This window comes from Lepidochelys olivacea, assembly GCF_965140295.1.
Source record: "Lepidochelys olivacea isolate rLepOli2 genome assembly, chromosome: 14".
Lineage (NCBI taxonomy): Eukaryota > Metazoa > Chordata > Testudines > Cheloniidae > Lepidochelys > Lepidochelys olivacea.
In genome coordinates, this window is record NC_140424.1 from 31,616,176 (window position 1) to 31,759,366 (window position 143,191).

The window sequence follows — 143,191 nt, forward strand, 5'->3', positions numbered from 1 at the left end:
ACGGCACTGCTTCTGGTCTCTGTTATGGCCTCTGTCCTTCATGCCCTGGGAGATTTTGACAAAGGTTTTGGCATTTCGAAAACTGGAACGGAGTTCTGATAGCACGGATTCCTCTCCCCATACAGCGATCGGATCCCGTACCTCCCGTTCGGTCCATGCTGGAGCTCTTTTGCGATTCTGGGACTCCATCATGGTCACCTGTGCTGATGAGCTCTGCATGGTCACCTACAGCTTGCCACGCTGGCCAAACAGGAAATGAGATTCAAAAGTTCGCAGTTCTTTTCCTGTCTACCTGGCCAGAGCATCTGAGTTGAGAGTGCTGTCCAGAGCGGTCACAATGGAGCACTCTGGGATAGCTCCCGGAGGCCAATACCGTCGAATTGTGTCCACAGTACCCCAAATTCAAGCCGGCAAGGCTGATTTAAGCGCTAATCCACTTGTCAGGGGTGGAGTAAGGAAATCGATTTTAAGAGCCTTTAAGGCGAAAAAAAGGGCTTCATCATGTGGACGGGTGCAGGTTTACATCGATTTAATGCTGCTAAATTTGACCTAAAGTCCTAGTGTAGACCAGGGCTAAAAGTGGGAGGGCTAAGCCTTAATGGGGGGTGGGGGAAGCAAGCGGTGGGTGGGCTAGGGAGTGGAGAGGAGCTAGTGGGCAGCGCCATGTCTGCTGTACTGCCCAGGTAGGTTGGAGACTGTGGGGATCAGCTGACACAGTATCCCCAGCACAGGTAACATGACAGCCAGTGGTGGATTTAGAGTCAGTGCGGCCCTGTGCTCAGCTTCATTTTTGGGGCCCCTCCTTGGGACCCAACCAAGAAAAAGAACATTCTCTCTGATCTCCCGCCGCCCCAGTTTTTCATTCTTTTTTTCTTCATCCTCCTCCTTATAAGTAATAGCAAGTAAATGACAATAAAGTGACGTACCTTGATTGTTCTTGATTGTTCTTGTAGTTTAACTTATTTTTCCACAGACCACTTGAAAATCACGGAGGATCTCAATGGACACTTAATGATCTTTCCAAATATTGTAAAAAAAGTTGGCCAGGAGCTAGGCTGAGGGAGGGGGCTCAGGGTTGGGGCAGGAGGTTGGGGTGTGGAGCGCTTACCTGGGGCAGCTCCTGTTTGGTGTGAGGGGTGCAGGTGGGAATGGTGGGCGGGGGGTGCAGGAGCTCCCATTTAGAATCATAGAATCATAGAATATCAGGGTTGGAAGGGACCTCAGGAGGTCATCTAGTCCAACCCCCTGCTCAAAGCAGGTGCTCAGGGTGGGGGTGAGGATGTGTGGGGGGGTGCAGGAGTCAGAGCATGGAGTGTGGGGGGGCTGGGTATGCGTGTGGGGTGAAAGTCAGGGCAGGGGGCTGGGGACGTATGAGGGGGTGCAGGGGCAGGACAGGGGGCTGGTGGTGTGTGAGGGGGGTGCAGGAGTCAGGGCTGGGGAGTTGAGAGGGCGATGCAGGGTTCAGGGTGGGCAGAGGGCTAGGGTTGTGGGGGTGCTCACGGCAGGGGACTGGAGGGAGTATGCCCCGATTCCAGCCCTTTCCCCAAGGCCCCACCCCTGCCTCTTCTCCTCCTCCCCCGCCCCCGGAGCTCCGCTCTTCCCCCTCCCTCCTGCCGGCAAACAGCTGATTGGCAGCAGGGAGGGGGGAGGGGAGAGAACGTAGCACCCTCCGGGGAAGAGGTGGGGGAGAAACTTGGCTGCCAGTAGAGCCTGTCCTGCTGCAGCAGGAGCTCCAGGAGCCGGCAGCACCAAGCTTCTGCCTCCGCAAGAGAGAGCAGTGGGGGCGGGAGGGGGGAGAAGAGCAGACCAGGGCCCCTTTGGACCGTGGGCCCGGCACCATGGTAAATCCGGTACTGCTTGTTGCAAAGAACGGCATTTTGGGCTGTATAAGTAGGAGCATTGCCAGCAGATCGAGGGACGTGATCATTCCCCTCTATTCAGCATTGGTGAGGCCTCATCTGGAGTACTGCGTCCAGTTTTGGATGTGGAAAAATTGGAAAGAGTCCAGGGGAGGGCAACAAAAATGATTAGGGGGCTGAAGCACATGACTTATGAGAAGAGGCTGAGGGAACTGGGATTATTTAGTATGCAGAAGAGAAGAATAACGAGTGATTTGAAAGCTGCTTTCAACTACCTGAAAGGGGGTTCCAAAGATGGATCTAGACTGTTCTCAGTGGTAGCAGATGACAGAACAAGAAGTAATGGTCTCAAATGGCAGTGGAGGAGGTTTAGGTTGGATATTAGGAAAAACTTTTTCACAGGAGGGTGGTGAAGCACTGGAATGGGTTACTTAGAGAGGTGATGGAATCTTCTTCCTTAGGTTTTTAAGGTCAGGCTTGACAAAACCCTGGCTGGGATGATTCAGTTGGGATTGGTCCTGCTTTGAGCAAGGGGTTGGACTAGATGACCTTCTGAGGTCCCTTTCAACCCTGATATTCTATGATTCTATTATGGGTATGTCTACACTACGAAATTAAGTCGATTTTATAGAAGTTGATTTTTAGAAAATCGATTTATACAGTCAATTGTATATGTCCACACTAAGCGCATTAAGTCGGCGGAGTGCGTCCTCACTACCATGGCTAGCATCAACTTACGGAGCAGTGCACTGTGGGTAGCTATCTCACAGTTCCCGTAGTCTCCGCCACCCATTGGAATTCTGGGTTAAGCTCCCAATGCCTGATGGGGCAAAAACATTGTCACTGGTGGTTTTGGGTACATGTCATCAGTCGCCCCTCCCTCCGTGAAAGCAATGGCAGACAATTGTTTCGCGCCTTTTTTCCGTGCAGACGCCATACCATGGCAAGCATGGAGCCCGCTCAGCTCAGCTCACTGTGACCGCTGCTGTTGTGTCCTGGGTGCTGCTGGCAGCAGACAGTGCAGTATGACTACTAACCCTCATCATCCACCGCTTCTGCTGCAACTCTGCTCTCCTGGTGCCATGAATCCACCTCGCAGGTCCTCTCGTCGTTCTTTATAAATATCTATTCTCGTGGCATCCATCATCATCCACCGTTTCCGCTGGAACTCTGTTCTCCTGGTGCCATGAAGCCACCTCGCAGGTCCTCTCGTCATTCTTTATATCTATTCTCGTGGTATCCGTTGTGATCCACCGCTTCCGCTGCAACTCTGCTCTTCTGCTCTCCTGCAGACGCCATACCACGGCAAGCATGGAGCCCGCTCAGCTCACCACTGCTGTTGTGAGCATTGTAAACACCTCGTGCATTATCCTGCAGTATATGCAAAACTGGGCTAAGAGACGCCAGCACGAGGACAATTTTAATGAGGACATGGACACAGACGTTCCTGAAAGCATGGGCTGTGGCAATTGGGACATCATAGAATCATAGAATATCAGGGTTGGAAGGGACCTCAGGAGGTCATCTAGTCCAACCTCCTGCTCAAAGCAGGACCAATCCCCAACTAAATCATCCCAGCCCGGGCTTTGTCAAGCCTGACCTTAAAAACTTCTAAGGAAGGAGATTCCACCACCTCCCGAGGTAACGCATTCCAGTGTTTTACCACCCTCCTAGTGAAAAAGTTTTTCCTAATATCCAACCTAAACCTCCCCCACTGCAACTTGAGACCATTACTCCTTGTTCTGTCATCTGCTACCACTGAGAACAGTCTAGAGCCATCCTCTTTGGAACCCCCTTTCAGGGAGTTGAAAGCAGCTATCAAATCCCCCCTCATTCTTCTCTTCCGCAGACTAAACAATCTCAGTTCCCTCAGCCTCTCCTCATAAGTCATGTGTTCCAGTCCCCTAATCATTTTTGTTGCCCTCTGCTGGACTCTTTCCAGTTTTTCCTCATCCTTCTTGAAGTGTGGTGCCCAAAACTGGACACAGTGCTCCAGATGAGGCCTCACCAATGTCAAATAGAGGGGAACGATCACGTCCTTGATTGCTCGCTATGCCCCTACTTATACATCCCAAAATGCCATTGGCCTTCTTGGCAACAACAGCACACTGTTGACTCATTTCCAGCTTCTCGTCCACGGTAACCCCTAGGTCCTTTTCTGCAGAAGTGCTACCTAGCCATTCGGTTCCTAGTCTGTAGTGGTGAATGGGATTCTTCTGTCCTAAGTGCAGGACTCTGCACTTGTCCTTGTTGAACCTCATCAGATTTCTTTTGGCCCAATCCTCTAATTTGTCTAGGTCCCTCTGTATCCTATCCCTACCCTCCAGCGTATCACCCTGATTCTCATGGGTGACTTTAATTTTCCTGATATCTGCTGGGAGAGCAATACAGCGGTGCATAGACAATCCAGGAAGTTTTTGGAAAGCGTAGGGGACAATTTCCTGGCGCAAGTGCTAGAGGAGCCAACTGGGGGGGGGGTGCTTTTCTTGACCTGCTGCTCACAAACCGGGTAGAATTAGTGGGGGAAGCAAAAGTGGATGGGAATCTGGGAGGCAGTGACCATGAGTTGGTTGAGTTCAGGATCCTGACACAGGGAAGAAAGGTAAGCAGCAGGATATGGACCCTGGACTTCAGGAAAGCAGACTTCGACTCCCTCAGGGAACGGATGGCCAGGATCCCCTGGGGGACTAACTTGAAGGGGAAAGGAGTCCAGGAGAGCTGGCTGTATTTCAAGGAATCCCTGTTGAGGTTACAGGGACAAACCATCCCAATGAGTCGAAAGAATAGTAAATATGGCAGGCGACCAGCTTGGCTTAATGGTGAAATCCTAGCGGATCTTAAACATAAAAAAGAAGCTTACAAGAAGTGGAAGGTTGGACTTATGACCAGGGAAGAGTATAAAAATATTGCTCGGGCATGTAGGAATGATATCAGGAGGGCCAAATCGCACCTGGAGCTGCAGCTAACCAGAGATGTCAAGAGTAACAAGAAGGGTTTCTTCAGGTATGTTGGCAACAAGAAGAAAGCCAAGGAATGTGTGGGCCCCTTACTGAATGAGGGAGGCAACCTAGTGACAGAGGATGTGGAAAAAGCTAATGTACTCAATGCTTTTTTTGCCTCTGTTTTCACTAACAAGGTCAGCTCCCAGACTGCTGCGCTGGGCATCACAAAATGGGGAAGAGATGGCCAGCCCTCTGTGGAGATAGAGGTGGTTAGGGACTATTTACAAAAGCTGGACGTGCACAAGTCCATGGGGCCGGATGAGTTGCATCCGAGAGTGCTGAAGGAATTGGCGGCTGTGATTGCAGAGCCATTGGCCATTATCTTTGAAAACTCGTGGCGAACCGGGGAAGTCCCGGATGACTGGAAAAAGGCTAATGTAGTGCCAATCTTTAAAAAAGGGAAGAAGGAGGATCCTGGGAACTACAGGCCAGTCAGCCTCACCTCAGTCCCTGGAAAAATCATGGAGCAGGTCCTCAAAGAATCAATCCTGAAGCACTTGCATGAGAGGAAAGTGATCAGGAACAGCCAGCATGGATTCACCAAGGGAAGGTCATGCCTGACTAATCTAATCGCCTTTTATGATGAGATTACTGGTTCTGTGGATGAAGGGAAAGCAGTGAATGTATTGTTTCTAGACTTTAGCAAAGCTTTTGACACGGTCTCCCACAGTATTCTTGTCAGCAAGTTAAGGAAGTATGGGCTGGATGAATGCACTATAAGGTGGGTAGAAAGCTGGCTAGATTGTCGAGCTCAACGGGTAGTGATCAATGGCTCCATGTCTAGTTGGCAGCCGGTATCAAGTGGAGTGCCCCAAGGGTCGGTCCTGGGGCCGGTTTTGTTCAATATCTTCATAAATGATCTGGAAGACCGTGAAGATACTGTGGAAGACCATGTCAAAAGCTTTGCTAAAGTCAAGGATCAACACGTCCACTGCTTTCCCCTCATCCACAGAGACAGTTATCTCATCATAGAAGGCAATTAGATTAGTCAGGCATGACTTTCCCTTGGTGAATCCATGCTGACTGTTCCTGATCACTTTCCTCTCCTCGAAGTGCTTCAGAATTGATTTCTTGAGGACCTGCTCCATGATTTTTCCGGGGACTGAGGTGAGGCTGACTAGCCTGTAGCTACCCAGATCCTCCTTCTTCCCTTTTTTAAAGATGGGCACTACATTAGCCTTTTTCCAGTCATCCGGGACCTCCCCCGATCGCCATGAGTTTTCAAAGATAATGGCCAATGGCTCTGCAATCACATCCGCCAACTCCTTTAGCACTCTCAGATGCAGCGCATCCGGCCTCATGGACTTGTGCTCGTCCAGTTTTTCTAAATAATCCTGAATCACTTCTTTCTCCACAGAGGGCTGGTCACCTCTTCCCCATGCTGTGCTGCCCAGTGCAGTAGTCTGGGAGCTGACCTTGTTCGTGAAAACAGAGGCAAAAAAAGCATTGAGTATATTAGCTTTTTCCATATCCTCTATCACTAGGTTGCCTCCCTCATTCATTAAGGGGCCCACACTTTTCTTGACTTTCTTCTTGTTGCCAACATACCTGAAGAAACCCTTCTTGTTACTCTGAACATCTCTTGCTAGCTGCAACTCCAGGTGTGATTTTGCCTTCATGATTTCACTCCTGCATGCCCGAGCAATATTTTTATGCTCTTCCCTGGTCATTTGTCCAATCTTCCACTTCTTGTAAGCTTCTTTTTTGTGTTTAAGATCAGCAAGGATTTCACTGTTAAGCCAAGCTGGTCGCCTGTCATATTTACTATTCTTTCTACACATCGGGATGGTTTGTCCCTGCAACCTCAATAAGGATTCTTTAAAATACAGCCAGCTCTCCTGGACTCCTTTCCCCGTCATGTTATTCTCCCAGGGGATCCTTCCCATCAGTTCCCTGAGGTTGTCAAAGTCTGCTTTTCTGAAGTCCAGGGTCTGTATTCTGCTGCTTTGCTTTCTTCCTTGTGTCAGGATCCTGAACTCGACCATCTCATGGTCACTGCCTCCCAGGTTCCCATCACTCTTGCTTCCCCTACTAATTCTTCCCTGTTTGTGAGCAGCAGGTCAAGAAGAGCTCTGCCCCTAGTTGGTTCCTCCAGCACTTGCACCAGGAAATTATCCCCTACATTTTCCAAAAACTTCCTGTATTGTCTGTGCACCGCTGTATTGCTCTCCCAGCAGATATCAGGGTGATTGAAGTCTCCCATGAGAACCAGGGCCTGCGATCTAGTAACTTCTGTTAGTTGCCAGAAGAAAGCTTCGTCCACCTCATCCCCCTGGTCCAGTGGTCTATAGCAGACTCCCACCACGACATCACCCTTGGTGCTCACACTTCTAAACTTAATCCAGAGACACTCAGGTTTTTCTGCAGTTTCATACCGGAGCTCTGAGCAGTCATCCTGCTCTCTTACATACAATGCAACTCCCCCACCTTTTCTGCCCTGCCTGTCCTTCCTGAACAGTTTATATCCATCCATGACAGTACTCCAGTCATGTGAGTTATCCCACCAAGTCTCTGTTATTCCAATCACATCATAATTCCTTGACTGTGCCAGGACTTCCAGTTCTCCCTGCTTGTTTCCCAGGCTTCTTGCATTTGTGTATAGGCACTTGAGATAACTTGCTGTTTGTCCTGCTTTCTTAGTATGGGGCAGGGGCCCTCCCCTCTCGCTCTCTCCTGACTAGTGCATCGGAGTTCAAAGCGCTGTCCAGAGCTGTCACAATGGAGCACTCTGGGATAGCTCCCGGAGGCCAATACCATCAATTTGCGTCCACACTACCCCAAATTCGACCCAGCAAGGTCGATTTTAGTGCTACTCCCCTTGCCGGGGAGGAGTACAGAAGTTGATTTTAAGAGCCCTTTAAGTCGATGGAATGGGGTTGGTTGTGTGGACGCATTCATTTTAAAATTGACCTAACGTGGCTAAATTCGACCTAACACCGTAGTGTAACCTAACCAGGCCTATGATTCTAAATACAGGACAGTACTGTGTTAAATGTAAACTATTAAAAAAAAATAAAGGGTAAGCAGCATTTTTCTTCTGCATAGTAAAGTGTCAAAGCTGCATTAATCCAATGTTCAGTTGTAAACTTTGGAAAGAACAGCCATAACATTTTCTTCAGAGTTACAAACATTTCAGAAAAAAGAAAAGGAGTACTTGTGGCACCTTAGAGACTAACAAATTTATTAGAGCATAAGCTTCCGTGAGCTACAGCTCACTTCATCCGATGCATCCGATGAAGTGAGCTGTAGCTGACGAAAGCTTATGCTCTAATAAATTTGTTAGTCTCTAAGGTGCCACAAGTACTCCTTTTCTTTTTATGGATACAGACTAACACGGCCGCTACTCTGAAACCAAACATTTCAGAGTTACCAACAAACTCCCTTCCTGAGGGGTTCCTAACTATGAGGTTCTACTGTATTCAGCTCCCCCTAAAATGGAAACCACCCCTCTTGAAACTTTGCCCGGGCACGAGACACAAACAGGTGCAAGCACCTCGGAATCCTGAAGCCAGACCAACTTCCAGGTGGAATTTCTATGGGGCAGCAGAATGAAGAGAGGCTTCAGCTTGGAAATCCTAAAGATCAAATCATGAGATCAAGGGATTTTTGCCTAATAGAAAACTGAAGATATAACACTGCCCGACCTCCCTGGACACTTTATTCTTGAGGGTTCCCCCTCGCCCCCCACCATCACATTGGTGCCTAGCAGATTTTAATCCAATGAGGGTAGGGGAAATGTTCTGTCAGTAAGATCTGTGGAGCTGCGGGACAGCCTCCCCAGGGGAAAGATTGGGAAGTGATTTGGGTTTTAGTATGGACAGTCAGTGGATGATTTTGGAACGCATGCCTGCTGGAGTTTTCCTATGCTATTGGTATCAATTGTCTAGTCCTTGGAGTTCTCATTGTCTCTCTAGATCCTTCAGTAATATGGGTCAGTTTCAACCTGTTCTTCAACAATCTATTCATTCCACCCAACAGCTAGGTGACACGCTCACCTCCTGTCCTCTGAGCTGCCCTTTTGCACCCAATGGATAGCAATGCAAAGCATAGAGGGAAACTGAGGCATGCACAGACATCATAAAAATATCACAGAAAACTCCTACTTTGTCACAGAAGCCCTGAGCTCTGCTCATCTGTGGAAGAGAATTTGCAAGGTCTCTGAACTCCGAACCATCACTAGCATTCCAAATTTTTCCTTGCAACTATCATAGATCTTATTAGTGAAACTCCAGTCCCTTTCCATATTACCAGCAGGGGCTCCAGAGGTGGTTGGCCCAGGGCCTAGCTTTCTCCACTTTCTGTAACCTTTGGGCAGCCCTCCCAACAGTGAACAGCTCTAAGTAAGTAGGGAAGATTAATTCAGGTGCTGAGGAAAAGTGGGGACACGTCACTGGAAGGAGCATGGAATCTGGTCCAAGCATCTTTTCTCTCAGTCTCTATGGATGGGGGATTAGGGATAGGAAGGCAGACTTCCATTCAGGTGAATTCACCTCCTTAGACTTCCACTAAGTGAATTCTCCTCTCCCAAGCTTAACTGTGGACTATGCGGTCCTTTGGAAAACAGATTATGACCTGCATTGTGTTGTGTTGCAAGATGCACATGTCCCCTCCTCCTACACTGTGTATGCGGGGTCCTCTCCTCCCATTCTTGGTCTGTTCAAGGGATCACATATTTCCTTCTTTCTGTCATTCTCCATCAGCGAAATGAAGGTTATTAAAAAAGAAAATAAATGGCAAGTGTTTGAATCTGGGGTGTTGGCTTGATAATTTTCAGTGCAATGAAGTGTACATTTGAAAAGTGATACGAAAGTTGGGCAGTAAGGCTGTAATTTCTGTGTAGTCACATTATGGAGCTGTGGCACTGGGCATGTATGTACTCTGTGCAATGTAAACATAATATTTGATATTTCTTTTGGGAGGCTGTTTGCCAATGTTTTAGTAGAGTTGGGCAAACTTTTTTCAATTCATTTTATTTTTGTTGAAAAATTGCATTTTGCGGAACATGACACCATTTGTCAAATTCAAGTTGGCTAATGGTTCCAGTTGAAAAATAAGTTTTTGAAAGAATCAGAATGTTTCATTTTGATTTTTTTATTCAAAATGATATTTTGATACAAAATTTGGTCAATTAAAAACAAACAAACAAACCCAAACACATACAAATCGGAAAGACACCTGAAATAGCTGAATCAAAATGGAAAACTTAAGAAAAAAGTTGTTTAAAAAAAAAAACAAGATTTTTTTTAAGTTGATTTGAAATATTTTGGTTGATTCAAAATGAAACATTTCTGAGTTCTTTATTTGACCTATCTTTTTCTTTCTTAGTTTTCGGTTCATCACCCTCACCAAAAAATCCATTATTCATTCAGTTCTGTGGCTTAGCTGTACATTTCCCTGTTTTTTTTGTTACAGAGCATATACTTACCTAGTTCACTCTGATTTTAGAGATATGGCCATAACCATATGTAAAATGGGGAATGTGGCACGAAGTGCTAACATCTTTAGAACAGGAATGAATTTACTTGTGCCTCCTGCAGAAGATATACTTTAAGTAACTTACAATATATTTGTTTGGATTTAAAGTGAATATGGACTCATACACCAGGCTGATCAGTGTGTGTTGTTCATGTGTGAATAGTTTTGTGCATCTTTTCCAAAAGGGATTTTAGATTGTGGAGTACAGTCCTCAGATGGCTTAGTAGTTAGCATACCCTGATTCCAGTCTCTTGCATCCCAGCAGGAAGGGCCTTCCATCTACTTTCTAACCCTTATTTGTGGCTTATCCTCACATAAGGGTTTTCAATGTCTTTACTCTCCTTTCTAGAGGGTTATGCCCCTTCTGCAACGAGGATAGTTAGTAGCTGAGCCGGAGCCCTCCTGCTCCACCAGGCTTTGACCCAGGGCCTTACGAGAGACCACAAAGTCAAGCATTCTGGAGTGCGCCGCAGGTGTTGCCCTCCTAGGTCACTTCCTACCCTCCATTTCCCCCAAAATCTCCAAGTCCAATATAAGACCTGGCCTACGCTACAGGGTTAGGTCGAAGTAAGCTGCCTGGCGTTGACCTAGGTGCGAAAGTGTCTTCACTTAAATCTGGCTCCCACTGACATAAGTGACAGGTTTCAGAGTAACAGCCGTGTTAGTCTGTATTCGCAAAAAGAAAAGGAGTACTTGTGGCACCTTAGAGACTAACCAATTTATCTGAGCATGAGCTTTCGTGAGCTACAGCTCACTTCATTGGATGCATACCGTGGAAACTGCAGCAGACTTTATATACTTTATATATACATGATCTCTGTATATGATCTTTATATACTTTATATATTCATGATCTCTGTGTGTATATAAAGTCTGCTGCAGTTTCCATGGTATGCATCCGATGAAGTGAGCTGTAGCTCACGAAAGTTCATGCTCAAATAAATTGGTTAGTCTCTAAGGTGCCACAAGTACTGACATAAGTGCCTCTCTAGGCCCACTTTAGTAACATCACTTCCCCGAGCGGCGTTGAATGTTGAGGATCCCCCTCTGCATGTAGCTGGACCCTTGATTAAAATTAGCCAAAACACTGTGGGCCCCAACAGTGCAAGGAGAAACGGGTGTTACAACAAAACAGTGTGTGTGGAAATGTTTGTGGAATACCGTTGTGGGATGTAGTGTAGTAGTAGCCATGTCGGTCCCAGGATACTAGAGAGACAAGGTCAGGGAGGTGATATCTTTTATTGGACCAACTTCTGTCAGTGAGAGAGAGGCAAGCTTTCTCCATGTGGTTCAAAAGCTCATCTTTCTCACTAAGAGAAGTTGGTCCAATAAAAAATATTACCTCACCCATTTTGCCTGGGGAATTCAAGTCCTGTAAGGCCTGATGTTCTGTATGGGGCAAATGCATCCATGACAGTACTTAAATGCTGCTGTTGATTATTAATTATTCATCATTATTATTAATATTACCCTAGCATAGATTTAACAGTCATTGCAGAATTGGAGAGTGTTCCATGGCTTACCTGGATATAGGGAAGATTGGTTAGACTTTTAAACAAAGAATAAAACCTGCACTCAGTGATTTCTCTGACTGTGCAGGAATGGTTAAATCTCACACACTTCAGGCTGTCTCTCCCATCACCTCCCTCCTTTTCCTCCATCTCCATGTTAATTTTCACCCTTCCTTTCATAAAACCCCCAACACACACACAAGCTCTGAGAGAAAACCCTCTGAATCATCTCTGCCCCTTCTTCCCCACTTCTTCCCTGTATCTGAGCCACCCGCCCCCCCCGGGGGTTTGCTCCCCTACCAGATGCCTGCTGGATCTGAGCAAGGTGTTGTGCCTTCTTGGTTGTTAATATGCTGGTGAGAGGAACGAGAACTATGTTATCAAGTGAGCAAATTCTGCAGGGCTGTGAGATCTGAGGCTATACAGGGTGAGTGTTCAGTAAAAGCAGCAGCTCTGGAACTCACAGACACGTGGGAGTGAGGAGGGGCCACTTGTGCAGGGGAATCACTTTCCTTCCCTACTCCAGCATTTTCACTGAGTTCTCTCTCAAACAACTGACTCAGGAGCTGGTGTCAGCAGAGCCCATGCCTTCCCCAGGAGCCGGTTCCAGCCACTGCAGAAAGTCCTCCCTGGGCTGAGCACATAGGAGGTTTAATGAAGGTCTCTACCCAACACAGACCCCACTGGGGAGCAGCAGCTGCTCAGTCCTGGCTCCAGATCACCATGGAAGGAGCCGGAGAAATGATCTGGGATACTCAATCCTTGACTCCTGATCAGAGGAAAAAAGCAAGGTAAGAAAGAGAGAGCTAGAGAAATATCCCTTCTCCTTCGAGTAACCATGCATGCACACACTCCACTTTAGGTGCACGTGCACCCAATGCACTTGAATCTGAGACTTTTGCCAGCAGTAACACTGGGTGATATCTGCCCCTCATCCCTCGTGCCCAGCTGGGGCATAAAAGGCACATGTCCACCACCTCCCTCTCAGTTCCTTCTCACCGTTCTTGGAGAGAATCGGAGCTCCCTATAGCTTTGCTAATGGTTAGCCAGGCTTACAGTCTTAATTCTGTAAATAGTTCTATAGTGGTGTTAGTTTAATTAGTTCTCAGCATTTGTATAGTTTAGCTATAGACTTTAGCGTAAGTCCTGTGGATTTATTATGAAACATTTCTTGGGTTTTAAACACATGCAGGACTCTGTTCCCTGTCACGAACAGGCAAACAAGCTGTTTGATCTACCTAGGGGGAGGGCATGTGAGGGAATTGCACTTCCTTCCCCTTAGAACAAAAAAGCACAGGGACTACCAATGGAAAGCCCACTTAACGAAGGAGGCCATGCTTCCTTCATGTCCACTGTTGGAACCGGATCAGAGTATGCTGAATCCATGAGTAGTGGGCCCCCTGCTTGCCCAATCTCTATTTAGAAAAGCTGGATGAGCACAAGTCCATGGGGCCAGATGCGCTGCATCTGAGAGTGCTAAAGGAGTTGGTGGATGTGATTACAAAGCCATTGGCCATTATCTTTGAAAACTCATTGCGATCGGAGGAGGTCCCGGATGACTGGAAAAAGGCTAATGTAGTGCCCATTTTTAAAAAAGGGAAGAAGGAGGATACTGGGAACTACAGGCTAATCAGCCTCACCTCAGTCCCTGGAAAAATCATGGAGCATGTCCTCAAGGAATCAATTCTGAAGCACTTCAAGGAAAGGAAAGTGATCAGGAACAGTCAACATGGATTCACCAAGGGAAAGTCATGCCTGACTAATCTAATTTCCTTCTATGATGAGATAACTGTCTCTGTGGATGAGGGGAAAGCAGTGAACGTGTTGATCCTTGACTTTAGCAAAGCTTTTGACATGGTCTCCCACAGTATTCTTGCCAGCAAGTTAAAGAAGTATGGGCTGGATGAATGGACTATAAGGTGAATAGAAAGCTGCCTAGATTGTCGGGCTCAACGGGTAGTGATCAATGGCTCCATATCTAGTTGGCAGCCGGTAACAAGCTGGTCCTGCTTTGAGCAGGGGGTAGGACTAGATGACCTCCTGAGGTCCCTTCCAACCCTGATATTCTATGATTCTATGAAATACAAATTGGGTGAGAAACAGCGTTCCTCCTCCTCTCCCCCAACCTCCTCTAAGCACTCGAATTAATTTCATTAATGAAAACACTATCAGGAATAAATCAGACATCAAAACTAATTAAGATGAAGAAGGTTAGTGGACAGCAGCAGCAGAGCATATGCCCGGAAGAGAAGATGTTCTAGTATGACTGGAAGATAGCTAATGTAATGCCAATATTTAAAAAGTGCTCTAGAGGTGATCCCGGCAATTACAGACCGGTAAGTCTAACGTCAGTACCGGGCAAATTAGTTGAAACAGTAGTAAAGAATAAAATTGTCAGACACATAGAAGAACATAAATTGTTGGGCAAAAGTCAACATGGTTTCTGTAAAGGGAAATCATGTCTTACTAATCTATTAGAGTTCTTTGAAGGGGTCAACAAACGTGGACAAGGGGGATCCAGTGGACATAGTGTACTTAGATTTCCAGAAAGCCTTTGACAAGGTCCCTCTCCAAAGGCTCTTATGTAAATTAAGTTGTCATGGGATAAGAGGGAAGATCCTTTCATGGATTGAGAACTGGTTAAAAGACAGGGAACAAAGGGTAGGAATAAATGGTAAATTTTCAGAATGGAGAGGGGTAACTAGTGGTGTTCCCCAAGAGTCAGTCCTAGAATCAATCCTATTCAACTTATTCATAAATGATCTGGAGAAAGGGGTAAACAGTGAGGTGGCAAAGTTTGCAGATGATACTAAACGGCTCAAGATAGTTAAGACCAAAGCAGACTGTGAAGAACTTCAAAAAGATCTCATAAAACTAAGTGATTGGGCAACAAAATGTCAAATGAAATTTAATGCGGATAAATGTAAAGTAATGCACATTGGAAAAAATAACCCCAACTATACATACAATATGATGGGGGCTAATGTAGCTACAACTAATCAGGAGAAAGATCTTGGAGTCATTGTGGATAGTTCTCTGAAGACGTCCACGCACTGTGCAGCGGCAGTCAAAAAAGCAAATGGGATCTTAGGAATCATTAAAAAAGGGATAGAGAATAAGACGGAGAATATCTTATTGCCCTTATATAAATCTATGGTATGCCCACATCTTGAATACTGGGTACAGATGTAGTCCCCTTATCTCAAAAAAGATATACTGGCATTAGAAAAGGTTCAGAAAAAGGCAACTAAAATGATTAGGGGTTTGGAATGGGTCCCATATGAGGAGAGATTAAAGAGGCTAGGACTTTTCAGCTTGGAAAAGAGGAGACTAAGGGGGGATATGATAGAGGTATATAAAACCATGAGTGGTGTGAAGAAAGTGAATAAGGAAAAGTTATATCCTTGTTCCCATAATATAAGAACGAGGGGCCACCAAATGAAATGAATGGGCAGCAGGTTTAAAACAAATAAAAGTAAGTTCTTCTTCACACAGCGCACAATCAACCTGTGGAACTCCTTGCCTGAGGTGGTTGTGAAGGCTAGGACTATAACAGGGTTTAAAAGAGAACTAGATAAATTCATGGAGTTTAAGTCCATCAATGGCTATTAGCCAGGATGGGTAAGGAATGGTGTCCCTAGCCTCTATTTGTCAGAGGGTGGAAATGGATGGCAGGAGAGAGATCACTTGATCATTACCTGTTAGGTTCACTCCCTCTGGGGCACCTGGCATTGGCAACTGTCGATAGACAGGATACTGGGCTGAATGGACCTTTGGCAGAACAAGGAGTAATGGTCTCAAGTTGCAGTGGGGGAGGTTTAAGTTGGACGTTAGGAAAAGTTAGGACGTTGGACGTTTAGTTTAGTTTAGTAGGACGTTGGACGTTTTTCACTAGAAGGGTGGTGAAGCACTGGAATGGGTTACCTAGGGAGGTGGTGGAATCTGCTTCCTTTGAGGTTTTCAAGGTCATGCTTGACAAAGTCCTGGCTGGGATGATTTAGTTGGGGATTGGTCCTGCTTTGAGCAGGGGGTTGGACTAGATGACCTCCTGAGGTCCCTTCCAACCTTGATATCCTATGATTCTATGAGTATGGCCATTCTTATGTAATGTTCTTCTTGAGAAGTAATAATCAAATCCCATTGCAGCATGGGAAACTTATCTTAGCCTCTTGCTGTGCTCTGTTCCAGGAAATAATTTCATTGTTTGCTTTAATAAGGCTGTTGTGTGCCTCATGAGAGGGCCACTCCAGCCTTGCCAGGCTTTCTGAGATCTGTGGCAAATGGCAGTGGTTTTATTCCTTTTGCCTAGCCCTCATTGGCACAAGGCTCTCTCACGTGTGGATTCTCTGATGCCGAATAAAGGCTGAGTTGTCACTGAAGCTTTTCCCACACTCGGGGCACTCATACGGTTTCTCTCCCGTGTGGATTCGCTGATGTTTAATAAAGGTTGATCGATCAGTGAAGCTTTTCCCACAGTCATTGCATTTATAGGGCCGCTCTCCCGTGTGGATTCTTTGGTGGATAATAAGGTCTGAGCTCCGACCAAAGCTTTTCCTGCAATCGGGGCATTTGTAGGGCTTCTCTCCTGTGTGGATTCTCCGGTGTTTAGTGAGCGTTGAGCTGTCACAGACGCTTTTCCCGCATTCGGGGCATTTATAGGGCTTCTGTCCTGTGTGGGTTCTCTGATGTTTAATAAGATGCGAGCTGTCACTGAAGCCTTTCCCACAGTCATTGCAATTGTAGGGTTTCTCGCTGGTGTGGATTCTCTGATGTTGCATAAGGTGCGAGCTCTGAATGAAGCTTTTCCCACAGTCGGTACATTTATAACGTTTCTCTCCTGTGTGGAGTCTCCAATGTTTAGTAAAGGATGAGTTCGACCTGTATATTTTTCCACAGATGTGGCACGTGTGAGGTTTTGCTCCCATATTGATTCTCTGCTGAATTGTGGTATCAATGGATTCCGTGAAATCTCCCCCAACAGGAGTGGATTTACCTTTCATTTTCCTTGGCTGGTTTCTCTGCTGTCTCTCTGGCCTGCTCTGACCCTCACAGGTGTCTCTCCTCCCAGATCTCTGGGAGATGTTCCTGTTTGATAGTCCTGATACCGTCCCCTGTGGTTGCACTCGCTCAGGACCTTCCTGCTGAGGGGTCTCCTCCTGGTTCTCACTCCCCGTCCCATCACCTGCTGGGACAGAGAGAATCCAGGCAGGAGTCACTCCCTGGGCCGGGGGACAGGGAACCTCAGAAAGGGGAACAGGAAAGTGGGAAACCAAAGTTACCTGGGGGGAGGGATAGCTCAGTGGTTTGAGCATTGGCCTGCTAAACCCAGGATTGTGAGTTCAATCCTTGAGGGGGCCATTTAGGGATCTGGGGCAAAAATTGGGGATTGGTCCTGCTTTGAGCAGGGGGTTGGACTAGATGACCTCCTAACCTCCCTTCCAACCCTGGTAGAAATATCAGGAGCTGAATCCCCAAACCCTTCCCCAGAGGAAAGAGAAAAGGAGGCGAGTTCTGTCTCCACATCCCATCCAAACACTCAGGGGGAAAGAGCTACAGGCAGGTGTCCATCAGGGTGGGTGGGCAGCAATAAGTGACATCTGCCAAGAGGATATGACACCTGCTGGGGGCCATCCTGTCTCGGGCAAGATGAGCTAGAAGCTGGGGAGCTCACAAGCCCTTTGTGGAAATCCCAGCTGTTCCTTTCACTCAAAGATAGTATTGGAGTCCATTTCACCAAATCCTCACCTGTGTCAGTGCTGCTCAGGCTGCCCCTTTCCTCAGAGCCTTGGAGAACTGGGACCCACGCTTGCTCCATCAGGAAGATCACATCAGGTTTGGGAATGGAAAATCCTGTGCTGGGGGGAAAATGGTGAAAATAAGTCTCACTATTAGGGAATACTTGCTACAAAAATATTTCATGTTTTTAAACCCAGACCATTTCTAAATCACAGTTTCTGGACACTCTCCTACTGCGGAAACTGAACTATTAACAGCTCTGTTGGGAAAATAATACAGCCAAACATTCATCACTGAAGAATTATACACAGCAACACACTATTATACTAAAGTGAGATATTTTAAATTCAGTTGGTCCAGATAACTTGCACCAAGTTTAACATTTTCAGAAGCACCTACAGCTAAAGTCTACACTAGGAGCGCTTTACCAACGTAGGAATGCTGGTCTGCTAGACCAATGATTCTCTACCTTTCCAGAGTACTGTACCCCTTTCAGGAGTCTGATTTGTCTTGTATACCCCCAAGTTTCACTTCACTTAAATTGATCTTTTCCGTCAAGTGTTTGGATTTAAATGGATATTAGAGCAATAAACCAATACAAATAGGTTTGAAGTGTGTGAATAAAAATTACGTCCCCTCTTGGACAAGAATATAGGGCCACATTTTTTAAGATATGTAGGTGCCGAGTGAGATTTTCAAAACCCTAAGAAAGGGAAATCATTATTCATCATAATAATAATGCCAAGCTTTTGTCTAGCACTTTTCATCAGTAGATGTCAAAGTACTTTTTAAAAGGAAGGCAGGGTCATTATCCCGATTTTACAGATGAGGAAACTGAGTCACAGAGCGGTGAAGTGACTTGTCCAAGGTTACCTGGCAGGCAAGTGGCAGAGGTTGGAGCAGAACCCAAGAGCATTAGTTCACTAATTTCAATGCTAGGTTTTTCTCAGGTTTACTTTTACCTTGGACAGTACTTCTCAAATCAGGATAGTTATTAATCAACAAGTTTATTAATTCACCAAGACTCTCATAGGAATGTAGCCAACTGTTTTATACATTAAGCTTGGATATCAGATATTCCAGGCATGTCCTGAATGCAAAATACTGCACGCAGGGTCACGTGCCCTCTAGATTTGCTGTTTGGCTTCTACTGAACATGCTCACACGGACTGAGCATGCTCAGTAACAGTGCTGAAGTCAGCTGCCCTCACTCTGCCCCCACACTATCCGCAGGCAGGGACTGTCTCTGGGGCTTGTCTTCTTGGAGCGTTGGGGGTGATAGTCTGTGCTACCTCGATTTAGTGCAGATGGAAAAGGCCTGTGCACCTATGGTGCAAACCCATAAAACATTCTAACTGCCTATTTGGTGCAAATTCTGGAATCCTCTTTCAAAGTGTACTAAGTTGGATTGAATTGAATTAGTGCAGGCTATTGTTTGTGTGCATGCCATACTGCTGTGCGCTACTTTGGAAGCCCCTCCAGATGCATGGAGGCCAAGCACTTATACCATAGAACAATACAAATCTCCAAGATCTCTGATTAGATTATCTCATATCACTTATCTATTCTTCAGAATTTCTAATACGTTTATCACACTGTAATTCTCCATGGAGTAAGGATGCCTTTTTTCTTAAGGCACTTTTAAGGATGTGATCCCTGCTATTTATAGTGTTTGGCCTGAAAGGGACTAGTTTAAAAGTGAGGCACTGTTAAAAAAAAGGCAAATGTAATTCTGGGATAGGTCAGGGAAGCTAATGATCCATCCAGCAGAGCAAATTCAGTGATGAATCCTGGTCACGTGCCACCTGAGGCACTTTGCACATACATTATGAAGAAACAGGAGTGTTGTATATAAGACACAGGAGGTAACTGTTCCACTCTACTCAACACTGGAAAAGCCTCAGAAGGAGTACTGTGTCCAGTTTTGAGCACCACGCTGTAAGAACAACGTGAACAAACTGGAGAGGAACACAAATGATAAGAGTTTAGAAAACCTGATCTCTGAATGAAGATTGAAAGAACCGGGCATGTTTCGTCTAGAGAAGAGAAGGCTGAGGAGGGGACATGATAACAGCTTTCAAATATTTAAAAGGCTGTTATAAAGAGGACAATGATCAATATCCAGCAAGGGTAGGATAAGAAAGAATCGTCTTAGTCTGCAGTGATGGAGATTGAGGTTAGATATTATAAAAACCTTTCTAACTATGAGGAATCATAGAATCATAGAATCATAGAATATCAGGGTTGGAAGGGACCCCAGAAGGTCATCTAGTCCAACCCCCTGCTCGAAGCAGGACCAATTCCCAGTTAAATCATCCCAGCCAGGGCTTTGTCAAGCCTGACCTTAAAAACCTCTAAGGAAGGAGATTCTACCACCTCCCTAGGTAACGCATTCCAGTGTTTCACCACCCTCTTAGTGAAAAAGTTTTTCCTAATATCCAATCTAAACCTCCCCCACTGCAACTTGAGACCATTACTCCTCGTTCTGTCATCTGCTACCATTGAGAACAGTCTAGAGCCATCTTCTTTGGAACTCCCTTTCAGGTAGTTGAAAGCAGCTATCAAATCCCCCCTCATTCTTCTCTTCTGCAGGCTAAACAATCCCAGCTCCCTCAGCCTCTCCTCATAACTCATGTGTTCCAGTCCCCTAATCATTTTTGTTGCCCTTCGCTGGACTCTCTCCAATTTATCCACATCCTTCTTGAAGTGTGGGGCCCAAAACTGGACACAGTACTCCAGATGAGGCCTCACCAATGTCGAATAGAGGGGAACGATCACGTCCCTCGATCTGCTCGCTATGCCCCTACTTATACATCCCAAAATGCCATTGGCCTTCTTGGCAACAAGGGCACACTGCTGACTCATATCCAGCTTCTCGTCCACTGTCACCCCTAGGTCCTTTTCCGCAGAACTGCTGCCTAGCCATTCGGTCCCTAGTCTGTAGCTGTGCATTGGGTTCTTCCGTCCTAAGTGCAGGACCCTGCACTTATCCTTATTGAACCTCATCAGATTTCTTTTGGCCCAATCCTCCAATTTGTCTAGGTCTTTCTGTATCCTATCCCTGCCCTCCAGCGTATCTACCACTCCTCCCAGTTTAGTATCATCCGCAAATTTGCTGAGAGTGCAATCCACACCATCCTCCAGATCATTTATGAAGATATTGAACAAAACCGGCCCCAGGACCGACCCTTGGGGTACTCCACTTGATACCGGCTGCCAACTAGATATGGAGCCATTGATCACTACCCGTTGAGCCCGACAATCTAGCCAGCTTTCTACCCACCTTGTAGTGCATTCATCCAGCCCATACTTCCTTAACTTGCTGACAAGAATACTGTGGGAGACCGTGTCAAAAGCTTTGCTAAAGTCAAGAAACAATACATCCACTGCTTTCCCTTCATCCACAGAACCAGTAATCTCATCATAAAAGGCGATTAGATTAATCAGGCATGACCTTCCCTTGGTGAATCCATGCTGGCTGTTCCTGATCACTTTCCTCTCATGCAAGTGCTTCAGGATTGATTCTTTGAGGACCTGCTCCATGATTTTTCCAGGGACTGAAGTGAGGCTGACTGGCCTGTAGTTCCCAGGATCCTCCTTCTTCCCTTTTTTAAAGATTGGCACTACATTAGCCTTTTTCCAGTCATCTGGGACTTCCCCGGTTCGCCACGAGTTTTCAAAGATAATGGCCAATGGCTCTGCAATCACAGCCGCCAATTCCTTCAGCACTCTCGGATGCAACTCGTCCGGCCCCATGGACTTGTGCACGTCCAGCTTTTCTAAATAGTCCCTAACCACCTCTATCTCCACAGAGGGCTGGCCATCTCTTCCCCATTTTGTGATGCCCAGCGCAGCAGTCTGGAGAGTTAAGCACTGGAACAGGCTACCTAGGGAGCCTGTGGAATCTCCATCATTGGAGGGTTTTAAGAACAGGTTAGACAAACACCTGTCAGGGATGGTCTAGGGTATACCTAATCCTGCCTCAGCCTAGGTGGGCTGGACTAGTTGACCTAATGAGATCCTTTCTAGCCCTGCATTTCTATGACTCTGTGAAAATATCAAAAGCAGTTACTTAAAGTTATTGTTTGAGGCTCTCTGAGGCCAATTTACTTGGACTCACAAAGAAGAAACACGCATATAGCATTATTTAGTTAAAATCTAAAATATGGTTCCTTGAGGTCTCACCAAAAAGGCTGGAGACTCAATTTAGGGCTTGGCTACACTTGCGAGTTACAGCGCAATAAAGGAGCCCCAGGCACACTAGCTCACTCCCTGTCCACACTGGCAAGGCATGTAGAGCGCTCTGACTCTGCAACTACAGCACTGCTGGTACTCCACCTCGGCGAGTGGAATAACGTTTGCTGCGCCCCCGCTGGAGCACCGCGGCGCCAGTGTGGACGAGGTGTTGCATTACTGCGCTCTGATCAGCCTCCGGAAACATCCCATAATCCCCTTAAGTCAAGTGGCCACTCTTGTCATTGTTTTTGAATCGCTGCAGGAATGTGGATATGCCCTTTGAAAGCTCCGTTTCTGACAGCCGGCTGCTTATCTGCTCTGAGACAAAGCAAGCCATTAGTGTGGAATGCTGTGTGTGATATAGAGAGGTGGGGGGGGGAAGGGGGAGAAAGGGGGTCTGCTGCTGTCTGAACTTACAAGACAGCATGCTGACATGCTCTCTTCCCCCACATACACACAACACACTCCCTGTCACACCCCACCCCACATTTGAAAAGCACGTTGCGATCACTTGCATGCTGGGATAGCTGCCCACAATGCACCGCTCCCAATTCCACTGCAAGGGCCACAAATGTGGCCATGTCAGTGCGCTTTAAACTGTCAGTGTGGACAGACTGCAGCTCTTTCCCTACTGCGCTCTCCGAAGGCTGGTTTAACTCAAAGCACTCTACATCTGCAAGTGTAGCCATGCCCTAAGTAACTTTCAGTTGTTTATATTAAGAACACAGAGAGAAATTTAGTCTCTGAAATGAACTCTCAGCACTTCTTCTTAGTCCTGGAGGAGGGGACAGCCTACTTGTTGTGGCTGGTCTAAGTGACTGGTAGCACTTCTAAGTTCTGCAATTTCTTTGGTGGGTTTGGCAATCTCTTCTTGTTTCTGTATCCCTGAAGGAGGGGAGAGGCTGGTCTCATTTGATTTCATCTGCTATCCCTCTGGGGAATGTTATAAACCTACTAGTTTGTCCAGTTCTCCACAGAATCTTTTACAAAAATTATTGTGGACTATAAGTCCAAAATTTCTACCATATGAAAAGAGGAGAAAAAAATATAAATGAATAAAGTAACTATTTGGTCCTTTTTTATTCATAAGAAAGAAGAAAAATAGCCATGAAACCTCCCCAATCAAGACAATTTTATAATGAACTGTTATGTTTGGAGAATGAACAAAATAAGTATGCCGCTGTTTTGACCAAAAACAAATGGGTCTTTTAAAGTGGACACATACCAGGGGACAGGTAGAGGCAGTGCAGGACAGATAATTAAGGCTTCATTTTAGTCACAGGTATTTTTAGTAAAAGTCACAGACAGGTCACGGGCAGTAAACAAAAATTCATGGCCCATGATCTGTCCATGACTTTTACTAAAAATACCAGTGACTAAAACTTGGGGAGGGAAGGGGGGGCACTATGGGTGCTGGGGGAGGGTGGCCCAGGTGCTGCAGGGCAGCACGGGCAGTGGCGCATGGCCTGGGATCACTGCTGGTGCTAGGGGGGCATGGGTGGCACTGTGTGGCCCGGGACCCGCACTAGTGCTGTGGGGCGGGGATTGGCAGGGCCAGCAGGCTCCCTACCTGACTGCGCCTCCCTCACAGCAGCAGCAGAGTTTGGGTGAGGGAGGGGGGCAGGGGGTTGGGGTACGGGATGGGGTGAAGTGGGCTCTGAGCGGTGGTTACCTGGGGGCTCCCCAGAAGCAGCGACATCCCCCTCGCTCAGCTGCTAGGCAGAGGTGTGGCCAGGCAGTTCTGAATGTTGCCTCTACCCAGAGCACTGGCTTCGCAGCTCCCATTGGCTGGGAACCCTAGCCAGTGGGCTATGGGATAGTCTGGGGTAGGTCTCTTCTGTTTCAGCTGTCTCACCTTGTGTCAAGGCTGATTTCCCACTCTGGCACTTCAAGTGCAGATGGTGGGGGTCCGCAATTCTTCTAAAAATTAATAGTGGCCACTCCAGGCTTGTATTAACCTCCCAAGGTTACAGCTTTTCCCTGACCTTGGATGGGAGATGCTGCCACCACCCAAATGCAAACCTCTTGGAACCCAGGAAGAAGCACTTGGGAATTCCTTTCTGTGCGGTAACCTCAAGCCGTTTCACCCCCACTCCGGGGAAGAGCTGAGAAAGAAAACAAAGGAAATTAGCTGTTTCCCCCAGCTAATTAAACAACATATGCACAAACCTCTTAGGACACCAAAAATCCAATCCTGTTCTTAAAAAAGGTAAATTTTATTAAAAAAACAAAAAGAAAGGAAATACACCTGGAACGTAGGCTTTTGCTAGATTTAAAAAACCCACTTACAAAAATTAAACATCAAGAATAACCTTCTTGAGGTCCAGCTTAAAGGTTACAAGCAAAACAAAAAACATTTGGGGTTAGCACAGAGGAGTCCACAAGCCAGTAAGAAATAAACAGAAATAAACCTAATCGCGTCTTTCTAAACATTCCTGATCTCCTTACATATCTGGCTTCTTAAATAAGTTGTTCTAGACATGAGCTGATGATTTTCATACCTGGCCTTCAGCTTCTCACAGCATAACTGCTCCCTGTTCCCCCCTTTCCCGGAGAACAACACACAGACAAAGGAAAGTTTTTCCCCCCATTTTAAAAAGTTCTAGCCCTCCCATTGGCTCTTTTGGTTAGGTGCCCACTCCTTTCCTTTTACCTGTGGGCTTGTTAACCCTTTACAGGTAAAGTACGTAGAGAACAGCTCCAAGAGGGATTTTATAGCTAAGTGGCTAGGTGGGTGTCCATAAAAGGAAGCTACTCCGCCAATTCATTTATTACACGCCCCCCAAACCACAGATGGTGTTGGCCAGCCTGGTTTAGGTCAGGTCCACACGGGCTGTGATTTTTCCTGGAGGGTTAGGAAACAGAGTTAATAAGTTACATGCACCTCTAATTTCACTAATAATTATATGAAGAACTAAACAGTATTTTTTTTTTTTACATTTCAAGGACTACAATGACTTAGAATGCAGGGACATTTTTACCTGGCTGATTCTTGGAAACCTTCCCAGGAGAGTGCATCAGCCACTTTGTTAGAGGCTCCTGAAATGAGTTGTATTTCAAAATCAAAGTTTTGAAGAGCTAAACTCCACTGAAGAAGTTTTTTGTTAGTTTCTTTGACTGTGTGAAGCCACTTCAGTGCAGCATGGTCAGCCCATAGGTGGAACCGCCATCCCCAAATGTATGGGAGTAGCTTCTCCAGAGCGTACACAATGGCGTAACATTCTTTTTCTGAGACTGACCAGTGGCTTTCCCTCTCAGAAAGTTTTTTGCTGAGAAACACAACAGGATGGAATTGTTGATCTTGTCCTTCCTGTGTTAAAATTGCTCCTACACAGACACTCAGACACATCTGTGGTTATGACGAACGGTTGGTCATAGTTCGGGGCCTTTAGTACAGGGTTAGTCGTAAGGGCTGGTTAAAGGCTTTCTGACACTGCTCACACCACTGAACTGCATTTGATTGTTTTTTCCTGGTTAGGTCTGTCAGTGGAGTGGCAATTTGGCTGTATTGTGGTATAAATCGTCTGTAATACCCGTCCAAGCCCAAGAAGAATTGGACCTGCTTCTTTGACTTAGGGACAGGCCAATATTGGATAGCATTTACTTTAGCCTGTAGAGGGTTGATAGTTCCTTGACCCACCTGGTGTCCAAGGAACATTACTCTGTTTAGGCCTATTGACACTTCTTGGCCTTAATGGTTAATCCTGCCTCCCTTATGCGCTGGAAGACAGTTTGGAGGTGTTCTGCCGATGAATCTGAGAATATGGCCACATCGTCAAGGTAGGCTACTGCAAATTCCCCAAATCCAGCCAGAAGATTATTTACCAGTCTCTGGAAGGTGGCAGGTGCATTTTGCAGTCCAAAAGGGAGCACATTAAATTCATACAACCCTACATGGGTAATGAAGGCTGACCTTTCCTTGGCGGATTCATCTAGCAGTACGTGCCAGTACCCCTTTGTGACAGGTTTCAGTTGGTCCACCAAGCTGCTGGAGGGCGGTGGGGAGCTACTGACTCACTGACAGGCCTTGGTCACACCTTTCTGTCACTAGGGAATTAGCAGAGGGAGGTGTGCCAGCCAGAGTCAGTGGCGCGCCCCTCAGGCAGGGGGAGCGCCGGCAAGAGTCTGTAGCATGCCCCTCAGGCAGGGGGAGCGCCGGCAAGAGTCTGTGGCACGCCCCTCAGGCAGGGGGAGCGCCGGCAAGAGTCTGTGGCTCACGCTGGCCCGGGTTACTGCCTGGTTCCTCCAGTTCCTCTGGGTACTCGGCAGCTGGAAGTCCTGGTAGCCCCAGTCCTTCCTCCAGATCAGGTTTCTCCTGGCCCAGGGCCTTCCCTGGCTCGGCAGCAGGGTCTGGAGGGAACAGCCAGCAGCCTGTGTCTGTCTCCCTCCCTGGTGCAAATAGTGGGCTAAGGGCTTGGTCTGACCCCGCCCACTCAGGCTGAGAGAGTGGCTGTTTACCGTCTGGTTTGGAGGGAAGCCACCCTGGCTCCCTACACCCTTGGTTAAGTCTAAGCTGGAGATGAACTGGGCACGTCCCAGTTTTTCCAATAGCTCATCTGTGCGTGGCATTGGATAGTTGTCTGGGTGAGTTACAGGATTTAGCTTATGGTAGTCCACACAAAACTGGATTTCCCCATCTGGTTTGGGAACCAGAACCACTGGAGAGGCCCATAGACTCTCAGAGGGGCGGATTACACCCATCTGTAACATGTCCTTGATCTCCCGTTCTATTGCTGTTTTGGCTTGAGGAGCCATCCGGTAGGGTTGGGCTCTAATTGGGCGAGCATCACCTGTGTCAATGGAGTGGTACGCCTGTTCTGTCCGTCCTGGGATGGCTGAAAACATTGGCGTGAAGCTGGTGCACAGCTCCTGGATTTGCTGTTGCTGCTTATGCCCAAGGGTGATGGAAAGGCTCATCTCTTCAAAACCACCGTTGCTTTTCCCTTCATAGTAGACTCCTTCAGGCCACTCAGTGTCATCTCTCTCCTGGGCTGTAAACTGGAGAACCTTGATTTCTCGGGAATAAAAGGGCTTTAGAGAATTAACAAGGTATACTTTAGGTCAGGGGTCTCAAAGTCCCAGCCCGCGAGCCATCTGCGCCCCGAGAACGTCTCTCGAATTTCTCCACATCCTTTTTGTAGTGTGGAGAAAACTGGACACAGTACTCCAGATGAGGCCTCACCAATGTCGAATAGAGGGGAATGATCACGTCCCTCGATCTGCTGGCAATGCCCCTACTTATACATCCCAAAATGCCATTGGCCTTCTTGGCAACAAGGGCACACTGTTGACTCATATCCAGCTTCTCGTCCACTGTCACCCCTAGGTCCTTCTCTGCAGAACTGCTGCCTAGCCGTTCCGTCCCTAGTCTGTAGCGGTGCATTGGATTCTTCTGTCCTAAGTGCAGGACTCTGCAGTTGTCCTTGTGGAACCTCATCAGATTTCTTTTGGCCCAATCCTCCAATTTGTCTAGGTCCAGCGTATCTACCACTCCTCCCAGTTTAGTGTCATCTGCAAACTTGCTGAGGGTGCAATCCACACCATCCTCCAGATCATTAATGAAGATATTGAACAAAACCGGCCCCAGGACCGACCCTTGGGGCACTCTGCTAGATACCGGCTGCCAGCTAGACATGGAGCCATTGATCACTACCCGTTGAGCCCGACAATCTAGCCAACTTTCTACCCACCTTGTAGTGCATCCATCCAGCCCATACTTCTTTAATTTGCTGACAGGAATACTGTGGGAGACCTGTGTCAAAAGCTTTGCTAAAGTCGAGGAATAACACGTCCACTGCTTTCCCTTCATCAACAGAACCAGTTATCACACCAACAAACTCACAGAACTGAAACATTGCCAGGTGTCTGGCAAATACTTAAAACTCTCTGGCAGGCGAAGAATTGTACAAAGTTGTATGACAGTTTTATTATTTCTAAGAAATTCGAAATAAAAATACAATATAAATGTTTTCTTTTCTGAACACCATCTTCAGTGACATTATTGGCCCGCTAGGAGAATTTGAGGACTGGCACTGGCCCTGAGGTAAATTGAGTTTGGGACCCCTGCTTTAGGTTTTAGGATAGGGGCTGGGAACACTATGAGGTAATTAACAGCTCCCAGGCACTCTTGGACCGTAAATACCCCCTCCCACGACACTTCCATCTTATTGGCCTGGAGCGGTTTCAGGACCATGACTTGGTCACCTACTTTGAAGGAACACTCTCTGGCATGTTTATCATACCAGGCCTTTTGCTCTTGTTGAGCATCCCGTAAGTTTTCTCGAGCAAGGGCTGGAGTGTCTTTGAGGGTGTTTTGCAGGTTGGTTGCAAAGTCCAAAATGTTAGTTCCTGGAGAAGATGTAACCCCCTCCCATTGCTGTTTCACCAAGTGTAATGGCCACTTAACTTCATGGCCACAAACGAGTTCAAAGGGTGAAAACCCCAAACTGGGATGTGGTACAGCCCTGTAGGCAAAGAGTAACTGCTGCTACACTAGGTCCCAATCATTGGAGTGCTCATTCATGAATTTACATATCATGGCCCCCAAAGTCCCATTAAACTTCTCCACTAGGCCATTTGTTTGATGGTGGTAAGGGGTGGCAACCAAGTGGTTTACTCCATGAGCTTCCCAAAGATGTTTCATGATCCCTGCCAGAAAGTTAGTTCCCAAATCCATAAGGATGTCTGAGAGCCGACCTACCCTGGCAAAAATTTTTTCCAATGCCTGCCTTATGCTTTTAGCCCTGGTGTTGCTTAGAGCTACTGCTTCCAGCCATCGGGTCGCAAAATCCATGAAGGTCAGTATGTATAGCTTTCCTCTGGATGTCTTCTTAGGGAAAGGACCCAGAATATCTACAGCTACATGCTGAAATGGATGGGGAATTATGAATTATGATCATATATTTCTCCTGAATTATGGGGAGAGGCTGAAGAGAGGCCTTAGAATCATAGAATCATAGAATATCAGGGTTGGAAGGGACCCCAGAAGGTCATCTAGTCCAACCCCCTGCTCAAAGCAGGACCAATTCCCAGTTAAATCATCCCAGCCAGGGCTTTGTCAAGCCTGACCTTAAAAACCTCTAAGGAAGGAGATTCTACCACCTCCCTAGGTAACGCATTCCAGTGTTTCACCACCCTCTTAGTGAAAAAGTTTTTCCTAATATCCAATCTAAACCTCCCCCACTGCAACTTGAGACCATTACTCCTCGTTCTGTCATCTGCTACCATTGAGAACAGTCTAGAGCCATCCTCTTTGGAACCCCCTTTCAGGTAGTTGAAAGCAGCTATCAAATCCCCCCTCATTCTTCTCTTCTGCAGGCTAAACAATCCCAGCTCCCTCAGCCTCTCCTCATAACTCATGTGTTCCAGTCCCCTAATCATTTTTGTTGCCCTTCGCTGGACTCTCTCCAATTTATCCACATCCTTCTTGAAGTGTGGGGCCCAAAACTGGACACAGTACTCCAGATGAGGCCTCACCAATGTCGAATAGAGGGGAACGATCACGTCCCTCGATCTGCTCGCTATGCCCCTACTTATACATCCCAAAATGCCATTGGCCTTCTTGGCAACAAGGGCACACTGCTGACTCATATCCAGCTTCTCGTCCACTGTCACCCCTAGGTCCTTTTCTGCAGAACTGCTGCCTAGTCATTCGGTCCCTAGTCTGTAGCTGTGCATTGGGTTCTTCCGTCCTAAGTGCAGGACCCTGCACTTATCCTTATTGAACCTCATCAGATTCCTTTTGGCCCAATCTTCCAATTGGTCTAGGTCCTTCTGTATCGTATCCCTCCCCTCCAGCGTATCTGCCACTCCTCCCAGTTTAGTATCATCCGCAAATTTGCTGAGAGTGCAATCCACACCATCCTCCAGATCATTTATGAAGATATTGAATAAAACCGGCCCCAGGACCGACCCTTGGGGCACTCCACTTGATACCGGCTGCCAACTAGACATGGAGCCATTGATCACTACCCGTTGAGCCCGACAATTTAGCCAGCTTTCTACCCACCTTGTAGTGCATTCATCCAGCCCATACTTCCTTAACTTGCTGACAAGAATACTATGGGAGACCGTGTCAAAAGCTTTGCTAAAGTCAAGAAACAAGAGTCAAGAGCCTTGACCTGGTCTTGGGGCTTTCCCAGCCTCTAGTACACCTCACAAGACCGGACATAGGTAGAAACATCCTTGCCCATTCCCTCACAGTGAAATGACTTCCCCAAATGGTCTTTGGTCTTGTTCACCCCAGGATGGGCACTAGGGTGATCATGGGCTAAGCTCAAGAGCTTTTTCCTAAACTTACTTGGAACTACCAACTGTCTCTGAGGATGCCAGTTCTCCTTGTTCCCACCAGAAAGGGTTTCCTTGTACAAGAGTCCTCCTTTTACAATAAACCTGGACCTACTGGAAGAGCTGAGAGGTGGTGGGTCACTCCGTGCCACTGTCCAAGCTCCCTTGAGGCTTTCATCTGCTTCCTGCTTTGCCTGGAACTGCTCCATTGATGCTGGAGACATTAGTTCCTTGCTGGGTTGTGGACTTGGGCTTGGTCCCACTAGAAGCGATACAGGTGACGGGGGTGTCTCCACTGACTGTGAACCACTCTCCACTAGTGCACTGGGTTGTATTTCAGGCTCCAGTTGAGCTTCTTGCGCCAATGTAGCTGCTGCTGCAGGTGTAGGCTCTGTGGCGCCCTTTGGTGCTGACTCCTCTGACTTTGGTGGGGTTGCAAGTACAGGCTCTGGTGCTGACTGCTCCGCCAGTTCCGATCTTTAGGCTGGTTCTGACTGGGTCCCAGGAACTGGATCTACAACTGTTGTCATAGCCCTGGTCTACACTAGGACTTTAGGTCGAATTTAGCAGCGTTAAATCGATGTAAACCTGCACCCGTCCACACAATGAAGCCCTTTATTTCGACTTAAAGGGCTCTTAAAATCGATTTCCTTACTCCACCCCTGACAAGTGGATTAGCGCTTAAATCGACCTTGCCGGCTCGAATTTGGGGTACTGTGGACACAGTTCGATGGTATTGGCCTCCGGCAGCTATCCCAGAGTGCTCCATTGTGACCGCTCTGGACAGCACCCTCAACTCAGATGCACTGGCCCGGTAGACAGGAAAAGAACTGCGAACTTTTGAATCTCATTTCCTGTTTGGCCAGCATGGCAAGCTGCAGGTGACCATGCAGAGCTCATCAGCACAGGTGACCATGATGGAGTCCCAGAATCGCAAAAGAGCTCCAGCATGGACCGAACGGGAGGTACGGGATCTGATCGCTGTTTGGGGAGAGGAATCCGTGCTATCAGAACTCCGTTCCAGTTTTCGAAATGCCAAAACCTTTGTCAAAATCTCCCAGGGCATGAAGGACAGAGGCCATAACAGGGACCAGAAGCAGTGCCGCGTGAAAATTAAGGAGCTGAGGCAAGCCTACCAGAAAACCAGACAGGCGAACGGCCGCTCCGGGTCAGAGCCCCAAACATGCCGCTTCTATGATGAGCTGCATGCCATTTTAGGGGGTTCAGCCACCATTACCCCAGCCGTGTTGTTTGACTCCTTCAATGGAGATGGAGGCAATACGGAAGCAGGTTTTCGGGACGAAGAAGATGATGATGATGATGAGGTTGTAGATAGCTCACAGCAAGCAAGCGGAGAAACCAGTTTTCCCGACAGCCAGGAACTGTTTCTCACCCTGGACGTAGAGCCAGTACCCCCCGAACCCACCCAAGGCTGCCTCCTGGACCCAGCAGGTGGAGAAGGGACCTCTGGTGAGTGTACCTTTTAAAATACTATACATGGTTTAAAAGCAAGCATGTGAAAGGATTACTTTGCCCTGGCATTCGCGGTTCTCCTAGATGTACTCCTAAAGCCTTTGTAAAAGGTTTCTGGGGAGGGCAGCCTTATTGCGTCCTTCATGGTAGGACACTTTACCACTCCAGGCCAGTAACACGTACTCGGGAATCATTCTAGAACAAAGCATTGCAGTGTATGTTTGCTGGCATTCAAACAACATCCGTTCTTTATCTCTCTGTGTTATCCTCAGGAGAGTGAGATATAATTCATGGTCACCTGGTTGAAATAGAGTGCTTTTCTTCAGGGGACACTCAGAGAAGCCCGTTCCTGCTGGGCTGTTTGCCTGTGGCTGAACAGAAATGTTCCCCGCTGTTAGCCACGGGGAGGGGGGAGGGCTGAGGGGGTAGCCACGCGGTGGGGGGAGGCAAAATGCGACCTTGTAACAAAAGCACATGTGCTATGTATGTAATGTTAACAGCAAGGATTACCCTGAAAGACTGTAGCCACTGTTTTATAAAATGTGTCTTTTTAAACACCACTGTCCCTTTTTTTTTTCTCCACCAGCTGCATGTGTTTCAATGATCACAGGATCTTCTCCTTCCCAGAGGCTAGTGAAGCTTAGAAAGAAAAAAAATGCACTCGCGATGAAATGTTCTCCGAGCTCATGCTGTCCTCCCACACTGACAGAGCACAGACGAATGCGTGGAGGCAAATAATGTCAGAGTGCAGGAAAGCACAAAATGACCGGGAGGGGAGGTGGCGGGCTGAAGAGAGTAAGTGGCGGGCTGAAGAGAGGGCTGAAGCTCAAATGTGGCGGCAGCGTGATGAGAGGAGGCAGGATTCAATGCTGAGGCTGCTGGAGGACCAAACCAGTATGCTCCAGTGTATGGTTGAGCTGCAGCAAAGGCAGCTGGAGCACAGACTGCCACTACAGCCTCTGTGTAACCAACCACCCTCCTCCCCAAGTTCGATAGCCTCCACATCCAGACGCCCAAGAACGCGGTGGGGGGGCCTCCGGCCAACTAGCCACTCCACCACAGAGGATTGCCCCCCCCCAAAAGGCTGTCATTCAATAAATTTTAAAGTTGTAAACTTTTAAAGTGCTGTGTGGCATTTTCCTTCCCTCCTCCATCACCCCTCCTGGGCTACCTTGGTAGTCATCCCCCTATTTGTGTGATGAATGAATAAAAAATGCATGAATGTGAAGCAACAATGACTTTATTGACTCTGCAAGCGGTGATTGAAGGGAGGAGGGGCAGGTGGTTAGCTTACAGGGAAGTAGAGTGAACCAAGGGGCGGGGGGTTTCATCAAGGAGAAACAAAGAGAACTTTCACACCGTAGCCTGGCCAGTCATGAAACTGGTTTTCAAAGCTTCTCTGATGCGTACCGCGCCCTCCTGTGCTCTTCTAACCGCCCTGGTGTCTGGCTGCGCGTAACCAACAGCCAGGCGATTTGCCTCAACCTCCCACCCCGCCATAAACGTCTCCCCCTTACTCTCACAGATATTGTGGAGCACACAGCAAGCAGTAATAACAGTGGGAATATTGGTTTCGCTGAGGTCTAAGCGAGTCAGTAAACTGCGCAAGCGTGCCTTTAAACGTCCAAATGCACATTCTACCGCCATTCTGCACTTGCTCAGCCTGTAGTTGAACAGCTCCTGACTACTGTCCAGGCTGCCTGTGTACGGCTTCATGAGCCATGGCATTAAGGGGTAGGCTGGGTCCCCAAGGATACATATAGGCATTTCAACATCCCCAACAGTTATTTTCTGGTCTGGGAATAAAGTCCCTTCCTGCAGCTTTTGAAACAGACCAGAGTTCCTGAAGATGCGAGCGTCATGGACCTTTCCCGGCCATCCCACGTTGATGTTGGTGAAACGTCCCTTGTGATCCACCAGAGCTTGCAGCACTATCGAAAAGTACCCCTTGCGGTTTAAGTACTCGCCGGCTTGGTGCTCCGGTGCCAAGATAGGGATATAGGTTCCGTCTATGGCCCCACCACAGTTAGGAAATCCCATTGCAGCAAAGCCATCCACTATGACCTGCACATTTCCCAGGGTCACTACCCTTGATATCAGCAGATCTTTGATTGCGTGGGCTACTTGCATCACAGCAGCCCCCACAGTAGATTTGCCCACTCCAAATTGATTCCCAACTGACAAGTAGCTGTCTGGCGTTGCAAGCTTGCACAGGGCTATCGCCACTCGCTTCTCAACTGTGAGGGTTGCTCTCATCTTGGTATTCATGCGCCTCAGGGCAGGGGAAAGCAAGTCACAAAGTTCTATGAAAGTGCCCTTACGCATGCGAAAGTTTTGCAGCCACTGGGAATCGTCCCAGACCTGCAACAGTATGTGGTCCCACCAGTCTGTGCTTGTTTCCCGAGCCCAGAATCAGCGTTCCACAGCATGAACCTGCCCCATTAGCACCATGATGCATGCATTGGCAGGGCCCATGCTTTCAGAGAAATCTGTGTCCATGTCCTGATCACTCACGTGACCGCGCTGACGTCGCCTCCTCGCCCGGTATCGCTTTGCCAGGTTCCGGTGCTGCATATACTGCTGGATAATGCGTGTGGTGTTTAATGTGCTCCTAATTGCCAAAGTGAGCTGAGCGGCCTCCATGCTTGCCTTGGTATGGCTTCCGCACAGAAAAAAGGCGTGGAACGATTGTCTGCCGTTGCTCTGACGGAGGGAGGGGCGACTGACGACACGGCTTACAGGGTTGGCTTCAGGGAGCTAAAATCAACAAAGGGGGTGTCTTTACATCAAAGAGTATTTCAGGCAGGACTTCACGGAGGGTTCCAATAAGAAATGGTGCACCTAAGTTATCATTCTTATTGGAACAAGGAGGTTAGCCTGGCCTCTGATTGTTACATGGCTAGATTTACCTCGTTGCACCTTCTCTGTGAGTGACTGCAGTGTGACCTAGAGGAATGAGTCCCCTAGACAGGGGAGGGGGGGAAGCAAATGAGTACAAAACAAATCTGGTCTATTTCTTGTTTTGATCCACTCCATCTATCTTTTACATCTTTGGCTGGCAGCAGACGGTGCAGAAGGACTGCATGCCATCCACATCTCATGGCTGCTCGGCAGAAGATGGTACAGTATGACTGCTAGCCATCCTCATCTCTTGCCTGCCCAGCAGAAGATGGTACAATACGACTGCTAGCAATCCTCATCTCTTGCCTGCCTGGCAGAAGATGGCACAGTACGACTGCTAGCAATCCGTATCGCCTGCCTGCTCACCATAAGACGGTTCAATAGGACTGACTGCAGGACTAAAGAGAATGACCTGGTCAAGTCACTCTAAATTAAGTCCCTGCGCCCATGTCTGTCCAGGCGTTCCCAGCCGACGTGGCCAGGAGCACCTCGGACATGACGATGACGGCTACCAGTCGTACTGTACCGTCTGCTGCCACAAAGCAAGGGGTTGCTGCTGCTACTGTGTAGCAAAGCCGTACCGCATCTGCCAGCACCCAGAAGACATAGGGTGATGGTTACCTGAGCGGGCTCAATGCTTGCCATGGTATGGCGTCTGCACAGGTAACTCAGGAAAAAAGGCGCGAAACGATTGTCTGCCCTTGCTTTCACGGAGGGAGGGAGGGAACGGGGGCCTGACGATATGTACCCAGAACCACCCACGACAATGTTTTAGCCCCATCAGGCATTGGGATCTCAACCCAGAATTCCAATGGGCAGCGGAGACTGCGGGAACTGTGGGATAGCTACCCACAGTGCAACGCTCCAGAAGTCGACTCTAGCCTCGGTACTGTGGAAGCACTCCCCCGAGTTAATGCACTTAATGCACTTAGAGCATTTTCTGTGGGGACACACACACTCGAATATATAAAACCGATTTCTAAAAAACCAACTTCTATAAATTCAACCTTATTCTGTAGTGTAGACATACCCAGAGACTCTGCTCTGGGGTCTGTTTTTCCCACCTCTGGCTGGGTCCCTGTAGGAGGCTCAGAAATGGAGTTAGGTGTGGAGGCCTGTTTAGCCTGGCTGCGGATTACCATCCCCACCTGTTTTGTTCACCTCACATGATTTGCTAAGTCTTCTCCCAGCAGCATGGGAATGGGATAATCATCATAGTCCATATTCCTGACAAGCCCTTGTACTGGACAGGCAACCTGGCTGTACGCAAGTTAAAAGAGTTGGCCTTAAAGGGTTCCACCGTCACCTGGGCCTCTGGGTCAATCAATTTGGGGTCCACCAGGGATTGGTGGATAGCTGACACCTGTGCTCCAGTTTCTCTCCACGCTGTAATCTTCCTCCCTCCCACACTCATAGTTTACCTTTGCTCTGGGGGTATGTGCGAGGCATCTCGGCCTAAAGGCTGTCAGTGGGACCCCATGGTGATGAGTTGCAGTTGGCTGGTGCTCTTGGGATAGTTGGCCTTCACATGCCTCAGCTCATTACATTTAAAGCATCATGCAGCTGACTGTGTGCTGGGGCGAGGTGGGTGGTTGGAGAGTGGGGTGGTGGGAGGAGAGGGCATCTTGGGTCTCCCTGGCTGTGTGGAGGGCTCCTCCTTGTGAGGTGGGGCTTTGGGCTGACCCCAATGATGGGGTGTTGTCTTGGGTTGCCCCTTCTGGTATCTGCACCAACTGCTACTAGCTTTCTTCTTCTCCACCACCTCCATCCATTTGGCTCCAATCTTCCCGGCATTGATTACAGTTTTGGGCTTCCTATCTAGGAGCAGGAAAGGAGCAGTGAGGGCCGGGAGGGGAAAGCCCAGAACTGCTGGGTGTAGGGTCCCTGGACTGGAACCTGGAGTAGAGGATGGGCCCGGGTTCCCCCACCAGTCACCATGGGCATGGCATAGACCAAGTGTGGGTCAGTGAATGGGAGGACTGCCTGGGTCACTGTAGTAGTGACAGAGAATTGAAGGGGACTATACCCAGGAAGGGGGGAAATGCTGAGTGACCTAGCCCAGAGGGTTGAATCACGAAGAAGAGGTTGTGCTTCCTGGAATGAGAGAAGGGCTGCAGACCTGAGAGAGCCACTGAGGGATGGCGTGCAACCACTGAAAGGGGCACCAGTCTGACCAAGCAAATCCCCAGAACTGCCAGGAGGCGGTGCCCTCCAGTGGTGAGTACAGCAGCCCCCATCACAGGGACACTTAATCCAATCCAACATGTAATCCAATATTTGGATTAAATATGACAGGCATTTCTGGAAAACAACTCTTTTCAAAGATGTTATGAAATCATGTTAAACTAACATTTATTTTTTAAAAAGAGACTTATTTGGAAGTGCAAAATGTATGAAAAGAAGCTGAATGTTAGCTGGATGTGGCTAGAGCCATCAATAACAAATCATCAAATTACTAAAATTAGCTAAATAAATAACAGTGGCCACAATCTTGCAAAAGGGTCAGAGTGGGTCATTAATTATATACCTAGCTTTCATCATCCTGTTCATCAGTGGCTCTCAAAGTACTTTACAGAAGGAGTCAGTATCATTAGCCCCATTTTGAGGGGGGAAACTGAGGCACAGAGTGGGGCAGTGACATGCCCGAGGGCACCCAGCAGCAGAGCCAGGAATAGAACCCATTTGTCTTGAGTCTTAACCCACTGTTCCCTAAAAAGAGGGAGAGGGTGCTGTTAGGTTATCTACAAGTAGGTTTAGAAAGATTAGATTTTTATCAGTTAACATCTGTAAACGTCAATTTCACCGTACAGGCAAACCCACAAAAAATATTTCCATCGATAATCCAAATTAACAAATAGGCAAACTAAGAAAAATGCTGCCTGAGAACTTATTAGAGTTTGATTTATAGATATTTACTTTGTCTAGATTTTGACATGTGCTGCTGACAATTTTTAGTTTGAACAGTTATGAAGCTTTAACATTTTGAATTTCAGCACCTACTGTCACCACATAATTGCCTGATTCCACGATTGCCCGCCCCTCCTCCAATAATTTCCCGCAGCTAGGACAATTTAAATCAATAAAAATAAAAAGCTTTAAAATAAACATAGATACTATCTGCAAAAAACTATAATAAAATAAAAATCGAAGTCTGCCAAGCCTATTTACCTGGCAGTGTGGAAGTGCGCCTATAAAGACTCAGGATCTAAGACTAAGACCTCTTAGACTTGATGTGCCTGATGAAACAAACACATCTCTGTTCTCACTTTAATATTGAGATCTACTTCTCACTCTGGAATCTGAGGGGGCCCCAGGGCTTGTCTCTGTGGGTGTGGGAGGGAGCGGTAATGGGGTCAGATTATTAAATGAATTAGCCTCCCCCCACCCACTGTTTCCTCTCCCCTAACTGCGCAAATGGATAAATATGCTACATCTCATGCTGCCTCTCCTCTCCCGCCCCATTCTTCTCCGTTTTTTATTTTTCCTCTTCTTCCCCTTCCTGATGCTCCCTCCCCGCCCGCACAGAAAAAGGGGACCCGCCCTGGGGCCTGATCATAGCGCCCTTGTAGTCCCCTTTCCAGCTAACCCGTACAGCCTACCACGGTTTTACCACTAAGCAGTTCCCAACAGGAAGCACTTGCTTCCTTGCAGCTCAGCTCCGACCCTAGATACATCCACAAGGGAGCAGATTTCTAAAGGGAGCTGAGGTTCCTGGGGGGCCCTTTGTGCAGAGTCACTTTCCTATCCGTTCCCAGCACTTTCTCTATTACCAGAAGTCCCCAGTTGAGGGGTCAATGCTCCGGCAGAGCCCAGAATTACCTTCAAAACCTGCTTCCCGTCTGCATTCTCTACTTTGCTGTTAGTGAGCAGGCTCCGGTGAGCTGAGGATGCTCAGTAACAGCTGCTGAAGCCTCTGCCCTCACTCTGCCCTTATTATCATGGAACTCTGCTTCCTGCTATAAACAAGGGCTAAACGGAGAAGAGGGGGCAAGCTGGAAGGGTTGCCAACCCTCCAGGATTGTCCGGGACTCTCCAGGAATTAAAGATTACTCTTTAATTAAAGAGTAGGTCATGTGATGAAACCTCCAGGAATACAGTAGAAACTCAGAGTTACGAACCCCTCAGGAACCGTCTGTTCATAACTCTGAAACGTTCATAACTCTGAATGAAACGTTTCAGAGTAACAGCCGTGTTAGTCTGTATTCGCAAAAAGAAAAGGAGTACTTGTGGCACCTTAGAGACTAACCAATTTATTTGAGCATGAGCTTTCGTGAGCTACAGCTCACTTCATCGGATGCATACCGTGGAAACTGCAGCAGACTTTATATACACACAGAGAATATGAAACAATACCTCCTCCCACCCCACTGTCCTGCTGGTAATAGCTTATCTAAAGTGATCATCAGGTTGGGCCATTTCCAGTACAAATCCAGGTTTTCTCACCCTCCACCCCCCCACACAAATTCACTCTCCTGCTGGTGATAGCCCATCCAAAGTGACAACTCTTTGTGAATTGTGTGGGGGGGTGGAGGGTGAGAAAACCTGGATTTGTACTAAAGAGTTGTCACTTTGGATGGGCTATCACCAGCAGGAGAGTGAATTTGTGTGGGGGGGTGGAGGGTGAGAAAACCTGGATTTGTACTGGAAATGGCCCAACCTGATGATCACTTTAGATAAGCTATTACCAGCAGGACAGTGGGCTGGGAGGAGGTATTGTTTCATATTCTCTGTGTGTATATAAAGTCTGCTGCAGTTTCCACGGTATGCATCCGATGAAGTGAGCTGTAGCTCACGAAAGCTCATGCTCAAATAAATTGGTTAGTCTCTAAGGTGCCACAAGTACTCCTTTTCTTTTTTCTGAATGAAACATTATGGTTGTTCTTTCCAAAGTTTATAACTGAACATGGACTTAATACAGTTTTCAAACTTTACTCTGCAGAAGACAAATTCTTTTTACCATCTTAATTTAAATGAAACAAGCACAGAAAGTTTCTTTACCGTGTTAATTTTTAAAAAAACTTTCCCTTAATTTTTTTAGTACATAAGAACGGCCAAAGGTCCACCTAGTCCAGTATCCAGTCTTCCAACAGTGGCCAATCCCAGGTGTCCCAGAAGGAATGAAGGGAACAGGTGCCCATTCCCAACTTCTGGTAAACAGAGTCTAGGGACACCATCCCTGCCCATCCTGGCTAGTAGTTTATGTTTAACAGAGTATTGTACTGTATTTGCTTTTGGGGAGGATTCTGCTGCTGCCTGATCATGTAATTTCAGTTCCAAATGCGGTGTGGGGTTGGCCAGTCAGTTCATAACTCTGACATTCTACTGTATGTCCAGCCAAAATTGGTCACGCTACCACTTGGAGGGGTAGGATCAGCGGAATTTATGCAGGGGGCAAAATGTATTGGGAGGAGGGTGAAACAGGTGGCAGGAGCGGAGGAGAGGGTCAGACAGGTTAAATTGGGGACAGAGTGCAGGAGGTGGAGTTCAGAAAGCCAGGGGGAGGGAGATGCACTGGTAGACAGTGCCAGAGGGTGAAACCTCAGGATAAGGAGAAGCAGAGGAGATGAAAGTTACAAAAGCCAATCTAATGATTTTTTGATGAAGCTGCCTCATAATATTTGCGTTTTGAACATTTGGGGTTGGCAATACTGCCACAGATTTGGTGATCTGTCTGCAGTGGTTGCCGAGATAGGGTGTAGGTGGCAGAGGGGCTTATGTTCCTCACTGGATTGTTCATCTCAGCCTCCCCTCTCCGGCAGGGCTGTGGTGTTAAAGGTGCAGAGTACCCCAATGCCTAGACAAGACAGTGCTTCTTGATCTGTAACAATGTCTTGAGCTGTCAAAGGAGATTTGATTCAGTGAAATATTTGACTCAGCCTCCTAAATTTGTTCATATGCTACTGGAGTTTAAAATTCCTTGCCAGTTTAGAAAGGTGTATGTCTGCACAAGGCCTCATTGCAGCTCACAAGTGGGTCTTATTCTGCTATTTTGATTGCCTAAATGGCACGCAACCTCCTGTAATCTACAGTAAATGTAGTTTCACTCCTCCATTTATTTATTTTTAGAATGGTATTTTCATTACTCTTATTTTTCTTGTCATGCCATCATTTACCTTGGTTACCATTGTGCTAACCATGCTACAGTATATGTATAGTTTTATAGTAAATAATCACAGAAAACAATAACTGATGCTAGTAGCTAAGCCTTCACATCACATAATGGTTTCTAGTACAACATTGCCTATGCTCTTATTGTGATTTTTTTTAATGTACAATTTTGATTTCAAAATGTTTGTTCTTCCAGTAGCAAGTTTTTTTTTCTTTGCTATCTTATGACTTCAAGGCTGCCACCAAAAAGTTCTTCCATTTCTTTTGACCCACCAAGGAGGACTGCCTTTCTCAGCTATTATTTTGCCTCTCTCTCTCCAGCACCTTAGGGCTTGTCTCTGCTAGAAAGTTTGACCAGTTATACAAGTGTATCTATACCAAAAAAATTCCCCATATGGACACTCTTATTACAATATAAGAGTGCCTTTCTTTGGATTAGTTTAATCTAGGACTGTCGATTAACTGAAGTTAACTCACACTATTAACTCAAAAAAATTAATCGTGATTAATCACAATTTTAATCACACTGTTAAACAATAGAAAACCAATTGAAATGTATTAAATATTTGGGATGTTTTTCTACATTTTCAAATATTTGATTTCAATTTACAATACAGAATACAAAGTGTATAGGGCTCACTTTATATTTTTATTACAAATATTTGCACTGTAAAAATGATAAACAGAGGAAATAGTATTTTTCAATTCACCTCACACAAGTATGTACTGTAATCTCTATCGTGAAAGTGCAACTTACAAATGTAGATTTTTTTTGTTACATAACTGCACTCAAAAACAAAACAACAAAACAATGTAAAACGTTAGTGCCTACAAGTCCACTCAGTCCTACTTCTTGTTCAGCTAATCATTAAGACAAACAAGTTTGTTTACATTTGCAGAAGATAATGTTGCCCACGTCTTATTTACATTGTGACCTGAAAGTGAGAACAGGTGTTCGCATGGCACCGTTGTAGCAGACATTGCTAGGTATTTATGTGCCAGATATGCTAAACATTTGTATGCACCTTCATGCTTTGGCTACCATTCCAGAGGCCATGCTTCCATGCCAATGATGCTCGTAAAAAAAAAATGCATTAATTAAATTTGTGACTGAACTCCTTGGGGGAGAATTGTATGTCTCCTGCTCTGTTTTATCTGCATTCTGCCATATATTTTATGTTATGGCAGTCTTGGATGACGACCCAGCACATGTTGTTCGATTTAAGAACACTTTCACTGCAGATCTGACAAAATGCAAAGAAGGTACCATTGTGAGATTTCTAAAGATAGCTACACCACTTGACCCAAGTTTTAAGAATCTTAAGTGCCTTCCAAAATCTGAGAGGGACGAGGTGTGGAGCATGTATGCAGAAGTCATAAAAGAGCAACACTCCGATGCAGAAACTACAAAACCCGAACCACCAAAAAAGAAAATCTATCTTTTGTTGGTGGCATCTGACTCAGATGATGAAAATGAACGTGCATCAGTCCACACTGCTTTGGATTGTTATTGAGCAGAACCCTTCATCAGCATGGAATGGTGGGCGAAGCATGAAGGGACATATGAATCTTTACCATGTCTGGCACGTAAATAGCTTGTGACTCTGGCTACAACAGTGGCATGCGAATGCCTGTTCTCATTTTCAGGTGAGATTGTAAACAAGAAGTAGGCAGCATTATCTCCTGCAAATGTAAACTAACTTGTTTGTCTGTGGGTATATCTACACTACGGAATAAGGTCGAATTTATAGAAGTTGGTTTTTTAGAAATCGGTTTTATATATTCGAGTGTGTGTGTCCCCACAGAAAATGCTCTAAGTGCATTAAGTGCATTAACTCGGCGGAGTGCTTCCACAGTACCGAGGCTAGAGACGACTTCTGGAGCATTGCACCGTGGATAGCTATCCCACAGTTCCCGCAGTCTCCGCTGCCCATTGGAATTCTGGGTTGAGATCCCAATGCCTGATGGGGCTAAAACATTGTCGCAGGTGGTTCTGGGTACATATCGTCAGGCCCCCGTTCCCTCCCTCCCTTCATGAAAGCAAGGGCAGACAATCGTTTCGCGCCTTTTTTCCTGAGTTACCTGTGCAGACTCCATACCACGGCAAGCATGGAGCCCATCTCAGGTAACTGTCACCCTATGTCTCCTGGGTGCTGGCAGACGTGGTACGGCATTGCTACACAGTAGCAGTAACCCATTGCCTTTTGACAGCAGACGGTGCAATACGACTGGTAGCCGTCTTCGTCGTGTCCGAGGTGCTCCTGGCCACGTCGGCTGGGAGCGCCTGGTCAGACATGGGCACAGGGACTAAATTTGGAGTGACTTGACCAGGTCATTCTCTTTAGTCCTGCAGTCAGTCCTATTGAACCGTCTTATGGTGAGCAGGCAGGCGATACGGATTGCTAGCAGTCGTACTGTACCATCTTCTGCCAGGCAGGCAAGAGATGAGGATGGCTAGCAGTCGTATTGTACCATCTTCTGCCGAGCAGCCATGAGATGTGGATGGCATGCAGTCCTTCTGCACCGTCTGCTGCCAGCCAAAGATGTAAAAGATAGATGGAGTGGATCAAAACAAGAAATAGACCAGATTTGTTTTGTACTCATTTGCTTCCCCCCCTCCCCTGTCTAGGGGACTCATTCCTCTAGGTCACACTGCAGTCACTCACAGAGAAGGTGCAGCGAGGTAAATCTAGCCATGTATCAATCAGAGGCCAGGCTAACCTCCTTGTTCCAATAAGAACGGTAACTTAGGTGCACCATTTCTTATTGGAACCCTCCTTGAAGTCCTGCCTGAAACAAGCACAGACTGGTGGGACCGCATAGTGTTGCAGGTCTGGGACGATTTCCAGTGGCTGCGAAACTTTCGCATGCGTAAGGGCACTTTCATGGAATTTTGTGACTTGCTTTCCCCTGCCCTGAGGCGCATGAATACCAAGATGAGAGCAGCCCTCACAGTTGAGAAGCGAGTGGCGATAGCTCTGTGGAAGCTTGCAATGCCAGACAGCTACTGGTCAGTTGGGAATCAATTTGGAGTGGGCAAATCTACTGTTGGGGCTGCTGTGATGCAAGTAGCCCACGCAATCAAAGACCTGCTGATATCAAGTGTAGTGACCCTGGGAAATGTGTAGGTCATAGTGGATGGCTTTGCTGCAATGGGATTTCCTAACCGTGGTGGGGCCATAGACGGAACCCATATCCCTATCTTGGCACCGGAGCACCAAGCCGGCGAGTACATAAACCGCAAGGGGTACTTTTCGATAGTGCTGCAAGCTCTGGTGGATCACAAGGGACGTTTCACCAACATCAACGTGGGATGGCCAGGAAAGGTGCATGACGCTCGCATCTTCAGGAACTCTGGTCTGTTTCAAAAGCTGCAGGAAGGGACTTTACTCCCAGACCAGAAAATAACTGTTGGGGATGTTGAAATGCCTATAGTTATCCTTGGGGACCCAGCCTACCCCTTAATGCCATGGCTCATGAAGCCGTACACAGGCAGCCTGGACAGTAGTCAGGAGCTGTTCAACTACAGGCTGAGCAAGTGCAGAATGGCGGTAGAATGTGCATTTGGATGTTTAAAGGCGCGCTGGCGCAGTTTACTGAGTCGCTTAGACCTCAGCGAAACCAATATTCCCACTGTTATTACTGCTTGCTGTGTGCTCCACAATATCTGTGAGAGTAAGGGGGAGCCGTTTATGGCGGGGTGGGAGGTTGAGGCAAATCGCCTGGCTGCTGGTTACGCGCAGCCAGACACCAGGGCAGTTAGAAGAGCACAGGAGGGCGCGGTACGCATCAGAGAAGCTTTGAAAACCAGTTTCATGACTGGCCAGGCTACGGTGTGAAAGTTCTCTTTGTTTCTCCTTAATGAAACCCCCCGCCCCTTGGTTCACTCTACTTCCCTGTAAGCTAACCACCCGCTCCTCCTCCCTTCAATCACCGCTTGCAGAGGCAATAAAGTCATTGTTGTTTCACATTCATGCATTCTTTATTCATTCATCACACAAATAGGGGGATGACTACCAAGGTAGCCCAGGAGGGGTGATGGAGGAGGGAAGGAAAATGCCACACAGCACTTTAAAAGTTTACAACTTTAAAATTTATTGAATGACAGCCTTTTTTGGTGGGGGCAATCCTCTGTGGTGGAGTGGCTGGTTGGCCAGAGGCCCCCCCACCGTGTTCTTGGGTGTCTAGGTGTGGAGACTATGGAACTTGGGGAGGAGGGCAGTTGGTTACACAGGGGCAGTAGTGGCAGTCTGTGCTCCAGCTGCCTTTGCTGCAGCTCAACCATACACTGGAGCATACTGGTTTGGTCCTCCAGCAGCCTCAGCATTGAATCCTGCCTCCTCTCATCACTCTACCGCCACATTTGAGCTTCAGCCCTCTCTTCAGCCCGCCACTTACTCTCTTCAGCCCGCCACCTCTCCTCCCGGTCATTTTGTGCTTTCCTGCACTCTGACATTATTTGCCTCCACGCATTCGTCTGTTCTCTGTCAGTGTGGGAGAACAGCATGAGCTCAGAGAACATTTCATCGCGAGTGCGTTTTTTTTTTCTTTCTAAGCTTCACTAGCCTCTGGGAAGGAGAAGATCCTGTGATCATTGAAACACATGCAGCTGGTGGAGAAAAAAAAAGGGACAGCGGTATTTAAAAAGACACATCTTATAAAACAGTGGCTACACTCTTTCAGGGTAATCCTTGCTGTTAACATTACATACATAGCACATGTGCTTTTGTTACAAGGTCGCATTTTGCCTCTCCCCACTGCGTGGCTACCCCCTCAACCTTCCCCCCTCCCTGTGGCTAACAGTGGGGAACATTTCTGTTTAGCCACAGGCAAACAGCCCAGCAGGAACGGGCTCCTCTGAGTGACCCCTGAAGAAAAGCACTCTATTTCAACCAGGTGACCATGAATTATATCTCACTCTCCTGAGGATAACACAGAGAGATAAAGAACGGATGTTGTTTGAATGCCAGCAAACATACACTGCAATGTTTTGTTGTACAATGATTCCCGAGTACGTGTTACTGGCCTGGAGTGGTAAAGTGTCCTACCATGAAGGACACAATAAGGCTGCCCTCCCCAGAAACCTTTTGCAAAGGCTTTGGGAGTACATCCAGGAGAGCCGCGAATGCCAGGGCAAAGTAATCCTTTCACATGTATAGTATTTTAAAAGGTACACTCACCGGAGGTCCCTTCTCCGCCTGCTGGGTCCAGGAGGCAGCCTTGGGTGGGTTCAGGGGGTACTGGCTCCAGGTCCAGGGTGAGAAACAGTTCCTGGCTGTCATCTAAAATTACAGAAATTGTAAGTAAAGGCAAGGAAATGCGTTAGATTATCTTTTGTTTTAGTTTGTGAATTTTCCCTATGCTAAGAGGGAGGTTTATTCCTGTTTTTTGTAACTATGAAGTTGAGTGCAGAGGGGAGTCCTCTGTGTTTTAAATCTTTTATTACCCTGTGAAGTTACCTTCCATCCTGATTTTGCAGGTGTGATTCTTTTACTTTTTTCTTTATAATGAAGTTCTTCTTTTAAGAACCTGATTGATTTTTAGTGTCCTAAAAACCAAAGGGTTTGGTCTGTGCTCACTTTGTTAACCTACTGGTTAGTATATTATTCTCAAGCCTCCCCAGGAAAGGGGGTGAAGGGGCTTTGGGACATATTTTGGGGAAATAGGGACTCCACGTTGTCTTTTTCCTGAATCTTTGTCTAAATCACTTGGTGGTGGCAGCAATACCGTCCAAGGGCAAGGAAAGGATTTGTGTCTTGGAGAAGTTTTTAACCTAAGCTGATAGAAATAAGCTTGGGGGTCTTTCATGTGGGTCCCCACATGTGTACCCCAGATTCCAGGGTATTAGTTTCAGTGTATTTACACTCATGATTCTGAAGTAAACTTTTTGATAGTTTTGTGCTAAGTGCCTGTTGTCTAAAAATGAAATATGAAACTAATTTCATAAATACAGTGTATTTAATAAACCTAGATTCTAAATGTAGAAGGATTAAGCACAAGTAATTGGGTCAGGGATTTTACCACTTTAATATAGGACTTTTGTAGTGGATACATATATCAGAAAGGACAACTGCAGACCCATAGCAATGAAAGCATGTAACTCCACTGGTAATAATCAATAATTCAGTCATCTAGTTAGACATTTTATATCTATGAATTCATGATAAGTACAGGGAGTAAAAAGCAGAACCCCAGTGTAATTATACTGGCTAGATTATACAATATAAAATAAACCTTTAAAGAGACTTTCCCAGAGACCCTATTTCATTACACAGTGACCCATCTTCACATTCTTGACATCTCCAGATAAAGGTCTCAGAGTTTGAGAAACTGGGACCCACTTTACTCCTCTTCATTCAAAGCAAGAAAGTCACAAATAAACCATCATCCCAACTCAGTGCCCAGAGCCGAAGTATCACTGCATTTCTGACCTGAATCCATCTCTGCTCCTGAATGTATCAATTAACTAAAACAGTATCAAGAATAAATCATAGTCACACCACGTAAGATAAAGATGGTTCTAGGTCTGTATCAACAAACTTCAGAGCAGGAGCTAATCAGAGGACGTTCAGAGCTTCTTGAGACATAATAATCAAATCTCTTCACAACATGGGAATCTTATCTCTGCCTCTTGCTCTGCATGCCTCTGTTCTAGGAATGTGATTTCATTATCTACTTTAATAACATGTCCTCATTAGATGGCCAGTACTGTCTTACCCGACCCTCTGATATTCATTGGAATCAGCTGTATTGTTGTTCACTTCACCCATCTTCTAGAGTTTCTCTTCTGTGTGGATTCTCTGATGCCTGATGAGGGATGAGCTGTCACGAAAGCTGTTCCCACAGTCCAAGCATTTAAAGGGTCTCTCTCCTGTGTGGATTGTTTGGTGTCTATTAAGGTGTGAGAGACGACCGAAGCTTTTCCTGCACTCAGGGCATTTGTAGGGCTTCTCTCCTGTGTGGATGCTTTGATGTGTATGTAAGCAGTGTCAGGATGAGCTCCACCCTGACATCTGGTGGTGAGGTGTGGCAAGTTGTGGAAAAGAACTTCAGGGGCCGATCTCATTTGCATAGGCACACCCACCCCGCCTAGAATGAAGCCATAGTTGCCCAAATGGTCACTTTGGCTGCTGTGGGATCCCCAGTGTCTCTGTTATTGGGGCAGAAAGAATAAATGGTTATTACCCTGATTATGGGAACTGTGCTTGGAACTGTACTTGGTCTTTTGTTATGATGGAGGGACTCACCATCATCTAAGTAGCACTCGCTAGGCAAGGGTCATGGGTTCCAAAATTCTGTCAATTGAGAGAGGCTGTGGACAAGTATTAATACCTGGTGGTGTGGGTCCCTTGGTGAGGGCCTTACATGCTAATTGCACTTCCTCCTCTCTCCACTGTGGAACATCAGAGCTAATTTTGATTTCATTTGGAGTCTAGTTACAGGCTGCTGAGCTCACTTTGGGTTAACAGTGCACCAGCACTGAGACTCCCCCTACTACAAGCTGAATTCACCAGAGAGCTGAACTGACTAAGAGCTGAAATCACTGAGTGTTGTGTTAAGTAGTGGGGGAGCCTGAAGTTATATTGTGGAGCAGTTTGTGGGACAGCTGGAGTGCCTTGTGGACAAGCTGGTGGAGCAGTTTATGGGACCGTGGGAGCTGCTGGTGGGACGCAGAGCAGTTTGTGGGAGAGATCCGGTAGGTGCCAGAGGATCTGGGGACGGGGACCCCCCAGGTCTGCAGAATTTGAAGATCCCCACAGGACTGATAGGGCCTCAAGCAGAAGTCACGGTGAGGATTGAAGGGGTGGAGAGTAAAGCACTGCTTGACACTGGATCTCAAATGACTATTATATTTCAGTCATTCTACCAACAGATGCTTAGGCACCTGCCTATACAGCCACTGACTGGTGTTGGCCTGTGTGGCCTCAGCATGGATGAATACCCCTACAAAGGGTATGTCATAGTGCACCTGGAATTCACAGAGGAGGTTGCTGGGGTAAGAGAAGAGGTAGACACAGCTGTCTTAATATGCCCTGACCCTAAAGGGACTTCTGATGTGTCTGTGCTGATAGGGACCAACTCCAGTCTCTTCAAGGTACTTGCAGATTACTGCAGAAGGCGGGCTGGGGACCAGTACCTGAATACCCTGATGATTCATATGCTTTGTGCTGAAGCCTATAGGAAAATTGAGAGCGCTAAAAGGGACGCATCTGAGCTACTGCTTGGGGCACTGAAGTACGCGGGCACGACCCCCTTAGTAGTGCCTCCAAGGACGGAGCAAGAAGTGCTTGTCATGAGTACCTGGCTGAAAGGCAGTAAACGGACATTAGCAATGATAGAGCAGCCAATGGGAGGAGAGCTCCCTGAAGGAGTGCTGGTCCCCAGTGGAGTCATAACCCTACCTGCTGAAGCCCAGAAAAGGGTGACTATACTGATTGCTAATGAAATGAGTAGTGATGTTGTTGTGAAGCAAGGACAAAAGATAGCAGACCTCTTTGAGCCTGAGTCGATTGTAAAACCCCAGTGTGAAACTCAAGTTCTGACAATAGACTCAGCTAAGTTTGACTTTGGAGATTCACCAGTGTCCAAGGACTGGAAAGCTCGCCTGAGGAAGAAACTTTGTGAAAGATCCAAGGTGTTCTCACTGCATGAGTGGGATGTGGGATGTGCAAAAGGAGTAGAGCACAATATCAGACTACATGACTCTCGACCTTTCAGGGAGAGATCTAGGAAGATTGCTTTCTCTGAGATGGAAGATGTGTGACATCATCTTCAGGAGCTGGCTGCGAATGGCATCATTACAGAGTCCCGCAGCCCATACGCCTCACCTATTGTGGTAGTCCATAAAAAGAATGGGAAAATCCGGATGTGTATTGACTACCGCACCCTAAACAGCCGTACTGTGGTCGACCAGTTCACTATGCCTCGAGTGCAAGATGCCTTAGACTGTTTGCTGGGAAGCCAGTGGTTCTCTGTGTTGGATCTTCAAAGTGGATACTACCAGATCCCTCTGGGAGGAGAAGATAAGGAGAAGACAGCCTTCATCTGCCCATTAGGGTTTTATCAGTTCGAACACATGCCCCAAGGGATTTCTGGAGCACCTGCCAACTTTCAACGTCTCATGGAGAAAGTTGTGGGAGACATGAATTTACTGCAAGTGTTAGTTTATTTGGATGACCTGATTGTGTTTGTAAGAACCTTAGAGGAGCATGAATAAAGACTTCTTAAAGTGCTTGATAGGTTGGAGGATTATGGTCTGAAGCTTTCAATTGACAAATGCCAGTTCTGCAGAACCTCAGTGAAGTATGTGGGTCACATCGTGTCCCAAGAGGGTGTGAGTACTGATCCTGATAAAATAGAAGCACTCACTACATGGCCGTGTCCAAGTAACTACAGAGAACGCAAGACCTTTCTTGGATTTGGTGGCTACTACTGCAGATTTGCGAAAAACTATGCTACGATTGTAAAGCCTCTGAACGATCGTACCAGGGGACATCAGTCCAGCAAGAACAAATCTAAGACCAAGAATAAGGGGAGCTCCCCAAAGCCTCCTGTGTAGAGACACTATGGCCCCTTTGAACCATTTGGGCCACGGTGGGATGAGAGATGTGAAAGGGCTTTTCAAGAAATCATGACTTGCCTAACTCATGCTCCAGTCCTAGTTTTTGCTGACCCAAGCAAACCATTTATCCTGCATACTGATACCAGTTTGGAGGGTCTGGGAGCAGTCCTGTACCAGGAAGTGGAAGGCAAACGTAAACCTGTAGCCTTTGCCAGCCAAGAATTGTCTGATAGTGAAACTCGCTATCCCACCCACAAGCTGGAATTCTTGGCCTTGAAATGGGCCATCACTGAGAAATTTTGAGACTACTTGTATGGTGCTCAGTTCCAGGTGTGGACAGACAACAATCCACTGACTTATGTGTTAACAAGTGCTAAGCTGGATGCTACAGGGCAGAGATGGGTGGCCGCCTTGGCTATCTATGAGTTCAGCATTCAGTACCGATCAGGGAGAAGCAATGTAGATGCAGATGCATTGTCCAGGCGTCCGCAGGCTCCAGAAGTTGCTGTGATACCCACAGATGGAGTGAGAGCTATTTGCAGTGTGAGTCGCCGAGAGCCAGAGGCCCGTGAGAGCCTTCAGGGATGTGTTGCAGAAGCTTTGGGCCCCCTGAATGCATGCCTTCTGCTTCAGTGAACTATATTGCATTGGACCAATCTCCTTTGCCCATGCTCAATGCGGCTGACTGGCAAGAAGCCCAGCGGCAAGATATTGACATTCATGATACACTACTTGCCAAAACGAAGGGGTGAAGCCCAGCTGTGGTTGTCCCACCTAACCCGGAGGGTAAACTACTATTGAGAGAATGGACCAAACTAAAACTGATTCAGGGAGTGCTACACCGAATGACCACCGATCCTTTACAAAAACAACGAGCACAACTAGTACTGCCAAAAAAGTACAGAGCCCTGGCCATGAGGGCCCTGCATGATGACTTTGGGCATTTAGGGATGGAGAGGACCCTGGAACTTATTCGTAGTAGGTTCTATTGGCCCCAAATACTGAAGATGTTCGCAGGAAATGTGAGACTTGCGCTCGATGTGTTCAAAGGAAAACTCTGCCCACGGGGGCTGCATATCTCAAGAACATCACCAGCAACAAACCTTTGGAATTGGTATGCATTGATTTCTTGTCTGTAGAGGTAGATAAGAGGAATGTTGGGAACATTCTAGTAGTGACTGACCATTTTACACGGTATGCACAGGCATATCCCACACGTGATCAGAGGGCCACCACCGTCGCTCGAATATTGTGGGACAAATATTTCTCAGACTATGGATTCCCGGCTCGGATACACTCTGATCAGGGGCGGGATTTTGAGAGTCACCTTCTGAAGGAGGTGCTGAAGATAGCAGGAATTAAAAAGTCTAGGACAACGCCTTATCACCTCAGTCCCTGGAAAAATCATGGAGCAGGTCCTCAAAGAATCAATCCTGAAGCACTTGCATGAGAGGAAAGTGATCAGGAACAGCCAGCATGGATTCACCAAGGGAAGGTCATGCCTGACTAATCTAATCGCCTTTTATGATGAGATTACTGGTTCTGTGTATGAAGGGAAAAGAGTGGATGTATTGTTTCTAGACTTTAGCAAAGCTTTTGACACGGTCTCCCACAGTATTCTTGTCAGCAAGTTAAGGAAGTATGGGCTGGATGAATGCACTATAAGGTGGGTAGAAAGCTGGCTAGATTGTCGGGCTCAACGGGTAGTGATCAATGGCTCCATGTCTAGTTGGCAGCCGGTGTCAAGTGGAGTGCCCCAAGGGTCGGTCCTGGGGCCGGTTTTGTTCAATATCTTCATAAATGATCTGAAGGATGGTGTGGATTGCACTCTCAGCAAATTTGCGGATGATACTAAACTGGGAGGAGTGGTAGATACGCTGGAGGGGAGGGATAGGATACAGAAGGACCTAGACAAATTGGAGGATTGGGCCAAAAGAAATCTGATGAGGTTCAATAAGGATAAGTGCAGGGTCCTGCACTTAGGACGGAAGAACCCAATGCACAGCTACAGACTAGGGACCGAATGGCTAGGCAGCAGTTCTGCGGAAAAGGACCTAGGGGTGACAGTGGACGAGAAGCTGGATATGCGTCAGCAGTGTGCCCTTGTTGCCAAGAAGGCCAATGGCATTTTGGGATGTATAAGTAGGGGCATAGCGAGCAGATCGAGGGACGTGATCGTTCCCCTCTATTCGACATTGGTGAGGCCTCATCTGGAGTACTGTGTCCAGTTTTGGGCCCCACACTTCAAGAAGGATGTGGATAAATTGGAGAGAGTCCAGCGAAGGGCAACAAAAATGATTAGGGGACTGGAACACATGAGTTATGAGGAGAGGCTGAGGGAGCGGGGATTGTTTAGCCTGCAGAAGAGAAGAATGGGGGGGGATTTGATAGCTGCTTTCAACTACCTGAAAGGGGGTTCCAAAGAGGATGGCTCTAGACTGTTCTCAATGGTAGCAGATGACAGAACGAGGAGTAATGGTCTCAAGTTGCAGTGGGGGAGGTTTAGATTGGATATTAGGAAAAACTTTTTCACTAAGAGGGTGGTGAAATACTGGAATGCGTTACCTAGGGAGGTGGTAGAATCTCCTTCCTTAGAAGTTTTTAAGGTCAGGCTTGACAAAGCCCTGGCTGGGATGATTTAACTGGGAATTGGTCCTGCTTCGAGCAGGGGGTTGGACTAGATGACCTTCTGGGGTCCCTTCCAACCCTGATATTCTATGATTCTATGATCACCCCCAAGGTGATCCTCAGCCAGAGAGATTCAACCGAACCTTATTAGATATGTTGGGAACTTTGCGACCAGAGCAGAAGGCAACCTGGAGCCAGCATGTTGCATTTCTGGTGCATGCCTACAATGCCACAAAGAACGATGCTACGGGAGTCACCCCATATCTCTTGATGTTTGGGCGAGAACCAAGATTACCCATAGACTTGTGCTTTGGTGTATCAGAGGATGGAGATAGCTATGAAACTCATCAGCAATAAGTATCCCAACTAAGAGAAAAGCTGCGGGATGCTTATCACTTAGCTACCGCTGCGGCTTGGAAGAACGCAGACCGCAACAAACATCAATATGATGCCAGAGTGCATTTGCAGGAGCTCCAGCTGGGGGACAGAGTCCTGCTGCAAAATTTGGGTATTGCTGGCAAACACAAGATAGCTGACAGATGGAAGGCAATACCTTACCTGGCCATGGAAAAGCTGGGAGATCTGCCAATCTACAAGATCAAACCTGAAGACGGTCCAGGGCAAATAAAGATGGTGCATAGAAACCTTTTGCTCCCTGTGGGGGAATTGGTAAGCACCCCTTATGAGATGGGCCACGACAGGGCAGCCGGGCAGAACAGAGGTGCTAGACCAAAGCCAGCATCCAACATAGACAGCAGGCCCTGTGCTGCTAACTTACCCCTATTCTGCACATCTGAGAGTGAGTCTGAGGAGGAAGACACAACCCTGGTGTATTCTGGGATGGAGACAAGATTTCAGTCTCGATCAGCTGAACCAAACGAGAGTTTTCCCTCTTCCACCCTAAACCCCATGGCGGAATTATTTAGGCCCATTTCTGACACCCCTGTGCCCCTGATGAGACCCCCCTGTGATGACACACACAGGTTATTGGACAGTGGAGACACACAGGTAGAGGATGTCCTGGGCACCTTGGACCCTCCAGCGTTAGAACTAGGAGTGCAGGGGCCTATGCCAGTAGTCAAGGGACCCTCAAAGGAAGCCTCTCCATCCGTCACTCAAGAGGATGTTCCCCCTACCTCGGCAACAGAGATTCTCAATAGACGAGACAGGGTGATAAGACCAGTAAAACGGTTAACTTATGATGCACCTGGGGTGACTAGTGAGGAGCCAATACATTTAGCATACAGGCTTGTGGAAGCTAAAGTGGGCTTCCTGAGGCCCTTTGGAGGAAACCAATGAGTTGGTATAAAGGGAGTGTGATTTGTTGGGACGACAAATTCTCGGCTGGGGAGAGGATGTAAGCAGTGTCAGGATGAGCTCCACCCTGACATCTGGTGGTAAGGTGTGGCAAGTTGTGGAAAAGAACTTCAGGGGCTGATCTCATTTGCATAGGCACACCCACCCCGCCTAGAATGAAGCCATAGCTGCCCAAATGGTCACTTTGGCTGCTGTGGGATCCCCACTGTCTCTGTTATTGGGGCAGGAAGAATAAATTGTTATTACCCTGATTATGGGAACTGTGCTTGGAACTGTACTTGGCCTTTTGTTATGATGGAGGGACTCACCATCATCTAAGTAGCACTCACTAGGCAAGGGTCATGGGTTCCAAAACTCTGTGAATTGAGAGAGGATGGGGATAAGTATTAATACTTGGTGGTGAGGGCCTTACATGCTAATTGCACTTCCTCCTCTCTCCATTGTGGAATGTCAGAGCTAACTTTGATTTCATTAGGAGTCTAGTTACAGGCTGCTGAGCTCACTTTGGGCTAATGATGCACCAGCACGGAGGCTCCCATACTACAAGCTGAATTCATCAAAGAGCAGAGCTGACATCACTGAGTGTTGTGTTAAGTAGCGGGGGAGCCTGAAGATATATTGTGGAGCAGTTTGTGGCACAGCTGGAGTGCCTTGTGGACAGGCTGGTAGAGCAGTTCATAGGATGGCAGGAGCTGCTGGTGGGACGTGAAGCAGTTCGTGGGCCGTCGGGAGCTGCTGGTGGGCTGCAGATCTGAGCAAAGCAGTTTGTGGGGTGGCTGGTGGAGTGGAGTGAAGGCCTATGGAGTTGTGGAGCGGTCAACTTCAGATCATGTAAGATGCCTTTTACCCCCGCCCCCATCTCCACCCAGGTTGGGAGGTAAAGCTCTGTAGATAAACTTTTGAACTCTGGGGCTGCCCTGACTAGGGACAGAGACTTTTAGGTCATTGGACTTCTGGGACTATGGGTGATTTGGGGTTGCTGGACTCAAGAACCAAAGGGAAAGGGCATGCCCCAATTTGCTTTGGGTGGGTTTTTTTGCTCATGGGTTGTGTTATGAATCTTCTTGGTGGTGTTTCCCCACATTGTTTCTCTCTGTTATTAAAAGGCTTTTTGCTACACTCAGACTAGGTGCTTGCGAGAGGGGAAGTATTGCCTCTTGGAGGCGCCCAGCGGGAGTGGTATATATTTGTCCCAGGTCACTGGGTAGGGGCTCGAGCCAGTTTGCATTGTGTTATTGGAATGGATCCCCTAGATATTGAACCCGGCCCTTGTTGCTGCCAACTCTGACGGGCAGAAGGGTTACACGTAATAAGGTTTGAGCTGTCACTGAAGCTTTTCCCACAGTTGGGGCATATATAGGGTCTCTCCCCCTTATGGGTTTTGTTATGTGAAATAAGGTGGGAGCTCAGACTAAAGCTTTTTCCACACTCGTTGCATTTGTAGGGTCTCTCCCGGTGTGGGTTCTCTGGTGTTTAGTGAGGTCTGAGCTCTGGCTAGAGATTTTCTCACAGTCAAGACACTTATAGGGCTTCTCTGCAGTGTGCATTTTCTGATGTGTCATAAGGACTGAGTTGTAACTGAAGCTTTTCCCACAGTCGGGGCATTTATAGGGCCGCTCTCCTGTGTGGATTCTCTGGTGTATAAGAAGATTGGACTGCTGATTGAAGCTTTTTCCACACTCAGAGCATCTATATGGTTTCTCCTCTGTGTGGGTTCTCTGATGTGAAATAAGGTGTGAATAAGCTGCAGTTGAAGCTTTTCTCACAGTCTAGACACTTATAGGGTTTCTCTCCTTTGTGGATTCGCTGGTGAGTAATAAGGGCTGATTTCCAAAGGAAGCTTCTCTCACAGTCACTGCATAAGTTCAGTTCCTCTCCAGAGGCGATTCTCTGTAGTACAGGCTCTTTGGTTTCTTTGAACGCTCTGCTCCTGTGAGTGGATTCATGCTGGATCTCCCCTGCTTGGTTTCGCAGCTGCCTCTCTGGCCTACGCTGACCCTGACGGGCTTCTCCCTGTTCAGTGCTCTGGAAACCTTTCCCTGTGGCTCTACCCGATAAATTCACCTTTGGTCCTACCTGCTCAGAATCTTCCTTCTTGTTCTCCCTCACCGTCCCGTCCCCTGCTGGGGTAGAGAAAGAATCCAGACAGGAATCATTCACTGTGCTGAGGGGAAGGGGAATAGCAAAGGGAGGGTAAAAAACTAATTACTGGGGACTTAAAAGACATCAGGAGGAAAAATCCCCCCCACCCCAACTTTATTTCAAAGGAGGAAGAGGAAGGGACCAATTCAACCTCCTATCCTATCTGAATATAGCTGAAGATTGGTGAAAACTCAGTGATGTCTGCCAAGGGGATATAACTAAATTCTTTTTGAGTCAGTTTCACCAATTCCTCTCCTGTTTGGGTGCCTTTTGAGATCCTTTTCCTTGTAGCCCTGGAGATTGGGAACCACAGGCACTGGCTTCTGATTTTCCCTGGGGGTGCTCAACCCCCACTTAGCCCTAGCCCTTTCCCCCACGGTCCAATCCCTGACCTGCCTCTTCCTGTCCCACCCTACTCCACCCCTTCCCTCAAGGCTTCACCCCCACCCCGCCCTCTTTCTACCCCCTCCCCATGCCTCTCCCCTCCCTCCCAGTGCCTCCTGCATGCCGTGGAACAGCTGTTACGCAGTGTCCAGGAGGCACTGGAAGGGAGGGGGAGGAGTTGATTGGCAGGGCTGCCTGTGGGCAGGAGGGGGGAGCTTGGCTGCTGGTGGGTATTGAGCACCTGCTGATTTTTCTCCGTGGATGCTCCAACCCTGGAGCACCCATGGAATTGGCACCTGTGTTGAGGACCCATGACTTCTGCCCTCATTCCAGCTGGGAGATCAGGTCAGGTTTGAAAAATGGAAATCCTGCACGGGGTTGAAGGGAACAAGTGTTTGATCTTGTTCATTAAGCTCAGTGCTGTTACTGCTTCCAGAGCGAGCGTCTGAGTAGCCTACCCTGAAAGGATCCTTACTCTTCCCAACCCCAGACTACAGGGACTGAGCTATAAATTATACAAGTTCACTTGATGCACTGATCTGGAGCAAGGGTTCATCCACTCTGTCTAGGGAATGGCCCTGACTTACTCCCCTGGGAAGTAGAGCAGAGTTGCTACCCTCTCTAGGTATCTGAGGTACAACTAAGTCTCCATCACTGCCAATTAACCCCCCCTTCTGTTTCAGTGTTTTGCTGAATAGGCATGGTTTGCTGAACTTGGTCCCGAGTCCAGAGACACAATTAACTGGGTATCTGGCTAATGTAGACACCCGCAAAGATTAATAGATTTAAAGGCCAAAAGGGACCAATATCATCTAGTCTGATCTCCTTCATAAGAGAACCTCACCCAATAATTCCTGTATCAACCTGTGTCTTGTGGCTGAGTTAGACTGTGTGGATTTTTTTGAAAAAGGCATCCAGTGTTGATTTGAAGACCTCAAATGATGGAGAGTCCACCATATCCCTGCGAAATTTACTGCAGTGATTAATTACCACAATGACTGTTAAACATATTTACAACCTGAATATATCTAGACAAACTTTCCAGCCACTGGGCATCTTCCTGCTTTTGTTTACTAGCTTAAACAACCTTCTGCTCTCAGAAATCTCCTCACTATGATCCAGTCACTTCTTAACCTCCTCTTTGATAAGATAAATAGATTGAGCTTCTTAAGTCTCTCGTTACAAAGCAGGATTTCTCAGCCTCCCATCATTCTCTTAACCAAACCACATCGAATTTATCAGCATCTCTTTTTTGACACAATGTCCAGTAATGGTCTCCTTAATGCTGTATAGTGAAGTACTACCACCTCCCTATTCCTACTTGACATTCCTCTGCTTATACTTCCATGGCTCATGTTAGCTGAATCATAGAATCATAGAATATCAGGGTTGGACGAGACCTCAGGAGGTCATCTAGTCCAACCCCCTGCTCAAAGCAGGACCAATCCCCAATTAAATCATCCCAGCCACGGCTTTGTCAAGTCTGACCTTAAAAACTTCTAAGGAAGGAGATTCTACCACCTCCCTAGGTAACGCATTCCAGTGTTTCACCACCCTCCTAGTGAAAAAGTTTTTCCTAATATCCAACCTAAACCTTCCCCACTGCAACTTGAGACCATTACTCCTTGTCCTGTCCTCTTCTACCACTGAGAATAGTCTAGAACCATCCTCTCTGGAACCACCTCTCAGGTAGTTGAAAGCAGCTATCAAATCCCCCCTCATTCTTCTCTTCTGCAGACTAAGCAATCCTAATTCCCTCAGCCTCTCCTCATAAGTCATGTGCTCCAGACCCCTAATCATTTTTGTTGCCCTTCGCTGGACTCTCTCCAATTTATCCACATCCTTCTTGTAGCGTGGGACCCAAAACTGGACACAGTACTCCAGATGAGGCCTCACCAATGTCGAATAGAGGGGAACGATCACGTCCCTCGATCTGCTCGCTATGCCCCTACTTATACATCCCAAAATGCCATTGGCCTTCTTGGCAACAAGGGCACACTGCTGACTCATATCCAGCTTCTCATCCACTGTCACCCCTAGGTCCTTTTCCACAGAACTGCTGCCTAGCCATTCGGTCCCTAGTCTGTAGCTGTGCATTGGGTTCTTCCGTCCTAAGTGCAGGACCCTGCACTTATCCTTATTGAACCTCATCAGATTTCTTTTGGCCCAATCCTCCAATTTGTCTAGGTCCCTCTGTATCCTATCCCTGCCCTCCAGCATATCTACCACTCCTCCCAGTTTAGTATCATCCGCAAATTTGCTGAGAGTGCAATCCACACCATCCTCCAGATCATTTATGAAGATATTGAACAAAACCGGCCCCAGGACCGACCCCTGGGGCACTCCACTTGACACCGGCTGCCAACTAGACATGGAGCCATTGATCACTACCCGTTGAGCCTGACAATCTAGCCAACTTTCTACCTACCTTATAGTGCATTCATCCAGCCCATACTTCCTTAACTTGCTGACAAGAATACTGTGGGAGACCGTGTCAAAAGCTTTGCTAAAGTCAAGAAACAATATATCCACTGCTTTCCCTTCATCCACAGAACCAGTAATCTCATCAGAGAAGGCGATTAGATTAGTCAGGCATGACCTTCCCTTGGTGAATCCATGCTGACTGTTCCTGATCACTTTCCTCTCATGTAAGTGCTTCAGGATTGATTCTTTGAGGACCTGCTCCATGATTTTTCTGGGGACTGAGGTGAGGCTGACTGGCCTGTAGTTCCCAGGATCCTCCTTCTTCCCTTTTTTTAAAGATTGGCACTACATAAGCCTTTTTCCAGTCATCCGGGACTTCCCCCATTCTCCACGAGTTTTCAAAGATAATGGCCAATGGCTCTGCAATCACAGCCGACAATTCCTTTAGCACTCTCGGATGCAACTCGTCCGGCCCCATGGACTTGTGCACGTCCAGCTTTTCTTAATAGTCCCTAACCACCTCTTTCTCCACAGAGGGCTGGCCATCTACTCCCCATGTTGTGATGCCCAGCACAGCAGTCTGGGAGCTGACCTTGTTAGCGAAGACAGAGGCAAAAAAAGCATTGAGCACATTAGCTTTTTCCACATCCTCTGTCACTAGGTTGCCTCCCTCATTCAGTAAGGGGCCCACACTTTCCTTGGCTTTCTTCTTGTTGCCAACATACCTGAAGAAACCCTTCTTGTTACTCTTGACATCTCTTGCTAGCTGCAGCTCCAGGTGCAATTTGGCCCTCCTGATTTCATTCCTACATGCCCAAGCAATATTTTTATACTCTTCCCTGGTCATATGTCCAAACTTCCACTTCTTGTAAGCTTCTTTTTTATGTTTAAGATCTGCTAGGATTTCACCATTAAGCCAAGCTGGTCGCCTGCCATATTTACTATTCTTTCGACTCATCGGGATGGTTTGTCCCTGTAACCTCAACAGGGATTCCTTGAAATACAGCCAGCTCTCCTGGACTCCTTTCCCCTTCATGTTAGTCCCCCAGGGGATCCTACCCATCCGTTCCCTGAGGGAGTCGAAGTCTGCTTTCCTGAAGTCCAGGGTCCTTATCCTGCTGCTTACCTTTCTTCCCTGTGTCAGGATGCTGAACTCAACCAACTCATGGTCACTGACTCCCAGATTCCCATCCACTTTTGTTTCCCCCACTAATTCTTCCCTGTTTGTCAGCAGCAGGTCAAGAAAAGCTCCCCCCTAGTTGGCTTGTCTAGCACTTGCACCAGGAAATTGTCCCCTACTCTTTCCAAAAACTTCCTGGATTGTCTGTGCATTGCTGTATTGCTCTCCCAGCAGATATCAGGAAAATTAAAGTCACCCATGAGAACCAGGGCATGTGATCTAGTAGCTTCTGTGAGTTGCCGGAAGAAAGCCTCATCCACCTGGTCCGGTGGTCTATAACAGACTCCCACCACTACATCACTCTTGTTGCTCACACTTCTAAACTTAATCCAGAGACACTCAGGTTTTTCTGCAGCTTCGTACCGGAGCTCTGAGCAGTCATACTGCTCCCTTACATACAGTGCTACTCCCCCACCTTTTCTGCCCTGCCTGTCCTTCCTGAACAGTTTATAACCATCCATGACAGTACTCCAGTCATGTGAGTTATCCCACCAAGTCTCCGTTATTCTAATCACGTCATAATTCCTTGACATCACCAGGACTTCCAGTTCTCCCTGCTTGTTTCCAAGGCTTTGTGCATTCGTATATAAGCACTTGAGATAACCTGCTGATCGCCCCTCATTCTCAGTATGAGGCAGGAGCCCTCCCCTCACAGACGTTCCTGCCTGTGCTTCCTCCCACTATCCTGCTTTCCCACTTACCTCAGGGCTTTGGTCTCCTTCCCCCGGTGAACCTAGTTTAAAGCCCTCCTCACTAGGTTAGCCAGCCTGCTTGCAAAGATGCTCTTCCCTCTCTTTGTAAGATGGAGCCCGTCTCTGCCCAGCACTCCTCCTTCATGGAACACCATCCCATGGTCAAAGAATCCAAAGCCTTCTCTCCGACACCACCTGCGTAGCCATTCATTGACTTCCACGATTCGACGGTCCCTGCCCCGGCCTTTTCCTTCCACGGGGAGGATGGACGAGAACACCACTTGCGCCTCAAACTCCTTTATCCTTCTTCCCAAAGCCACGTAGTCCGCAGTGATCTGCTCAAGGTCATTCTTGGCAGTATCATTGGTGTCCACGTGGAGAAGCAGAAAGGGGTAGCGATCCGAGGACTTGATGAGTCTCGGCAGTCTCTCCGTCACATCGCGAATCTTAGCCCCTGGCAAGCAGCAGACTTCTCGGTTTTCCCAGTCAGGGCGGCAGATAGATGACTCAGTCCCCCGTAGCAGAGAGTCCCTGACCACCACCACCCGCCTCCTTCTCTTGGGAGTGGTGGTTGTGGAACCCCCCCATCTCAGGACAGCGCATCTCATGCCTTCCAACCAGCGGAGTCTCCTTCTGCTTTCTCCCGCCAGACATATCATCTGGTCCACCCTCCGCAAAGGTACCTGTGGAGAGAACATGAAAGCGGTTAGTTACTTGTGTCCACGTTGCTGGAACCCGGACATTCCCCCTTCTTCTTCTGGAGGTCACATGTTGCCAAGCTTCTTCACTGGCTTCTTGGCTCCGCTGTGCAACCTGCTCTAAATCTTTAGAGCTTTGTGCCCGTAGAAGCATATCCTGACTTTTGTCCAGAAAATCCTCAGTTTCTCGTATGCAACGCAGGGTTATCTGTTGCTCCAGACTTTCAATCTTCTCTTCCAATATGGAGACCAGCTTGCACTTTGTACAGACAAAGTCGCTTCTGTCCTGTGGAAGAAAGACAAACATGGCACATCCAGTGCAGGTCACAACAGCTGAACCCCCCTCCCTTCCATATCACCTTCCTACTATGAGCTTCCTCAGAGAAGCTGGCAAGTTGGCAAGTTGCTGTCATACCTACAGCATCCTACTGGAAGCTCATATTGTTAGTTTCCATCATGACCCCCTGTAACGATGCTGGTTCTGGTGGGACCCAAATGAGAGTGCCAATTCAGGGCAAATAGCTTCAAGCAGGGTAGTTACAGCCCAAGGCTGCGGTTTCTATGCACACCAAGGCAAACCAAACCAGCCAGCCAGAGAGGACTTCCTTACTACAGCTAGTATTGGGTTAGAAGCCATACCAGTGTATAACATAGAAATGAGCTTTCGTGAGCTACAGCTCACTTCATCAGATGTAGTGATGAAGTGAGCTGTAGCTCACGAAAGCTCATGCTCAAATAAATTGGTTAGTCTCTAAGGTGCCACAAGTACTCCTTTTCTTTTTGCGAATACAGACTAACACGGCTGTTACTCTGAAACATAGAAATGGTTAATCAAACCTACTGTGGAAACCTATTTCAATATTTTACTATCCTTTTAGCTATAAAGTTTCTCCTAATATCTACCTTAAACGTCCACTGTTGCAGATTAAGCCTGTTTCTATTTGTCTTACCTTAGGTGGACAGGAAGAACAGCTGATCTAAAGGAGTTGGCAGATGTGATTGCAGAGCCATTGGCCATTATCTTTGAAAACTCATGGCGAGTGGGGGAAGGTCCCTGACGACTGGAAAAAGGCTAATGTAGTGCCCATCTTTAAAAAAGGGAAGAAGAAGGATCCTGGGAACTACAGGCCAGTCAGCCTCACCTCAGTCCCTGGAAAAATCATGGAGCAGGTCCTCAAGGGATCAATTCTGAAGCATTTCGAGGAGAGGAAAGTGATCAGGAACAGTCAGCATGGATTCATCAAGGGCAAGTCATGCCTGACTAATCTAATTTCCTTCTATGGTGAGATAACTGGCTCTGTGGATGAGGGGAAAGCATTGGACGTGTTATTCCTTGATTTTAGCAAAGTTTTGACATGGTCTCCCACAGTATTCTTGTCAGTAAGTTAAAGAAGTATGGGCTGGAAGAATGGACGATAAGGTGGACAGAAAGCTGGCTAGATTGTTGGGCTCAACAGGTAGTGATCAATGGCTCCATGTCTAGTTGGCAGCCGGTATCAACTGGAGTGCCCCAAGTGTTGGTCCTGGGGCCGATTTTGTTCAATATCTTCATTAATGATCTGGAGGATGGTGTGGATTGCACCCTCAGCAAGTTAGCAGATGACACTAAACTGGGAGGAGAGATAGATATGCTGGAGGGTAGGGATAGGATACAGAAGGACCTAGACAAATTAGGGGATTGGGCCAAAAGAAATCTGATGAGGTTCAACAAGGACAAGTGCAGAGTCCTTCATTTAGGATGGAAGAATCCCATGTACCACTACTGACTAGGGACCGAATGCCTAGGCAGCAGTTCTGCAGAAAAAGGACCTAGGGATTACAGTGGATGAGAAGCTGGATATGAGTCAACAGTGTGCCCTTGTTGCCAAGAAGTCCAATGGCATTTTGGGATGTATAAGTAGGGGCATTGCCAGCAGATCGAGGGACGTGATCGTTCCCCTCTATTCGACATTGGTGAGACCTCATCTGGAGTACTGTGTCCAGTTTTGGGCCCCACACTATAAGAAGAATGTGGAAAAATTGGAAAACGTCCAGCGGAGGGCAACAAAAATGATTAGGGGACTGGAACACATGATTTATGAGGAGAGGCTGAGGGAAGGGGGATTATTTAGTCTGCAGAAGAGAAGAATGAGGGGGCATTTGATAGCTGCTTTCAACTACCTGAAAGTGGGTTCCAAAGAGGATGGATCTAGACTGTTCTCAGTGCTAGCAGATGACAGAACGAGAAGTAGTGGTCTCAAGTTGCAGTGGGGGAGGTTTAGGTTGGATATTAGGAAAAAAACTTTTTCACTAGGGGGGTGGTGAAACACTGGAATGCGTTACCTAGGGAGGTGGTGGAATCTCCTTCCTTAGGAGTTTTTAAGGTCAGGCTTGACAAAGTCCTGGCTGGGATGATTTAGTTGGGGATTTGTCCTGCTTTGAGCAGGCGGTTGGACTAGATGACCTCCTGAGGTCCCTTCCAACCCTGATATTCTATGATTCTATGATTGCTGTCCTCTTTAAAACAACCCTTAAAATATTTGAAGACCATTATCAGGCTCTCACTCAATCTCCTTTGTTTAAGATTAAAAATACCCAGTTTTTTAACCTTTACTCATAATTCAGGTTTTTTAAAACAATTATAAATTTTTGCTGCTCTCTTCTGGACTCTCTCCAAATTGTCCACAAAGGCCTGGACACACATAAGGAGTTAGGCTATTATTTATCATTCTGTTATCCTCTCAATTATTACCACATGATTGTTTAATAATGTGTTCCACTATCTTTCCAGGTATCAAAGTTAGTCTGACTGGCTATATTTTTCCTGGGTGCTCCTTGTTACGTGTTTTAAAGATAGGTACAACATTTGCCTTTTTCCTGTAGTCTGGTCCTACGCTTCCCTTTATTTTAATTTTGCTCCTAATGTATTTATAGAAACTCTTCGTATTGTCTTTTACATTTCCTGCTAGATGTAACTCATTGTGCCTTAGACTTTCTGATTTTGTCCCTACATGCTTGTGCTATTCTTTTACATTCATTGTTAGCAATTTATAGAATCATAAAATATTAGGGTTGGAAAAGACCTCAGGAGGTTATCAATTCCAATCCCCTGCTCAAAGCAGGACCAACACCAACTAAGTCATCCCAGCCAAGGTTTTGTCAAGTCAGGCCTTAAAAACCTCTAAAGATGGAGATTCCACCACCTCCCTAGGTAACCCATTCCAGTGCTTCACCACCCTCCTAGTGAAATAGTGTTTCCTAATATCCAACCTAGACCTCCCCCACTGCAACTTGAGACCACTGCTTCTTGTTCTGTCATCTGCCACCACTGAGAACAGCCTAGCTCCATCTTCTTTGGAACCCTCCTTCAGGTAATTGAAGGCTGCTATCAAATACCTCCTCACTCTTCTCTTCTGCAGCCTAAATAATCCCAGTTCCCTCAGCCTCTCCTCGTAAGTCATGTGCCCCAGCCCCCTAATAATTTTTGCTGCCCTCCACTGGACTCTCTTCAATTTGTCCACATCTCTTCTGTAGTGGGGGGACCAAAACTGGAAGCAATACACCAAGTGTGGCCTCACCAGTGCCGAATAGAGGGGAATAATCACTTCCCTCGATCTGCTGCCAATGCGCCTACTAACACAGCCCAATATGCCATTGGCCTTCTTGGCAACGAGGGCACAGTACTGACTCCTATCCAGCTTCTCATCAACTGTAATCCCCAGGTCCTTTTCTGTAGAACTGCTGCTTAGCCGGTCGGTCCCCAGCCTGTAGTGGTGCTTGGGATTCTTCCTTCCTAAGTGCAGGACTCTGCACTTGTCCTTGTTGAACCTCATCAGATTTCTTTTGGCCCAATCCTCCAATTCGTCTAGGTCACTCTGGACCCTATCCTTACCCTCCAGCGTATCTACCTCTCCCCCCCAGCTTAGTGTCATCTACAAACTTCCTGAGGGTGCAATTAATCCCATCATCCAGATCATTAATAAAGATGTTGAACAAAACAAGCCCCAGAACCAACCCCTGGGGCACTCTGCTTGATACTGGCTGCAAACTAGACATCAAGCCATTGATCACTACCCATTGAGCCCGACAATCTAGCGAGTTTTCTATCCACCTTATAGTCCATTCATCCAGTCCATACTTTTTTAACTTGCTGGCAAGAATACTGTAGGAGAGCATATCAAAAGCTTTGCCAAAGTCAAGATATATCCCATCCACCGCTTTTCCCATATCCACAGAACCAGTTATCTCATCATAGAAGGCAATCAGTCTGGTCAGGCATGACTTGCCCTTGGTGAATTCATGTTGACTGTTCCTGATCATCTTCCTCTCCTCGAAGTGCTTCAGAATGGATTCCTTGAGGACCTGCTCCATGATTTTTCCAGGGACTGAGGTGAGGCTGACTGGCCTGTAGTTCCCCGGATCCTCCTCCTTCCCTTTTTTAAAGATGGGCACTCCATTAGCCTTTTTCCAGTCATCCGGGACTTCCCCTGATCGCCACTAATTTTCAAAGATAATGGCCAATGGCTCTGCAATCACAGCAATCAACTCCCTCAGCACCCTTGGATGCATTAGATCCAAACCCATGGACTTGTGCACGATGCGTCCAGGTTTTCTAAATCGTCCTTAACCTGTTATTTCACCACTGAGGGCTGCTCACCTCCTCCCCATGCTGTGTTGCCCAGTGCAGCAGCCTGGGAGCTGACCTTGTCTGTGAAGATTGAGGCAAAAAATTTATTGAGTACTTCAGCTTTTTCCACATCACCTGTCACTAGGTTGCCTCCCCCATTCAGCAAGGGTCCCACACTTTCCCTGACCTTCTTCAAAACAAAATTTTGTTTCCACTTTTTGTAGAATTCTTCAGATCATTAAAGAGCTCCTGATACAGCCAAATTGGCCTCCTACTATCTTCCTATCTTTCATGTTGGGATAGTTTGTTGTGCCTTTAATATTGTCTCCTTGAGAAACTGCCAGCTCTCCTGAACTACTTTTTTCCCTTTGATTTTCTTCCCAGGGGACTCTTCCTTCCAGTTCTGAGTTTGTTAAAGTCTGCTTTATTTTTAAGTCCATTGTCCTTACTCTGCTGCTCACTCCTTCCTTTTCTTAGATCATTTCATGATCAGATTCACAACCAAGTTCCTCCCTGTTAGAATCATCTCTCAAATGGCTGACCCATGCTTACTTCCCCCACCTTCTAAAACAAGAAGTTGTCCCCAGTGGTGATACATAAGGCTGACTTTGTTGGCAGTCTTTGACCACAGAGAATTCCTCAGACACAACAGCACAAAATCTCTCCTCTGATTTCTCATAGACAATGTCCATTTCCACATTTGCGGATGGCCATACCATGAACTGATTTCAGAGTAGCAGCCTTGTTAGTCTCTATCCGCAAAAAGAACAGGAGTACTTGTGGCACTTTAGAGACTAACAAATTTATTAGAGCATAAGCTTTCATGGGCTACAGCCCACATCATCAGATGCTTAGAATGGAACATATAGTATAGTATATAGTATATACACACACACACACACACACACACACAGAGAAGGTGGAAGTTACCATACAAACTGTAAGAAGCTAATTAAGATGAGCTATTATCAGCAGGAGAAAAAAAAAACTTCTGTAGTGATAATCAAGATGGCCCATTTAGACAGTTGAGAAGAAGGTGTGAGGATACTTAACATAGGGAAATAGAGGTTGAAGTGTTCTCCTACCGGTTTTTGAATGTTATGATTCCTGATGTCAGATTTCTGTCCATTTATTCTTTTGCTTAGAGACTGTCCAGTTTGGCCAATGTACATGGCAGAGGGGCATTGCTGGCACATGATGGCATATATCACATTGGTAGATGTGCAGGTGAACGAGCCCCTGATGGAATGGCTAATGTAATTAGGTCCTTGCTTACAGACAGCTCCCCAACCTGAAGCAAATACTCTCTAGCAACCACATACCACACAACAAAAACACTAACCCAGGAACCTATCCTTGCAACAAAGCCCTATGCCAACTCTGTCCACATATTTATTCAAGTGACACCATCACAGGACCTAACAACATTAGCCACTCCATCAGGGGCTCGTTCACCTGCACATCTACCAAAAACCGGTAGGAGAACACTTCAACCTCTCTGGCCACTCAGTAAAAGATTTAAGAGTGGCAATATTGCAACAGAAAAGCTTCAAAAACAGACTCCAGTGAGAAACTGCTGAGCTCGAATTAATATGCAAGCTAGATACCATTAACTTGGGTTTGAATAGAGACCGGGAGTGAATGGGTCATTACACATATTGAATATTTCCCTATGTTAAGTATCCTCACACCTTCTTGTCAACTGTCTAAATGGACCATCTTGATTATCACTACAGAAGTTTTTTTTTCTCCTGCTGATAATAGCTCATCTTAATTAATTAGCCTCTTACAGTTTGTATGGCAACTTCCACCTTCTTTGTATGTGTCAAATATAAAGGGAAGGATAACCACCTTTCTGTATACAGTGCTATAAAATCCCTCCTGGCCAGAAGCAAAACACTTTCACCTGTACAAGGGTTAAGAAGTTAAGATAACCTCACTGGCACCTCACCCAAAATGACCAATGAGGGGACAAGATAATTTCAAATCGGGAGGGGGAGGGAACAAAGGGTTTGGTCTGTCTGTGTGATGCTTTTGCCAGGAACAGATCAGGAATGCAGCCTTACAACTCCTGTAAAGTTAGTAAGTAATCTAGCTAGAAAATGTGTTAGATTTTCTTTTGTTTAATGGCTTGTAAAATAAGCTGTGCTGGAGGGAATGTATATTCCTGTTTTTGTGTCTTTTTATAACTAAAGGTTTTGCCTAGAGGGATTCTCTATGTTTTGAATCTGATTACCCTGTAAGGTATTTACCATCCTGATTTTACAGAGGTGATTCTTTTACCTTTTCTTTAATTGAAATTCTTCTTTTAAGAACCTGATTGATTTTTCATTGTTTTTAAGATCCAAGAGTTTGGGTCTGTGTTCACCTGTACAAATTGGTGAGGATTATCATCAAGCCTTGCCCAGGAAAGGGGGTGTAGGGCTTGGGGGGATATTTTGGGGAAAGACATCTCCAAGTGGGCTCTTTCCCTGTTCTTTGTTTAAAACGCTTGGTGGTGGCAGCATACTGTTCAAGGATAAGGCAAAGTTTCTACCTTGGGGAAGTTTTTAACCTAAGCTGCTAAGAATAAGCTTAGGGAGTCTTTCATGCAGGTCCCCACATCTGTACCCTAGAGTTCAGCGTTGGGAAGGAACCTTGCAGGAAAAAACTAACTGTCAGGGTAATTAAGCTCTGGAACAAGCTTCCACAGGAGGCTGTGGAATCCCCATCATTGGAGGTTTTTAAGAACACGTTGGACAAACACCTGTCAGGGATGGTCTAAGTTTACTTGGTCCTGCCTCAGTGCAGGAGACTGGACTTTATGGCCTCTCAAGATCCTTCTAGCCTTACATTTTCTATGATTCTATAGCAGGAAATTGAACCCACATCTCCCAAGTTTCAGTTGACATCCCTACCCACTGGATCATCTTTTCTCTTCTACAAGGTACCAGATACTCCTAGTGAGAGAGAGACCCTTCTCAAAAGAGCTTTTAAACTAAGCAGTCAAGACAGCCAAAGGGTGGATTGTTCTCTCCACTTCAGAGAGAGAGAACTGAGGCCTAGATGGCTTACAACAGGGACTTTTGAAAAAGTCCTGACACCCAAGTCACTGGAAGATGGACACCTCACTCATTTGGGACCCTTCGGGAACATAAGCCTTCAGTGACTTATAAGAGCTCAGACTGGGAGTTCTAGATAGAAGCAGAAGTTTGAGCACAAGACTCCCACAGGGCCCAGTGCAGTGCCTGAATCACAAGACCAACCTTTCTCAGTTGTTTTCCTACTGTATTAGTACATCCCACAGAATTCCTCCAGTCCATAAATTACTTCATAAACTCTCCCCCAGAACCCAGCCCCTTTCACTGTGAGGAACTATTTCACAAAGATAAACCACGGCCAGGAAAGCATACCTCCTTCCAAGAGTTCAGCATAGTGTGACCATATTTCCCAAAGGGAAAATGGGACACTCTGTGGGGCTGGCCCAAGCCCTCCCCTCCACCCCCCTGCATGGGGCTGGCCTGAGCTACTCACCTGAACCCTGCCCACTCCCACTCCCCGTGTGGGGTTTGCGTTGTTGCTCGCCCAAGTCCTGTCTGCCCCCTGTGTGAGGCTGGGGCTGGCGTTGCTGCTTTCCCGAGCACTGCCTGTCTGCAGGTTCATCCGCACCCCACTTTTTTGACAAAAGTGGGCATTTGCCCAATTTGCTCTTATCAACTGATCAAGTTGGCAAGAGCAAATGGGACAAATACCCACTTTTCCCAAAAAAGTCGTGACGGCCAGAATAGGGCTTAAAAAAAGGGACTGTCCCGGCCAAAATGGGACATATGGTCACCCTAAGCATATGGGCAGAAGAGGTAGCCCTGGAAGAGCTAACAGCAACCAGTTCCAGCCCTGTGACTTTGATCTATGTCCTTCCTGGGTGGTGAAAGAGAATCGAACATCTGGGGCCTTTCGCTAACGCAGCTGGCTGTGGCAGATCACAGATAAGATGAAGGTGAAGAACATCTGACAATCTGGCCACTGGGGACTTAAGCAGAGCTGAGTCATGAGCCAGTTGCCCATCTACGAGACAGAAGAAGCGTCATAGGCCCCAGAGGATGGAACCTGCTCAGGGAAGTGGTGGTCGGGAAGATGATGAGTTTGTCCCATGTCAAAGCCTTTGTCATCAGGAAAAGTAGCACTATCATGATGCCCCTGAATCGACTGTCTCATGGGGACAGTCTCTTGCACACAGAATCTGAGGGATATAGGGGCTGATCCCCCTGACATATGACGGATGAGTGAAGAACTCTGCACAGAAGCTGACCCAGATGCTTCAGAGACCTCCCAGCTTGTAATGCCCGGGGGAACAGGAATCCTTACCCAGCAAGGTTGCAATCTCATAATTCTCTTGCATAATGATCCTGTAGCAGGCTCTCTGACTGGGGTCTGGTGAAGCTCACTCACTCTCTAGGTGAAATACTCAGCCACCTCTTCAAAGGTCACCAGCTCCACTTCAGCCATTTCCCTTCTCCATCCCCCAGAATCATGGGACAATCTAGAGTCAGGCTGCAAAATAACATTCACATTTATCCACGAGAGCAGGGTGACTAGGGAAGTTTCAGAAGGGGCTTTAATCTATTTCACACTCTGATTCCCAATAGGTTCTTTCTCTAAAGACAAGTTCTAGACTCTGCCAGGACAAATACTGGAGCCAAGATATTAAAAAAGAGCAACCTAAAAATTAAGCTCTTAAATCCATATTCATTCATCTCAGTAAGTTGCTTGATTTTTAAGAATGTGAGCATGTAACATTGGGGTTAAATTCTGAGTGCCCAGCAATTTTGCAAACAGGTGCCTGAATATAAAAAACTTAATTTTAGACTCCTCTATTTAAAGATCTTGGCCTTGGTCTCTTTATTGTGGAATCTCCATCATTGGAGATTTTTAAGAGCAGGTTAGAAAAACATCTGTCAGGAATGGTCTCTAGATCATATTTAGTCCTGCCATGAGTGCACAGGACTGGACTAGATGACCTCTCGAGGTCCCTTCCAGTCCTATGGTTCTATTGCAGGGCAGAGCCAGACAGCCCTTCCCACAAGGATTAAGTCTACTGAGACACTGTTAAGCCCTCCCAGTAACAGAAAGAAACGAAGTCAGCAAGACCACTCACATGTTCAAAGGCAAGCAGGTGTGTAAATGCTGGTAGAATCATAGAATATCAGGGTTGGAAGGGACCTCAGGAGGTCATCTAGTCCAACCCCCTGCTCAAAGCAGGACCAATCCCCAATTTTTGCCCCAGATCCCAAATGGCCCCCTCAAGGATTGAACTCACAACCCTGGGTTTAGCAGGCCAATGCTCAAACCACTGAGCTATCCCTGAGTAAAAAAAATCATATTGAATGAAAACAAAACCAGTGAGTATGCACAACAGAGCGTTATTCAGCCCTCCTAACACACGTAACACATTTTTACCAGATGACAGAGATGACAGTGTCTGACATTTGAAATTCTTTCCATCAACTGTAAAACGTCTAGAAAAACTGGTTAAGGTGCTAGAGCTCTTCATCCCCTTCTAACAAAAACGGGCTAAGTGGTTCTTCTGAAAGTTCATAAAATAAATTCAGCGTGGAAAGAGAATTTCAGCCCTAAAGATGAAAATAAGAATTGCCAAAATGGATTGGACACGTAGTCCATCTAGTAACTTTGAACATTTTATAAGCAACCAAAAAGGTCCTTTTAGAATGAAATTGTGCAGCCAACACTGTCAGTGTCACTGTACGCTCCAGCTATACGGAAAGAGCAGAACCAAAGGAGCCGCTTTGGGGGCTCCCCCTACACTGTCCCCAGGGCAGCACATCCCCCCTGCAGCGCGGGGACCAGGCAGAGGCAGGAACTGGCTTTTCCTCTCCCTGTGCCTCCCCTTGTCCCAAGGAAGTCAATCTGCCCGGGGTGCTGCAGGGAATGGGGCTGGGCAGGGCTGGGAGCCGGGAACCTCCCTCCCCACTGATTGCTCCTGCTGCCCCTGCCAGTCTCTGCGCCGGACTCCCTCCTGCCCCTGCCCTCCCCTCGGGCTGGGAGACTCGGTCCCTGGCCTGGCCCGGGGCGGGGCGGTCGCTCTCCCAGTGCTGGCTCGGCTCCTGCAGGCGCTCAGGGGGGCAGAGCCTGGGGGGGTCAGGGAGGGCAGCAGCTCTGGGACTCGCAGATCCCCGCCCCCCCGGGAGCAGAGCTGGGGCGAGGAGGGGCCGTTGGTGCAGAGTCACTTTCCTGCCCGGCCCCAGCCCTTTCCCTGGGTCTCTCTCCCCTCACCTGCAGGCTCCGGCTCAGGGGCTGGTGTCGGCAGAGCCCCGGCGAAAATCCCCTCAGCTGGGCACAGAGTCGAGTTAATGCAGGTCTTTCTCCAGTGTAATACGAAACCCATTTGATACTTTGCTCTGTCTGAGCATGCGCATTATGGGAACTAAAGTGAGCTGTAACTCACGAAAGCTTATGCTCAAATAAATTGGTTAGTCTCTAAGGTGCCATAAGTACTCCTTTTCTTTTTGTGAATACAGACTAACACGGCTGCTACTCTGAAAACGAAGCATGCTCAGTAACCTGTATTGAAGCCGCTGCTGGGCACAGTTGGCAACGGGCTTTGTTGCAAGGATAGGTTCCTGGGTTAGTGGTTCTGTTGTGTGGTATGTGGTTATTGGTGAGTATTTGCTTCAGGTTGGGGGGGCTGTCTGTACCGTTGCCAACTGTGCCCACATATCTATTCAGGGGACACCATCAAAGGGCCTAATAACATCAGCCACACTATCAGAGGCTCGTTCACCTGCACATCCACCAATGTGATACATGCCATCATGTGCCAGCAATGCCCCTCTGCCATGTACATTGGTCAAACTGGACAGTCTCTACGTAAAAGAATAAATGGACACAAATCAGATGTCAAGAATTATAACATTCATAAACCAGTCGGAGAACATTTCAATCTCTCTGGTCACGCAATCACAGACATGAAGGTCGCTATCTTATGACAAAAAAACTTCAAATCCAGACTCCAGCGAGAAACTGCTGAATTGGAATTCATTTGCAAATTGGATACTATTAATTTAGGCTTAAATAGAGACTGGGAGTGGCTAAGTCATTATGCAAGGTAGCCTATTTCCCCTTGTTTTTTTCTACCCCCTCCCCCCCCCCAACATTCTGGTTAAACTTGGATTTATGCTGGAAATGGCCCACCTTGATTATCATGCACATTGTAAGGAGAGTGGTCAGTTTGGATGAGCTATTGCCAGCAGGAGAGTGAGTTTGTGTGTGTATGGGGGTGGGGGGTGAGAAAACCTGTATTTGTGCTGGAAATGGCCCACCTTGATTATCATGCACATTGTAGGGAGAGTGGTCGCTTTGGATGAGCTATTACCAGCAGGAGAGTGAGTTTGTGTGTGTGGTTTTTGGAGGGGGGTGGAGGGGTGAGAAAACCTGGATTTGTGCTGGAAATGGTCCACCTTGATTATCATACACATTTTAAAGAGAGTGGTCACTTTGGATGGGCTATCACCAGCAGAAGAGTGAGTTTGTGTGTGTGGGGGGGAGGGGGCGGAGGGTGAGAAAACCTGGATTTGTGCTGGAAATGGCCCAACTTGGTGATCACTTTAGATAAGCTATTACCAGCAGGACAGTGGGGTGGGAGGAGGTATTGTTTCATGGTCTCTGTGTGTATATAATGTCTTCTGCAGTTTCCACGGTATGCATCCGATGAAGTGAGCTGTAGCTCACGAAAGCTCATGCTCAAATAAATTGGTTAGTCTCTAAGTTGCCACAAGTACTCCTTTTCTTTTTGTGAATACAGACTAACACGGCTGTTACTCTGAAACCTGTCACTTCTGAAAGGTTGCCGACCCCTAGGGTAGAGGCTCTGCAGGGTAGGGGGAGAGGGGAAAACCCCATGATTGGAGGGGCAGAGCGGGCAACAGGTACCTCAGATGGGCTGAGCCATCTGCAGTGGTTGCAAAAATAACTGGACTGCCTTTGTCTTGTAATCCACTGTAACTGTAGTTTTGTGGCATTAAATTATTTTGTTAATTATTTTTATTACTCTTAGCACTTCATCCTTTACCTTCATTAACATTGTGTAGATGGAGGCCCCAGTGCCTTTGAATTTATATTTTAATAGCAAATAATCATTGAAAATATTAATAGCTGCTAGCCGCTTAAGCGCTCACTTCTCACTGTGCTTCTAGGAGAGCACTTCCTGTTTGGATTGGGATTTTTTAATTCAAAATTTTTGTTTTGTTTTCATACACAAGTTTGTTCTAGGGGTTCATATCATGCTAAGGCTGACTGATTTTCTGGGTTGTTGTCAAAACTTCTTCAGTTTCCTTTGATCTGCTAATGGGGATTGCCTTTGTCAACTGCTATCTTGTCTCTCTATCCAACATTCTAGTGCTTAAAGAAAGTGGCACCACTTCTGTGTAGAACGTGGCTCCCAAATATTTGCCACAGACCAGATTTTTAAAGGTTGCTTTTGAAAATCCCACTAGTCACCTACATCCCTTTAAAAATCTGGCCCTAAAGGCATTAAACTATCTTGTATGGAAACCTTCTCAAAGGTAAATTTCTGCTATAATTTTTAGTTAATATAGATCTACAACCCCAAGATAGACTGACAAAAAATTGTCAAGAATTCAAAAAATCATGTTATGCACCCAAAAGTCATTGTGACGATGTGACGCAGCAGGGAGGGGGGAGTGTTGATCTGGGAATGTGCCCTGGGGATGGGAGACCTGAGAGCCTGTAACCTGAGCCAGGAGGGAGAGGAGGAGGGGGCGGTGACACCTCTGCCCAGGAATGTGGACGGAGGCTGCAGCAGGGAACCTGCTGCATGGGTTTAGTTTTTTCAGTTTGGGGCTGGGTGGAGGAACGCAGGGAACCCCAGGGCTGGGGTCTAAGCTCCCTGCTCCCCCAGAAGGACTCGACTGAGGGGTCCTGGGTGCACCCACAAGCTCTGTTTTGGACTGTGTTCCTGTTGTCCAATAAACCTTCTGTTTTACTAGCTGGCTGAGAGTCTCAGTGAATCCCAGGAAGAGGGGTGCAGGGCCTGGACTCCCCCACTCTCTGTGACAACTGGTGGTAGCGGTGGGATGTACTGCACCCTGTGAACGGCGCTTCCTGTGGTAAGTGACTGGGGAGCAGTAAAACGAAGGGGGGGGATTGACGGGGACCAGGCGTGCTGAAGATTCAGAGAGAGACAGTTTCAGGGGGCGGTTAACCCCTGGGAGTGTGTGACCAGAGAGGAGGACTTTTTCAGTAACAGTGTTGGGAACACTGGGGCATGGCCACTAGGTAACTCGAGGGGATGGAAGACCACGAGTGTCGATGAAGCCCCCTCGCACTAGGCCCCGGTGTCCTTGGCCCCCCCTCCTGCCTGGAGGCACTCGCAGCAGCTCTGTGTGCTAGGCCCAAGTGTCCTTGGCCCCCCCGCCTGGAGGCACACACAGCAGTTATGCTGAGAATCTGCAACAGTATGTTGCAGAGTCAGACTGCCTGAAACTAAGCAAGGCCAAACAGGGGAGATATGGAAGAACAATGCTGAATAAAGCAGCTTTATGTATAGTTTAACAAATGATACAGAGAATCAGGGAACTAGCTGGGAACTGGATTGGCTGGCTATATGGATACTTGGAGCAGCTTGCTATTGGATAAGTATGCTGGGAAAAAGGATGTATAAAAGCCTGTGTAACTTCCTGCTCTGTTGTGCAGGATTTGAGATTTTATTCTCCCTGTACCTTTTTGCAGCTGCAAATAAATTTTTCTGCTTCTCCACCCCGTTGTGATTATTGGGTGTAGCACACCGGGTAACGAACCACTCCAGGTGTTGTTCAGCCTCTCGGCACTGGGTGCCGGCAACAGCTTTTGGCGTCCCTGGGTGGGCTCGAGGCTGCAATTTAGCCTTGCCCGGACCCCTCCTGGAGGTCGAGGATTGCGGCGAGAACCGACGCCCAGCGCGCACCGGTGAGTTCATCGGGGCCTCGGAGGAGACGCGATTTGATCGACCCCAGAGGGCACAACGGTGCAACGCACTCATATAGTGGAGAAGCTGTTGTGGACCACGGTGAAGAACCGGTCCCTTAGACGTGGGGGAGGAGCAGCTGCAGGGCCACGGTGAAGAACCGGTCCCTTGGATCAGGTAGGATCCTTTTAAAATCCGGATTATATGCTCTGTTGGAACCTGGGGACGCCCAGAGTTACCCTGTAGGTATGGGACAGGGACAGAGCTCAGAGGTTAGGGCACGGTGTACGCCCCTAGAGTGCATTCTAGCAAACTGGAAGGTATTTGGTGCGGATCCGATGACTAAGAGCCAATTAAAACGATTCTGTACAGTTGACTGGCCTCAATATCAACTAGAGGACCAGGAGTGGTGGCCACCAGGAGGGTCAATTAATTACAACACGATCCTTCAGTTACTCCTGTTCTGTCAGAGAACAAGGAAATGGAATAAACATATGTATGCGCATTTGTTTCTGACTTTATGTACTCGACCAGATATTTTACAGCGCTGTAATCTGACTCCAACTGGTTTGGTAGCAGCTAATGTTAGTCCCAGACCCCCACCCCCACTGTAATGGCAGAGCCGGTGTCCCCTTTGGCCCCCACACTCCCACCATATAAGGGTGGGATGCCTCGGGTTACAGAGATTGCCCCCTCAGTGGTACTCTATCCTTTGCTTACCGAGACTGTTGTGGCTTGCCCAGGGGCAGACGGACGTCAGGCTACCACTATGCAAGTGTATACCCATGTGCCATTCAATCCAATAGACTTAGCAGCTTTTAAAACACAGGCTGGGGAATTCTCAACGAACCCAAGCAGGTTTATATCTGTCTTTAAGGGGTGCCTCAGTAGTCACAAGCCGGTTGAGACGACTGTAATATCCTCCTGAGAACCCTGTTGTCTGAGGTGGAAAGGGATCAGGTTACAGCTAAGGCAAGGGGAGCGTCAGCGTTCAAGCGAAAAAAAGGAAGAAATCTATCTGTCAAGTTCCTCTCCAAATAATTGTAAGCAGCTCAGGGCATTTCTGGGTATGGCAGGCTTTTGCAGGATATGGATCCCAGAGTTTGGACTGTGGGCTAAACCCCTGTACGACTGTGTAAAAGGAGCAGATCATGACCCCTTCTATTGGACCCCAGAGGCTGACAGGGCATTTAAAATCCTGAAAAGAAAATTGATGGAAGCCCCGGCTCTGGGCCTGCCAGATCTCTCTAAGCCATTTCAGTTGTATGTACATGAACAAAGGGGGGTGGCCCTAGGAGTGCTCACACAGCTGTTAGGAGCATGGAAGCGTCCTGTGGCTTATTTTTCTAAGCAATTGGATCAGGTTGCAAAGGGTTGGCCGGCATGTTTACGGGTGGTCGCAGCTACTGCCCTATTGCTTGAGGAAGCTGAGAAGCTAACATTGGGAGGGGTTATGCAAATCTATACTCCCCATATGGTCCGAGCCTTATTGGATGCAAAGGGAGGGCTTTGGCTCACCCAGGCTCGGATTGCTCGGTACCAGGCTAAGCTGTTAGAGAACTCTGAAGTCACCTTACAGCCTTGCCCCTCCCTTAACCCAGCCACCCTCTTGCAAGAAACAGAGGAACAGAAACATGACTGTTTAGAGATCATAGATGTCCAGTACTCCAGCCGTCCGGATTTAAAGGATGTACCTCTCCCAAATGCAGATTATGAGTGGTACACTGATGGTAGCAGTACTGTAATAGATGGGCAAAGGAGGGCGGGTTATGCTGTTGTGACCCTCCATGACACTGTGGAAGCTGAAGGTTTGCCTGCTGGGACCTCTGCCCAGCTTGCCGAACTAATAGCCCTGACCCGTGCACTTGAACTGTCAAAAGGAAAGCGGGTCAACATTTTTACTGATTCAAAGTATGCTTTTGGTGTGTTGCATGCTCATGCTGGCCTATGGAAGCAAAGGGGAATGCTGACAGCCCAAGGCTCCCCAGTCAAGTACGGGCCCCAAATCCTCCGGCTCCTAGAAGCTGTACAACTCCCCTCGGAAGTGGCGGTGGTACACTGTAAAGCCCATCAAAGGGAGGATCAAGATGTGGCCAGAGGTAACGCCCGAGCAGATAGAGAGGCTAAGCATGCTGCCACCCTGCCATCCCCTCAGACTAAGAATGCCCATATGCATGCCCTTATCCCATCAGTAGGGGAGCTTCCAACCCCTCAGTACTCTGGGGAGGAGAGACAGCTAACTGACAAACTCAGTCTCCGGGAAAAGGAGGAATGGCTCCATTCCCCGGAAGGAAAGGTCCTCTTACCAAAGGGCCTAATCCGGCCAGTGCTGCAGAAACTACATCAAACCACTCATGCTGGCAGGGAAGCACCAGCTAATCGGAAAATACTTTATCACTTCCGGACTCCGACCCCTGGCTGCCCAAGTACAAGCGGACTGCTTAGTCTGCCAAAAGAATAACCCCCGACCGGGACATCCTGTGCCACCAGCTGCCCTAGAACCCACTCCGGGCCCCGGACAAGTGTGGCAAATAGACTTTACTGAGTTTCCCTGGACCCAAGGGTTCAAATATCTCCTTGTCGTAGTGGATCGGTTCAGCGGATGGCCAGAAGCCTTCCCATGCTGTAACTGCACTGCCAGAACAGTGGCCCTCAAGTTTGTTAAGGAGATCGTTCCTCGCTTTGGACTCCCCCTGTGGATGGAATCTGACAACGGGACACACTTCACGTCAAAAATCATCCAAAGCATCTCACATGCCTTACAGATCCCCTGGAAACTCCATACGCCCTGGAGACCGCAAGCCAGTGGTGTAGTGGAGCGTACCAATCAGACCCTTAAACGGCATCTCTCAAAAGTGTGCCAAGAAGCCTCACTGTGATGGCCTGATGCTTTGCCCCTCGTCCTACTCCGTATCCGCGTTCTCCCAAAGGGTAGATTAGGGCTCAGTCCCTTTGAAATTATGTTTGGAAGGGCATGGCCCATGAATGGCACCCCGGTTCTGTCAGGGGAATGGGAGTTGGGTAATGTTTTTTTGTCACAGTATATGTGTTCCCTGTCTGCTGTTCTCTTGTCTCTTCACAGGTATACCAAGGATTCCCAGCCTCTCCCCTTGGACTCTCCCGTTCACTCCTTACAGCCCGGTGACTCCGTGCTTGTTCGGACCTGGAAAGACGAGCCTTTCCAGGAAAAGTGGAAAGGACCCTATACCGTCCTGCTGATCTCCCATACAGCGGCAAAGATCGAGAGACACAAGAACTGGATCCATCACTCTCGTCTGAAGGCAGTACCTGCCCCCTCGTCAGCAGAACAGTGGACCGTCCAACCTGCTGACTCCTCATCTAGTGACGATCTCGGGCTAAAGCTACTGTTTAAAAGACACAAATAGCGGGCACCTTAATGCTAAAATGGGCCCACCCAGGTACTGGAGACCCTGGGTTGGGAAGACTCTGGTAATAATTAATTGGGTAACATTGATATTCTTTGTATTAATATTTCCAAATTGTGCATATCGGGAGCATAACTCCTTTGTTTTGCTTGCGCACCATGTTGCTACTTTAACAAACCAGACTGATTGCTGGGTGTGTGCTCCAACTCCACTATCCCCCAAAACGGGAATGCCCCTTGACATGCTGCCCTTGACCCTAGCAGAATTAGCCACCACCAAAGAGCAGGAAAGAACGGACTCACCGTTCTGGAACAAGACCTCTTTACAGCAGGCCACCTATCAGGACCAGGAGTATTCAGTTGCAGTACTCACTGAGGGAGTGTTATGTTTTACCCGAAACCAATCTGATCACTATGGGCATCCTGTGGGAAAGAGCTCCTGTGTTATTACACAGTGGGCTAATGGGTATTGAATAAAGACCAACAGGGGAGGCCAACGGTGTGGGTGTAATGGTTCCTCCCCTTTTAGGGAAACACTTACAAATAATCTTACCACAAAAAAGGGGTTTGAAAATGTAACTTGCCGTCCAGTTAATATCTCCAATGTAGCAAGCCCAAGTGAGAAAACTCAGAGCCAAGGCTGTTGAGTGTTCTCAAAGGGGGGAGTTGTTGGGAACACTGGGGCATGGCCACTAGGTAACTCGAGGGGATGGAAGACCACGAGTGTCGATGAAGCCCCCTCGCACTAGGCCCCGGTGTCCTTGGCCCCCCCTCCTGCCTGGAGGCACTCGCAGCAGCTCTGTGTGCTAGGCCCAAGTGTCCTTGGCCCCCCCGCCTGGAGGCACACACAGCAGTTATGCTGAGAATCTGCAACAGTATGTTGCAGAATCAGACTGCCTGAAACTAAGCAAGGCCAAACAGGGGAGATATGGAAGAACAATGCTGAATAAAGCAGCTTTATGTATAGTTTAACAAATGATACAGAGAATCAGGGAACTAGCTGGGAACTGGATTGGCTGGCTATATGGATACTTGGAGCAGCTTGCTATTGGATAAGTATGCTGGGAAAAAGGATGTATAAAAGCCTGTGTAACTTCCTGCTCTGTTGTGCAGGATTTGAGATTTTATTCTCCCTGTACCTTTTTGCAGCTGCAAATAAATTTTTCTGCTTCTCCACCCCGTTGTGATTATTGGGTGTAGCACACCGGGTAACGAACCACTCCAGGTGTTGTTCAGCCTCTCGGCACTGGGTGCCGGCAACAACAGGGTCCCCCGGGGGATTGCAGCGTGCGGTCCCAGGGGTGGACGAGACTGCAGCTTGACCCTGGCAAAGAGGTGGTGACCTCAAGAAGGACTGGCACACTAGGGGTTTTTCCTGGAAACCGTGGACAGCTGCCCAGGCCTGTGAGTGGCCAGCAGGGAGATGTACGCTAAACGCCTTAAGAGCGACCTGGTGGAGCTGTGCAGGCAGAGGGGGCTGCGCATCGGGAGGTCCACCAAGGAACAGCTGATTGCCCAGTTGGAGGAGAGGGATCACTTGGATGACCCGATCCCTGTCCCTGAGGGAAGCCGCCTGGCAGACGCAGCTTGGGCCCTGGGGCCTGACCGGGCTGGGAGGGGTCAGACTGCTGCCGAGGACATCCCAAGACCCCTCCTACCTATGCCTGGGGGAGGGGTTGGGGGAAGCCTGGTGAATACCGAGGGCAGCCTGACCCTGGCAACCAGCAGGGGATCCTCCCGGCGGAGCTCCCCATCCCTGGAGCGGATGCGGCTGGAATGGGAGAGGGAGATGAAAATGAGGGAGCTGGAGGATCATGAGAAACAACGTAAGCATGAGCAGGAGGAGAAGGAGCGGGAACGTCAGGAGAAGGAGAGGCAACGTAGGCATGAGCAGGAGGAGAAGGAGAGGGAACGTCAGGAGAAGGAGAAACAAAGACAGCATGAACTGGAGCTGGCCAGGCTGAGGAGCAGTGGGGCCCTGGCTGCGGTGAGTGGGGGGGGACCCAAGACTGCAAGGAGCTTTCATAAGTGCTTCCTGGCCCAGCAAAAGGAGGGGGAGGACATACATAGCTTCCTGACGGCCTTTGAGAATGCCTGTGAGATGCACAGGGTTGACCCTGCAGACAGGCATGAACCCATCAGCATGTAGGAAATTCCAACTACTACAGAACACTGCAGCTTGTCTGCTCAGCAACACAGGCTATCGCAGATACATCAGGCCATAGAACATCAAATCAAGTTCAAGATCTCAGTCCTTATCTCCATGTCCAGGGCCTAGGATATCTAAAACGCCATCTAAAGCTCCAGGATGAAAACCACAATCTAGTGGCCAGCCAGATTGGTCACAGAGGGGAGCTGGGCTCTGTCGGTTGTGATCCGAGGCTCCTAGGATTGTTGGCAAGACTAACCCAAAGTCCCATGGCAAAGCACCCTGGTCGTATAATCCTTTCTCTTAGTTGAAGTCTATGGATTTTGCTGTGTCATTTTATGACTGGTTACTCCTCAGTCGGTGTTATGTTTTGATGGTTAGCATTCCAAAACACCTCCGGGAGGGTCATCCTGTCCTGGTTTCAATTCAATCAATTATCTTGTGTTTAGGGATGCTAGCCTCCAACTCAGGGTCGTCAATCTGCCCTTCCTCAATCATGGATGCGCGTTGATGGTTTTCTGGTGTTCTTAAGCATCTTCACTCCTCCTCCCTTGACCATCCGACTCTAACAATGGCCTTCACACCTTATCCTTTCCTGATGCATACATTCTTCATTCACACAAACAGTTCTTTACAGGGACCTTCAAAGGTATACGAATAACAGTGTTTTATGTTGAACAAGAAAGGCATAGTAAATTAAATTTTACTAAATCTTTTAACTATCTTGCCTTCCATTGGGGCCTGGACCTTCAAAATTCCTCTAATCTAACTAACATAGGTCCTGTCTTTTTACTTACAAGGCATGAATAAAAAGAAAATGGCTAATACTAATATCAACTATTCTATTCATTAATTCTAATACCTTACCCCTTACTACAAAACATGCAATGTGTATAACAAAACATAATCAATTATATAGCACAGTACCTAAGGTACAACAGTATGGCCTGGCAATGTGCATGCCAAATAAGAGCACTCTTCTCTGTGCCTTAAATGCTCTTTCCTTATCCCTACAGATCAGCAGTAAGAGCAACGCATAATGAATGGACTTTTGCAGCAATTGGTCTGAGCCCAAGAGGTTAACAATGTAGCCACAAATGCCTTATTATCTGTATGCAATATGAAATGGCTCTGTAGCCTCATTTGGGCAATTATCACCTCTGACAGTTAGAGGTGCTGGAACTGCGGGTGCTGTTGCACCCCCTGGCTTGAAGTAGTAATAAAAAACACCAAATCAATTGTCTCCCTCAGCAGCACCCTCACTATAGAAATTGTTCTAGCACCCCTGCTGACAGCAAGCATTTAGAAATGTAAAGGAAGCTAAAAGCTCAGGGCCCTGATCACACTGTGAACCAAAGGACTTTCTCTGTTGCTTTTCCTCTTGTAACTGCCAGTGCAATAAACAGACCTGCCCTGCAACCTGCTGGACTTTAACCTCAGTGTCTCCATCTTAACTGGGAGCAAGAGGGGCTGCAGGCAAGGGGGACGGGGAAGGGAATAACATGTGACACATAAGAGGGCATGTTTGGCTGATGGTTGTGAGACTTGATACTTAGGGGAAATAAACCCTTTGGACCTTAAAGTCTCTGGTGCAGATGCCATTTTGAGCATACTGGGGGTGGGAAAAGTTGCGCAAGTGCAGAGGGGTTCAGAGTAGGGCTGTCAAGCGATTAAAAAATAATTGTGATTAATCACAGTGTTAAACAATAATAGAACACCATTTATTTAAATATTTTTGAATGTTTCCTACATTTTCAAATATATTGATTTCAGTTACAACACAGAATACAAAGTGTACAGTGCTCACTTTATATTTATTTTTTATTACAAGTATTTGCTCTGTAAAAATACAAAAGAAATAGTATTTTTCAATTCACCTAATACAAGTACTGTAGTGCAATCTCTTTATCAAGAAAGTTGACTTACAAATTTAGAATTATGTACCAAAAAACCTAGTCATCTAGGTCATCTAGTCCAACCCCCTGCTCAAAGCAGGACCAATTCCCAGTTAAATCATCCCAGCCAGGGCTTTGTCAAGCCTGACCTTAAAAACCTCTAAGGAAGGAGATTCTACCACCTCCCTAGGTAACGCATTCCAGTGTTTCACCACCCTCTTAGTGAAAAAGTTTTTCCTAATATCCAATCTAAACCTCCCCCACTGCAACTTGAGACCATTACTCCTCGTTCTGTCATCTGCTACCATTGAGAACAGTTTAGAGCCATCCTCTTTGGAACCCCCTTTCAGGTAGTTGAAAGCAGCTATCAAATCCCCCCTCATTCTTCTCTTCTGCAGGCTAAACAATCCCAGCTCCCTCAGCCTCTCCTCATAAGTCATGTGTTCCAGACCCCTAATCATTTTTGTTGCCCTTCGCTGGACTCTCTCCAGTTTATCCACATCCTTCTTGAAGTGTGGGGCCCAAAACTGGACACAGTACTCCAGATGAGGAGTACTCACCAATGTCGAATAGAGGGGAATGATCACGTCCCTCGATCTGCTGGCAATGCCCCTACTTATACATCCCAAAATGCCATTGGCCTTCTTGGCAACAAGGGCACACTGCTGACTCATATCCAGCTTCTCATCCACTGTCACCCCTAGGTCCTTTTCCGCAGAACTGCTGCCTAGCCATTCGGTCCCTAGTCTGTAGCTGTGCATTGGGTTCTTCCGTCCTAAGTGCAGGACCCTGCACTTATCCTTATTGAACCTCATCAGAATACATTCTGGTGGTGGTAGATTTTGCCACCCGCTACCCCGAGGCAGTGCCCTTAGCTTCCATTGAAGCAGACTCTGTGGCAGATGCGCTCCTGACCATTTTCAGCCTTGTGGGTTTCCCCAAGGAAGTCTTGACAGACCAAGGGTCCAACTTCATGTCGGCCCTGCTCCGGTGCTTGTGGGAGAAATGTGGGATCCAGCACAACTGGGCCTCAGCTTATCACCCCCAGTCCAATGGGCTGGTGGAGAGGTTCAATGGGACGCTAAAGATGATGCTGAAAACCTTTATGAACCAGCACCCGCAGGATTGGGACAAGTACTTACCTCACCTGCTGTTCGCATACAGGGAGGTGCCCCAGGAGTCTACCGGATTTTCGCCTTTCGAACTGTTATATGGAAGGAGAGTAAGGGGCCCCCTGGACCTGATGAGAGACGAGTGGGAGGGGAAGGCCACTCCCGATGGAGAGTCAGTGGTGGAGTATATCCTGATCTTCCGAGAGAGACTTGCTGAACTCATGGGCCTGGCCAGGGAGAATCTGGCCAGAGCCCAGAAGAAGCAGAAGGTCTGGTATGACTGCACGGCGTGGGCCCTGCCTACACCACCGGGGATCAGGTGATGGTTCTCATCCCGGTGAGAAAGAACAAACTACAGGCCACCCGGGAGGGCCCTTTCAAGGTTGTCAAGCAGCTCAATGAGGTAAACTATGTGGTGGAGCTGTCGAACCGGGCGCACCACCGCCGGGTGTATCATGTGAATATGATGAAGCCATATTATGCCAGGGGGAATGTGGTGTTGGCCGTGTGTGGACAGTGGGAGGAGCAGGGAGATGACCTTTTAGTAGATCTATTCTCTGGGACCAGACCTGGTTCCCCCCTGGAAACAATTCCCCTCTCGGATCAGCTAACCTCTGCCCAGCAAGCTGAGATCAGGGGGTGCTGCATCTGTACCGACAGCTGTTTTCCAGCCAGCCTGGATGCACTAATCTGACTGTCCACCGGGTGCAGACAGGGTCGCACCCACCGATAAGATGCTCCCCCTTCTGAGTCACAGGGAAAACTGCTCAGGACCTGGAAAGAGAGGTCCGGGACATGCTGGTTTTGGGGGTGATCCAGCCATCTGCCAGCCCTTGGGCCTCGCCGGTGGTGCTGGACTCCAAAAAGGATGGGTCGGTCCGGTTCTGTGTGGACTATCAGAAGCTCAATGCCATCACAGTATCTGATGCCTACCCCATGCCCAGGCCTGACGAGCTCCTAGACAAGCTGGGAGGAGCTCGGTACTTTACCACCATGGACCTTACAAAGGCTACTGGCAAGTGCCGCTGGATGCAGATGCCCGGCTGAAATCAGCCTTTATCACCCCTCTGGGGCTCTATGAGTTCCTGACCCTGCCTTTCGGCCTCAAGGGAGCGCCGGCCACCTTCCAACGCCTGGTGGACCAGCTACTGAGGGAGATGGAGAGTTTTGCCGTGGCGTATATTGATGACATCTGTGTCTTTAGCCAGACCTGGGAGGACCACGTGTCCCAGGTTAGACAAGTGCTGGACCGACTCCAGGGGGCTGGGCTGACTATAAAAGTGGAGAAGTGCAAGGTGGGGATGGCTGAAGTATCTTACCTGGGCCATCGGGTGGGGAGCGGCCGCCTAAAACCAGAACCAGACAAGGTGGAGGTGATCAGAGACTGGCCCACTCCCCACATCAAAAGCAGGTCCAAGCCTTTATTGGGATGGCAGGATACTACCGAAGATTTGTGCCCCACTTTAGCGCCATAGCCACCCCCATCACTGAGCTATGCAAGAAGGGGAAGCCAGCCAATGTGTTCTGGACCGAGCAGTGCCAGGAGGCTTTCCGGGAGCTGAAGGAGGCTCTGGTCAGTGGCCCAGTTCTGGCAAACCCAGACTTTGACAAGCCCTTTGTGGTGTTCACCGACGCCTCAGACACGGGACTGGGGGCGGTGTTAATGCAGGAGGATGAAAAGGGGGAGAGACACCCCATCGTGTACCTGAGCAAGAAGTTGCTACCCCGGGAGCAACACTACGCGGCCATTGAGAAGAAGTGCCTGGCCATGATGTGGGCCCTCAAGAAACTAGAGCCCTATCTCTTCGGGCGACACTTCACCGTGTACACCGACCACTCTCCCCTGACCTGGCTACACCCGATGAAAGGAGCCAACGCCAAGCTCCTGAGATGGAGCCTGCTCCTGCAGGATTACGACATGGACGTGGTCCATGTGAAGGGAAGTGCCAACCTGATAGCGGATGCGCTGTCCCGGAGAGGGGCCCTGAACTTCCCCAGGTCACTGGTCAGCGTGACCCGGCTCAGTTCAGTCTTGAAGGGGGGAGAGATGTGAGGATGTGCTGCAGCAGGGAGGGGGGAGTGTTGACCTGGGAATATGCCCTGGGGATGGAAGACCTGAGAGCCTGTAACCTGAGCCGGGAAGGGGTGGGGGAGGTGACACCTCTGCCCAGGAATGTGGACGGAGGCTGCAGCAGGGAACCTGCTGCGTGGGTTTAGTTTTTTCAGTTTGGGGCTGGGTGGAGGAAGGCAGGGAACCCCAGGGCTGGGGTCTAAGCTCCCTGCTCCCCCAGAAGGACTTGACTGAGGGGTCCTGGGTGCACTCACAAGCTCTGTTTTGGACTGTGTTCCTGTTGTCCAATATACCTTCTGTTTTACTGGCTGGCTGAGAGTCTCAGTGAATCCTAGGAAGAGGGGTGCAGGGCCTGGACTCCCCCACACTCCGTGACAGTCATTACATTAAATAAAATATATTTTGGGGGTTTTTTTATTTGCTTTTTTGTTTCTGAGCCTTTAGCATCCACTAACTTCATATTTTTGCTGTTACCTCTTCCAAAGAATCCATATACTTAAAAACGATTGTACATTCCTATAACATTTAATACTGTTTTGGACTTCCAGTAACATGTAATTTCCCCTAACCCTCCGGTTTTGTAATTGGAAATGTATTCATTGTAATTTCTGTAAGTAATCCACCATCTTTCAAATGCTGGGGTGCACACTCTATTCTTCTATTACTTCATTTGTTGCATAGATAAATGTTGATTTTCTACTAAATTATTTATATTTCTTATTTTATACTTTCATAGATATCAAGGTCAGAAGGGACCACTATGATCATCTAGTCTGACCTCCTGCACAATGCAAGACACAGAATCTCACACACCCACTCCTGCGATAAACCTCTCACCTAAATACTGTAATTTCATAGCTTTCTATGTTGATACGTACATTATGACACATTTCAACGATGTTCTTCATTCTCACAAGCTTATTGTTCTTTACTGCCAAAATCAAAGGCCTGGTCTACACTACAGAGTTAGGTTGATGCAAGGTGGCTTACATCGACCTATTATGTCAGTGTCTACACCAGTGGTTCTCAAAGCCAGTCCACCGCTTGTTCAGGGAAAGACCCTGGCGGGCCAGACCGGTTTGTTTACCTGCCGTGTCCACAGGTTTGGCCGATCGCTGCTCCCACTGGCTGTGGTTCGCCGCTCCAGGCCAATGGGGGCTGCGGGAAGTGGTGCGGGCCAAGGGACGTGCTGGCCGCCCTTCCCGCAGCCCCCATTGGCCTCCCTTGGTGTTCACACCTCAGCTGCTAGAAGAGCGCCTCATCCTCCCTGATTGAACTAACCTCGTTATCCCTAGCCTGATTCTTGCTTGCATATTTATACCTGCCTCTTGAAATTTCCAGTACATGCATCTGATGAAGTGGGTATTCACCCACGAAAGCTTATGCTCCAACACATCTGTTAGTCTATAAGGTGCCACAGGACTCTTTGCCTCTATTGTGAAAGTGCAACTTACAAATGTAGATTTTTTTTTGTTACATAACTGTCCTCAAAAAAAAAAATAATGTAAAACTTTAGAGCCAACAAGTCCACTGAGTACTACTTGTTCAGCCAATCACTAAAAGAAACAAGTTTGTTTACATTTGTGGGAGATAATGCTGCCTGTTTCTTATTTACCATGTCACCTGAAAGTGAGAACAGGCATTTGCCTGGCACTTTTGTAGCTGGCATTGCAAGGTATTTATGTGCCAGATATGCTAAACATTCATATGCCCCTTCATTCTTCAGCCACCATTCCAGAGGGCATGCTGATGATGCTTGTTAAAAAAATAACACGTTAATTAAATTTGTGACTGAACTTCTTGGGGGAGAATTGTATGTTTCCTGTTCTGTTTTACCCTCATTCTGCCATATGTTTTACTGTATAGCAGCCTCGGATGATAACCCAGCACATGTTGTTCATTTTAAGAATCATTTCACTGTAGATTTGACAAAATGCAAAGAAGGTACCCATGTGAAATTTGTAAGGATAGATACAGCCCTCCACCCAAGGTTTAAGAATCTGAAGTGCCTTCCAAAATCTGAGAGGGACGAGGTGTGGAGCATGCTTTCAGAAGTCATAAAGAGCAACACTCTAATGCGGAAACTACAGAACCCAAACCATCAAAGAAAAACAAATCCACCTTCTCCTGGTGGCATCTGACTCAGATGATGAAAATGAACATTCACTGCTTTGGATCATTATCAAGCAGAATCCATCACCAGCATGGACCCATGTCCTTTGGAATGGTGGTTGAAGCATGAAGGGACATATGAATCTTTAGCACATCTGGCACGTAAATAGCTTGCAACTTCGGCCACAACAATGTCACGCAAACACCTGTTCTCTCTTTCAGGAGACGTAAATAAGAATCGGGCAGCATTATTTCATGCAAATGTAAACAAACTTGTTTGTCTGAGCAATTGGCTGAACAGGAAGTAGGATTGAGTGGACTTTAGTTGGGGATTGGTCCTGCTTTGAGGAGGGGGTTGGACTAGATGGCCTCCTGAGGTCCCTTCCAACCCTGAAATTCTATGCTCTATGATTCTATGTAGGCTCTAAAGTTTTACATTGTTTTATTTTTGAATGCAGTTTTTTTTTACACAATTCTACATTTGTAATTTCAACGTTTATGATAAAGGGATTGCACTGCAGTACTTGTATGAAGTGAATTGAAAAATACTATTTTTTTACAGTGCAAATATTTACAGTGTACATAAATATCTTGTGATGCCAGCTACAACAGTGCTATGAGAATGCCTATTCTCACTTTCAGGTGACATTGTAAATAAGAAGCTGGCAGCATTATCTCCTGCAAATGTAAACAAACTTGTTTGTCTGAGTGATTGGCTGAACAAAAAGTAGGACTGAGAGGACTTACAGGCTCTAAAATTTTACATTGTTTTAATTTTGAATGCAGGTTTTTTGGTACATAATTCTAAATTTGTAAGTCAACTTTCTTGATAAAGAGATTGCACTACAGTACTTGTATTAGGTGAATTGAAAAATACTATTTCTTTTGTATTTTTACAGAGCAAATACTTGTAATAAAAAATAAATATAAAGTGAGCACTGTACACTTTGTATTCTGTGTTGTAACTGAAATCAATATATTTGAAAATGTAGGAAACATTCAAAAATATTTAAATAAATGGTGTTCTATTATTGTTTAACACTGTGATTAATCACAATTATTTTTTAATCGCTTGACAGCCCTACTCTGAACCCCTCTGCACTTGCGCAACTTTTCCCACCCCCAGTATGCTCAAAATGGCATCTGCACCAGAGACTTTAAGGTCCAAAGGGTTTATTTCCCCTAAGTATCAAGTCTCACAACCATCAGCCAAACATGCCCTCTTATGTGTCACATGTTATTCCCTTCCCCGTCCCCCTTGCCTGCAGCCCCTCTTGCTCCCAGTTAAGATGGAGACACTGAGGTTAAAGTCCAGCAGGTTGCAGGGCAGGTCTGTTTATTGCACTGGCAGTTACAAGAGGAAAAGCAACAGAGAAAGTCCTTTGGTTCACAGTGTGATCAGGGCCCTGAGCTTTTAGCTTCCTTTACATTTCTAAATGCTTGCTGTCAGCAGGGGTGCTAGAACAATTTCTATAGTGAGGGTGCTGCTGAGGGAGACAATTGATTTGGTGTTTTTTATTACTACTTCAAGCCAGGGGGTGCAACAGCACCCGCAGTTCCAGCACCTCTAACTGTCAGAGGTGATAATTGCCCAAATGAGGCTACAGAGCCATTTCATATTGCATACAGATAATAAGGCATTTGTGGCTACATTGTTAACCTCTTGGGCTCAGACCAATTGCTGCAAAAGTCCATTCATTATGCGTTGCTCTTACTGCTGATCTGTAGGGATAAGGAAAGAGCATTTAAGGCACAGAGAAGAGTGCTCTTATTTGGCATGCACATTGCCAGGCCATACTGTTGTACCTTAGGTACTGTGCTATATAATTGATTATGTTTTGTTATACACATTGCATGTTTTGTAGTAAGGGGTAAGGTATTAGAATTAATGAATAGAATAGTTGATATTAGTATTAGCCATTTTCTTTTTATTCATGCCTTGTAAGTAAAAAGACAGGACCTATGTTAGTTAGATTAGAGGAATTTTGAAGGTCCAGGCCCCAATGGAAGGCAAAATAGTTAAAAGATTTAGTAAAATTTAATTTACTATGCCTTTCTTGTTCAACATAAAACACTGTTATTCGTATACCTTTGAAGGTCCCTGTAAAGAACTGTTTGTGTGAATGAAGAATGTATGCATCAGGAAAGGATAAGGTGTGAAGGCCATTGTTAGAGTCGGATGGTCAAGGGAGGAGGAGTGAAGATGCTTAAGAACACCAGAAAACCATCAACGCGCATCCATGATTGAGGAAGGGCAGATTGACGACCCTGAGTTGGAGGCTAGCATCCCTAAACACAAGATAATTGATTGAATCGAAACCAGGACAGGATGACCCTCCCGGAGGTGTTTTGGAATGCTAACCATCAAAACATAACACCGACTGAGGAGTAACCAGTCATAAAATGACACAGCAAAATCCATAGACTTCAACTAAGAGAAAGGATTATACGACCAGGGTGCTTTGCCATGGGACTTTGGGTTAGTCTTGCCAACAATCCTAGGAGCCTCGGATCACAACCGACAGAGCCCAGCTCCCCTCTGTGACCAATCTGGCTGGCCACTAGATTGTGGTTTTCATCCTGGAGCTTTAGATGGCGTTTTAGATATCCTAGGCCCTGGACATGGAGATAAGGACTGAGATCTTGAACTTGATTTGATGTTCTATGGCCTGATGTATCTGCGATAGCCTGTGTTGCTGAGCAGACAAGCTGCAGTGTTCTGTAGTAGTTGGAATTTCCTACATGCTGATGGGTTCATGCCCAGGTATATCACATTGTTGTAGTCCAGCCGAGCAGTGACAAAAATGTGGCTGAGGGAGCGAGGTCCTCATCCACTAGGATGGGATGACGTCTTCTAGCCAACCAGAGATGATAGAAACTGTTACTTGTGGATTGTTGCTATGTGAGAGTTTAGTGTCAGCAAGGAATACAAGAACATCCCTAAATTAGAGAGTGAACTGACCAGTTGTGGGTAATTAAACTTAAATGTAGGAACTGAACAGAGGATGTTCGGAGCTTCTTGAGACATAATAATCAAATCCAGTCATGATGTGGGAATCCTATTTCAGCCTCTTGCTCTGCACAGCGCTATTCCAGGAAGGCAGTTTCATTCTCTGTTTTAATAACTATTGCATGTCCTCATCATGTGGCTGCTTCAGCCTGGCCTGACCTCTGAGATTCATGGGAATCGGCACAGGTGTTATTCACAAGACACGGACACTTCCAGCATTTCACTTTTGTGTGGATTCTCTGATGCCTAATGAAGGCTGAGTTGTCCCTGTAGCTTTTTCCACACTCAGGGCATTTGTATGGCTTCTCACCCGTGTGGATCCTCTGGTGCGTAGTGAGGGTTGAGCTGTGATTGAAGCTTTTCCCACAGTCCAGGCAATTGTAGGGTTTCTCTCCTGTGTGGTTTCAGAGTAACAGCCGTGTTAGTCTGTATTCACAAAAAGAAAAGGAGGACTTGTGGCACCTTAGAGACTAACCAATTTATTTGAGCATGAGCTTTCGTGAGCTACAGCTCACTTCATCGGATGCATACCATGGAAACTGTGTGGATTCTCTGATGCATAATAAAGTTTGAGTGCCGATCCGAGCTTTTCTCACACTCAAGGCATTTGTAGGGCTTTTCTTCTGTGTGTTTTTTCTGATGTTTAATGAGGTCTGATCTGTCACTGAAGCTTTTTTCACACTCAAGATCTCTCTCCTGTGTGGATTCTCTGGTGTATAATAAGGTCAGATCTCCGACCGAAGCTTTTCCCACATTTGGAGCAACTGAAGGGCTTCTCTCCTGCGTGGATTCTCTGATGTTTAGAATCATAGAATATCAGGGTTGGAAGGGACCTCAGGAGGTCATCTAGTCCAACCCCCTGCTCAAAGCAGGACCAATCCCCAATTTTTGCCCCAGATCCCAAATGGCTCCCTCAAGGATTGAACTCACAACCCTGGGTTTAGCAGGCCAATGCTCAAACCACTGAGCTACCCCTCCCCCCAGACTTTAGTGAGGTCTGATTGGAAACAGAAGCTTTTCCTGAACTTGGGGCACTTGTAGGGCTTCTCTCCGGTGTTTTCTCTCTGGTGCTTAGTGAGGTCTGATCTGTCACTGAAGTTTTTCCCGCACTCATTGCATTTATAAGACTTCTCTCCTGTGTGGATTCTCTGATGTATAACCAGTTGTGATTGTCGAACAAAGCTTTGCCCACACTTGGGACATTTATCGGGTCACTCTCCAGTGTGGATTCTCTGATGGTGAATGAGGATTGAGCTGACAAAGAATCATAGAATATCAAGGTTGGAAGGGACCTCAGGAGGTCATCTAGTCCAACCCCCTCTTTAAAGCAGGACTAATCCCCAATTTTTGCCCCAGATCCCTAAATGGCCCCCTCAGGGATTGAACTCACAACCCTGGGTTTAGCAGGCCAATGCTCAAACCACTGAGCTATCCCTACCCCCTGCCCTATCCCAACCCTATAGGCGTTTCCCACCATTGGGACACCTATAGGGTCTCTCTCCAGTGTGCATTCTCTGATGTTCAATAAGGCGGGAGCTCCAAGTGAAGACTTTACCACAGTTGGGGCATTTACAGGGCTTCTCTCCCATGTGGATTCTGTAAAGTTTAAAAAGGTTTGACTGCTGTCTGAAGCTTTTCTCACAGTCAGGGCAATTGTAAGGTTTTTCTCCCATGTGGATTTTCCGGTGAGTAATATGGGCTGATCACCAGTGGAAGCTTTTCCCACAGTCATCACACGTGTAGGGTCTCTCTCCTGTGTGTATTCTCTGGTGAGTAACAAGGGCCGAGTGGTGACTGAAGCTTATCCCACACTCATTGCATTTGTAGGGTCTCTCCCTATGTGGATTCTCTGGTGTTTAGTGAGGGCTAAGCTGTCACTGAAGCTTTTCCCGCAGTTATTGCCTTTATAGGGCTTCTCTCCAGTGTGGATTCTCTGGTGAGTAATAAGGACTGATCTCCAGTGGAAGCTTTTCGCACAGGCACTGCACTTGTAGGGTCTCTCTTCAGGAGGCATCCTCGCCTGAACAGTTTCTTTGATTTTCTTGACTCCTCTGCTCCTGTGAGTGGATTTACTCAATCTCTCTGCTGGCTGGATTCTCTGCTGCCTCTCTGGCCTGTGCCACCTTTCATGGGCTTCTCCCAGCTCTGGACTCTGGGAAACATCCCTTTCAGCTCTTCCTGATACCGTCCCCTGTGGTTGCACTTGCTCAGGACCTTCCTGCTGAGGGGTCTCCTCCTGGTTCTCACTCACCGTCCCATCACCTGCTGGGACAGAGAGAATCCAGGCAGGAGTCACTCCCTGGGCCGGGAGTGGTGGGGGTGGGGGGGGAGGGTAAGCAAGGAACAAACTCTAATAATGATTTCCCCTCAAAACCCTTCCTCACTGGAAAGGAAGGAGGGGATTGATTCTGCCTCCACATCCCATCAAGACACTCAGAGAAAAAGCGAGCTACTGCCAGGTGAGTGGGAAACCATGAGTGATGTCTCCTGTGAGGATGTCTCACCTGCCAGGGCAATCCTGACCTAGGTGAGACAAGGCAGAAGAAACCAAAATAACCCTGGGGAGATAAATAAATGTATAAATCAATCAGGGATAAATCCCCTGCAAACCTTCCCCAGAGGAGGTGGACCAATTCTGCCTCCCCATCTCATCCGGATGTGGAGGAGGAGAGGGGTTTTTTCAGTCAGACATGTTTGGTGAAAATCCATTAAGGATGCCTGCCATGCAAATATGAAAATGAAGTCACTTTAGTTGATTCCTCACCTGTGTGGATGTCTCCTGGGATTCCCCTTTCCTCCTAATCCTGGAGCCAGAGGACCCACAGCTCCTCCCCTTGTTCCAACCGGGAGATCACATCTGGTTTGGAAATTGGAAATCCTGCTTGGGGGATTGCAGGGAGGGGGGCGGGGGAGGGGAAAGGAAACAAGAATTGATCTTGTTCATTAGGGTAAGGGCTGTTAGTAGTATTCCAGACCCAGAATATGAGCAGCCCACCCAGGGAGGCGCCTTCCTCTCCCTAACCCCAGCCTACAGGGACTAGGCCATAAATGGTACAAGATCCCATGATGCACTTGTCTTGAGCAAGGCTTCATCCACTCTGCCTAGGGGAATGAACCTGACTTACTCCCCTGGGGAGTTGAGCAGAGCTGCTACACGCTCTAGGTATCTAGTTTGCAACTAAGCCTCCTCATTGCCAATGAAACCCCTCTTCTTCCCCCGCCCCCATATCCCTCTAAAACACAAGCCAGAAAAAGAAACTATTACTCAGAGTGTGAACAATTTGGTTTGGGGACTGTCCCTATTTATCCATGCAGCACCTGGTTCTCTGGGGCTGTGAGCCTTTATTGGGGCCTTTAGGTGCTTCCTCAGTACAAGTGGTGAAGAAATAAACAGAAGAAATGCCAACCAGGGCCTGGAAATAAGATAATTAAACACCTCTTCCCAGTTCAGCACAGGGAGGGAAGATCCTCCTTCCATGGGGTCACAATGGACTACAGCTAGGTGGTGAAGGGTCAATGAGCCCTTCTCCATCACTCAGGAGACCCACTCTGCCCCCACAGAGGGGCAGACACCATAGGCCTGGTGCTGGGTCTCCTTGCTCCCTCAGCCTGCTTCACACACCTAGAGAGGAAAGCTCGGCAGGAGGAGCAATTATTCTCCAACCTCTGATCCCGTGGGCTCAAACGTGGGAGACTCCTCCGCCCGACAAATCTCACCAATCCCATCTGAATTATCTCCAAGGTGCCCCCCCTGTGGACTCCAGCTCACAGCTTGAGCCCCACTGACTTTACTGGGAGTTAAGCCCACACCAGTTCTTCGCTGAAGAGGGATGCTTGTTGTAACTGGGACCTGAGTCCAGAGAAAAGACTAATTGGGTATCCGGGTAATCTACAGTCCTGAAGACTCAGAATCAGACATGTGAAGGCCCAAAGGACAATTACGTTCAATTAGCCTGACTGCCTGCATAAAACACAGGCCAGAGAAAATTAACCAGCTATTCCTGCATTGAGCATACTGTGACAAAGTTCCTCCTCTACCTTGGTGGGTCCTGCATTTATTGGCGGATTTTCTCACCTCAGAGGTTCACAGCAGCCCTCAGTTTGGCCACTTTTATGGCTCAAATCTGCCGTTCACTCAGTTAGCCTCATCACTGGCCAGCATGGGGAAAGGAAAAAGAACAATCCCTGCAGTCTATGCTGATCCACCTAGTGGATTGGGGAACAGGCCAGAGACCTTCCCCTCTGGTGGAACCTACAGTCCAGTTCAACTCCTCCAGTATCAAGTAGGGAGTTGGGGGGATGGAGGGAACCCAGGCTCGCCCTCTACTCCGGGTTCCAGCCCAGGGCCCTGTGGATTGTAGCGGTCTACAGTGGCTCCTGTAACAGCTGCGTGACAGCTACAACTCCCTGGGCTACTTCCCCATGGCCTCCTCCGAACACCTTCTTTATTCTCACCACAGGACCTTCCTCTTGATGTCTGCTAATGCTTGTACTCCTCAGTCCTCCAGTAGTACGCCTTCTGACTCTCAGCTCCTTGCGCCTCTTGCTCCCAGCTCCTCGCACGCATGCCACAAACTGAAGTGAGCTCCTTTTTAAACCCAGGTGCCCTGATTAGCCTGCCTTAATTGATTCTAGCAGCTTCTTGATTGGTTGCAGGTGTTGTAATCAGCCTGTTTGCCTTAATTGTTTCCAGAAAGTTCCTGAATGTTCTGGAACCTTCCCTGTTACCTTACCCAGGGAAAAGGGACCTACTTAACGTGGGGCTAATATATCTGCCTTCGATGAGCAGATTGTTACAGCTTCATGTACTGCTATCTATCGGAGAAGTTCTTCTTTGTGCAATCTATCCTTAATAGTAGGTGAGGGGGAAGAAGAGAAGTTACAACTGTTAAAAAACTGTGTGTTGTGGGGAACATTCAGTGGTTCCTAATTGTACAATTTTGTTTGAAATGAAATACTGTTTTTTTAGCCATCATGGTTGTAGAAATAAATATACAAAAACATAAAAAAAACCAAAACCCTTCCCTGTTACCTTACCTAGGGAAAAGGGACCTGCTTAACCTGGGATCCAGATCTCTCTCTTTGATCTAAATGCATAACCTTACACTTCTTACTATTACATTTCATCCTATTACTATTACTCCAGTTATAGGATGAAATTTAATAGTGAGAAGTGTAAGGTTATGCATTTAGGGATTAATAACAAGAATTTTAGTTATAAGCTGGGGACGCATCAATTAGAAGTAACGGAGGAGGAGAAGGACCTTGGAGTATTGGTTGATCATAGGACGACTATGAGCCGCCAATGTGATATGGCTGTGAAAAAAGTTAATGCAGTCTTGGGATGCATCAGGAGAGGTATTTCCAGTAGGGATAAGGAGATTTTAGTACCGTTATACAAGGCACTGGTGAGTCCTCACCTGGAATACTGTGTGCAGTTCTGGTCTCCCATGTTTAAGAAAGATGAATTCAAACTGGAACAGGTACAGAGAAGGACTACTAGGATGATCCGAGGAATGGAAAACTTGTCTTATGAAAGGATACTCAAGGAGCTTGGCTTGTTTAGCCTAACTAAAAGAAGGTTGAGGGGAGATATGATTGCTCTCTATAAATATATCAGAGGGATAAATACCGAAGAGAGAGAGGAATTATTTAAGCTCAGTACCAATGTGGACACAAGAACAAATGGATATAAACTGGCCACCAGGAAGTTTAGACTTGAAATTAGACAAAGGTTTCTAACCATCAGAGGAGAGAAGTTTTGGAATAGCCTTTCAAGGGAAGCAGTGGGGGCAAAAGATCTATCTGGATTTAAGATTAAACTCGATAAGTTTATGGAGGAGATGGTATGATGGGATAACATGATTTTGGTAATTAATTGATCTTTAAATATTCATGGTAAATAGGCCTAATGGCCTGTGATGGGATGTTAGATGGGGTGGGATCTGAGTTACCCAGGAAAGATTCTTCTGTAGTATCTGGCTGGTGAATCTTGCCCATATGCTCAGGGTTTAGCTGATCGACTTATTTGGGGTCGGTGAGGAATTTTCCTCGAGGGCAGACTGGAAGAGGCCCTGGAGGTTTTTCACCTTCCTCTGTAGCATGGGGCACAGGTCACTTGCTGGAGGATTCTCTGCTCCTTGAAGTCTTTAAACCATGATTTGAGGACTTCAATAGCTCAGACATAGGGGAGGTTTTTCAGGAGTGGGTGGGTGAGATTCTGTGGCCTGTGTTGTGCAGGAGGTTAGATTAGGTGATCATAATGGTCCCTTCTGACCTTAGTATCTGACCTTAGATCCATTTGTAACTCTTTGCAGTCAGCTTTAGACTTAACTGTCTTGAGTAATTTTAGCATAAGCTTTCGTGCGTAAACCCCCCCACTTCTTCAGATGCATGGAGTGAAAATTACAGATACAGGCATAAATATATTGGCACATGAAGAGAAGGAAGTTACCTTACAAGTGGAGAACCAGTGCTGACAAGGACAATTCACTCAGGGTGGATGTGGTCCACTCCCAATAACTGAGGAGGAGGTGTCAATACCAAGAGAGGGAAAATTGCTTTTGTAGTGAGCCAGCCACTCCCAGTCCCTATTCAAGCCCAAATTAATGGTGTTAAGTTTGCAAATAAATTGTAGCTCTCCAGTTTCTTTTTGAAGTCTGTTTTTGAAGTTTTTTATTGAAGAATGGCTACTTTTAAATCTGTTATTGAATGTCCAGGGACATTGAAGTGTTCTCCTACTGGCTTTTGTATGTTACCATTCCTGATGTCTGATTTGTGTCCATTTATTCTTTTATGTAGAGACTGTCTGGTCTGGCCAATGTACATGGCAGAAGGGCATTGCTGGCACATCATGGCATATATCACATTAGTAGATGTGCAGGTGAATGAGCCCCTGATGGTGTGGCTCATGTGGTTGGGTCCTCTGATGGTGTCGCTAGAGTAGATATGGGGGACAGAGAAGGCAACAGGGTTTGTTATAGGGATTGGTTCCTGGGTTAGTGTTTCTGTGGTGTGGTGTGTAGTTGCTGGTGAGTATTTGCTTCAGGCTTGGGGGCTGTCTGTAAGTGAGGACTGGCCTGCCTCCCAAGGTCTGTGAAAGTGGGGGCTCATTTTCCACGACAGGCTGTAGACCGTTGATGATGTGCTGGAGAGGTTTTAGCTGAGGGCTGTACGTGATGGCCAGTGGTGTTCTGTTATTTTCCTTGTTGGGCCTGTCCTGTAGTAGATGACTTCTGGGTACCCATCTCACTCTGTCAATCTGTTTCCTCACTTCCCCAGGTGAGTATTGTAGTTTTAAGAATGCTTGATAAAGATCTTGAAGGTGTTTTTCTCTGTCTGAGGGATTGGAGCAAATGCGGTTGTATCTTAGGGCTTGGCTTTAGACAATGGATCGTGTGATGTGTCCTGGATGGAAGTTAGAGGCATGTAGGTAAGTATAGCGGTCAGTAGGTTTCCGGTATAGGGTGGTGTTTATGTGACCATCACTTATTTGCACTGTAGTGTCCAGGAAGTGGATCTCTTGTGTGGACTGGTCCAGGCTGAGGTTGATGGTGGGGTGGAAATTGTTGAAATCATGGTGGAATTCTTCCAGGGCCTCCTTCCCATGGGTCCATATGATGAAGATGTCATCAATGTAGCACAAGTAGAGTAGGGGCATTAGGGGACGAGAGCTGAGGAAGCGTTGTTCTAAGTCAGCCATAAAAATGTTGGCATACTGTGGGGCCATGCGGGTACCCATAGCAGTGCTGCTGACTTGAAGGTATAAGTTGTCCCCAAATCTGAAATGGTTGTGGGTGAGGATAAAGTCAACATACAACATAACATACAAAAGCCAGTAATAGAACACTTCAATCTCCCTGGACATTCAATAACAGGTTTAAAAGTAGCCATCCTTCAACCAAAAAACTTCAAAAACAGACTTCAAAGAGAAACTACAGAGCTACAGTATCAGAGGGGTAGCCATGTTAGTCTGTATCCACAAAAACAATGAAAACAGTTGCATCTGAAGAAGTGGGGTTTTTTACCCACAGAAGCTTATGTCCAAATAAATCTGTTAATCTTTAAGGTGCCACCGGACTCCTCATTGTTTTTGCAGAGCTACAATTCATTTGCAAACTTAACACCATTAATTTGGGCTTGAATAGGGACTGGGAGTGGCTGGCTCACTACAAAAGCAATTTTCCCTCTCTTGGTATTGACACCTCCTCCTCAATTATTGGGAGTGGACCACATCCACCCTGAGTGAATTGGCCTTGTCAACACTGGTTCACCACTTGTAAGGTAACTCCTTTCTCTTCATGTGTCAGTATATTTATGCCTGTATGTGTAATTTTCACTCCATGCATCTGAAGTGGGGTTTTTTACCCACAAAAGCTTACGCTAAAATTACTCAAGACAGTTAAGTCTAAAGCTGACTGCAAAGAGTTACAAATGGATCTCACAAAAGTGGGTGACTGGGCAACAAAATGGCAGATGAAATTCAATGTTGATAAATGCAAATTAATGCACATGGTAAAATATAATCCCAACTATACATACAAAATGATGGGGTCTAAATTAGCTGTTACCCACCAAGGAAGAGATCTTGGAGTCATCATGGGTAGTTCCCTGAAAACATCCTCTCAATGTGCAGCAGCCGTCAAAAAAGCAAACAAAATGTTGAGAATCATTAAGAAAGGGATAGTTAATACAACAGAAAATATCATATTGCCTCTATATAAATCCATGGTACACTCACATTTTGAATACTGCATGCAGATGTGGTCGCCCCATCACAAAAAAGATATAATGGAATTGGAAAAGGTACAGAGAAGGGCAACAGAAATGATGAGGGGTATGGAACAGCTTCTGTATGAGGAGAGATTAAAAAAATTGGGCCTTTTCAACTTGGAAAAGAGATGACTAAAGGGGGATATGATAGAGGTCTACAAAATCACAAATTGTGTGGAAAAATTGAATAAGGAAATGTTATTTACTCCTTCCCATAACACAAGAACGATGGGTCACCCAATGACAGGTTTCAGAGTAGCAGCCGTGTTAGTCTGTATTCGCAAAAAGAAAAGGAGGACTTGTGGCACCTTAGAGACTAACCAATTTATTAGAGCATAAGCTTTCGTGAGCTACAGCTCACTTCCTCAGATGCATATCGTGGAAACTGCAGCAGGCTTTATATATACACAGAGAATATGAAACAATACCTATTCCCACCCCACTGTCCTGCTGGTAATAGCTTATCTAAAGTGATTTCCAGCACAAATCCAGGTTTTCTCACCCTCCACCCCCCCACACAAATTCACTCTCCTGCTGGTGATAGCCCATCCAAAGTGACATGGAATTGATAGGCAGCAGATTTAAAACAAACAAAAGAAAGTATTTCTTCACAGTTAACTTGTAGAACTCTTTGGCAGGGGATGTTGTGAAGGCCAAAACTATAACAGGGTTAAAAAAAGAACTAGATAAGTTCATGGAGGATAGGTCTATCTATGGCTATTAGCCAGAATGGGCAGGGATGCAACACCATGTTCTGTGTATCCCTAGCAGCCTTTGTTTGCCAGAACCTGGGAGTGGGAGACAAAGGATAGATCACCTGATGATTACCTGTTCTGTTCATTCCCTCTGAAGCACCTGGCATTAGCCACTGTTGGAAGACATGATACTGGTCTAGATGGACCATTGGCCTTAGCCAGTATGGCCATTGTGATATTCTTATATATAACCCAGATGTATCTGTCCTCCTGCTATAACCCACTAAACCCCACTCCCCTCCAAGAGCTGAGATAGAAACCAGGAGTCCTGACGGAGTCTCTCTCTTCATAGAGTTAGTAACAAAGTAAGAATATACATAAAAATTCTAAACCTAACCAGTGTCCCTTAAGTGACTTGACACAAGATGTCAGAACATGTTAGTGTAGGAGCTGAGTGGGTCTAATACTTATTTAATTTTCTTTTGTTTATATAGGAATTAGATATAGTGCTCCTGTCAGCTAATTGCTAAGTTATCTGCCAAATACTAGAGTTTTCAAGTGCCTAAGTAGCCCCTGGAATGACAGTTAAAGTTGCCCCTCCCCCCACCAAAATCAGAAATGATACCCCAGTCTGGCCCGTTGATATATTTGCTTTTACTTCCCTTTCTTTATTTAGATTTAGGTGAAGCATAAAAAGGCATCTACCTGGCCAATGCCTTTGATTTACATTAAGTAAGGCAAAGGGGAGGCAGTGTGGCCTAATGAATTGAGGGCAGGACCCCGAAGACCTGGATTCTATTCCCGGCTCACATCCCTGCCCCGTGCCTCAGTTTCCCCATCTGTAAAATGGAGTTAATGATCCTGACCTCCTTGGTAAAGGGCTTTGAGATCTGCTAGTGCAAAGTGCTATTGAAGAGGTGGGTATTATTAATTATTATTAACTATTATTAAAATATCAGCTGACAACGACAGCAGCGTCCCCAAACCAGACACAGGGAGATCAGTGCTCCACGTGCCCTGCCAGTGCTCCCAGAAGAGCCATGCCACCAGTACAACCTTCCCTCCCCAAAAGCCCAGGGAAAAGAACTGGGATTGGCAGCATGGCATGAAGATTGCTAGATGGCAAGAGAACAGGCCATGTGGAAAGCCTGGGCAGTGTACCTTGGCTGTGGCCAGGATCATTAACGCATTCAGATAGAGCCCTTCCCAACAATGCCCCCGAGTATGGGCACAACCATCCAGCAGCTCCAAGGCTCCAGAGGTGTTTAGAAAAGTCCAAATGTTAGCAATGTTATACAGGGAATTCTCCTCACTGTGAAAAATTTGTACCTTAGTCCGAATTTCTCTAGCTTCAGCTCCCAATCACTGGACCGTGCCCTGACCCCTCTCCCCACTGGTACCAGAAATCTTTTCCCCACACAGGCACCTACAGCCTGTGATCGAGTCACCTCTTAACCTTCTCTTCAATAAGCTAAATCAGTGGTTTTCAACCTGTGGTCTGGGGACTCCTGGGGACCCACAGACTGTGTCTAAAATTTCCAAAGGGGTCCACATCTCCATTTGAAATTTTGTAGGGGTCTGCAAAGAGAAAAGGTTGAAAACCACTGAGCTAAATAGATAGAACTGCTCAAGTCTCTGGCAGTAAGGTGGGTTTTCCAGGCTTCCAGTCATTCTGGTAACTCTTTTCTGAGCCCTGCCCAATTTTCCAACATCCTCTTTGAAGTGAGGACACCAGAGCTGGGCTCAGTCTCCAGTAACAGTCTCGCTGACACCATCTGCAGAGGTTTTAGGCGTTGCCAGCCTCCAGGATTGTCCTGGCATCTCCAGGAATTAAAGATTCATCTTGAATGAAAGATTGTGTCATGCCATGGAACCTCCAGGAATAGTCAAACTCTCCTTTAGCCACAGGCTGATAATCCTGATAGTATCAGTAGAGCCCTGCAATTCTGGGGCTATCCGCTTTATATCCTGGACTGTGTTTGCAGATCGGATATGGATACAGATTGTGTATCCGTGCAGGGCTGTAATTACCGGGATCTACTCGATATTAGGGACTTTGTCTTATATATGCAACTATATCCACCCCGACTCCTGCAAAAAAAAAAAAGGGGTCCTGATTTTTCACACTTGCTACTGGGTCAGACTAGCTGTATTAGGATGTCACAGATTCTTGTCCTGTCCTGCGACCAGGGCAGAGAGTGCTAGGAAAGGCTTTCGTCTAACACTGAACCAGGGGCTTTGGTATAGTAAGAGGAGCAGCATTAGCCCCACAGCGACTCTCACTGCCACCTTGTAAGAGTTCTGCCTAGCTCCCCCCACAACCCCCCGCTGCTACACTTTTTAAAAGCGTCTTTCTTCTTGTGCCCAATTTCTTCCTCGGGAAAGGCAGGAGGGGGGGCTGGATTTCATCAGCTGTTGCCACTAGAGGGCTCTGCATGTGGCGCAGGGAGGGGAAGCTGTTCTCTGCCTCTCTTTCTGCTCATTGTATCCGGGGTTGCACTTCCCAGGGCGCACGGTGGCTGCTGCATCCATAGTGAGCCGGGAGCCCGGGCTGAGCCGCTGCTGCTCCCCAGCAAGGTCTGTGCGGGGAGAGCCCCTTCCCTAGCGCCCCTCTGTGCCCAGCGGGGGGGGGGGCTTTCCGCGGGGGCTGGAACCAGCCCCTGGGGCAGCCCCGGGCTCTGCCGACACCAGCCCCTGAGCCGGAGCCTGCAGGTGAGGGGAGAGACCCGGGGAAAGGGCTGGGGCCGGGCAGGAAAGTGACTCTGCACCAACGGCCCCTCCTCGCTCCAGCTCTGCTCCCGGGGGCGGGGGTCTGCGAGTCCCGGAGCTGCCGCCCTCCCTGACCCCCCGGCTCTGCCCCCCTGAGCGCCTGCAGGAGCCGAGCCAGCGCCGGGAGAGCGAACGGCCCAGCCGGGCCAGGGACCGAGTCTCCCAGCCCGAGGGGAGGGGGCAGGAGGGAGACAGGGGCAGAGACTGGCAGGGGCAGCAGGAGCAGTCAGTGGGGAGGGAGGTTCCCGGCTCCCAGCCCTGCCCAGCCCCGTTCCCTGCAGCACCCCGGGCAGATTGACTTTCCTGGGACAAGGGGAGGCGCAGGGAGAGGAAAAGCCAGTTCCTGCCTCTGCCTGGTCCTCGCGCTGCTGGGGGGATGCGCTGCCCTGGGGACAGTGTCAGTGGGATCCCCCAGAGCAGCTCCTTTGGTTCTGCTTCTTTCTGGGGTTTGGTTCAGAGACTCTGTGCTGGGGGGGGGGGTACCAATGTCTAGGTGGGTTTGGTCCTGGTGGGAGGGGCCGGGTCTTCCCAGGAATAAAGTAACCGGGGGTTTTCCCAGCATTACAGAGTCTAGCGTCTGTCTGTGGGGAAAGGACCTGGGGGAACAGGGCTGCGAAATGGACCAAAGTCCTTCCTGGAACCTGCTCCATCCCCCTTCTTCCCCATGCTTCCTGGAGGTGCGCCAGATCTGAATTTGCATCCAGCTTAACTGAACAGAGCTGAACTGCAGCCAGTGGGGGAATTCACATTTGTAGCTGCTATTGGGAGCCAGCTGTCTGCCTCGCCGGGGGCAGCTCTGTAGGGCAGCCCTTGCCTCTTATGAGCCTCCTCTTTCACCTACAATTGCAGCTGGCTGCCTCCACAGCTTCCCTTTGCTGCATCCTGAGCGCCACCCCTCGGCCCTGCCATACGCCCCAGTGCCTTAGCTGCTGTACTCAGTGTCACAGATCCATGGGACCGGTGCTACGCCTGAGCTTTTTAACAGTCCCTTGTAGGATCCCCTTCAGTGGCCAGACCCCTCGGGATCCCACTCATTCTTCAGGGCCTCACTTCCTCCCAGGCTGAGCCTCTGGGCTCCAGCCTCCCTGCTGCATGCCCGAGTCCAGCTGAGCCAGGCTCCTGGGCAGAGACCTGTCATAGAATCATAGACTATAAGGGTTGGAAGGGACCTCAGGAGGGCATCTAGTCCAACCCCCTGCTTTGGGAGGAGGGATAGCTCAGTGGTTTGAGCATTGGCCTGCTAAACCCAGGTTTGTGAGTTCAGTCCTTGAGGGGGCCATTTAGGGGATCTGGGGCAAAAATTGGGGATTGGTCCTGCTTTGAGCAGGGGGTTGGACTAGATGACCTCCTGAGGTCCCTTCCAGCCCTGATATTTTATGATTCTATGATTCAAAGCAGGACCAATCCCCAGCTAAATCATCCCAGCCAGGATGTCTCTGTCCACTCTGCAGAGCCCAATGCACCTCAGCCAGGATTTGCAGTGACACCCAAGCAGTATTTTCAAACCGGAGCAGGGTTGGTTAGTCCCCTGAACACAGCCCTGGAAGTCCTGAAGTTAGCATGGAGAAGCAAAAATAGCTTCTCCCACAACACCCCGCTCCATGCCGTGCTGGTCACCCTCCAGTCCTGCTGCGAGGCTCAGTCCAGTTCCTTTCTCTGGGTGGCTTGTTCCAAGGTATCGATGTGCAGCCCACTGAGGTTTTCCATTGTCTTCTCGTGTTTTCCATTGCAATGGGTTGGCCTTTTAATGACCCATGCAGTCCACAATGACTCATATGAACACCCAAGTCTTAGTCCTGCTCTGAGAGCAAATGTCATCCCTTGCCCACCACTGGGAAGCAATGCAAAGTACTGAGGGAAACTGAGCCATGAAAATCTTGCAAAACGTTCCCACTTCTTCGCTGTCAGTCTGTGTATGCCTTTCTCTTTCGCTGCATCCCAGTGTAGCGGCTGGGGCCGGTTCGCCCCCGGGTTGGGGAAACACAACGCAAAGGAGCAGACCAGGGGACACGGATGAGGCAGTGGCTTAGCAGAGGAATGGATGTGGTTGTGCTGCCACATCACTGTGCAGTGAGGATCGTCGCTAGCAGCGGGGAGCTGTGACAGACCTGGGGGGGCGGGGTCGTGGCTGGGGCAGCAGGTTCTGACTCAGGGTGTTTCTGACTGTTTCAGGAGCTGGTGAGCTTTGAGGAGGCGGCTGTGTATTTCACCAAGGAGCACGTCTCACTGCAGAGGCCCCTGCAGGGACGCCATGCAGGAGAACTACGAGAACGTGATCTCGTTGGGTAAGGATCCCGCTCATGCTGCTTTCCAGGAGGCATGGGAAGCGCCCGGCTCGGCTTCTGCTCAGGGCCCTTCCCTGGTCCCTCGGTCAGCCCAGTCATCTCCAGAACCTGTGTAGGGGAGGTGGTACGCTCTGCATGTCCTTCCACAGCAGTGATACTGAGCTCTACGTGCCCAGGGCCTTCAATGGGGCAGCAGAGCTGCATTTCCAGGTTCGTTTTTATACACATCTTCCCAGAACAAGCTGCCTCTTCAGAGAGGACCTGGGCCCAGAGGAGACAGGCTGGGATTCAGGACACCTGGGTTCTTTTCTGGGCCCTGCTGTGTGTGGGACCCTGGGCACATCCCATTCCTTCTCCGTGATTCTGTTTCCTCTCCCATCCTTCGTCTCCCCTAATTAGAGGATCCACTCTTCAGGGCAGGGACTGTGTCTCACTGTGTGTCTCTGTCTAGGCAGTACTCTGCACGATGTGGCCCTGGGGAATCAACGATGTACTAGAACACACTAACAATCAATAGGCTAGTGGCTTATTATTTGTTCTCTGCCTTAGCTATTGTCTTGTCTCTGGGGTGTAAATCCCTTATTCTCCTATAGGGGACACAGTACCGCAGATGCCCAATACACACGGCTTGTGTAAATCAGCATAATCCATTCAAGTCAATGGGGCATTACTGATTTACACCAGTTGGGGATCTGGCCCCATTGACTCGAGTGGAGTTCCGGCCCATTGACCCCAGCTGGGGAGCTGGCCCACACGGAGTAAGAGCAGCAAAGAACTAGCACTTTAGCCTTAATGTTGAAACCCGGAGACATAAAGCGAGGCTTCTAAATCCAGGTGGACTCTAAATGCACCTCGCTGGATTTGGGGATGGGCTCAGCTCCTGCGACTGAAGTGCAAGTGCAAGAGAAAGAGAAGTGAGTGACAATCAGGCTGCCCATTTAGGACCCGAAATAGGGATTTAGGAGCCTGGTGTTAGGCTCCCAAGTTGGAAAAAGCATGTCATTGCATGTAATAAAGCAGACGAACGTCCGTAGCTGCAAACAGGCAGCCAGTGTGAAGAGTGTCAACAGATTCAGGCCCTTCGCCAAACACAGTGCAGCCAGTCTGTACGGTGACAACCAAAGAACGGTGCGTTCTGTGCAGATGACGGCAGAAAAGAATGTCTGATCATCTTGTGAGCCTCTCCCACACCCTGGGGTACCTGCATTGGAGTCACTTGGTGTCATAGAATCATAGAGCTATAGGGTTACAAGGGACCACAAGGGGCATCCTGTCTAACCCCTTGCCAAGATGTAGGATTTGTTGCATCTAAATCATTCAAGACAGAGGGCTATCCAGCCTCCTTTTGAACCTCCAGTGAAGGAGCTTCCACGACCTCCCCAGGCATCTGTTCCATTGTCCTCCTGTTCTTACAGTGAGGAAGTTTGTCAGGAGATTTAATGTAAATCTGCTATGCTGCAGTTTGAACCCATTGCCTCTTGTCCTGTCCTCTGTGGCAAGAGAGAACATCTTTTCCTCCATCTTTTTAGGGCAACCTTTCAAGTATTTGAAGCCCGCTATCACTTCCCCCCATGTCAATGACCACCATAGAATCATAGAATATCAGGGTTGGAAGGGACCTCAGGAGGTCATCTAGTCCAACCCCCTGCTCAAAGCAGGACCCAGACCCCTAAATGGCCCCCTCAAGGATTGAACTCGCAACCCTGGGTTGAGCAGGCCAATGCTCAAACCACTGAGCTATCCCTCCCACCATCATGTGCCCCACTATCATGTCACAGCAGCACACGGTCTGGTCTATGCCCCAGCCTCTCTCCAGTCCCCTGGGAATGACCCCATTAGTGGGCTGGGCCCCAAGGTCCTGCACGGCTCCACTGGGTCCTCCAAGACTCCCAGCCTGGGGCACTGGCACCAGTGCTCCCTTTCTCTCTCCAGGGCTCCCTGCAGTGAATCCAGCCCAGACAAACTCCTGGAGGAGGCCTGTGCAGTGCCCCTTCAGGATGCAATGCTTAGTGAATATTGGTAGTGACACAGGCAGCCTTTGCAAAGCAAGGTACCATTTATTAGTCCCCTGGCTACAGAATGTGGAAGTCCTTAGGGCAGCCCAAAGAGCTGTGTCCATGATGGGCCAGCCAAGCTGTGGTGGACCCATCCTTCTCCTGTCCCCCAGTCCAGGCTCCTGAGTCCCCCCAAAAAGCCGCCTGCTTTCAGTCACCTGACACCATGTTCTCCAGCTCCGTTGGGCTGGGTTTTCCTGCTGTTCATTGTTCAGTGGTTGGGGCATCTCTTGGTCTTGCTGGATCCTCTGATTTGGGTCAGTTTCAGCCTGTTCTTTAATGACCGTTTCCCCCCCAGACCAGGTGGTGACACGCACATGCCTCCTGCGGTGCTCCAGGAGCAGCATTAACCCTTTGGGACCCATTGGGGAGAGATGCAATGTACAGAGGGACACTGAAGCATACTGAGGCTTCATAAAAATATTACAGAAAATTCCCACTGGGCTTCATTCCCCTCTTGCTCACCCTGGGGTAAATTAGGAGTAAGCCACTGAAGCCGGATACTCCTCAGGTATAAATCAGCATCAGGCCTTTGACTTCAGTGGAGCTGTTTTAAGTCACACGAGCTGGGGATCTGGCTTCTTGAAGTTCCATCTGTGTAGCCCCGGAGAGCAGCCTGGAGCTCTCCAACCTGCATAGGAGCAGCATGACAATTCTGAAGAGGCCGAAATGTAGATCAAGACAAAAGGGCAGCTCAGCCTTCTAGCCAGATTCCAGGCTCAGCTGCTTTTCATTAAACCTTAGTTCTCAACAGGGGCTGAGAGCTAGGGGCCTCCAGGAAGACTGTGGCTTTCCGTGACCTTACCCTGGATATCAACAGCCCTTTCTCAAGCTGCAGATTTTAACCTCGCCATGTTTGGCAGCTGTAGTTTTATGCAGGTGTGAGCCAGCAGAGGTGTTTATGAGCCTCTGTAGTATAAAAAATAATGATGTGGGTATAAAAAGCCTTAGGTAGGATTTGAAATAATCAGGGCCCCGTCGCGCTGGGCGCTGCACAGACACACAGTAAGAGGTAGCCCCTCCCTGAAGAGCTAAATAGACAAGAAAGATGATCAAGTGGGGAAATTGAGGCACCAAGCGGTAAGGCAGTTTATAGAAGGGGTCAGAGGCAGAGCTGGGAATGAAACCCTGCTCTCCTGAATTGCAGGCAAACGCCTTTAAACATAAGGCTAGCCTGCCTCTCCTTGTCTGCCTTATAAAATCATTCACTTTCCTTCAACCGTAACAAAAAATCATGGGGCTATTCAGTCAGAAGGGGAAGTGGCTAGGAATTGGGTGATATCCCTTTAGAGTCACAGAGTTTAAGGCCAAATGGGACCATCAGATCATAGTTTGAGCTCCTGTATATCACAGGTTGCCAGCATCCTCCGGCACCCGTACACTCAACCCAGCAACTGAGGGGAGACTAAAGTCAATGAGACCAGTGGTTATTTTTGACAGTAATTTCCAAGGATGGATTTCTTTGCTGTGCTCTCCAAGCAGCCCAGCTCCGCTCCCATGATGTTATCTAGATAATACAATTAAAAGACCCCTTCTTCCCCATCTGTGCCAGGGAAGAAGCCAACAGCTTCAGAAGCATATCTCTCCCAGCTGCCTCACTTACCAGCCTGCAATTTTCACTCCTCCTCCTCTTCATGGCTGCAAGAAGGACTCCAGCTCCGGTTCCTAGTCCCCTGTGCTGTAACCCAATTCACTGTCCTTTGCGGTGAAAACTAGAGAGCAAGAGGCAGCTGCAGACAGGTCCCGGCAGGGGAAGGAAACAAAAAACAGTATCCAGCTGCAGCCAGATGCTGAACTCTGTGCTGTCTTGGAGAAAGTACCATATTCACAGCCACGGAAGGAAGGAGTCCACCTGGCCCTGATCCAAATAAGTGAAGTAGCTGAGAGCTCATTTGCTTCGGGCTCTCTGCAACCATAAGGAACTTATTTCAACACTTATTTTTATCTAAATGAACACTGAGATTCTGAACCACAATTCTGTGGCAAGGTGTGATTAAAAACTACATCCAGATGAAGTTACGGTTGATAATAGTACATACCAGTAATTGAGGATAAGATACATTACAAGGATGTTATCTGAAAAACCAAGCATTATAATTCCAGGAGGTTCAGTTAAGGTTAAACTTAAAAAGAAATCCAGCACACACATTGAGGTACAGAAATGCACAGCTAAGTCACTCAAACAACCTTAACTCTGCCCTTTAGCAACACCATGAAATAGCCACATGTGTGTGATTAATCCAGTTTCATGTTTGTGAGTGCTCACAAGCAATTTAAAGGGATATCACCCAAATTCTGTACCCTACAGAAGGAGGGATAAGTAAAGGCAGAAAGGGAATGAAGCCTGTCTCAGAGGTGGTCATATGTCCTAGCAAACCGTTTAACATACTGAGCCGTGGGTCCAGATCTGAGGCTGTGTATTTTGGGAATGATGTTAGCCTCCCATTACATTTTAGTATCTGAAGATAGGAGATAACACCCGCCACCTCTTTAAAATCACCGGGTTAAAATTCAGCCCCTAAATCCTTGTTCAAGCACCTAAGTAAAGCCAGGTGTTTAAGCATGTGCATGGTTCTCAGAACATGAGTATTCCCATTGGAGTCCTACTCATGCGCTTAAAGTTTGGCACCTACTTAAGTGCCTTGCTGACCTGGGTCCTAAAAGCTAGAGCCGGTTTCTTCAGCTGCCCCGATAGCTCTCAAGTCTGGGATGGCCCACTGACATCACACACTGCGTGGGGGTTGTTGGCTATTTTGACAGCCGTGGTGGCGGGAGGCGGAATGGACCATTTGGGTTAACTGCTCAGGAGCCAAATTAAATAAGAAAAAGGGGATTGCTGCATCCAAGGTGCCTGTGCTGCATAGCTCTGGGCATGGCTACTCCACCTGATCCAATGACTGTTCAGCATTGCAGAGGATGTTGTGCAAGAGCCACCAAGTGACCAGAGAGAGCAGGGAGTATCAGTGTCTCTCAATACTGCACGCTTTTCAACGGGAGTTCTCAAAGCACTTGCCAAAGGAGGTCACTATTTTTATCCCCATTTTACAACTGGGGAAACTGAGGCATGGAAGAAGGCAGTGACTTGCTCAAGGTCACCCAGTCAGCTGGAGTTGTGCATAGAACCCAGGTCTTCTGAGTCCCAGTCCAGTGGACTATCCATGAGGCAGCCACACTGCTTATTAGTCACTAGGAGCATCTGTCCTGGCCTACATGATAAAACCAAGGCTAAGGGATGCGATCAGCCTGTAACCAGCCCATTCATCCTAGATTCACAGATTCCTGGGCCAAAAGGGAGCCTCTTGATTTTCCTGCTTCTGGAAAAAGGGCGCTACGTCAGCTTCCTCCATTAGCATGGCTGGTAGGAAGCCATGTTGGAATCCACGTAGCTGGGCTAAGTTCTTCAGACTCGTATTTTCTAGAGGTCTGTTCCTGCATCAGTGGAGATTTTTCCATCGAATTCAAAGAGCACAGGATCAAGCTGAGATCCTGCCATGCTGAGCTCCCTACTTAGCTGTCTAGAGCTCCCTCTGTGTAGCTGATAACCAAAGTAAAGAGGGTCACTTGATCATGGTTTACCAGTACCGATCTGAGGAGATTTCTAATAGCAGATGGGCTCCTTGATATAGCAGACAAAGGCAGGCGGAGATCCAGCAGCTGGAAACTGAGGCTAGATAAGTCCGAATGGAAAATAAGGGGCATGCTTTCAACAGAGAAGGGAATTAACCATTGGAACATTGACATAGGCCTGTGGTGAAGTCTTTACTTCTTGGGCTCGGTGAATGAACTGTGGCTGTCTGTTGATAGTCCAGCAGTCAGGGTGTTAGCCTGGGACTCTGAAGACCCATATTCAGTTCTCTGCTCTCCTACAGATTTTTTTCCTAGGGACTTAGTCTCTCTGTGCCTTAGTTTCCCATTTGTAACATGGGGATAATAGCACTGTGTTACCTCACAGGGGTGTTGTGAGGATGAGAGCAGCGAAGGCTATGGGATGCTCAGATGTTCTGATAATGGGGGCTGTGTAAGTACCTTAGATCTCTTTCTAAAGTTGTTCTAGCTCAACCACAAGATATGGGCTGGGAGAGGTTCTCTGTCCGGTGTGATATAGGAGGTCAGACTAGATGATCATAAAGGTGTGATCTGGCCTTAAAATCATGAAAATCTCATCTAATCACCTGTCTCTGTCTCCTTTACCTGTGTCATTTATTGATCTGCGTTTGGGTTTTCACCCTTGTATCTAAGCACTTCTGATGTCTGTGCTGTCCCTCTAATGCCAGTCCAATCCGTGTTTCCCTTAGCGGAGGAGATTGCGATCAGCTGGCCCCGGATAACCGCTTTCGCCGAGTCCCACAGGAGGAGAGGATTGGTGTCAGGTAAGTTGTTCTGGGTGGGGTTGAAACACACCTGTGCATTCTTCACGCTACAGAAGTGCTCCTCAGGGTAAATCAAGGGGTGGTCCATGGAGAACACTCCTCATTCACACAGGGAATCAGCCTCAGCAATCCAAGTGCATTACTCCTAATTTATACACAGACCCCTCTAGGCTATCTTCACTTTCCCTCACCTCAGAGCAGCATGCTGACAGCCCGGCTCCCTTTCAGGTATAGACATGGAGTCAGAGCAGGGCCAGCTGGAGCCAGCCCAGGTGCAGAACTCAGCCGCAGCTGGCCCCAGCGAAGGAGGGATGACCCCTGACTTGCGTCGGCAGCTGGGTCTCATCTTGCAGACGGCCGGCCGGAGCCAGGTGGAGAAGATGCTGCGGGAGCTGGTGAGGGAGCAGAGCCAGGAGGGCAAACGCAAGGCCCGCAAGAAAGCCACAAGGAGTGCCAAGGACGGTCAGTGGTAGATGGGAGGGCAGGGGGCATTAATGGAGAGGAGGGAGGAGGTGCCTGGGGCGTGGAGAGCAGCAAGGTGCTGTGTATGTGCATTTGTACCTGAGTGGTGTTATATTCTAGTGACTGGGCCGACAGAGAAAATAAGAGACCTACTACTGCTACAGCTTGTGGGGGTTCTCCTTTAGCTCACATGGGCAAGGCCTGTGTTTGTGGAGCAGAATGATCTGGGTTCATGACCCTGTTCCTCCAGCATTGAGGTGTGTGTGGTTATTAAATATTTAACCTGTAGCTAAGTCCCTGTTTTAAGGACAGATCCCCAGCTGGCATACCTCTCTTGACTGAAATGGGCCTACTCTGATTTATACCCGCTGAGGATCTGGCCAGAGTTTTGTGTCTCTCTGTAAAATCTCCATACAAATAAAGTTAGATGAGCTTGAAAATTGTTGGGTGAGTGGGGAAAATTTGAAGGCAATTGATCAAGGGATTTCTGAGATCCAGTGCTCTAAAATTAGCCCACGTGGCAAAAATTAAGCCATGTCTAAACAGCAAAGTTGCACTAAATTGGTTTTTAAATGGGTTTAATTAAACCAATGTGAACCATTATGCAGACACACTCTGGGCTTGTGTGTAAATGGAGTTATTCTGGAATAGCTTTAAGTTCATAGAGTGCAAGGCCAGAAGGGACTTGTCATGACTTGAAAGAGGGCAGTCAGACCTAGTGGTCAGAGCAAGAGTCAGGCGGTCAGAGTCTGAGACGGGATAGATTGCGAACCAAGAATCAGGTGTCAGGAGGCAGGCCTGGTCAGGTTACCAGGAGTTTGGGGTCAGGCACCTGGTTACAGACAGCCATTGAGTAGCGAAGTCAAGGACAAGCCAGGGTCAGAAACCAGAGTCTAGGGTCTGTCTCAGGCATGGTCTGAAGCAGAGACAGACAGGCAGTCTGTGGTGTTGCTCAGATAGCTCCCGCTCATGGCTTCCTGCTCTAAGTACTGGTTATCAGCCAGTGAGGGAGTTGTGAGGGGCCCCCACTCCTGTCCTGCCGAACGCAGCCTCACACGGTCCTCTCATGGGAAACCTGCCTAAGTCTCCTGTGGTGACAGAGGTGTCAGTGGCCCAGAACCCCCTGGGCCCAGATTCCAGCCCTTTGGGGTGGTGCCGGCCCAGGCTTGTCTGGGTGAGCATTGTGGATTTCTTCTACCACATGGGGGCTGTAGACATGGAAGGCAGGCTCCCAAATGCATTCTTCAGGGCGATAGCCATTCCAGATAATACAGGTGTCCATCGGGAATTGAGGACGGCATTCACTTCACATTCCTCATGACTCTGGATATCAACTGGTGAAGGCAGTGGTGTGGTTCAAGCTCAGTGTAGGGCTTCAGAAGGGAGACATGGAAAACTGGGTGTATTTTGAGAGACTCGGAAAGCTGGAGTTTGAAGATAACTGGGGTTAATCTGCTGGCATGTTGGGAAGGGTCCAAGGAGCTGGTGGTCCAATTTGCAAGTGGGTTGCCTGGTCTGGAGGTGTATGGTGGCAAGCCATACCTTCTGGCCTACTGTAAATACTGGAGCTTCTTGTCACTGATGGTCTGCATGCCTCTTGTAGGCCGCCTTCGCCACTTCTAGGTGGTTCTTGAGTTCTTCCTAAATGAGATGGATCTGTTGGATCCACTTGGTGGTGGCTGGGGTCGGGGAGGCTGCTGGTAATGCCGGGATGGAATCTGTAATTAGCGAAGAAGGGGTTCCAACCCGTGGAGGCATTGTCAGCATTGTTGTAAGAACACTCTGCATAAGGCAGGAGTATGGACCAGTTATCTTGATGATAATTTACAAAGCATCTCAAGTACTGCTCCAGTATTTGGTTCACCTGTTCAGTTTGCCCTTTTATTTGGGGGTGGTATGCATTGGTGGTGGATGTGCGGATGTCCAATAGCCTGAACGCTTCACACCAGAAGTGAGAGGGGAGCTGTGGCTGTCTATTGGAAACTATGTGGCTTGGAGTCCCTGTAGCTGGACCACATCATGCAGTAGGAGTTGGGCCTTAGCCTCAGCAGAGGGCAGCTGGTTGCAGGAGATGAAGTGGGCCATTTTGGTCAGGCAGTCCACAACCATTAAGACTATGGTGTGCCATCTGACAGGGGGAACTCCATGATAAAATCTAGGCTGATGGTGGACCAAAGACTAGCTGCAGTCTCCAGGGGTACTAAGGCGCCAAGGGCTCTGGTTCAGGGTATCTTGGTACGTGCACAGCACTCACAGGAGTCCACATTTGCTTGGACCTCAATCCGCGTGTGGGGCTACCAGAAAAAACGGGCAACCATGCGGAGGTCTTCCGGTGGCCAAAGTGAGCTGCCATTGGAATGTCATGGCGCAGCCATTACAGCTTCAGTCAGGGGTGTTCTGACAAGCACATATATGTGCTCGTTGAAGTATGTTATCTCATCCCGCATGGTGCACCTTAGCCACGGTGGCATGGGCTGTGTCCCTTGGGCAAGCAGGTCTTCTTTCGGGGAGGATTGAATGAGGGAGAGCAGGTCTTGCTGAATTGTGGCATTAGCAAAGTTACCGGGCTTGAGGAGGTAGGGAAGCTCAGAAGTCAGTTCTTCATTTCCCCGGTAGAATTCCCCCTTCTGTGACAGAGCATCAGCTTTCCCATTTTGCTTTCCCGGTGGTATGTGATGGTAAATTCAAACCAAGAAAAGAACAAGACCCAACTTAGCTGCCTCCGGTTCAACATTCAGGCCTTGGGAAGGTGCTTGAGGTTCTTATGGTTGGTGAAGATCTGTACTGGGTGCTGAGCTTCCTCCAGGTGGTGATGCCATTCTTCAAATAAAGTTTTTATGGTGAGCAGCTGTTTGTCCATACTTTGTCTCGGCAGGGGTAAATTTTCGGGAATAGATTGCACAACGGTGCAGAACTGACGGGGGTCTGAGTTGCTGCGAGAGTGCCACTCCATGCACCATGTTGGATGCACCTGTTTCCACTACTGATGGACAAATTGGGTCAAGGTGTGCTGGGATTGGGGCCGTAGTGAAGGCAGCTTTTAGCTGGTCAAAAGCGAGCTGGGCTTTGGGTGACCAAGTGAATCACGCAGCTTTGCGGTGGAGGGAAGTTAAGTGAGAAGAGATGTTAGTGATGAATCTTCTATAAAAATTTGCAAAGCCCAGGAAGCACTGAAGTTCCTGAAGGGTTCAGGGTGCTGCCCAGTTGCAAGTGGCTTCCACCTTCTGTGGATCCATCCTAATTCCCTCTGGGAAGATGAAGCATTGCAAAAATCAAATGGTGGTTTGGTTGAAGGTGCACTTTTCCCGTTTGGCATACAAACCATACTTCTATAGTCTCCCCAGGACATTGGTGACAGTTCTGCTCCAGGTTCTCAGGAAATACCAGTTTATGGGCGAGGTAGATAATCACGTACTGGTCTAGGAGATCCCTGAACACATTGTTCACAAAATGCTGAAATGTTCTAGGAGCACTGGTTAAGCCAAACAGCATCACCAAGTATTCAAAGTGACCATATTGGGTACAAAAAGTGGTCTTCCATTTGGCTCCAGGTCTTATGTGCTCTAGATTGTATGCTCCCTCCTCCAAGGTCTAGTTTTTTTGAAGATCCTGGTCATCCTCAGGCAGTCCAGCAATTCCAGAATAAGGGGCAAGGGGTACCGGTTATGAATAGTCACTTGGTTCAGTGCGCAATAGTCTACGCAGAGGTTTAGTGACCCATCCTTCTTCACAAAAAGGACTGGTGCCCTCACTGGAGAGCTGGATCGCCAAATGAAGCTGTTGGTGAAGTTTTCCTGGATATACACACATAGCGACTCCAGCTGTGGTTCAGATGTGGAGTATATCTGCCGGTAGGGCATCTTTGCTTGGCATGTAGGTCTATCAGGCAAAAGTCTCTGTGTTGGGGTAGTGAGTCTGCATTTTTCTTTTCGAACACATCCAGGTAGTCACGGTATTTGTCAGGGAAGCTGAGGTTCTGACCTGTTGCCACTCACATCTGGGTAGACCCTGCCATCCAGTGTTCTGCTTCTGAGAGTCTCCTTCCATCCTGGGGCCTAGGTGCAGGTCATTTTGGGGTTGGTTGCGTCATTGGAGACATGCTTTCTGACGATATTCGAAGGAGAAGCTAATGCTCCTCCACCACCAGGAGGTACATGGGTCATACTACTCCAACCAAGGAATGCCAAGAATTATCAAGAAGAATGGGGAACAGATCACATCAAAGATCACATTGTTTCTCGGTGCCCTTCCACTACGGATGGTCTCTTGAATCATTGGTCCCAACAATCAAGGTGACCTATCAATCATCTCCGCATGATCCGGTGTGGGTTTTGGCCAGACCTAGAGGGTTTTGGCTGCTTCAGCATCTATAAAGTTGGCAGCAGTCCCGGAGTCTATCATCGCTAGCTATAGGGAGATCTACTGTGCCTGCCCCAAGACCTGCAATCTCAGTAGCAACTGGAAATGCGGAGAGGCACCATGGTTCCCAGGTGGGGCTCTACTAGAGGGTGGGGGTCGTTCTGGATCATGGAGTTCACACACACCTCCGCCAGGCCTGGGCTGGTGCATTTCCCAAGTTACTCTGATCTGGGCAGGAGGCAAAGGTGTGTCCTGGTTCCACCCCTCCACCTGCGTAAAAACAGAGGTTCAGCTGTTGTCGATGCACTCTCTCCTCTGGGATCAGACGTCGGCGACCTCGGTCAACCTACACAGGTTCAAGGCTCAGTTCTGCCGGCCTCGGTATGGAGGGCAGGTGTGGGGTGTCGGGCCAGCCCTCCTTTCCTCCTTCCGTTCATGCAGCTGAGAGTCAATGCACAGGGCAAGGTCAATAAAGGTGCCTAGGTGGATCAGTTTTCAACGCAGGCTAGTTAGTCTTGACCCCGTCATTGAGTCCCGAGTGGAACTGAACTTCTTCCATTCAACATCAGCCACGAGCCGTCGGAAATGGGAGATGTAGGAGGTGGCCGGCTCTTGCCCCTGGCAAAGCTTCTGGAGGGCAGACTCTGCTGTGCAGATGCAGTGCCGGTCATCAAAGAGGGTCACGAAGGCTTGCAGGAAGACGTCCTAGTCGGAGAGTGCAGGGCTGTTCCACACCAACAGCGGGGAAGCCCAATGGAGCACTTTGCCAAAGAGCAGGCTGATGACTAGCCTCACCTTAGTCTGGTCTGTGGGTACGCTCGGGGCAGAACAGGAAGAGCAGCCTGCATTGGTCCAGAAAATCCCAGAATTTCTGACGATCCCTATCGAACCATTCGGGCAGTGGTACTGCGGGGTCTGGTTCAGGTGATGGGTGGTTTGTTCGGGCACAGAGTGTCACTGCTTCTCCCCATGAGTGTGCTAGCTGCTCGCTTAGGGTCTGTGCATTGAGTGCATGCCTCACAGCGTGGGTCTGTAGTGCGAGGTTCTCCGCCTGCAGAGGGGTGTCTTGGTCCTCAGGTCCCAGGCCACTGGGGGGAGCGGCTGGTTGGAGGGTGGCCAGCCCCTTTCATCTTCTGTGGAGGGGTTGGATGGATGGGGGGAAGAGGCAAAGATAGTCTGAGCATACTGTCATGACAGGGACGAGGGCAGTCAGGCCTACTGGACAGAGCAGTAGTCAGGCCAAATCAGCTACTGGAAAGTCAGAGAACCGAGAGTCAGGTGTCAGGAGGCAGGCAGGGCCAGGTTACCAGGAGATCGGGGTCAGACATCAGCCATCCAATAGCAAAGTTGAGGACACACCAGAGTCAGAAGCTGCAGTCTCTGGACTATTGCAGGCTGGGTCTGGAGCAGAGGCAATCGGGTGATCTATGCTGTAGCTCAGACAGCTCCCCTGCATGGCTTCCTGGTTTAAGTACTGGTATCAGCCAGTCAGGGAGCTGTGAGAGGCCACCACTCCCATCGTGCTGGGCAGTAGTCCTGCTGAGCCCAGCCTCACAGGCTCCTCCTGTGGGAGCCCAGCCTAAGCCTCCCATGGCAATGCGGAGACATCAGTGTCCCAGAGCCCCCATGGTCCTTGTTCCAGCCCTGCAGATTATAACAGGATCATCTAGTGTGACTTCTTGGATAACACAGGCCCCAAACAATTCTTCAAGCAGAGCTTTTAGAAAAACACCCAGTCTTGATTTTAAAATAGTCAGTAATGGAGAATCCGTCACGACCCCTTGGCAAGTAGTTCCAATGGTTAATTACCCTCACTGTTAAAAATTTAGACCTGATTCCCTGTCTGAGTTTCTCTAGCTTCATCTTCCAGCCATTGGATCATGTTGTGCCTTTCTCTGCTAGATTGAAGAGCCAATTGTCAAATAGTTGGTCCCCATGTTGGTACGCCACATTTTACCTTAATCCAAATTAACTTTCAGTGGTAGACAAGCCCTTATTTTGGATTGAGAGGGGCTCATTTTGGTTTAATTTAAACTGATTCTGAATCAATGAAAGCTCCACTGGTCCAACCAAGAGGTTTGCGCTGGTTTAACTAAATTGGTTTAAATTTGCACCTTAAGTTAAATCAGTGGAACTTTCTCGCCCCTAGTTTGCAGCTGGCCACCGAACCTTGTCAGTATGCGTGTTAAACATGGATCTGTTACAGCCATGTGGGGTAGATGGATCAGGTAGGACACTGAGATCACAAGGGTCGAGTGCCGCAAACCAGCAAGTGTGAGGAAAGGGAGGAAGGACAAGGGGTCATCTAGGCAGAGAAGGAGCCAGAAGGGCTGGGAGTGAGAGACAGGGATCTGATCTGACACCACTGTTCCCACCAGGAGTGAAGGAGTGGATGGTGCAGCAGGGCATGGGTGTGATCTGGATTTCCCAGCCAGGAGGAGCCCCGCCAGTTATGGATAAGAGATGAATTGGGTGTGGGGCAATTTAAGGAGTCGGGAGGGCGATTATGAGAAACTCGAGGGGACAGGGGCTGGAGGCAGTGGGGAGTTTGAGGAGATTTGGGGGAGAAGGGTCCAGAAGGAGAGGGGGGGTTGGGGGGAGGGGCTACAGGCGAAGGGGGGATTTGGGGGGAGAGGGCATTTGAGGAAATTTGGGGAGGAGGCCAGAGGGAGAAGGGGGGTTGAGGATTTGGGTGGGAGGGGCCACAGGGAAAGGGGGGATTTGAGGAGATGTGGGGGGTATCAGGGGAGGGGCAGGGGAACAAGGGGGGATTTGAGGAGATTTGGGGGATGGGAGGGGCGGGGGAACAAGGGGGGATTTGAGGAGATTTGGGGGATGGGAGGGGCAAACAAGGGGGGATTTGAGGAGATTTGGGGGATGCGAGGGGAGGGGCAGGGGAACAAGGGAAGATTTGAGGAGATTTGGGGGGTATGAAGGTGGGGCAGGAGAATGGGGATTTGAGGAGATTTGGGGGATATGAGGGGAGCGGCAGGGGAACAAGGGGGGATTTAAGCAGATTTGGTAGGCATGAGGGGAGGGGAAGGGGAACAAGGAGGGATTTGAGGAGATTTCAGGGGGTATAATGGGAGGGGCAGGGGAGCAAGGGGGGATTTGAGGAGAGTTGTGACGGGGGGGTCAGTGAGGCCAGGGAGGGGTGTCTGAGAGCTTTCTGAACTGAGGAGGAATTATCTTATTGATACAATTTATGTATTTAGAGCTGGGAAGAAATGGACATTTCAGAGGCAGTAGAAGCATAGGGCTGATGGTGATAAGATTCAAGTACACTAATCAAATATTCAAATCAGTTAAATACATAATGTGCGTGGCATCTCCAGATGTCCTGACAGGCTTACTGGGTGCGTGTCAGGCAGCGCTGCAGGGCTGGGAGTCAGGAGCTCTGGCACAGGGAGGGAAGTGTGAACTCGTGGGGAGAGAAGTGGCTACAGAGAGAATAATGCAGCACATAGGTTTGGCCAATCCATTCTAAAAGGCAGTGTGACTGAGGGCCGGTCTACATGGGCCACAGTCTGGATTACAGGGGTGCAAATTGCAGAGGTCACCAAAATGTTGCACTCTGCCGTATGCTGGTGTGAGCTAAAAGGTGCCTAATCTATGTTAACGTTGTCCATTCTGAAACAGGATTACATCAGTGCATGCTGGGCACTTCTTAGTTTGCACCAGCAGAGTCTACATGGGACAGTTAGAATGCAAAATTTGGATGTGCTCTACAGTTCACATCCCCATAGTCTGCACTGCAGCGCGGTGTAGACAGGCCCCAAGTCGGGGGAGCTGCTGTATTAGAAACCTAGGTTCTTTTCCCATCTCTGCTAGAAGTGACCTTGTGCAAACTCAGCAATCATAGCTGTAAATTGAGGGGAACAATTATCTCCCCTCAGGTTAAGTTCAGGGGCACCGGAATGGGGGGGGTGGTTATGTGCCCCCGCCACCACTTTTAAAAGCCCTTTTAATAGCCCTCCCACTTTTTACTGGTCGTAAGAATGCAGGGAGGGGGAGGGGTTTTGGGGGGAAGAAGTAGTGCGGGGGAAGGGGCAACTCCCTCCATTGTTAGGAAGCTTCTGCCATCTCTGATTAAGGTTGTGAGCCCTTGGTCAATAAGAGCTGTGAAGCACACCGAAATATTAACAAGTTTCAGAGTGGTAGCCGTGTTAGTCTGTATCAGCAACAAAAACCAAGGAGTACTTGTGGCACCTTAGAGACTAACAAATTTATTTGGTCATAAGCTTTCATGAGCTAAAACCCACTTCATCAGATGCATGCAGTGGAAAATACAGTACGAAGATATATATACACAGAGAACATGAAAAAATGGGTGTTGTCACTGTAATGAGACCAATGGAGACTTGACCTCCTAGACTTCCGGCTCTTAGCTTGTGACCCCACCCCTTAGGTTCCTCTGTGAGATCTCCAGTGGTTCATTCCACCCCTCCTGGAAGCATGGCTAAGAGCTTTGTAGCAGCTGGTTTTGGCGGCTTGTTCTTTGTGCCACATTTCTGTTTTGCCTGTGCTGAGAAAGGTGATGTTTGACAAACAGGGAGTTCCGGGGATGCTCTCTCTCTCAGGATCCACTGGACCAAATGACTCCAAATTTGTCTCACTTCTACCCTCACCCCATATTAGGGTTGTCAGGAAAGTCCAGTCAAGAAAAGGAATCTTGGCAGTGTCTGGTCAGATGTACTGACCGGACACCAACAGTCTGGTTACCATGGGGCGGGGGTGTGTGTGTGTGTGTGCTGGGTCATTAACCTGTGCCAACTCCTGCTCAGCTGGGACTGCCTCCTACCTGCAGGCAAGCTCCCTGTCAGGCTGCAGCAGCTGCTGTCCCAGCCCCAAAACAGAGGGAGCCCAGCTGGGGTTGGGGGGAGGGAGGTGGCGACAATCCAGCAAGCAACAAGGGAGAGGAGGAACAGATAGGGGCAGGGCCTTGGGAGACGAGGCAGAGAAGGGAGTGGGGCCACGAAGGAAGAGGTGGAGCAAGAGTGGGGCCTTGTGGGGAAGGGGTGGGGCAGGGGCCTCAGGGGTCTGGTTACCAGCAATTAGGAAGGTGGCAACTATAGCTGGTATGCCAGTTTTCAAGCTGATCTCACTGTTAGTCTGGATTTCAGAGGGTTTGATGATTAGTTTTAAATCAAAACCTTGTCACAACCATCCTTAACTGTGTCGTCTTCCCCCCCCCCCCCAATCGTCGCATCACAGCGCCTTTTCTCACCACGACTTCAAGGCTACTTAGCCTGGAATCTCCACCTTTGCTTTAAACTGTTGTGGAAAGTGGAAGGTTTGGTGCTCCGTGCAGCTCTGACTAGGGGATTGGGGTGGTATGAAGCGAGATGAGGGCAGGGGCTGGGTTGGGCAGTCCTGCAGGCCAGGAGAAGGTGAGTAGGGATTGGATACAGGACAGAGAAGTGGGTGGGCACCGTCCCAGCTCAAGGCAAAGAGAGATGGCTTTAAGTGAGAGTGAGCAGGCTGCTGTAGACAATTGAGGTGCAGAATAAATGAAAGCAGAATGGTGGTTCCCCCATTGCCTCCTCTTCCCCACCCCCATTCTACCACATGTCACCCAGGTCAGGATTGTCCCCAGCAGCTGTTGGATCCTCCTGGCAGCCATCATGGTTTCCCACAACACCCGGGAATAGTCCCCTCCCACTGAGAGCTCAGAAGGGCTGGGGGTGGGGCGGATTCAGCTCCTGATTTTTCAATCTCCCCAGCAGCTCTCTGGGCTAATCCCTACCGTGGCCAATCTCCCTTCCCCCTCAGCGCAGGGACTGACTTGTGTCTGGGTTCTCCAGCAGGTGACGGGGCGCCAAGTGACAACGAGGAGGAGACCCCCCCTCAGGAAGGCTCTGAGAAGGCGGAGTCACCCGAGGCCTTGCCAGGAAAAACCGAGGGCCCCGACCAGGGTAAAGCCAGTGGGAGCCAGTGCCGGTCAGAAGGGCAGCCACCGCAGCAGAAGAGCCCTGCACCGAGGAAGCAAGAGGGCAAAGCCACTCGCCGTGCTGGCCTCAAGAAGGGGAAAGAGCCCCCACTGTCGCAGCAGCGGGGGGCAGGCGTCTGCACTGAGTGCGGGAAGGACTACGGTTGCGGGCGGGCAGCACAGCGGGTGCAGACGCCAGAGAAGCCGCACCAGTGTGGGGAGTGTGGGCGCTGCTTCCGCCAGCGCTCCATTCTGGCCAAGCACCAGAAGATCCACACGGGAGAGAAGCCCTACCGCTGCGATGACTGTGGCAAGTGCTTTAGCCGCGGCTCCAACCTGACACAGCACCAGCGTATCCACACCGGTGAGCGCCCCTTCCACTGTGGTGACTGTGGCAAGAGCTTCATCCAGAAGTCGGACCTGGAGCGGCACCAGCGTGTCCACACCGGCGAGCGCCCTTACCAGTGTGGCCAGTGCGGCAAGTGCTTCAGTGTCAGCTCCCACCTGGACCGGCACCGGCGCACCCACCTGGGGGAACAGCGCCGCCACCATGCCTGCGGAGGAGGCAAGGGCTGCAGCGGCAGCCCAGCGGCCCGTCACCGGGCCTGCCAGGCCGAGGAGGAAGAGGAGGAGGAGGCAGTGGCTGCCCACCAGTGTCCCGAGTGTGGGAAGTGCTTTGCCCAACGGGCCTCACTCTCCAAGCACCGCAAGACCCACAGTGGCGAGCGGCCCTACCAGTGCGGTGACTGCGGCAAGCGCTTCAGCCGCAGCTCCAACCTGACTCAGCACCAGCGCATCCACACCGGCGAGCGCCCCTTCCAGTGCGGTGACTGCGGCAAGCGCTTCATCCAGCGCTCCGACCTGGAGCGGCACCAGCGCGTCCACACCGGCGAGCGGCCCTACACCTGCCCCGACTGCGGCAAGAGTTTCAGCGTCAGCTCCCACCTGGACCGGCACCAGAAGATCCATGCTGCCGAGCAGGCCTCCTACCGTTGCCCCGAGCACCTCAAGGGCTTCCTGGCTGCTCACCAGCATGGCAAACTCTTCAAGTGCTCCGACTGCGGCCGCTGTTTTGGCCAGAGCGCGGCACTGATCAAGCACCAGCGGGTGCATGCTGGTGACAGGCCCCACCAGTGCATGGACTGCGGGAAGAGCTATGTGGCCAGCGGTGCCAGTCCCAAGGGCCAGGTGGCGGCCGGAGGGAAGCCCCACAAATGCACTGACTGCGGGAAAAGCTTGGGTGGCATCTCGCCTCCCGTGCTGCACCCAAGGCTGCGTGCCCAGCAGTGCATGGACTGCGGGAAGAGCCTGGCAGCGGGGAAGCCCCCGCCACCACCGGCAGAGAAGCCATTCAAGTGCACGGACTGCGGGAAGGGCTTTGGGCAGCGCTCGGCTCTGGTGAAACACCAGCGGATCCACACGGGCGAGAAGCCCTATGCCTGCCCCGACTGCGGGAAGGGCTTCATCCAGAAGTCGGACCTGACCATTCACCGGCGCATGCACACCGGAGAGAAGCCCTACCGCTGCCCCGAGTGTGGGAAGTGCTTCAGCGTCAGCTCCAACCTCATCACCCACCAGCGCACCCACCTGGGCGAGAAGCCCTACCAGTGCTCTGAGTGCGGCAAGAGCTTCATCCAGCGCTCAGAGCTCACCATCCACCAGCGCGTGCACACCGGCGAGAAGCCCTACAAGTGCCCCGAGTGCGGGAAGTGCTTCAGCCGCAGCTCCCACCTCAACCGGCACCAGCGCACCCACGGCGGCGACAAACCCTCACTGCTCTTCGCCTCCAAGAACTCTGCCGCTGCCAGCAACCCCCTGCAGGCCTCCTCTGCCTTCTCCTCTGCCTCCTTCTCATCCCCACTGGGCACCTCCTCCACCCCCCTCCCCTCCCTGCCCTCTTTCCCTTCCTCTCCCTCGCCCATCTCCATCCCCGCCCTCTCCAACAACCCACTGGATCTGCCCTGGGCCCTGTCCTTCCCATCCCGCGCCTTCCCCCACCCTTCCTTCCCCTCGCCTGCTCCGTCTGGGGCCCCAGCCTCGTCACTGATAAACTAACCGCCCCCCGCAGCCTCTCTCTTCCCCCTCGCTCCCCCTAATTCTTGTCTGTCTCCCTCCTTACTCCCCATGAATCTTGCCTCTCCCCCTCCAATCTCCCACCTGGCACCCCGTAATCTCAACTCTCCCTCTCCTGGTACCCCATGAATCTCGCGTTCTCTCCAACTCCCACATTGTCCCCACTCCTGTTCCCTCCCCCATCCCCACCACCACTGCCAACTCTCTTGCAGTTTCATGGTGAGTCTCGTGATATTTGGCATTTTCCCTAAAGCCCCAGCTCCTAGAGCAGGGGATTTTCATGAGAATTTCAGCTTAGAAAATTTCTCGTCCTCCTGGTTGCAGAGAAAAGCAGGAAAACATGATCCCTGGCGGCTCGGACACCAGAAGGCAAATAATCTCAACGCTGAATTTAGTATTTTTAAGCCAACTTCCTGATTGTTTTGGGGCCTGGCTCCTGCTTTTTGAAGATGTGGGGCTGGTGATACTGCAATGGGGGGCCATGGCTATGAAGCTGGTCTTGTCTTTCTCCAGTCCTTCTCTTCCTTCAGCATTCACGCCATCCACCTCCTCTCCCCTTACCATCCCTTTGACCTTTCCCCTGGACTGGCTCCTCCCCTTCTCCCTTCCCATGTCCTCAATGCCTGTACCACTGACCCCTCTGATTCTGCTGCACGACATCCTCATTCAGCCCTGCAGCGCTGGACCAGATCCCCTCCCTGGCTCATCACCAGCTTTGGCCCCTCTCTGGACAAGGCAGTTGCTGAGCCCTCTCCATCTCTGATCCTCTCTATCTTCACTCCGTGAGATCCCCACAGGGATCATGGTGCTGTCGTAAAAGGACTCTTAGGAGGCCCAGGCCAGAATGGAAAGGCAGATAGGCTGAGACTGGAAGCATCCTGTGCTGAGAGCAGCAGCAAAGTCCCATGCTCCTCCGGTGAGTGGAATGAACAATTCAATCCCTACCCTGCAGAGGTTCAAGTGTCCAGAGACACAACAGCCTAGCAAGCCGAGCCGTTGACTTCATGGGCTACTGGAGTGCTGGCATCTCCATACTTGTAGACTAAGCATAGGTTGGCAGGGGAAGGTTAAGGTTAGAGCTGGTCAACATTTGTCATATTTTGATGAAAAATTATGTTGACCTTTTGAATTTTGATTAAAAAGAAAAGAGAAGAAATTAATTTTCCAACATTGATTGTGAATTCCTCCCCCCTCCTTTTTTTTTTTCTTTTTGAACATCTCTAGAGCGTGGCCAACATTGTCTGGAATTTCAAAACTTCTGTGCAAATTTTAGAATGAAATTTTGAAAACTGGACCTGAAATTTTTATTTTTATTATTTTTTTGCTTCCCCTCCCCTTCCACCCTGTTTTTTGACTGCCTCTAGTTAGGATCATCACTGAAAAGCTAGGTAACAGTTATCACTCAAACTAATTTCATTTGGCTTGTCCCATATTTCTGCTGTCATGTTGGATCAATTACTATTTCTGACTGCTCTTGCGACTCTGTTTTCCAAGTCTGTTTCGATTTTCCTTTTTAAAAATTTTTGTAACCTTGTAAATAGCCCAGTGATAGTTTTAGACTCTGTAAATATTTTTTAAAAATCTATTTTCCTGTTACTCGTAGAGGAGAATGCTGTGTTTTAAACACCTGCTGTACTGTAATGAAGAAGGGAGGACTGATCTGGACTTAGCCACCCTCCGAGCACACTACTTGATACCCAAAGAGAGATTCCCCTTCAGCCCTGGACCATTTAAGAGACTAAAGAGTCAGTGTGGTAGCATCAAATACTTTAGACTACTTAAATCCATATTTAGGCTGGTGTATCCAACCACCAAGTGTCCAGCATATCCCAAATCACCCTTGCATTTTGCAACTGCTGTCATGTATTCCCACATCCCAGCTGGAATTTCATGCGCCCCCCCCCACCCCCAAGTGTTTGCCTTCAGCTCCCTCTTTCTGCCACACGTGAGCAGGCAAGGCGCCTCCCTGGCTTGCCTTTCGCTATCCCCTGGCGCTGGATCCCAGCAGGGAAGGAACGCATGGGAAAAGCAGAAGGCAGCAGCAGAGGGCCCAGCTGGCAGGGATGGAATATGAGGGGATTCAGTACAAGCCACATGATCCCCTGGCTGCCTCCCAGACAGCAGCCCTGATACTTCAGGATCCATCCCCCCCCAGCATTTTCAGCACCCTTCAGACAGGACCGAGACGCTCTCTCCAGCACTCAACAACCCACCCGACTCCCTGCAGCTTGCCAAGGTTTGTGCAGCCTCATGTCCTGCCCCATCATTGCTGGGGGCACCGCAGTGTTAGAAGATAACATAAGAACGGCCGTATTGGGTCAGACCAAAGGTCCATCTAGCCCAGTATCCTGTCTTCCAACAGTGGCCAATGCCAGGTGCCCCAGAGGGAATGAACAGGCAATCATCAAGTGATCCATCCCCTGTTGCCCATTCCCAGCTCCTGGCAAACAGAGGCTAGGGACACAATCCTGGCTAATAGCCATTGATGGACCTATCCTCCATTAATTTGTTTAGTTCTTTTTTGAACCCTGCTATAGTCTTGGCCTTCACAACATCCTCTGGCAAAGAGTTCCACAGGTTGACTGTGCATTGTGTGAAAAAATACTTCCTTTTGTTTGTTTTAAACCTGCTACCTATTAATTTCATTTGGTGACCCCTAGTTCTTGTGTTATGAGAAGGAGTAAATAACACTTTCTTATTTACTTTCTTCACACCAGTCATGATTTTATAGACCTCAATCATATCTCCTCTTAGTTGTCTTTTTTCCAAGCTGAAAAGTCCCAGTCTTATCTCTCCTTGTATGACAGCCGTTCCATACCCCTGTTCATTTTTGTTGCCCTTTTCTGAACCTTTTCCAATTCCAGTATATCTTTTTTGAGATGAGGCGACCACATCTGCATGCAGTATTCAAGATGTGGGCATATCATGGATTTATAAAGAGGCAATATGATATTTTCTGTCTTATTATCAATCCCTGTCTTAATGATTCCCAACATTCTGTTTGCCAGAAGCTGCAGTTAATGATGATGTGCAGAGTGGTTGCAAGCATGCAGATTAACTCATTAAATCATTAGAGAACCAAGGTGGGTGAGGTAATATCTTTTATTGGACCAACATCCATTGGTGAGAGAGACACGCTTATAAGCTACAGAGAGCTCTTCTTCAGATCTGGGAAACTTAGCCCTGGTCTACGCTGCAGAATTACTTGATATAAGTACATCACTCAGGGGTGTGAATGATCCACACCCCTCAGCGACATAGTTATACTGGCCAGACAATCACTACACTCTCGAATGAGCTCACACAGAAAAATGATAAAGGACAAAACCTCTATCACCAGTGAACACTTGCCACAAAGTGATCCCCCCGTAGCTGACCTCTCAGGCCTCATCCTCAAAGGAGCCTGCTGTACACCTTCAAAACATGAGCCTGGGCGTTTAAATTCATCACTGTGCTAGACACCTAAAGTCATGGTCTTGATAAAGACACTGGATTCATGGCTTGTTCTATTTATGTAACCCTCTAACCCCCTTCTTGTTCTGTGACCTCAACGGTGTTAGTCACATTTTGCCTTGAATGGTCCCTTAGAATAGTGGCTAACGACTTATGCTGAACTAGCTGTTCGAGCTTGTACTTCGCTGTGACGCTCTGAGCCCTGGTCTGCACCGCAGAATTACCTTGGCATAACTGCATCACTCAGGGGTGGTGTTGTCCTGGCCTAAATGCCAGTGTAGACAGTGCTATGTTGGCAGGATAGCTGTCACTGGTTAACTATTCCACGGGGAGAGCTCTCTTGTCAGCGCAGAGCGTTTTCATTGAAGCACTACAACTGCGCCGATGCAGAGTTTTAAGTGTAGACTTCCCCTGAGTACCTTTTCCAGACCTGAAGGAGAGCTCCCTGGGGCTCGAGAGCGTGTCTCTCTCCCCAGCAGAAGTTTGTCCAATAAAAGGTATTACCTCACCCACCTTGTCTTTCTAACATCCTGGGACCAATGCGGCTACAACAACACTGCATACATCATCACATCTTTGGAAAACTCCAGCCTAAATGAGTGGCCTAATTTTTCAGAGGTGCTATGCTCCTGGCCCATGACTGGGGCCCCAAGCATTACACCCATGATAGTAATAAGTGAAATACTGCTGCTTCTCCTTGACATTGATAGTCTTTATGGCTGCCCAGTGCCCCTGAGAACCAGGCAGCTTTCATTTAGATGCCTTCATATGGCTATAGGGGCCAGATCCTCAGCTGGTGTACATTAGTGTTGTCATTGACCTGAAGGCAGTGAAAAACTCCAACTGAGAATTCTATTCTATTCTAGTAAAGAAGTGTTTTTTTACCCACGAAAGCTTATGCCCAAATAAATCTGTTAGTCTTTAAGGTGCCACCGTACTCCTCATTGTTTTTGTGGATACAGACTAACGCGGTTACCCCCTGCTACTATTCTACTCTAGTGGTTTTTATATCATGTTCATCACAGTGGCATCTGAGTGCCTTTCAGTAGTGCATGAAACATCTGTCTAATATCTAACAGTTTAGGCACCGAGTTCTAAGAATTTGGGCCTAAATATGTTTTTAAACCTCCCATAAAAAGACCCAGAAAATTGTATTGTACAGCTGACTAAAGAACCAGGCTTCATTTGGACTCTTGTGTTGTTTTGGGATGATCCTAGCTTTTTTGTGGGTCATGAAAGAGAAGGAAAATGAGATTTGGAATCCCCAAGCACTTTCAAATTTGGGTTTTGGCTTGAGCGTCTGTTTCTGACAGAGTGGGGTTTGGTGCTTCAGTGTACAAACACCCCACAGCCCAGTGAAAAAAACAGTCCTCCCACGGAGTCTATGAATGGGTTTTGTATCATCAGAATGGGAAACTTCCAACCAGAATGCAAGTGCCAGCTGATCCAGAGTTCTGTTAGAATATTTAGAGCTACTTCGTCCAGGAAGTTCCTTGTTCTTAAAGAAACAGACACTTGAAGTGACAGAAGAAAACTTTTGTCGTTTTTGGTTTGAAGTTTGATTTCATGTATATGGTGAGGAACCATAAAATCAATTGACCTGATTAAGTGACAAACATTAAACTTAGATGTTAAATTATTTACAGCCTTTAATTTTGTGCTAGCATCTTAGGTGCCACAATGACAGGATGCTTTGAAGACAGACACTTAGATAGGCCTGTTAAATAGAAAGACAGGTGGAAAGACACGGGATATCAAGAAAGAACTGCATCAGGAGAGTTATAGCTTACATAACAGAGGCTTTTGTGCAACCTGAGACTCAACCTCCTGTGTGACCTAGAAGACCAAAAGATTCAGACTCGTGATCTTGTTAATAAATAAGGATGGGGTGTTTTTTGGTGGGAGACCAGTGTGTGGTATTGCAGCTGGAACTGGAAGTGTTACACATGGAGTGGAACCCTTGACAACCACAGAAGTATCAATGCCAGGAGGAACAGTACATTGACAAGGAGCGAGATCTCGAGGGATGGCATTGTCAGGAAGAGCCACAGGACTGTCACAGTCATGAGCAGAGAGACTGTTCCAGCAGCTGTTGGTCTTTCACCTGAGGGTGATGGTGACAGATGAAGAATAACCTCCACAGCTTTAAACAGTTATTCTGTAAACACACTGCTAGGGATGCCTTATCTGGGGTGGGTTTGTTATGTGCCTTCAAGAAAGTTTGTGAATGGTGCAAATTGAAAGAAGAAACAGGAGTTTTTCACCTGTCACTGCTGTTTCTGGGGAAGCACATAAGGCTGATGCTAGAATGAGCTCTTGTGCTAAAAAATGAAAGCTGTTCTGCTGGTGATGGAAGCATAGTGCAGATGCTTCTGCCTGCTCAGTAAAGGGGCTGGTACAAATTGTATGCAGGGTTTCCGTGCCAGTGACTTTGAGAGGCCATCAGAGGTGTCTCCCTAGAAAAACTGAAACGTATCTCTTTGTGGACAGTTTGAGGGCATGTTACAGGGATCTGAAAGCTGAACCCAGTCAGAAAGCCCGATGGACTGGTAGATCAGTACCGTGTCTGCCAAGGGCTCCATGGCACTGTCAGTCCTTGGAAACACCAGCCAGTTTGCCTGCTGGTGCTTCCCTTTGGAATGTGGCGTTTCAAAGGGTGGCCAGCAAAGAGTGGCCAGCGCCAGGGCTGAATGGGAATACATTTGTCTGCAACTGGAGGTATGAGGTGTACCCAAGCCATGGACCAACTCTGTCTACGAGGCCACTACCGACAGCAGCAGACCTGTTGCTGGGGTGCTAAAGTGGTGAGCCTGCTAGAGTGGGGACTGGCCCACTGTGAAGAAGGTTTTTTGGGAGCAGGGGGGTTACTGCTGCAGTACCATTGGGAGCACCATACACAAAACAGCATGCGCTGAACCACATCCAGCCGAAGGAGACAGAAGGCTGTACTGAGAATGTCACTGGAAACGTAATGAGGGTGTTTTCTGAAATGATTCCCTGAGTCTGCTCTCGCTGAAATCAATGGCAAAACTAGGCAGCTCGGTCCAACGCCACTTGCCTTTGAAAATCCCAGGCCCTAAGGCCACGTCCTAAAGGGTCAACCCCCCCCCCCCCCGGCTTGGATACTGCGGCCAACTGTCTTCCACACATAGGAGAAAGGATATGGCAGAAATAGAGACGTGATGCAGAAGAGCAAAGAAAAATATCAGGGTCTTGGATAGATTTATAAAGGTCAGGACTTAGTGTAGAGGTGAGGTAGAATGATGGAGGAAATGAACGGTTCAGCGAGGTGCTCCCCTTCATGCAATTCCCATAACACAACCACCATAGGGGGCACATGGTGGAACTGAAAAAGCACCTATTTAAAGATGATAAAAGAAAAAAGTAGTTATACCCAATGTGTAGTTAACCTGTGGAACTCATTCCCGCTAGATACTACTCTGCCCATTGCCACAGCAATAAGTGTTTCATAAAAACTTTAGTCATGAATGGGCTACATTTTCCAAAGTGGCTTAAGACGCCTTTGAAAGTGGCCTGGTTTTCAGAAAGGTGCTGAGTCCCCACTCTCTGAAAAGCAGTCCCCGGAAAGGGTCTCAAGTCATGCTTCCAAAAATGGAGGCAACCAAAATCAATAGTCACTTCAGAAAAAGTAGGCCTGCTGCAGGTAATGAGCTCTGCCATTCCACGACCAAAGTGAAAAATGCGGGCATGTTATAAACGCTCCTGCTCCTGGGCATGAGCCAGTCACTGGCTGATGGAGGTGAGGAACAAAATTCCCCCGGGGCAGGGAATTGTATAAATGCACCTTTGTCTAAAGCAGCTGACGCTGGCGGCTGTGAGAGACAGGATACGGGGCTACGTGGAGCCCTAATCCAGTGTAACAATTCCTCCATTCCGAGGGCAGGAGCAGGTTTTAACTCACTAAAGTGAATGGTAGAGATTGTGACACCTCTGTAGGCAGCATTACTGGAATACTATGTCCAGACCAAAAAACTCCTGTTCCCTAGTTAAACCTTTTCAGCAGACCTAGTGTCAGGGTCCTTGTAGCATTGCTATTCCAAGATAATACAATGACTTTGCACACCAATGAGTTGCCGTGAAAATGGGGCCGAATGATGCTAAACATAGGGTTGCCAACTCTCACAATTTTAGCATGAGTCTCGTGACATTTGGTGTTTTCCTTTAAGCCCCAGCTCCTGGAGGCATGTAATTAGGGGTGAATCTGACCTTTCATTTAAAACACTTTCTAGCCTTCGTGGTTGAAGAGAAAAACTTGAAAATGGGCCCTGAGTATGAACCTAAAGGCTCCGAAACAGGAAAGCGAATAAAAATCCCTAAATTGATTTTTTTTTAAAAAGAACCTCTTGATTTTTTAAATCAGACTGATGATATTTGGAGCTTGACTCTTGAATTTTTTAACATCTTGGGATTGGCAGTGCTGTAAATGTGTCCTGGGGCCATAGGAAATCTAAGCCAGGTCATGGAAAGAAAAAGGGAGGGATGCAAATGGATGGGCAGGTGACAAAGATTTTTAGCCACATGCACTGCCAAAGAAATGCACTCTGCGTGTTCTCTTGTTGGGAATAAAGAGGCAGCTGAAGTGCAGTTCTAACTTGGGAAAGTGACTGCAAAATTGTATCAGGTTTATCATCTCTCAGTGACTCCTCAGTGGAGAAGTCGAAAGATCCTGCTTTTAAATGCAAGCCCCTCAAACTCAGCCTGGGAGCTGAGCTCTTTCTGTATCGTCAACACTGACACTTAGTCTGCAACTGGACTTAGCTCTGGAGATGATGCACGAGCCAGATGCGAAGCCAGGGAGAGGGATGGTCTGGTCTGGTCTGGTCTGGAGGGGACTGAGCACAGGGCTGGGCTGGGGAAGCCCTGAGTTCCAATCCTCACTCTGCCAGAGATCTCTGTCTGGGGTGGGGTTAGTCATTGTTGCTGCCTTCTGCCTCAGTTTCTCCATCTGTAAAATAGGGAGGGCAGGGGGATAACAGTGCTTCCCACCCACCTTGCATTGGCACTGTGAGGGTGAATTGTGTAACATCTGCCCTGCACTTTGAGTCTGTAATTCGCTATATCCCTTCTGAGTCATGTTATCCGGAGTATAAAGTAGGGAAAACTTATTCACTTGCTCCAGAAAAGACATACATGGGGAATAGGTTGATGCAGGAAGAAGAGGCAAATTTAAACTCTATCTAACCCTTTTCTCATTGTAGCATCTCACACACCACTGTGAGGTAGGCAAAGACTAACATGCCCATGTTACAGATGGGGAATGGAGGCACAGAGATGCTATGGGGCAGACCACACTACATACATCACTCTAGCGATCCCGGCTGAGTCCCCACCTCCCTGTTTTCTCAGTATAGTTAAACCACCTCCTCGAACGACATAAAGTATGCCAGCAAAAGGGCTCGCTGGCCAGGGTAAGCTGTGGCTAGGTGGGGGTTTTGCCGGCACAGCTCTGAGGACACAATTTTGTCTCACTCCCATCTGGCAAAGCTTTGCTGGAAAAACATGGGGCTTGTCTACACTGCGACGTTGTCAACAAAACTTTTGTCTTTCATGGGTACTTTAAAAAGCCGCCCCGCAAAAGTGTTTTGTTGACAAAAGTGCTAGCAAAATACCGATACAGTGTTCACACACGCTGACTTTTAGCAATAAAGCTGTGTCGACACAGGCTTATTGCTAAAAGCTGCATCGTGTAGACAAGCCCTTGATAGCATAGACCTGGCCTAAGTGATTTTCTCAAGGTCATGCAGAAAGGCGGTGGTAGAGAAGGGACTTGAACCAAGAGCTGGGGAGTCCCAAGCCAGTGATCTAACCACTGGGCCATCCTTGCTCCCTGAAAAGCTGCTCTTGAGAGCAATACTGCACTTGGTGGTTCAGCATCTTTGCTGAAGGCCGAAGGACTGGCCCAGCGTAGAGTTTGTCTGAGGGGGAGGAGATATGACTAGCGTAGCTTTAGCACAATAACTATTGTACGATAGCTCTTCTAGAGTAACACTCCAGTATGGACACACTATTAGGAAATAAAAAGTGACTTTACTCTGGAGTCAGCACTCCATGTAATTATTCCGAAATAAAAACACCTTTATTTTGGACGAGTGTCCACCTGGGGGAGTTAGGATGGAATAGCTAAACTAGACCGGAGTGGAATAGCCATGTCAGGAAATCTCTCCCATGTTGACAAGTCTTCAGTACCTGCCCTAAATGCTCTCACATGTCCCTCCTGGACAGCGGAGGCAGGACAGGCTGCGTATTTGCCTGGGTGAGGGATGATGGGAACATCCAATCTCCGGGATGAGGATCCTAAATGCGGAGCTGGTTGATGGTTATAGAAGCAAACAAGTTTCATTTTGATAGTCCTGTATTATATACTTGTGTGTCGGCGCTTCGGAGTGTTTTTATGAGTGTTGCTGTTTGTTTTCTGAGCCTGTTTTCATTTTGCTATGCTTTTGTACCCTCTGTAAATAGCCCAGGCAGTAGCGTTAGAGCCTGTAAATAAATAAACTCAACCTTTTTATCTGTTTGTCCCCAACCTTGTGGAGGCTGCGTTATTGGAACTCCTTGTTGCCACGTGCTGAAGAAGAGAGCAGAGCTAAAGGAGACATCCTTGAGCCCTGGAGAAGCTAAGCCAGTGCCTGGTCTATTCGGGGTTGGCTACACTAGGGGAATTTGCACTGGTGTGACTATAGCAATGCACTGGGGAGCTTGCTGGTGCAATGAGAACTGCTCTCTGTCTATTGAAAATATGGGTCTAAGTGATAATCAGTGACAGAGAAACCTAGGCTTCTTCATCTCATTCCCCCCCCCATTAACTATCTCACATTCCTCTCCCCCCCCCCGCCCCATCCCAGTGATAGAGGCCAGGAGTCCTGGCTCCCAACCCCCCACCTCTAACCCACTAGACCCACTCCTCTCTCCAAGCAAGGGATAGAACCCAGGAGTCGTGGCTCCCCTGCTTTATTCACTAGACCCCACTCCCCTCCCAAACTGGGGACTAGAGCCCTGGTTCCCAAGGGGGCATGGTTGTCTCTTAACCACACTGCATCCCTACACAGCAAGTTACCCAAGCAGTGCTCATCCCACCCATGTTTGCTGTTCTTAAGGCAACTACCCAAACATCCGTCCTTGGGTGCCCCAGTGCTGGGAAGCTCTTGTCTCCCCTGCCCCGTGCTCAGATGAACAAGGGGGGACCCTTTGCTTTTCAAACACACTGTCCTTATTTCCTTTTCCCATCTCCAAAGCTGGGAGCAGGGAGGTAAGCCCTTCGCTCCCTGAGGTGGGAAGTCCTGTTTCTGAGCTGCTGAGCCCCATCAAGGAGACATGACTGACTGTATCTCACTGCAACAGGGGCCTGGTTCTCAGCCAGGGTTATGTGTACCTCTGGGAGTATGCAGAGGTCTTCTAGGGGGCACATCAACATTTGTGTCCATTTATTCTTTTGCGTAGAGACTGTCCAGTTTGGCCAATGTACATGGCAATGGGGCATTGCAGCACATGATGGCATATATCACATTGATATTTGTGTAGGTGAACAAGCCCCTGATGGTGTGGCTGATGATAGGACTTAACCAAATCAGCCACACCATCAGGGGCTCGTTCACCTGCACATCTACCAATGTGACATCATGTGCCAGCGATGCCCCATTGCCATGTACATTGGCTAAACTGGACAGTCTATGCAAAAGAATAAATGGACACAAATCAGACATCAAGAATTATAACATTCAAAAACCAGTAGGAGAACACTTCAATCTCCTTGGACACTCAATAACAGACTTCAAAGTAGCAATTCGTCAACGAAAAAACTTCAAAAACAGACTCCGATGAGAAACTGCAGAACTGGAATTAATTTGCAAACTGGACACCATCAAATTAGGCCTGAATAAAGACTGGGAGTGGATGGGTCACTACAAAAACTAATTTCCCCTTGCTGATACTCACACCTTCTTGTCAACTGTTTGAAAAGGGCCACCTTGATTAAATTGGCCTCATTAGCACTGCAAAAGTGATTTCCCCCCCTTCTTGTCAACTGTTGAGAATAGCCCACTTCCACCTTAATTGAATTGGCTTGTTAGCACTGACCCCCCACTTGGTAAGGCAACTCCCCTCTTTTCAGATTCTGTGTATTTATACCTCCCTACTGTATTTTCCACTCCATCCATCTGATGAAGTGGGTTTTAACCCATGAAAGCTTATGCCCAAATAAATGTGTTAGTCTTTAAGGTGCCACAAGGAGGACTCATTGTTTTTGCTGATACAGACTAACATGGCTACCACTCTGAAAAACTTACTCTTGTGTCCACATGGAACCTCCTTGAAGATTGGTGCCGTTGGAAAGTTCTTGGCTGTGTCCTCTGACAGAATGCTCAGAGGACAACTCTGCAAGGAGAGCCGCAAGGAGTTGTCCACCTGCTCTTATTGTGATTTCCACTGGAAGGGGCGAGCCTAGCCTATGTACATATCAGTATCAGAGCTGCAGTACTGCTAAGCCCAAACATTCAAAAGTCATGAGCCAAAAATCATGACATTGGCTTAGAGATCAAGAAAATTTCAAAATAATTAATGTTGGGTTCTGTTTATTTACCTTCTGGTTTGTGAGCCTATAACGTGCTGTGAAACTTTTTTCTGCCCCTGCACAGCATGAAACTTACTACTTTCCTAAAGATTCTCACCTGACACCTGGAGTTTAGGGAGGAGGTGAATGGGAAAGGGGCTTAAGAAAACACCAAGTGTCATGGGACTTGTGAGAAAAATTGGCAAGACCAAGATGGTTGAAAGTTCATATTCAAAAATTTTGGGAAAAAAGGCTGCATTTCCCCCCTCCAAATGGAATTATTTTTTGGCAAAACCCACTAAGATTTCCTTGACTTCCCCCTCCTGCCCTTCTGCGTGGGTGGAGGATTTGTTTGGCATAGAAACAAAGGAAACGGTCAGCAGACTGGATCAGAACTGCGACCCATTTAGCCCCATATCCCACCTATGATAATGACCAGCGGCAGATGCTTCAGAGGAAAGTTTAAGAACTCCACAGTGGTACACGTGGAATAATTTCCCCCCAGATTAGATCTCATCCTAGTCTCTAATAGCTAAAGATTGGCCCAAACTCTGGAGCAAGAGGTTCAATATCCCTTCCAAAAACAGCTGGTAGCACCAGCTGTCATAACTCTGGCTATTTTTTGGCTATCCACAGCCATTTCTTGTTTTCAGATTTCCAGTTTTGATTGGCTAGCTCAGTCACAAGGCAGGGTTTGTTAGGTTATTCCCAAAATGGAAATATTTTCAGTTTCTGTGACTGACCAATGTTGGAAAAGAACAACACTTGAGCGAAACCAAAATCTGCAGAAAACTTCAGGGAAAAAATGAATCTGCTTTGGAAACAGAAGACGTTTGAAATTTTTTAAAGTTTTCATGCTTAAGAACATAAGAACGGCCATACTGGGTCAGCCCAAAGGTCCACCTAGCCCAGTATCCTGTCTTCCGACAATAGCCAATGCCAGATGCCCCAGAGGGAATGAACAGAACAGGTAATTATCAAGTGATCCATCCCCTGCCACCTATAAATACATTTTTGCTTGTTCTAACAAATTTACTTTTTTCCTACATAAGGAACAATGAAACACACCAGCAACACGGCATGTGTTGTTGCTCTCCAATCTACTCCAACCACCCAACCTAAATCACCCAGAATGATGCTTTTTAATGAGTCAAACAATACCTCAAACTGCAACCAATGGAGAGCTGCAGTCTCTCCATACAGGTTTTTCCCAGTCAGCAGAAAAAAATTGATGGTTAAAGGTGACACCGAACTAATAATCTTTGCCAAGCTCTGGAAACTTACCTGCTGCAAACTTGACACTTTAGAAAGATCTGACTCTGACTCTCTTTATTGTATTTTTTATGTCTGGTCACACAGTTTTTGTATGGGTTTAACTATTTTAGTTAGGAGTATGATTTTTCTAGTTATATCAGCTCAACCTCTAATGTAGACACAGTTAGATAAGTACTGCTTTATCCTTGTCAAATACAAGAATAAACTATTGATTTAACTGTTTCCACACTAGGGGAGTGTTGTGTCACTTTCACTATGTGGGTGTAGTTTAGATAGTACAATATTTGTGTGTAGACAAGGTCATAGAATCATAGAATATCAGAGTTGGAAGGGACCTCAGAAGGTCATCTAGTCCAACCCCCTGCTCAAAGCAGGACCAATCCCCAAATAAATCATCTCAGCCAGGGCTTTGTCAAGCCTGACCTTAAAAATATCTAAGGAAGGAGATTCCACCACCTCCCTAGGTAACGCATTCCAGTGTTTCACCACTCTCCCAGTGAAAAAGTTTTTCCTAATATCCAACCTAAACCTCCCCCACTGCAACTTGAGACCATTACTCCTTGTTCTGTCATCAGCTACCACTGAGAACAGTCTAGATCCATCCTCTTTGGAACCCGCTTTCAGGTAGTTGAAAGCAGCTATCAAATCCCCCCTCATTCTTCTCTTCCACAGACTAAACAATCCCAGCTCCCTCAGCCTCTCCTCATAACTCATGTGTTCCAGACCCCTAATCATTTTTGTTGCCCTCCGCTGGACGTTTTCCAATTTTTCCACATCCTTCTTGTAGTGTGGGGCCCAAAACTGGACACAGTACTCCAGATGAGACCTCACCAATGTTGAATAGAGGGGAACGATCACGTCCCTTTATCGGCTGGCAATGCCACTACTTATACATCCCAAAATGCCATTGGCCTTCTTGGCAACAAGGGCACACTGCTGACTCATATCCAGCTTCTCGTGTCAATGAATCGACATTGGAGGTCTCTTTCTAAAATATATGCTCTAGCTCAATCACAAGCTATGGGCTAGGTAAGGACTCACTTGTTAAGTTTCTATGACCGTGTTATACAGGAGATTAGACTAAATGATCACAATGGTGCCTTTTGGCCTGGGACTCTATCAATCTATAAAACTCAGTCGTTTCTTTCTCAGGAATGAAGGGGAAAGAGATATTATTATTATTATTATTATTGTTATTTATTATTATTTATTATATTTAATTGATAAATTAAACAGTGATAAGTCACCAGGACCAGATGGTATTCCCCCAAGAGTTCTGAAGGAACACAAATGTGAAATTGCAGAACTGCTAACTGTGGTATGTAACCTATCATTTAAATCTGCTTCTGTACCAGATGAATAAAGGATAGCTTATTAACACAAATTTTTTAAAAAAGGCTCCAGAGGCGATCCTGGCAATTACAGGCCAGGAAGCCTAACCTCAGTACCAGGCACATTTGTTAAAACTCTAGTGAAGAACAGAATTATCAGATACATAGATGAACACAATTTGTTGGGGAAGAGACCACATGATTTTTGTCAAGGGAAATCCTGCCTCATCAGTCTACTAGAATTCTCTGAGTGGGTCAACAAGCGTGTGGACAAGGGTGATCCAGCAGATATAGTGTACTTAGACTTTCAGAAAGCCTTTGACAAGGTCCCTCCCCAAAGGCTCTTAAGCAAAGTAAACTGTCATGGGGTAAGAGGGAAGATCCTCTCCTGGATCAGCAACTGGTTAAAATACAGGAAACAACGGGTAAGAATAAATGGTCAGTTTTCAGAGGTAAGTAGTCTGTACTAGGGGTCTGTACTGGGACCAGTACTGTTCATCATATTCATAAATGATCTGGAAAAAGAATTAAACAGTGATGTGGCAAAATTTGCACACAATACAAAACTACTCAAGATAGTTAAGTCCACAGCAGGCTGCAAAGAACTGCAAAGGGACCTAACAAAACTGGGTGACTGGGCAACAAAATGGCAGATGAAATTCAGTGTTGATAAATGCAGAGTAATGCACATTGGAAAACATAATCCCAACTATACATATACAATGATGGGGTCTAAATTATCTGCTACCACTCAAGAGAGAGATCTTGGAGTCATTGTGGATAGTTCTCTGAAAACATCCACTCAATGTGCAGTGGCAGTCAAAAAAGCTAACAGGATGTCAGGAACCTTTAGGAAAGGGATAGATAATAAGACAGTAAATATCATAATGGCATGCCCACACCTTGACTACTGTGCATAGTTGTGTTCGCCCCATCTCAAAGAAGATATATTGGAATGGAAAAGATGCAGAGAAGGGCAACAAAAATGATTCGGGGGTATGGAGCAGCTTTCGTATGAGGCGAGATTAAAAAGACTGGGACTTTTCAGCTTGGAAAAGAGACGATGAAGGGGGGATATAATAGAGGTCTATAAAATCATGAATGATGTGGAGAAAGTAAATAAGTGTTATTTACTCCTTCCAATAACACAAGAACCAGGGGCTCACCTGATGGAATTACTAGGCAGCAGATTTAAAACTAACAAAAGGAAGTATTTCTTCACCCAACACACTGTCAACCTGTGGAATTCATTGCCAGGGGATGGTGTGAAGGCCAAGACTATAACAGGGTTAAAAAAGAATTAGATCAGTTCATGGAGGATAGGTCCATCAAAGGTTATTAGCCAGGATAGGCAAGGATGCAACCCCATGCTCTGGGTGCCCCTAGCTTCTATTTGCCAGAAGCTGGCAGTGGACGACAGGGGCTGGATCACTGGAGGATCGCCTGTTCTGCTCAGTCCCTCTGGGGCACCTGGCCTTGGCCACTGTCAGAAGACAGGATACTGGGCTAGATGGAGCATTGGTCTGACCCAGTAGGGCCGTTCTCATGTTCTTATTAACAAAACCCTAGGACTGATAACAAACATACAATGGGATGTCACATCTTTCACTCTTTCTTTTCTCTAGAGGATCTGCCATCGGAACCAGGGAAGTGACAAGGTAAAATTCTGGGAACTGAGGAAATAAGTGAAAAAAATAATGGCCTTGTACCAATGAAGCTGATGGGGAAATGTCCTGAAGATTTGGCTCTGATCCCTAAGACATCAGCTTTTCTAAATCTCTCTGTTGGACGTGTATAGATGAAGGGATGGTGCAGGAGGAATTATTGGTAACACTGATCTTCTCCCAGACTATTGAGGAGGTGAAGGGCAATGTGCTCCCCTGGTGTCAGCTGTGCCTGGGACATTATTCTGGGACATTATGCATAGAGTCCAGTTTGTGCCCCTGGGCAGATAGCCCAGTAAAAACCCTTGACATTCCTAAAAGAGGCTGCTTTGGAGGTCTCATTTCGTAGTCAGTTTCAGATCATAGAATACCAGGTTTGGAAAGGGCCTCAGGAGGTCATCTAGTCCAACCCCCTGCTCAAAGCAGGACCAATCCCCAATTTTTCCCCCCAGACCCCTAAATGGCCCCCTCAAGGATTGAACTCACAACCCTGGATTTAGGGGGCCAATGCTCAAACCACTGAGCTATCTCGCCCCCCCAGGTCCTCACCTCTAAGGCACCAACCATGCAGCCTGATTGGTGCAAGAGCCAGGCTCCGAATGCAGAGACAGGGCTGTAATTTCTATATCACCAGGCCCAAGTTCATTTGAAATGTTGTTGGAGGTTTTTGTTCTTCATCTACAAACATCATTCCAATTGAGATCTGTTGTCCTTTCAATTGTTATAAAAACATATTTTTCACTTTCCTTCAGTGGGGCAGAAAAAAATCATTTCCCACAAAAAGCCATCACAAATATTTCCATTACCATTTTCCCACTCTCTATTTACCATGGTGGTGAATTTTTTTTGGCCTGTAACATCACTGCTGTGATGGGCTGTTGTCCAGTTGGAATGTCTGCACTTCAGAAATGTGTGGACTAATTGGGAAAAGTTCAAAGAGCCACAAGAATGAGTCAAGATCTGGAAAACCTGCCTGACAGTGAGATACTAAAGTAACCCAGTTGATTTAGATTATCCAGGAGAACGTTGACATTGATGTGTGATTTGATCCCAGTCAGTAGGAAGAGATGTCTGGTAGCAGAGAGCTCTTTAAACTAGCAGACAAAGGTAGGATGAGATCCAACAGCTGGAAGCTGGAGCTACATAAGTTCAGACTGGAGATAAGGTGCAGATTTTTGACAGTGATTAGGGGAATTAGCCCATGGCACAGCTGTCCCAGAGA

The 143,191-nt window shown here is 47.9% G+C and overlaps 3 protein-coding genes and 1 long non-coding RNA gene across 11 annotated transcripts in view; 1 reads left to right on the top strand and 3 right to left on the bottom strand.

Moving 5' to 3' along the window:
• LOC311530353 (uncharacterized protein) overlaps positions 1-3,404 on the bottom strand; it is a 4,935-nt gene extending 1,531 nt beyond the window's left edge. Inside the window, exons 1-2 of one of the 2 annotated variants that reach the window (XM_084646857.1) lie at positions 2,135-3,404; positions 1-474 (exon numbers count right to left, since the gene is read on the bottom strand). The exon at positions 1-474 is cut by the window's left edge and continues 367 nt beyond it. In XM_084646857.1, the coding sequence (XP_084502983.1) occupies positions 1-219 (219 nt within the window). In that variant the 5' untranslated portion in view covers positions 220-474; positions 2,135-3,404. The other variant, XM_084646858.1, reaches the window with a different exon arrangement.
• A 7,885-nt stretch (positions 3,405-11,289) lies between these two features.
• Positions 11,290-38,357, bottom strand: LOC311530351 (uncharacterized protein). Of its 7 annotated transcripts, XR_014713964.1 has the most exons (5): positions 38,299-38,357; positions 23,675-23,924; positions 17,593-17,702; positions 15,772-17,032; positions 11,290-12,616 (listed from the first exon to the last, which is right to left on the bottom strand). XR_014713964.1 is itself a non-coding variant. In XM_084646855.1 (4 exons), exons 3-4 carry the CDS (start codon positions 17,660-17,662, stop codon positions 16,179-16,181), a joined length of 921 nt encoding a protein of 306 aa, XP_084502981.1. In that variant the 5' UTR covers positions 17,663-17,702; positions 23,675-23,924; positions 38,299-38,357; the 3' UTR covers positions 11,290-16,178. The 7 variants fall into 7 exon arrangements, 6 of the variants coding, with proteins under 6 accessions (XP_084502981.1, XP_084502979.1, XP_084502980.1 ...); XM_084646855.1 differs by having other exon boundaries at positions 11,290-17,029; XM_084646853.1 differs by having other exon boundaries at positions 11,290-17,032.
• A 6,343-nt stretch (positions 38,358-44,700) lies between these two features.
• On the bottom strand, positions 44,701-70,726 carry LOC311531139. Its single transcript, XR_014714145.1, has 5 exons — positions 70,565-70,726; positions 61,631-61,900; positions 56,171-56,258; positions 45,768-45,869; positions 44,701-45,196 (listed from the first exon to the last, which is right to left on the bottom strand). It is a non-coding gene; the product is annotated as an uncharacterized lncRNA (long non-coding RNA).
• Positions 70,727-103,876: 33,150 nt separating this feature from the next.
• Positions 103,877-135,677, top strand: LOC311530354 (uncharacterized protein). The gene is made up of 5 exons (XM_084646859.1): positions 103,877-103,956; positions 106,321-106,433; positions 112,783-112,857; positions 113,086-113,319; positions 123,483-135,677. Exons 2-5 carry the CDS (start codon positions 106,400-106,402, stop codon positions 125,660-125,662), a joined length of 2,523 nt encoding a protein of 840 aa, XP_084502985.1. The 5' UTR covers positions 103,877-103,956; positions 106,321-106,399; the 3' UTR covers positions 125,663-135,677.
• Positions 135,678-143,191: the final 7,514 nt, after the last annotated feature.

Excerpts from the sequence above, each read along its gene's own strand:
- LOC311530351 (XM_084646850.1), bottom strand. The coding sequence starts at position 33,903 with ATGCGTAAGGGCACTTTCATAGAACTTTGTGACTTGCTTTCCCCTGCC.
- LOC311530354 (XM_084646859.1), top strand. The coding sequence starts at position 106,400 with ATGCAGGAGAACTACGAGAACGTGATCTCGTTGG. Across the intron at positions 106,434-112,782 it reads CGAGAACGTGATCTCGTTGG|CGGAGGAGATTGCGATCAGC; the intron begins GTAAGGATCCCG and ends TGTTTCCCTTAG. Across the intron at positions 113,320-123,482 it reads CACAAGGAGTGCCAAGGACG|CAGGTGACGGGGCGCCAAGT; the intron begins GTCAGTGGTAGA and ends TGGGTTCTCCAG.